General features: G+C 50.9%; 5 protein-coding genes across 7 annotated transcripts; 4 read left to right on the top strand and 1 right to left on the bottom strand.

Moving 5' to 3' along the window:
• The first annotated feature begins 1,202 nt into the window (after positions 1 to 1,202).
• Positions 1,203 to 23,106, top strand: Scly (selenocysteine lyase). Its single transcript, XM_075951146.1, has 12 exons — positions 1,203 to 1,321; positions 3,481 to 3,593; positions 6,757 to 6,857; positions 9,394 to 9,574; positions 11,992 to 12,119; positions 12,323 to 12,487; positions 13,434 to 13,540; positions 17,672 to 17,708; positions 19,297 to 19,380; positions 19,802 to 19,901; positions 21,354 to 21,429; positions 22,165 to 23,106. Exons 1-12 carry the CDS (start codon positions 1,269 to 1,271, stop codon positions 22,310 to 22,312), a joined length of 1,293 nt encoding a protein of 430 aa, XP_075807261.1. The 5' UTR covers positions 1,203 to 1,268; the 3' UTR covers positions 22,313 to 23,106.
• Positions 23,107 to 25,204: 2,098 nt separating this feature from the next.
• On the top strand, positions 25,205 to 48,775 carry Espnl (espin like). 2 transcript variants are annotated; one of them, XM_075951887.1, is made up of 9 exons: positions 25,205 to 25,498; positions 26,639 to 26,829; positions 28,161 to 28,347; positions 30,493 to 30,675; positions 37,829 to 37,960; positions 43,911 to 44,028; positions 45,271 to 45,365; positions 45,956 to 46,150; positions 47,165 to 48,775. In XM_075951887.1, the coding sequence occupies exons 1-9, from the start codon at positions 25,205 to 25,207 to the stop codon at positions 48,773 to 48,775; spliced, it is 3,006 nt and encodes a 1,001-aa protein (XP_075808002.1). The 2 variants fall into 2 exon arrangements, with proteins under 2 accessions (XP_075808002.1, XP_075808001.1); XM_075951886.1 differs by having other exon boundaries at positions 45,271 to 45,374; positions 47,159 to 48,775.
• A 4,833-nt stretch (positions 48,776 to 53,608) lies between these two features.
• On the top strand, positions 53,609 to 64,278 carry Klhl30 (kelch like family member 30). 2 transcript variants are annotated; one of them, XM_075951791.1, is made up of 8 exons: positions 53,609 to 53,729; positions 55,626 to 56,471; positions 57,475 to 57,610; positions 59,673 to 59,759; positions 60,072 to 60,227; positions 61,153 to 61,341; positions 61,703 to 61,848; positions 62,891 to 64,278. In XM_075951791.1, exons 2-8 carry the CDS (start codon positions 55,698 to 55,700, stop codon positions 63,146 to 63,148), a joined length of 1,746 nt encoding a protein of 581 aa, XP_075807906.1. In that variant the 5' UTR covers positions 53,609 to 53,729; positions 55,626 to 55,697; the 3' UTR covers positions 63,149 to 64,278. The 2 variants fall into 2 exon arrangements, with proteins under 2 accessions (XP_075807906.1, XP_075807907.1); XM_075951792.1 differs by lacking the exon at positions 53,609 to 53,729 and adding an exon at positions 55,210 to 55,290 and having other exon boundaries at positions 62,891 to 63,288.
• Positions 64,279 to 68,116: 3,838 nt separating this feature from the next.
• On the top strand, positions 68,117 to 76,521 carry Erfe (erythroferrone). Its single transcript, XM_075951507.1, has 8 exons — positions 68,117 to 68,311; positions 70,214 to 70,336; positions 71,201 to 71,303; positions 71,932 to 72,194; positions 72,265 to 72,373; positions 72,459 to 72,549; positions 73,276 to 73,354; positions 74,679 to 76,521. The coding sequence occupies exons 1-8, from the start codon at positions 68,150 to 68,152 to the stop codon at positions 74,775 to 74,777; spliced, it is 1,029 nt and encodes a 342-aa protein (XP_075807622.1). The 5' UTR covers positions 68,117 to 68,149; the 3' UTR covers positions 74,778 to 76,521.
• An 854-nt stretch (positions 76,522 to 77,375) lies between these two features.
• On the bottom strand, positions 77,376 to 102,446 carry Ilkap (ILK associated serine/threonine phosphatase). The gene is made up of 12 exons (XM_075951196.1): positions 102,273 to 102,446; positions 95,449 to 95,514; positions 94,930 to 94,986; positions 92,588 to 92,707; positions 91,285 to 91,411; positions 88,508 to 88,614; positions 87,842 to 87,935; positions 86,440 to 86,527; positions 85,411 to 85,532; positions 79,752 to 79,871; positions 77,813 to 77,894; positions 77,376 to 77,622 (listed from the first exon to the last, which is right to left on the bottom strand). The coding sequence occupies exons 1-12, from the start codon at positions 102,325 to 102,327 to the stop codon at positions 77,482 to 77,484; spliced, it is 1,179 nt and encodes a 392-aa protein (XP_075807311.1). The 5' UTR covers positions 102,328 to 102,446; the 3' UTR covers positions 77,376 to 77,481.
• Positions 102,447 to 117,545: the final 15,099 nt, after the last annotated feature.

Below are 117,545 nucleotides of genomic sequence, written 5' to 3'. Positions count from 1 at the left end.
ACATGTGCTCAACCATGTTCATAGGAGCTTTGTTTGTCATAGCCAGAACCCGTAAACAACCTAAATGCCCCTCGACCGAAGAGAGGATACGAAAAGTGTGGTACATTTACACAATGGAGTACTACGACATCTTGAATTTTGCAGGAAAATGGATGGAGCTAGAAAATATCATTTTGAGTGAGGTAACCCAGACACAGACACAGAAAGACAATTATCACATGTACTCACTCATAGGTGGGTTTTAAACATAAAGCTAAGAAAGCCAGCCTACAAACCACAATCCCAGAGAATTTAGACAACAATGCAGACACTAAGAGAGACTTACATAGATCTAATCTACATGGGAAGTAGAAAGTAGAAAAAGACAAGATCTGAGTAAATTGGGAGCATGGGAACCTTGAGGGAGGATTGAAGGAGGAGGGGAGAGGCAGGGAGAGGAGCAGAGAAAAATCTAGAGCTCAATAAATATCAATAAAAAATGTATAAAAAATTGTGTTTGTCTGCATGTATGCAAGTTCACCATGTGCGTACCCAGTGGCTGTAAGGGTCAAAAGAGGATCAGATCCTCTGGAATTGGAATTACATAGATTGTTGTGAACTGTCCTGTGGGTTTGGGAACTGAACCTGCTTCCTCTGCCTTAATCTTCTTCCAGAATTTTAATACCTCCCACTCCTCCCTCCCCCCCCCCCCCCGTTAGCTAATGGCTTTCTAATTTCACTCAATCAAATCATCAAATCATCCGGGCAGGCGCACCTGGGGGGACCTGGGGAATCCATGTCTAGCGGGCATTTAGGTCCACATGCACGGGCCGCCAACCCTTCTAGGCGCACAGTTTCGGCTCCTGCGGCGCCCCTCTTTGCTCCGCGCATCCTTGTGCTTTTTGTTCCACCAATTTTGCGGCGACAGGTGAAGCTACAGGTTCTCCTAGCATTGGCTGACAGCTCAGGAAAGGTGGGCTCTCGAGACGCGGTACGAGGCCAGTAGCAGCCTATCCGAACCCCCACATCCGAGTGTCGCGCGCTTTGTGGAGGCCGGTTAGTCGTACTGGCTGCGGGGCGGCCACACAACTGTCCCCAGCTCCGCCTCACGGCCACCTGGCCCAACACAGCCAATCAGCCACTCAGGGGCGGAGGCCCCTTGCGACTCGCGGATTGGCCGGAGCGAGGCGCGCAGCCAATGCTGATACCATGGGCCTTGAGGCTCCGCCCCCTGCGGAGACTTGGGGCCGCTCTTGCTTGGGGTGACTGGACAGGCTGGCGATCAAGGGATGGACTCGGTGAGGAAAAGCGCGCGGGGCCGCGCGGAGAGCCCACCCGACAGGTGCGTTCTTCCCTCCAGGATCCAGGAGCTTGGAAACACCTGGGGGACCACAGTGAGGGACTGGTGAGGCCGATGGGTATGAATCCGAGGGATAAGCAGACGAGTCGGGCCACAGGACCCACAGGAGCCACCGCCGAAGCCGAGAGAAGGGCGCCTGCGGGTGACAGTTGTGCCAGAGTTTCCGCTCTGCCCTCCCGGGTTCCGGCATCCTTCCCACAGGATGGGGTCTTGGAGGCTGGAGCGGGCAGTCGAATCATATTAATCTGCATTTTAAAGGAATCGATGCTGCTTAGAGAGTAGGGTAGCATGGGTGTGGGGCAGAGGAGGACTTTGGGGACAATCTATTAAGGCCCAGATAACCGCCCCGAGGGGAAAAGTGAATCTTGGGGTGTGAGCCCAGGAGGCAGCTGGCCAGTGCTGGACACTGCAGGCTCTTGCTGTCCACGGTGCTGCGGAGACCTCCTCCCCTGGGGCACAAAGGAGCAGGGTGCTGTTAGGCTCTGGTTCAGTCTTCTCCCACCCAGGAACGGGTCATACTCCACCCCCTCTTTTACTCTCACCCCCAATCTCTTTTTCTTTTCTTTTTAAGATTATTTGTTTATTATGTATACAGTGTTCTATCTTCATGTATGCCTGCAGGCCAGAAGAAGGCATCAGATCTCATTATAGATGGTTTGTAAGCCACCATGTGGGGGCTGGGAATTGAACTCTGGACCTCTGGTAGTAACAGGCAGTGCTCTTATCCCCTGAGCCATCTCTCCAGCTCCTTTTCCTCTTTTTCTTTATTTTTTCCCCCTACCCCTGACAAAGGCCTTGTGCCATAGCCCCGACTCTTCTGCCTCCTCCCGCTGGGATTACAGGCTTGCCCTCTCTATTTTTATTCTCATCTTCTGTGCAGTGCCGAGGATGTAAAATATCTGTCTCTCTTCCGAAACCTGAGCCTCCCTGGATGTGTTGGAACATGCCTATAATCCCAGCACTGGGGACTGAGACAGGAGGATTGTGATTTGGAGGCCAGCCTGGATTGCTCAGTGAGAACCTGGCTCATAAAGGCCTACGCGTGGCTTCAGCCTTCACTAGACATTCATTAAGTAGTTTCACTTTCTCCAGGAAGCAGCCTCACTGATGAAATGCCAGCTATAAAAATAGTTCAGCCAAGCTACAGATGGGAGAGCCACAGTCACTCGGCAGATCAGTGAGTGTGCAGCGCTTTGGGGTCTTTACTTACAGGAAGGAACAGGCTTGGGGCACAGGCAAAGCCCTTGCAGCAATGGAAAGTTCACTGATCCCAGGCCCAGGGAGGTCAGCCTCACTTTCCAAAGCCCCAAGGCCTGCAGGGTTGGGTTTAAAGCAAAGACCGAGGATCAAAAGAACCCGTTCTGTTGTCTTCTTCTTTGGCTTAGGGGCGCAGTTGGTTATTGTGTTTGGGATCACAATTGAGTGCATTGGCCTGAGCACTGTTTAGATTTTTAAATCTTGTGAAATAATTACCGTTTTCAGGCCTGCAAGCTCACCATAGAGCTCTCTGAACATCTGTGATCCTGGTAAGAACACAAGCAGATAACCCTTCTTAGGGTCTCTGGGGCTCAGCACTCAGGTGTCGTCCTAGGAATGAAGCCCCTGTTGTGCGGCAGCCTTGTTAGGGTTCCGAGGACAAAGCCTGCCCGTTCCTGGAGCTACTCTTCTCTCAGTCCCTGGAGGACACTAAGCACACGTGACTCTTGAGTCAGATGATGAATGGGGCTGCACGGGAAGTGGGGAGCACAGAGAGAGAGCCAAGCTGGGGCATGTGGTGGCTTCAAACAAAACAGTGGAGCCTCACGCAAGCAGATACGTTGAAGCAAAGACTTGAGAAAGTTTAGGTAGCGTGGGGAGCACGGCAAAGAAAGTGCAAGCCTGTCCTGGGGAGAGGTTGCCTGGTGAATGCCAAGAAGGAGCGGGAAAGCCAGAGGGCGTGGCTCTTAGAGGCCATTCCAGAAGCTCAAGGCTAGGAGTCATCAGGAAACCCCCCAGGGGAATGTGCTAGGGTGAGATCTCTCATTAGTGTGGGCTAGGCACTAAGTGCTCCACCTGGGCCTTCACTCTGGATGCAGAGGACCCCGGCTGTGAGCCCCCAGAGGGCTGCTGCCCACACCCTGCCTCTCTTCCCTTTCTTCCAGGAAGGTTTATATGGACTACAACGCCACCACACCTCTGGAGCCCACAGTCATCCAGGCTGTGACAGAGGCCATGAGAGAAGCCTGGGGCAACCCCAGCAGCTCCTACATAGCAGGTAATTCTAGAGGGATCCGAGGCAACAAAGGGAGCCAGAGCGTGCTTAGACTTTCTTTTTTTTTTTTCCTTTGACGTTATAGACCATATTTTCTGATGTGTAGAGGGACATTATAGGAAATGCAGGGACTACGCTGCCTGCATTGCTTGACAGAATTCCCAGAAGTTTTGTTAAAGCACACTTTTAAAACACAAGCAAAAGCCGGGTGTGGTGGCGCACACCTTTAATCCCAGCACTCAGGAGGTGGTGGCAGGCAGATCTCTGTGAGTTCAAGGCCAAGCTGGTCCCTAGAGTGAGTTCTAGGACAGCCTCCAAAGCAACAGAGAAACCCTGTCTGGAAAAACCAAACAAACAAACAAAAACTGAAGCAAAATAATTACATTATAATCTTTAAATATACAAATGTCACTAAAGTCTGCATAATGTGTTCTGTGTAAATCAGCACCATGTTACAATAATATACCTAATCTGGTTCTCATTCGCTTAATTTGGTTTTATTTATTTGGTTATTTATTTATTTTTCTTTTTTCTTTTCTTTTTTTTCTGAGACAAGGTTTCTCTGGAGATCAGACTGGCCTCAAACTCACCAAGATCCACCTGTCTCTGCCTCCCGAGTGCTGGGATTAAAGGCGCGCGCTGCCACCACCACCTGGCCCCTATCTGATTCTTAAGCCTTCTGTCCCTGTATGATACTCAGGCTGCGAACCACATAGCTGATCGTTTTTTACCCTCGTTCATTCATGTGTGCATTCCACACTGCACATTCTGATGGCACAGGACAAGTTGCTTGAGTCGGCTCGTTCTTCCCAAGATGAGACATACCTTGAGCAGCCATTTCTGAGTGTATCTTGAGCTTGCTGTCACCACGACGACTATAACCTTTCAGGCTTTAACCCCTGAAACACTCCCCTCATGAATATCTCACTGAGGTCTGTTTATAAGCCTGTGCCTCTCAAGCCCCTTCCACATGGCTAGCGGTCTATCCTATCCCCGTGCATTTTGCTAACGTGCTTTTAGCCGTCAAGGCCGCATGTGTGTCTTGACCTTTTCCACGAAGGAAAGTTGCAGGGCTTAGGAGCACTCAGTGGATGAAGCGCCTGCTGCACAAGTCTGAAGATCTGAGTTTGGATCCACAGAACCTGGGTGAAAACCAGGCTGCTGTGGCAGGCTGCCCATAATCCCAGCACTCAGGAGGCACGGACAGGACACGGCCACTAGCTAGATTAGCTGAGTCTGCAGGCTCCAGACCCTGCCCCGGGTTCAGCAGGAGACCCTAAGTCAAACAGACAGCCCCAAGGAAGACACTTAACCTCTGGCTCCCACACATGTGCACCCGCACACGTGACAGCATGCATGCACAGCACACACGCAAACGCGTGCAGTCACGCAAACATGTGCACAGTCACGCAAACACGTGCACAGTCACGCAAAATAAAGTAAAATGAATGTGAAAAGAGTAAAGGCAGAAAAGGAAAGTTTGAATTTGCTAAGGTTGTATAAACTCCGTTCTTTCTAGTTTGAATTTGCTAGGGTTGTATAAACTCCGTTCTTTCTAGTTCGAATTTGCTAAGGTTGTATAAACTCCGTTCTTTCTAGTTTGAATTTGCTAGGGTTGTATAAACTCCATTCTTTCTAGTTTGCTTTTGTAATATAGAGTTTTAGATTCGAAGTTTTGGATGATAATTTGCTTCAGGCCAGTAGAGAGAGGACAGCATTCCACAAGATTTTACAGACTTAGAGGCCGATGCCTTGCCTTCCTGGTTAATGTTTATCAGTGGCGATGGCAAGGGCCCTGCCCCCAGCCCTGCCTGTGCTGTGGATTAGGGGGACTAAGAGGAGCCACATTAATGGTGCTTGATTAGGATCTGATTGCCATCTAGGGGACTTCAGATGACCCACGCCAGCTGACTCTGTCGCACAGTTGATCCGGCTCCGGGTCGTACTAACGCTGTGTTCCTTCTCTGGGCTTTTAGTGGGTTTTGTATCAATGCTTATTAAAAAAGCTCAGCAGCAACTCGGTGACACAGACTCCCAAGTCAGACGCTGGCCACTCATTAACTTATCTGTTGACTCATTTCAGGACCTGCGACACCGGTGCTTCTGATAGGATAACTGATCTGATTCAAGAAGATGGGGGTCGGGGGAGCAGGGGAGCTGGGCGAACAGTTGGGAAACTCTTCCTGGCCCGAGTGACGTCCCCGCTGCTTTCTGTTGACATTTGAGTAGAAATGCCCAAAAGGGAAAGAAAAGAAAACTGAAGATCATTCACGACAGGTTTTTGTCTGTTAGTTTCCGAGACAGGGCTTCTCTGTGTAGACCTAGCTGTCCTGGAACTCACTCTGTAGACCAGGCTGGCCTCGAACTCACAGAGATCTGCCTGCCCTCACCACCACACCCACACCCCATCTGGGATTAAAGGCGTGCACCACTACCAAGTTGTTTCACAGTACTAGGTTTTAAAACCTAGAAGAGCATGTACTGAGGCTCTGTGGGCAGAGCGTGAGCGCTCCAGATGTATCCTGGCCTGACTGGTAACAGCCAACAGCAGCCGGAAGTGAACTGGGGAAGTGGGGAGGAGTTTGGGCCAAAATGGCTGTACAGCATGGGGAAGCTGCCATGGACCCAGCATCAAATTTGGGAACCACTGGTGTGGAACTGGGCAGCAGCTAGGACACCTTATTGAAGGCAAATGCCCTCAGTCTCTCCCTTGTGTCTCCCACGGCTGGCCTGCAGTGTGAGAGAAGGCCCTGACTGACTGGCTTGGTGTGTGAAGTCTCGAGTTGGTTTTGCTTACCTCCATTGTCCTGCACCTCCTCTCCTGGTCCCGTCTTGAATAGGAAGGTGGGCAGCCAGCCAGAGTCACCGCTTCTAGCATCCAGTGCGAGCGAAAGCACAGCTGTGCCGGAGGAGCTCACAGCTCCGTCACTCCCAACCGGGCTGTCCTTGGCTCTCACTGAGCTCCTGAAGTCTCAGTGGCGGCCACTGACTTGCTAAGTCTCAGTGTGGCCCCTCTGCTGAGGCCCTGCCAGGGGGTAGGATAGTACTCACCCGGGTGGATGTGTTTCCCTCTAGAATGGCCCCAGTTCTCAGCTCCCCTGTGTGTGGTCGCCCTGCTATACAGGGAATTGATAGTAATGAACTTGTTCTTTTGTCTCTCCTCAAGGTAGGAAGGCCAAGGACATTATAAACACAGCTCGGGCGAGCCTGGCCAAGATGATAGGGGGGAAGCCTCAGGACATTGTCTTCACTTCCGGGGGCACCGAGGTAAAGTTGCTATCCCTGCTCGCTGAGCTTTAAGGCGCAGTGGAGTATGGGAGGGGTTTGCTCTTGTCATTTTAGAATCAGCAATGCCCGACTTTCTCTCTCATATTGCTCCAGGACTCTCCTGCCATTTCCTAGGTTGTTTGTACGACAGAGTTTGAGGTTTCAGCTGTCCCAAAGGAACTCATTCTTAAGCTTATAGAATGTACTGGAAAGAATCCTGGAAAGAAGCCACTGCAAGGGGCAGGGACAGTGGCTGGCTGTGGATCACAGTTTGCGTCAGCCATAGCAGGTTTTAGATTAAAAATGAATTGGGTTTTTTGATGCCAGCGATGAGCTTTTGCCTGGCCATAAAACAAAACAAAACAAAAATGTCCACTACTAAGGAAACAGATGGAGGAGAAAAGAAAGGGTGACGCCTCCCAGGGAGGTTAGAGATGTTACCTGCTACCTTTAAGACCTTCTGAGTAAGAGGCAGTACACACACTTGCAGACTGGGGGACGTGGGCTCTTCTCAAAGCGATCTGTAGACTCCGCGCAGCCTCCGTCAAAATCCTGACACCCATCAGTGGACTGTCCCAAACTAGCTTCTATGGAAACCGAGAGCCAAGACTGCTGGAAGACTGGATAGTCTCCAGACTGAGTCTATGAGAGCTCTGGAAACTAGGCAGACGCATTTGGCGAGGACAGACAGCTGGGCAGAAACAGTGTACCAATGCAGACTGGCACTTGCCCCATGACTAGGGCCACACACCCTGCCTGCTCAGCACAGGCTTGGACAGTGGTCGTTGGCACAATAGTAGGGTGTAAGATTGTCATGTGACTGGGGGGGGCAGTGCGTGGAACTAAAGAACATGTGACTGTAGAGAACTCTTCCGGACTGCTCAGTCGCAGGGACCAGGCGATGACTTCCGCTTTCAGCGTACAGAGACAGGCTTGAGAAGTGACATTGGAGAGCTTCCAGCTGCTGCCTCAGCCCCCTGCCGTATCCGGCAGTGCAGGGTTTCTCAGTGCAGATGCTTGGGGAGCCGAGGCAGGAGGATCACGAACCTGAGCCCAAACTAAACAGAAAGACAGTGAATTCTGTCACAACAAAAGTCACAAATGAACTTTGAATCATCCAAGAACACCCTGAGCAAAGAGAAAGGGGCAGAAGGGAAAGGTGTTTATCACACAGCTGATGAGTGACAGGCGCCTGGGACAGTTGGGGACTCGCACAACTTACTCACAGGCAGATAGTACAGTCAGCAAATGAGTCAGAGATTTGAACACACACAGCACAAGAGAAGCCTACGGCTTTGTCTTGACAGCCATTCGGGGACTCAAGTGACCAGTGCAGAAGTGTGAACAGCAGAACGCTCCTGCAACTAGCAGCCAGTTCACACCAAGGGCCACTGTGCCCAGGCTTCAGCCACCGGCAGCCAGCTCACACCAGGGAGGGACCACTGTGCCCAGGCTTCAGCCACCGGCAGCCAGCTCACACCAGGGAGGGACCACTGTGCCCAGGCTTCAGCCACCGGCAACCAGCTCACACCGGGGCCACTGTGCCAAATGTTCCCAGAGCATGCTGCCCTCTCCAGTGGAAGTTGAAAGTTACTGTGAGGCATTCACCCACTGAGATCAAACTGCACTCCTTGTTAGACTGCCATTCCACACAAAGGTTAACAGCCCGGGAAACTGAGGCAGTGTACAAGGATTCAGAAAGCATTCTTGGTAGTTTAGCCCAAATCTGGGGAGCCTAGCCTCTTCCAGAGCTACATCCCCTAAACGCTGATCACTGGCCTAATGTACCCCAGAACTGGACAGGTGGTGGTTGAGAAAAGAAAGTCACAGGGGCGCTGAGTGTGTCGTTAGGCCCCTGGATTCCCTGCAGGTCACTGCCACCCCACCCCGCCCTGCTGCCCAGTGGGATCTCCTGGCCTTGATCTGGGGCCAGGTACTGTGCAATGACATGAGCTCGGAAGGCAGGGGTAAATTTTAATTTTAATTTGACTTTTGATTTTTACTTTTCTTCTTTCATCTTGTTTCTGTTTGTGCAAGTGTGTCCTCCAGTTTGTCTTTCTCCCACCAGGCGGGGAATTCCCTTTCCTGACAGGTTTGTCTAAGATGAAGGTTTGTGCTTACTAAGAAAACAGGCAAGCCGGGCGGTGGTGGCGCACGCCTTTAATCCCAGCACTTGGGAGGCAGAGGCAGGCGGATCTCTGTGAGTTCGAGACCAGCCTGGTCTACAAGAGCTAGTTCCAGGACAGGCTCCAAAACCACAGAGAAACCCTGTCTCGAAAAACCAAAAAAAAAAAAAAAAAAAAAAAAAAGAAAACAGGCACACTTGAAGTAAGTTCTAGCATATTTGGAGTTTGGAAACTCTCCAAAGGTACAGGCCTGTCAGGAGGTTGGTGCTCTGGCCTTTTCCTTTTGAGTCAGGCACAAAAGACGGAGAGGCTCACTGTTTCCACTGGGAGCTTTGGTGAAGGCTCTCTCTGCTCTCGCCTCCACTGGGGCTCTGGTGAAGGCTCTCTCTCTCTCTGTTGTGTCTCCACAGTCGAATAATTTAGTAATCCAATCTATGGTGAGATACTTTCATGACCAGCAGACCCTGAAGAGGCACGAGATTGACCACCACAGCCCTGAGGAGGGGGCCAAGCCCCATTTTATTACTTGCACGGTGGAACACGACTCTATCCGACTGCCCCTGGAGCACCTCATGGAAGAGCAGATGGCGGGTGAGTGGCCATGGGGACTGGCCTAGTCCTCAGTGAGGAGGACAGAGAGGCCGCACAGAGCCCGGCTCACTCCTCCTATGGATAAGAAGTACTCTGATCTGGTGTGCTCTGAATGGTTTGATGGGCCCATTCAGAAGCTGACGGCCGTTTGCTCGCAGCTAACGTGAAGAACGCTGCCACAAGCTACTCTGTGGGAGTGGGTGTGTGGGTGGTTCCTGTTCAGGGGCTTACGCCTAGGGGCAGAATTCCTGGGCCACACAGAAACGGAATTTGACTGATTCTCGGGTAGACGCGATCAGCCTTAACCTTTGCTTTCCAGCATCGCCAGCGTCGCCATCTGACACCACCACAGGCGATCTCCCGTCCCTGTCAGAGCTTCTGTCTCTTCTGTCATCGTTGTCACGGACTCTGCCTCTGTGGGGTTCTGGTGCCTAGCATCTTCTCATGTTGTCTGGCTCTTGGTGTAGATCTCTTCTGTAGGAATGTCTGTTTGTGTTCTTGTTTTTGGGTTTTCCTTTTGGTGTTTAGTGTTTACCAGAGATTGATAGCACGCCAGTGCTCTGCCCTAATGGGTGCCTCTGTCCCCTTGCCCTGATTTTTATTGGAGTACCTATCATTTTATTGACTTACAGGAATTATGCATACGTTTGACACAAATCAACAGTTTTGATGAAGTCAAATTGTTTACTTTTATTTCTGTTTTGTCTCTGTGTCATATCTAAGAAGACTTCACCCTGCCCCAGAGCATGAAGATTAGTCCTGTTAGGAGGTTTTCAGCTTCGGTTCTTACAATTAATTAAGTCCGTGGTTCACAGTGAGCCAGGAGGACTTTGTTTCTTTGTATGAGATTGACATTTTGTTTTCTATTTTGAAAATTTTATTTTATGTGCGGCAGTACAGTCTACATACTAATAAACCTGTAATAGAATGATTTGAGATAGCTTTAGTTAACTCCTTGCTTCCAATCTTTGTGTCCTTGGATCCGATAAATTGCTCAGAGATGGGTGGTGACCGTGATTAGTGACAGTCATAAGGCCCAGCCAGACATCTTACAGGACGCATCTGTGTGTCTCTCTAGTGTAATGGAAATTGGCTTGGGTACTCCCACAGCATGATAGGGTGATTCTCTCCAAACCCTCAAGCCGGGAATGACCTTTGGGAGTACCCATCAGCTGTCCCCAGGTGGGAACAGAACGGGGAGGCAGCTCCAGCCTCTGGGGGTCGCCTTCAGATGGATTCCTTTGCTGGCTTTCGTCTGCTGTCTGACTGTATCTGGCCTGTGAGCACTGGCCTGCTGTCTGCTGTCTGTCCACCTTTTTGCCACACTTGCTGTCTGCTGTCTGTCCATCTTTTTGCCACACTAGTTTATAGGAATTAGTTTTTCTGGTGTTAGTGTTCTTTTAAGTAATTTTCCAAAACATGAGTGAATTTTCCTACAAATTTCTGCTGAAGAAAATTTAATGAATGTGTCTCATGGAAGAACAGGACATATTGAAGAGGGCTTGCCTTTTCTTTCTTTTTTTTTCTTTTTGTTTTTTGAGATATGGTTTCTCTGCATAGCCTTACCTGTCCTGGAATGAGCTCTGTAGACCAGGCTGGCTTTGAACTCACAGAGCCCTCCTGCCTCTGTCTCTCAAGTGCTGAGAATAAAGGCATACCTTTTTGAGGGGGATATGGTTGGTGTCATATCTTGCACATAGTCATGGCAATGCAGAAATCTGTCCCAAGAACCAGGGGTTATAAAGGGCTTGCTCAGGCTGACATCCTTGTCCAGGTTCCTCTAAAGAATGTCTGTCTGGCCAGGCGGTGGTAGGGTATGACTTCCCAGCACTCGGGAGGCAGAGGCAGGCGGATCTCTGTGAGTTCGAGGCCAGCCTGGTCTACAAGAGGTTGTTCCAGGACAGGCTTCAAAGCTATAAAGAAACCCTGTATCGAAAAACCAAGAAAGAGAAAGAAAGAAAGAAAGAAAGAAAGAAAGAAAGAAAGAAAGAAAGAAAGAAAGAAAAGAAAAGAAAAGAAAAGAAAAAAAAGAGTGTCTGTCTGTCTGCCCATGGGACAGCCAGCTATTAGACTCCACTGACTATGGGCAGTGTTTGGCTGGAGTCTATTCCAATTCTCTGTGGAACTTTTGTCATTTGTCCCTGGAAAGTCCACTCTTTGCTATCTCTGCCTGGGTGTGTCTGCTAACATGCCTCTAAAATTTTGCCTGTTGCCATGGCGCTGCCAGCCTCCTGCAGCTACTCACCACCCGAGCCCCGCAGTTGTAAGGATAGCCTGAGACCTGAGTTTCTCATTGGCAGCGCCTGAAATTCCTCTTCTAATATTTTCTGAACTTGGATAGCACATTCCTTTTTTAAGAAATGTAATTATGGAGTTATTTGCCTGGCTAACCTTAGGGTATGTGTTTTGTATCTCAGAGGTCACTTTTGTCCCTGTGTCGAAGGTGAGCGGGCGGGCAGAGGTTGAGGATGTCCTGGCGGCTGTCCGCCCCACCACGTGCCTCGTGACCATCATGCTGGCTAACAACGAGACTGGCGTCATCATGGTGAGTCAGCCCTTTCCTTTGCAAGGAGGCCTCGGGGAGAAGGTGCTTGACGTGGGATTTCCCCGTGCCTCCACTCGGCCTGTTCTTTTCGTGTCCTTGAGTTCTGTGGCTTCACTCTGTCTCCTGCTGCTCCTGTAATTCATTCCGCCCCCGTCAAATCAGAACCACACGCTCATTCAGCGGCTTGCCTCTTCCCGCTCCAGCCTGTCCCTGAGATCAGCCGACGTATTAAGGCCCTGAACCAGAGCCGGGCTGCTTCGGGGCTGCCCCGAGTCCTCGTGCACACAGATGCTGCCCAGGCACTGGGGAAGAGGCGAGTGGATGTGGAGGACCTAGGTGTGGACTTCCTGACCATCGTGGGGCACAAGGTATGTGTGCAGGGGCCCCTGCCCTCCTCCTCGACACAGCGGAGTGGAGCCCTCAGCTGCGCTGTCCCTTCCTGCTTAAGTCACTGTGGTCATCTAGTGAGCTCCAGGTGCCTGTCAAGGACCGGGTGCTGAGATGCCATGACAACCGCTCAGGAAGGGCTTTGTCCTCAGAACTTTCAATGCATGTGTGGGACAGGACCAGTAACAGCTAGGATGACGCCTGGCCAGCCAGGACACGGGTGGCAGGACACCCCAACCACAGGGAGCCGAGGGAGGACATAGCGGGCTCTGTGGAGGACTGGAAGGCAGTGGGTTTGGTACACAGAGAGTGCTGGTTGCAGGGGGCTCATCTGCCCATGTGGAGGTCCCCACCAGCATGGAAGAGGTGGGGCCAGGAAACTGTGCCTTCCTTGGTTAAACTGTGACTTGCTTAAACTATGGCTTCTCAGCAGGAAGGTTTGGTCTTAGTGGCTCTTGAAGGCACAGTACAGGGACAAGGTCACAGCAAAGACCTTGGCTTTCTGGCAGCTGTGAGAACCAAGACATTGTGTGTTGTTTGGCAGCATAGTCCTTAGCTAGTCCCTAAAGGTGCACACAAGCTGGCCTGACACCGTGACCCTTAACCCTTTGCCTCATATCACTGGGGGGCGTAGAGACATGTATAGAAAAAGCCCTTGGCCGCCCTTTGTTCTAGCCCCTTCCCTTCATAATCCCGTTACACCAGAACGTGAGTCCAGCACCTGCCCCTTCCCCAGGCTGGGGCTCTGCCCTGCACCTGGGGGTTCCTGTGACTCTAATATACCACAGTGGTGGCAGATAGACAGCCAGGCCACAAGGAACCAGCAGGATGGTGCTCCTGAACCTTCTGAACCTCTGACACTCAGACACAAGCGGAACAGGTCACCAAGCAGTTCCCACTGAGTAAATGACTGGCTTTCCCTTCCAGTTCTACGGTCCCAGGATTGGTGCTCTGTATGTACGAGGGGTTGGTAAACTTACCCCCCTGTACCCCATGCTGTTTGGAGGTGGACAAGAGCGGAATTTCAGGCCAGGGTAAGGTTGAAAGCCTAACAAGCTGCTGCCCGGCTGGCCACACTACTGTCCCGTTTCTTCGCCGTTTCTGTCACCCCGAATCAGAATTGCTGCTGACTGATTTCTACAGCGGGTCTCAGTCCTGCAGTCCCTCGGGGTGACTCGGAGCATGTGATAGGAGTCGTCCTCTCTCATACCTACTTCAGGGTGTTGGATTCCCTGCATGCTGCGGCGCTCTGTTGTTCTCTAAAGTAGGGGCTCAGTAGGTACCCGGGTCTCCATTGCATAACCCCAAATCCGTGCTAATACCACCTTTGTTAGAACGTCTAAGAAGACGGGGAGACAGAAACAATGCCACGGCGGCTCCCTGGCAAGTGTTCCATACCCAGAACCAGCCTGGAAACAGTGGTAAGGGAAGGCAAGAACTGCCTTGCTCTAAAGCCTGCAGCCAGCCCGCCAATCAAGAAGAAACACTAGGCAATACCTGCTCTAGGCCATCCACATAGGACAGTGTGCTGTCTCACACCAGCCATCACCAAACGGACACTCGGGCTTCCGTCCACATGGGCTGTCTGGGGCATCCACAGTCCCACAGTGGTGTCAGTAGAGACTCTAAAGAGACCCTGGAGTCTCCACCCATCAGTAACAGAACACATCCTCTAGATATCAAGAGAACACAGCCCAAGGGAGAACTGTGGCTTCTCCATCCTACCGGCAGCATTTGGGATACACGCTCTTTCGCTGCAGAGCAGAGTCAGAGCGAGCCAGGAAGAGCAGAAAAGTTAACCAAGATGCAAAGTCTCATGACATGTGAAAATGGCCAGGTTTCATGCCAAGGACTAGAAAGAGCTGAAAGCAAAGGGAAGAAAACATCTGTGGGTGCCAACCCCAAGAGAAGGACGTGAGACAGCAAACACTGAGATCAGTGAAGCTTGGGCACACTTGGAATGCGCGAACCGGATGGAAGTCGCCATGTGAGGATCCATCCAGAAACTGCAGCAACCCGAGTGGATATGTGGACAGACTCGCCAACGGGAAAGTGAGAAAAAGAAAAGGAACCTGCACTGGAAGGGAGAATAATAGACAGGAGACATCAGGAAAAAGATACAGCGTCGAGGACCTCTGAAGCCATCAAAAACGGTGTGACATACGTGTCGGTCAACTCCCCACAGAGGAGAAGACAGAGGACAGGGCTTAAAGGGTCACCTGAGGAGATGGTCAGCCCTGCTGGCGCACGCCTTTAAGCCCAGCATTCAAGAAGCTGAGGCAGGTGGATCTTTGTGAGTCTGAGTCCAGCCTGTTTTACATAGTGAGTTCCAGGACACCTTCTATATTTCTATATAGAATATATATATATATTTCTATGTAGAAATATATATATATATTTCTATACAGAATGAGACCCTGTGTTGAAAAAAATGAACTCCAAAATAATAATAATAAACCAGTCTCTCAAATTTAGGAAGAGACATAAGCACAGATTCAGAAAAAGAGGGGCACAAAACAAACAAGCAAAAAGGCAAAAAAAAAAAAGTCAAATAAACCCAAAGAAATGTATGGCAAGGCATTTCAAAGTGGAATAATGGGAGTTGTGAAAGCAAACAGAAAGACAGCATCCGATGCACAAGAGGAAAACACTGATTGACATGGCTTTTACGTTTGAAGCGATGGAGACCAGAGGAGGGTTGTGCACACAGCTGAGAGAAATTAGAATCCCACACCTGGGCCGTGCAGTGGTGGCGCACGCCTTTAATCCTAGCACTCGGGAGGCAGAGGCAGGCGGATCTCTGTGAGTTCGAGACCAGCCTGGTCTACAGAGCTAGTTCCAGGACAGGCTCCAAAGCCACAGAGAAACCCTGTCTCGAAAAAAAAAAAATCCCACACCTGGGAAACAGGTCTTCAGGGCTAAAGAGGAGATCCAGGTGTTGCCAGATGAGGAGAAACAGAGAAGCTAAGGCGAAATACAGTAGGCAGCCCTTCCCTCTTGGGCTTTTCTGAAGCTTAAAAAGATCGTTGATAGTTTATGAAAGATTAGAACACTGTCTGATATGGTTACCAGTGTATATAAAGAGTACATTTAAAATGACTGCATAAAAGCAGAACTATAGAAAAAGGGACATCCCTATATTTGTTTGTCATTTTTTAGACAGGTCTAATGTGGCTCAAGCTAGCCTTGAACTTCTGACCCTCCTGCCCCAACCTCCCAGGCTCTACAGGGCATATTCACCATGCCTGATTCGATGTCTCGCTTAGCTGGTAAAAGGATGAAACTAATAGGCTGAAAAGTTTATTAACACATAGTCATATATGTATCTTAGTCAGGGTTACTACTGATGTGTCAAAATACCATGACCAAAAGCAAGTTGGGAGCAAAGGGTTCATTTGGCTAACACTTCCATATCATAGTCCATCACTGAAGGAAATCAGGACAGGAACTCAAGCAGGGCAGGAACCTGGAGGCAGAAGCTGATGCAGAGGCCATGGAGGGGTGCTGCTTACTGGTTTGCTCCCCGTGGTTTGCTCAGACTGCTTGTAGAACCCATGACCACCAGCCTGGTACCACCCACAATGGGCTGAGCCCTCCCCCATCAATCACAAATTAAGAAAATGCCTTACAGCTGGATCTTGTGGAGCATCTTCTCAATGGAGGCTCCCTCCTCTCAGATAACTCTAGTGTGTGTGTATGTCGAGTTAACATAGGACTAGCCAGCACAATATAATATAGTAATATAATACGTAGAGTTAATAGCCACAGCCTCTGGGAAAAAACTTTACAAAGAGATGAATAGGTATATCCCCAAATTAAAATTTAAAAAGTGTGCAGTACCTCACAAAAGCAGAGTTTATAAAAACAGGAGAGTCTGGAAGTTATAGCTCAATGGTAGAGCACTTACCTAGAATAGAGCTCATCACAACATACAGTTGGGAACAGAAATGCATGCATACACAGTGCTCAGAGAGCTTTCTCCACTCTCTCTCTCTCTCTGTCTGTCTCTCTGTCTGTCTCTCTGTCTCTCTCTCTCTCTCTCTCTCTCTCTCTCTCTCTCTCTCTCTCTCTCTCTCTCTCTCTGAGACAGGGTTTCTCTGTGTAACAGTTCTGCCTGTCCTGGAACTTGCTCTGTAGACCAGGCTGGCCTCGAACTCACAGAGATCCACCTGCCTCTGCCTCCTGAGTGCTGGGATTACAGGCATGCACCACCACCTCCACACTCAGACAATCCAGGACCCAAATACAGGGAATGGTGCCGCCCACAGTGGACTGAGTTTTCCCACATCAATTACATAATGAAGACAATACCTCCCACAGACCAGGCTGTGCTGCTCAATTCCTCAGTAAGATCGTCTGCCCAGATAATTCTAGATCGTGGTTAAGTTGACAATTTAAACAACACAAGAATAAAGAACTCCCCAAACTCAAAAGACAATCAGAAAATGGGCCAAAGACATAATGGGTAACCTCCCCAAGAAGTTAGTCAGCTTCTAGGTGTGCAACAAAGTATTCAGATTGGAGGTTTAGGAAAATACAAATTAGAACTCTCCTGTGCCCCTTGCCTGCCAGAGTGGCTAGGATAAAAAGTGACAGGGAATACTGATCAGGATGCAACAGTGTCCTCTGCTGATAAACAACCAGCAGATGGCAGCTTTAAAACACGCTTAGAAAAGTTTAAGAAAATTTTATTCAACCAAAACTTTAAAAAAATTATTAATAGCCAGGCAGTGGTGGCACACACCTTTAATCCCAGCACTCGAGAGGTAGAGGCAGGCAGATCTCTATGATTTTGAGGCCAGCCTGGCTTATAAGAACTAGTTCCGGGACAGGCTCCAAAGCTACAGAGAAACCATGTCTCAAAAAAAAAAAAAAAAGGTAAAATGTTAACATTGTTTTTTCCTTACTCTCTGGGCATATACTCTCTGGGTTGGAAAGGGTCCAGGTGGAATTGTCACTGTGGAGAGCCAGCATGTGGTTCTTGCAAAGGACCATGGCTGTCCAGGCTGTGTGTGCGTGCACACGCACGCTGTGGTCCAAGGCTGCTCCTGAGCACCTACCTGAAGGCCCTCTTTCAGGAAGGACAATGTAAGGCACTTTAGAACAATGGCATGTAGCCCTCTGAGGACATTCACTGACATCACACCATGCATTGTCTTCTGCAGGACCGAGAATACGCCTATGATTGCTGGCCTCGGGAAGGTAAGGCTGGCGGCCTTGGCCAGGTGTCGTGACCCCAGGACTGCACTGATTAATGAAATCCCAGAGTTTCCTGCGTGAAGCTGGAGAACTAGAGCCAGACGTCTGAGCCCTTGGGAGGTGGGGGCAGAAGGATTGGGAGTTCCGGGGAACTTTGTTCTTGGTGGACCTTTGAGCAGGAAAAAACTAGGCCAGTGAGCCAGCTCAGAGGTAAAGGCCTGATGACCTAAGTTTGTTTCCTGAAGCCCCTTTGTCCTCTGACCTCCACGTGCGCTGTGTCATATGCAGATGCGCGCACACACACACACACACACTAAAAGAATACCTTTTAAAGGAAAAAGTCTGAGTCTCTTCTAGAAGAGAAATAGCACCCTGGCCTCCCTGCAGGCAGTTGGGCTGGTCCCCTGTTGAACTGCGGGGTGTGAGGCGCCCGGGTCAGGTATGGGACTGTTGGCTTGTCTCCTCTGGAGCCTGAGCTCCGCTCACTCTTCAGAAACTGGGCTGTGCAAGGGTGGTCACATTACACCCACAGGAGGGAGAGACAGAGACACTGGTGATCCGCTCACTTTCTTTTGATGTAGTCCAGGACCCATGGGGTGGTACTGCCCACATTCTGGGTTGGTCTTCCCTCCAAAGTTAAACCTCTCTGGAAAAACCCTCACTGGCATTCCCGCAGTCTGTTGCCATAGCAATTCTAATGCCAGTCTAGTTGATAATGAAAAATAACCACCGTTCTTAGCATCCCAAACTGTCCAGGTCCCTCTGTTTTCTCTGTCATGCCTCCCACTTTCCAGGTCCTTGCTCTCAAGGCTGGGAGACCTCCTGGGGCACCTGGTCCTCACCCATGCACCTGAGACAGCAGCTGTGACCGTCTCCTCCTCTAGTGCCAAGGTGTCTCTTGTCTATTTTCAAGGCCCACAGCACTAGACGAGGTAGTTCTTGTCCTTTGTTGGGCATCTGCCATGATTTCTGTGGGCCTCTCGTGTAGCAGTTAGCATGATCCTAACACGGTACAGCATGTCACCTCAGTCCTTACCAGGCACTTACTTTTTTTTTTTTTTTTTTCCCCGAGACAGGGTTTCTCTGTAGCTTTGGAGCCTGTCCTGGAACTAGCTCTTGTAGACCAGCCTAGTCTACAATCTGATCCACCCGCCTCTGCCTCCCGAGTGCTGGGATTAAAGGCGCGCGCGCCACCCCTCATCCCCAAACCCCAACCCTGGGGCTCAGGCATTTCCATTCTCCTGCCTGGAGAAAGGCCTGAGGGCATCACCTTCACCAAGGCAGGTGGCTAGCCAAGAGACACACTGTCTTCCCTGCAGGTAGAAACACCCTACCTATTCTTTGGTGACTGCCTCCTTCAGGGGCCTGTGTGGTGTCCTAGTTTTGTCCCTCTGTGGAATGACAGTCCTTAGGGCCTGAGATTCTCTCGGGGATTATTTGCTGTGTTGCCTGTGACACCTGGAGCCGGTAGGGAGCACCTGGTGATCCTGCTGCTCGAGCACCTGGGGCAGCTGCAGAGGCACAGGAGCGGTCATGAAAGTTCTCTGCAGCTGTCTGGTGTCTTGATTCTCACACATCTGTGTGTCCCCAGGCTGCTGAGCTCGTGAGTGAAAACTGCGAGGCTTATGAGGCCCACATGAGAGACATCCGGGATTACCTGGAGGAGAGACTGGAGGTGAGCGGGACCTGCCCGCGAGGGAGAGTGCCGGCGGCATAGCCGGGATCAGCCACTGTCTCCCTCTGAAGGAAAGTCTGGGGGAACCCGGAGAAACAGTAGGTCCTGGAGAAAGAAGGAGCAGAACTGGGTGCTGGAAGTTAGCTGGCATCAGACACCCCAAAGAGAGACCTGGACCAACCCAGGAGTGTATCTTTCTTGTAGACACACGGTTGTGTGTGAAGGGTGGATATGTTTAGTGTGTTTACTTGTTCTAGCTTTGGGGTCCATAGCCTATCTGTCCCCATAGCTATTACAACAAAATAAACACAGGCTGAGGTTCTGTTTCCAAAGAAGTCTAGATAGCAAACAGTTGTTGGGAAAGGGTGACTTCGAAGGAATCACTGACCATTTCATGGTGTGTGTGTGGTTTGGTTTTTAGGCTGAATTTGGTAAGAGAATCCACCTGAACAGCCGATTTCCTGGGGTGGAGAGGCTTCCCAACACCTGCAACTTCTCCATCCAAGGGTCCAAGCTTCAAGGTGACTACCAATCTAATCCTGGTCCCTGTGTGTGTTGGGGTCTGAACCTGGACCTGCCCCTGCCCCCAAGTGTTCCCAGAACAGTGCAGTTGATGTCATTAGCAGGCATTTTCCCGGGCGACTGGTGAGCTTGGCTAGGATTGACAGCGGATTACGCAGGCCAACCTGTCTTAGAAAAGAAGGAAAGTCAGCCCAGGTTAGACAAGCTGCTCTGCTCAGGATTACAAGAGAAGAATGCAGGGGCCGCCATGACAGCTGACTGAGGACAAAGTGCAGGCCTGTTCAGGAGATGTCTTCTCCAGAGCAGTCAGGTGCCCCCCCCCCCGCAGGGGGTAACACTCCAGTTCCCTGAGAGCCTCAGGCCAGGGCCCCAAACCTGTGGTTCATTCAGGGGCTTCTGCAGGAAGCTTTTGACTTTTCCCTTTCTTTCTTTCTTTCTTTCTTTCTTTCTTTCTTTCTTTCTTTCTTTCTTTCTTTTTTTCTTCCTTTCTTTCTTTCCTTCTTTCTTTTTCTTTTTTTCCTTCTCTCTCTCTCTCTCTCTCTCTCTCTCTCTCTCTCTCTCTCTCTCTATTTTCTTTTCCTTTTCCTTTTTATGTTTGTTTGTTTGTCTTTTGTTTTTGGAGACAGGGTTTCTCTATGGCACTGGCTCCTGGAACTCACTCTGTATAGACCAGGCTGGCCTTTGCCTCTCGAGTGCTGGGTTAAAGGCATGGGTCACCACCAATGCCCAGCAAAGATTTATTTGTTTGTTTAAATGTATTTAAGTGCTGTTACATGCTGACTGCCAGCCAGAAGAGGGCATTAGATCCCATTATACATGGTTGTGAGACACCATGTGGGAGCTGGGAATTGAACCTGGCGTCCTCTAGAAGAGCAGTCGCTGTTCTTAATCACTGAGCTGTCCCGGCTTTTGATTTCTTGGAAGAGGGTGTCATACCTTATCTCCCGGGGGTCACAGAGGAGCCTGCTGTCCTGATGGAACATGATGGCAGCTGAAGCAAATTTGCTTGCCCTCCTCACAGACCCCTAATGGAGGAAGCCATCTCTGCCTTTGCCAGGGGGCAGCTGTGCCCAGTGATGACCTGTGTTGATTTAAGTGTGGCCGTCCTGGAGTTTTAGGGTTAATCCCGGGCTTGTGAGAAGGAGGCAGTGTGTCCTGGGTGGACACAGCAGTAGGGGGTTGACCTCAGTGCTACCTGGCACTCCCCATGAGTAAGACAGTCTGTCAGAGTGCCCGTGAGGTGGGTGGTTAGAATACCGTTTTCTAGTCAGTCTTAGGAGGCAGAAGAGGGTTGGCGTTTCTGTAGCTGGAGGAAAAAGGAAGTCATTTTCCTGGAATTCTGCTTGCACTGAGATTCAGTGGGTGGTGGCAGGGAACTAGACACAGAAGGCTGGGTGGGTGGGTGGGAGATGACCTAAGTCCTGATCTAAGAACATATGCTGTCTTCATAGGATACAAGGTGCTTGCACAGTGCCAGACACTGCTGGCCAGTGTGGGAGCTTCATGCCACTCAGATCATGAAGACCGGTGAGTATTCTCAGCTACACCCAACTCTCAGGGCCTAGTCCCTGAGCTGCAGACTGTGGCAGGGGAGATGGGTTCTGCTCCTGGCTGGGAGACGATACGGGTGCCTGTGGATGGGAGTGGAACTGGGTGAATGGGTTTGGCAGCCAGCAATCAATACTGGATCCAGAACTGGTGGGATGGTACGTGGGCATGTGAAGGGAATACAGAGGGTACCTGTGCCAGCCAGCAGAGGAGGACAAGGGTCAGGCTTCACAGAAGAGAGAAAGGATCAATGGAGGGCAGACAGTGCCTGGAGTCCAGCACCTGGTGGCCCAGGCTCCAGCAAGAGCAGAGAGACTGAGGCCAGCTGGAGACTGGCAAGTGGGAGGGACAGATGGGAAGGGCACAGGGACTGCCCCAGTGAAGCCCTAGATGGCATTGTTCGGGGAACATCACCATGATCTCAATACAGGAAAGTCCAGGAGCCAGGGCTCGGTGCAGAGCTGAACACAGCTGGTGGGAGGAGGCAGTGTGGTTCCCCATCTGGGTACCAGAGAGAATGGGAGAATTAGTTTCCCACCTTAGCTTAGAATGTCTTGGAAGAATGTCTGGGGACAGGAGGTGAGTGTCAGCAGGCCATGTAGCTGGGCACGGGGTGGACACAGCACACCCTAAGCTTGAAGATCTGGCTGAGAGGTCAGAACACAAAGGAGGGCAAGCCCTCAGCAGCAGCCGATAACTGTCCCTCTCCTGCAGGCCATCCCCAGTGCTGCTGAGCTGCGGGATCCCCGTGGATGTGGCCCGCAATGCACTCCGCCTCAGTGTGGGCCGCGGTACCACCAGGGCCGAAGTGGACCTCATTGTGGAGGACCTGAAGCAGGCTGTGGCCCAGCTGGAGAGCTAGCGCTAGGGCTCGCAGCTGCTCTGTCCCTCAGGGGCCAGCTGAACTCTGGCCACTCGATCCATAGGAAACACCCCTAAGCTGTCCCCTCTCAAGAGCTGCAGTCAGACGAGTGTCCTGCTCGGGTACAGAGGAATGAGGGCTGCCTGTCACACAGAACCCCACTCCAGCCCCATCCTTACAGGCTCAGGACCCCAGCTCCACATAGGACTTCCCCGTCACCTCCTGCCAAGGGCTATGTGGGAACAGAAAGTGTGGGGCAGCCTGTCAGGGACGCCTGGCCCCAGAAATCGCTTTGGCCTGAAGATAAAATCCAGTCTCCACTATCATTTAGCTGCTGCCGGGAAAATAGGAAACCTGGTTTTGTCTTCACCCATGGCCTCCCATGTGCTCCCACAGAGCCTCCCACTGCCGCCCTCCTCTGGCCTCCGGTGTCTCCCGGGCTGAATGGTCCTCCAGATGAGGCCTCACACCTGGCAGGCCCTTCCTTTTCCCTGGAGGTCACAGTTCACCTGGCCATGTGTTTTCTCCCTTCCTTCTGCTCAGGGATTTAACCAATGTGGCTGACGGGGGGCTGGTGTCTGATCTTAGTCTTGGCCAAAGTGGGAGATGTGATCATTTCTCACTCAACTTTAATTTAATTTTCCTTACAAAGGTTTCTGCCATCTTGAGGATGTGACGCACATTGTACCAATATTTACATAGGCATATCTTCTTGAATGTTCTTAGCATGTGGGTCTATGGTCCAAAGGATGACACACATGTGGAAATTAAATGAACTAATAAAATATGTCTGAGATGTCTTGTTTTTTTTTCTGGTAGTGGTGGGAGATTCTGTTTTGCTGTTCACAAGGCCAATGTATGCTTGTCTGTCTGTCTGAGCAGAAGGGAAGGAGGTTCCTGGTATATGATTATAAAATGACACCAAGTGCTTGGAAGGGACTTCTGGTAGACTGAGAGAGGTCCCCCGTCAGCATCCACCTGTGACACCAGGGAGAGGCCATGCTAGTCCTCACTTCCCCAACAAGACCATGGGTGGTCCAGATCCCAAGAATGCTGTGACCCAAGAGGGCAGTGTGGAGTGGGGCTGTGAGGTCATCATCACCTTCAGTGTGGGGCTGTGAGATCATCATTGTCACCTTCAGTGTGGGGCTGTGAGGTCATCACCTCCTTCAGTGTGGGGCTGTGAGGTCATCATCACCTTCAGTGTGGGGCTGTGAGATCATCATTGTCACCTTCAGTGTGGGGCTGTGAAGTCATCACCTCCTTCAGTGTGGGGCTATGAGGTCATCACCTCCTTCAGTGTGGGGCTGTGAGGTCATCACCTCCTTCAGTGTGGGGCTGTGAGGTCATCATCACCTTCAGTGTGGGGCTGTGAGATCATCATTGTCACCTTCAGTGTGGGGCTGTGAAGTCATCACCTCCTTCAGTGTGGGGCTGTGAGGTCATCACCTCCTTCAGTGTGGGGCTGTGAGGTCATCACCTCCTTCAGTGTGGGGCTGTGAAGTCATCACCCTCAGTGTGGGGCTGTGAGGTCATCACCTCCTTCAGTGTGGGGCTGTGAGGTCATCACCTCCTTCAGTGTGAGGCTGTGAGGTCATCATTGTCACCTTCAGTGTGGGGCTGTGAGGTCATCACCTCCTTCAGTGTGGGGCTGTGAGGTCATCATTGTCACCTTCAGTGTGGGGCTGTGAGGTCATCACCCTCAGTGTGGGGCTGTGAGGTCATCACCTCCTTCAGTGTTGGGCTGTGAGGTCATCATTGTCTCCTTCAGTGTGGGGCTGTGAGGTCATCATCACTTCAGTGTGGGGCTGTGAGGTCATCATTGTCACCTTCAGTGTGGGGTTGTGAGGTCATCACCCTCAGTGTGGGGCTGTGAGGTCATCATTGTCACCTTCAGTGTGGGGCTGAGGTCATCATTGTCTCCTTCAGTGTGGGGCTATGAGGTCATCACCTCCTTCAGTGTGGGGCTGTGAGGTCATCACCTTCAGTGTGGGGCTGTGAGGTCATCACCTTCAGTGTGGGGCTGTGAGGTCATCACCTTCAGTGTGGTGCTGTGAGGTCATCATTGTCACCTTCAGTGTGGGGCTGTGAGGTCATCACCTCACCTTAGAGGTTTTACCATCCAGCAGCCACTGCAAGCTCACCCAGTGTCGATGCTGAGAACAGCCAAGGACCAGGGTTCAGATACGGAGTCCAGCCAGGCAAAGTGGGGCATATCTTTAATCCCTACTCATGAGGTAGAGAAGGGTCGAACTCTGTTCTCTGCAAGTTCCAGACCCTTAGTGAGACCCTGTCTCAGGTAAACACACACACACATACAGAGAGAGAGAGAGAGAGAGAGAGAGAGAGAGAGAGAGAGAGAGAGAGAGAGACCTGGGGTTTCCAGTGATGGTATTTAGACCCTAAGTGGATCTACCACAGTGGATCTACTCTTAAAGGAAAATTGAGACCCCTTCTGGGTGGCCTGCTAGTCTCTCACTGAAATATTTGCTGGCGCAGGTTCTGAGCCTAGGCTGACTGTAGCTGCGAACACCTTCTGGCTGCTGGAGACCCACCCCAGGCCCAGAGCCCTGCTGAGGCATCCTCTTGCTTTGCTCTGCTCTGCAGGTGAAAGGGCTCCAGCTGCTGATGGACACCCACTGCCCTGACTCCATATCCCTTCCTCCAGGGCCGCACTCTCTCTCCATGCTCAGAAGCTCCAGGCACTGAGCCAGGCTTTGAGGGCCAGCCCCCAGAGCCTGCCCCCACCACCCGCGACGCTGCTGCCTCCCATCTGCCTAGCGAGCCGCTTATCAGGTAACCAGAGCCCTCAGCAGCGTCCACGCCTGAAACAGGAAGCCCTGCTGGGCCTGCACACAAGCTCACAAGCCGCCACTGAGAATCCGACTTAGGATGGAAGAGCAGCAGGCACTGGCGGCCTCCAAGGATGGGGATGTAGCCGCCTTGGAGCGGCTGCTTGAGGCGGGTGCCCTGAGCCCAGGCATCACTGATGAGTTGGGGGCTGGCCTGGTGCATCATGCCACCCGGGCTGGCCACCTGGACTGTGTCAAGTTCCTGGTGCAGAGGGCCAAGCTGCCCGGCAACCAGCAGGCACACAACGGGGCCACGCCAGTTCATGATGCGGCCGCCACTGGCAACCTGGCCGAGCTGTGCTGGTTGGTCCGCGACGGGGGCTGCGGGCTGCAGGTAAGCTAGACTAGGGTGGCTCTATGCCTGCTGTCCAAAAGGTCTGGTCCCTGGAAGGTCCTAAGCTCTGTCGCAGTCAGAGATGTGTGCCTCCGCCTCTCGTTGCCCTCCACCACCCCAAAAATACCCAGAACAAACCCTTGAACACCAAGGCCACATCAGTCACTCTCCTATGTATACAGAAAAGTCACCTGGGCTTTTCCACCCCTCCCCTAGCAAGGAGCACCTAGGGCCACCAACGATGGCCTTGCCTATGTTCAGGATCCCATCTCTGATCAGACCTGATCAATAGGACCTATTCCCCAAAGAGTCAAGAAGTGGAGTTGTAAAGAGGCACCTTGGGCTCTCAGGATCTTGGAGCCCTGGGGACACAGGCTGACAACTATTCTAGTGAGAAGGTTCTCAAGTCGCGTGATCATCCTGCTAGAACATGTCTATTAGAGCTACCAGCCTTGTCGCTGCTTGCATGCCTCTACCTGCTTGGTGCAGGTAAGGGACAAAGGCTGTCAGCCATGCTACAGCTTGGGAGCACAAAGAAGCCGTCGAGTTGGACGGAGACAGAGACACCAGTGGCACAGGGCTTAGAACTGCTCCAGTCTCCATGCCCTTTTTTCAAGGGTTCTTCCAAATGACCCCTGAGGGCAGAGGGCAGGCACTGGCCCATTTCCAGATTCCCTTTGGATTATGGTACCCTCAGGGAATGCCCAGGTCTGCCAGATGCCTAACACCTTCAGGAGAAATGCCTTGGGGACCATCCTGGGGTGGGATGAGGGGCAGAGGTTTAGAGGTCTCTGTCCCGGAACACCTGCAGCGAGAATCCCTGTGTTAGCTGAAGCTTTTCCAAGCACTTACAGAACGTGCAGGGACTGAACTGATCAGAAAGGCTGGGATCTGGAGTGGATGGGGAGGGATCCCAGTGGTCCAGCCCAGCTTCTTCCTTGATCAAGGTGGGGATGGAGGAAGTAAGAAGGGAACCAGCAGCAGGCGTTATAGGGTTCTCCAGGAGACCAGCCTCAGTCAGCAGCAGGTGTTATAGGGTTCTCCAGGAGACCAGCCTCAATCAGCTGGCCATACTGGTGGTGCCCAGCCAGGCTGCCCTGGGGCCTGCCTAGGCTCAGCATCCTGCTTGTGTCCTGGTAGGACCAAGACGCCTCAGGTGTCTCCCCGTTGCACCTGGCTGCCCGGTTTGGCCATCCAGCACTAGTGGAGTGGTTGCTACGTGAGGGCCATACCGCCACGCTGGAGACACTGGAGGGGGCCTTACCGCTGCACCACGCTGCTGTTAGTGGCGATCTGACCTGTGTGAAGCTCCTGACAGCGGCCCACAGCAGGTGAGAGCCCAGAACCCTGCGCATGGAGACTGACCACCGAGGGAGCCCTCACAGAGGAGAGGGACATGCTGGTGACCTTTGAGGCAGGCCCTGTGATTCCAGACCCAGAGGATAAGCAGGGGTAGAAGGCATGGATGCAGGCTCTGCATGGGGAAGGGAGAGCCTTTAAACATAGGTGCAGCAATGCACCGGTCTGGGGGCTGCAAGAATTGCACCCAAATGGTGCTTGGGAAAAACAAATGCCTTCAGTCATGCTGACCTGGGCTCATCCTCCACATTGGAAACAACTTGACTGGACCAGCCTCATCAAATCCAAGGCCTTGTGCCCGACCCTTTAAGATTTGGTGATAGAGGGAAGACAGGACCAGACCCACCGAGGCGAGTCGCCTCCAAATTTCTCTTCCCTCCTTTATTGTGTTCTGGTCTGAGCCCTTGTACGAAGCTCACCTTGTTAGAGCAAAGCAGGACAGAGGGGCTTTGAAAGCAAAGAGACCCAAACCCTTACCCCTTGAACAACTCATTCAGCTCTGAGCCTCAGTTTACCCTTTTGCCAGTTGAAACTTGTAAGGGCCCCTCTATGATGGAGTAGAGGTGCCCCTCTGGGGTGGATCAAAAGTCACTCAGGGAGCTGCAGGGCGTCCGTGGAAGCAGGTCATTGCTCCCCTGCCTCCCGTGCCTAAGTGGCATGCTGGCTTATGGGCCCCAGAGGTGAGGATGTGGGACGAGGTCAAGGCATAGTCAGAGCCTTAGAAGACAAATATGCTTCAGCCAGGAGTAGTCAAGAGCCAAGCCTTACTGCTAAAGAAGGCCACCTTACCCAGTCCCAGTGAGCACGGCACTGTGGCCAAGCGAAGACCCTGCTCAGCGGATACAGAGGTTATGCCCATCAGGGTTGCTCGGTGGCAGCAGCAAACACTACCAGCCACAGTGCCAGAGAGGCAGAGGGGATCCCTGGAAGTTAGGGGTCCATTCTGTGTCTCTACAGGGATGTCTGAGAAGGCAGTCAGGACTGTGACCTTCCTCCGTCCAAAATGATTGACAGGAGTAAACTTGACCCAGGCAAGGAAAGAGAGAAAGGAAGGACTCTGGCTGCAGGGGGTGGGACACAGAGTATGTGGTCAGGGATCAGGGATCAAGGACAAGGACATGAAGGTCACCGGAGAATGATGTCAGCTTGGGGAAGGTCACTGACTCCCTGCAGCTGGTCACCAGGAACCAAGGGTTCACACAGGCCCAAAAGTGACCTGCGGAAAATCCCCTCAGTGCGGGCCCCGCTCAGCCTCCCCGGGGCAGTTCTGGGTGCAGGCCTCACGAGTCTCCCTCCATCACAGTGGTGTGAACCAGCAGACCCGCAATGGTGCCTCTCCGCTCTACCTTGCCTGCCAAGAGGGCCACCTGCATCTGGCGCAGTTTCTGGTGAAAGACTGCGGGGCCGACGTGCGCCTGCGCGCCTTGGACGGCATGAGCTCACTGCACGCTGCGGCCGCCCGTGGCCACTACTCTCTGGTTGTCTGGCTGGTAAGAGGGCACTGTGCGGGACAGGACACCAGGAAGTCCAGGTCCTGAGCCAGCTGGAAGGGGGGCTGTCTAAGACACTGGGGTAACACAGGTCACAGGTCACCCAGAGTATGGGGTGGAACTCCGAGGTGCCTGTGGAACCACAGGAGACATAGCAGCCCTCAGGGCTCTAGGGACCCCTTCCCAGGAGTTGGGTGCTTCCCTGGAGTCCACTCGGTGTTGCTGATTGTCCAGGTGCTCTGTCACAGATGCCAGCACCTGGCCTGAACCACTCAACCACACTCAAGCCCTAGTGCCCCAGAGCTCTGGGCCAGACCCTCACCTTTCCCAGAAGAGAAATCCCAAACTCCAGAGTGACTGGAGTTGGACCAGGGTGGGTCAGGGTCTTCTCACCTTCCCAACAAAAACCAGCCATCCCTGGAGGAGGTAGGCACTTCAAGAGTCCACTAGCGATTCCATAGTACCCATGAGTTGGGAGGTCCCCTCGGAGGAGGAGGCAGAAGATGGACAGGACGTAGCTTGAAGTATACAGTAGTGGGGAGCAGGGCTCAAGGCCTTTTCTCGGAAGAGGATGCATCACACCCTGGGCTGGATGGAGTGGCAAAGACAGAGGGGGCCCTAGGTGGTGGATAAGGGCTCTATGCCAAAATTTGCCTACGTGATAGAAAGTCATTCTGGCTGCCCATGAAGGAGGCAGGGGTGGGGCTCTCCCCTCCTCTAGTGCTCCCTTCAGTCTCCCCTCAGGGCCTTCGTTCCTGCTGTGCCTTGTGCCTTTCTGAGATCCCTGGGTGTCCCCTGTACTGGCACCTGGCCAATAACACATCTGGCTGGCACTGTGGCCGTCATTCCCACCCGCCACCTGGAGGTTGGGTCCTGTCCGTCACCTGGATTCCCTGGGCCTGGCAGTTAGGGTGAGGAGACACAGAAAGAGCAACGTTCCCTCCACCTTTGGTTTGACCCCCACCCTCCTAGGGGTCCTGGAGGTTGTGTCATTTGCCTTCATTTTTCCTTGTGGCACCTGCCTGACCACTAGTGTGTCTGTCACCCGGCCACTAGTGTGTCACCTGTGTGTGCTGCTCCACCACCCCAGCTTCCCCAGGAGAAAAATCTCATTTCCAGGCTGCCCAGTTCCCCAACACCTTTTTGACCTCGAGGCCCTGGCCCTGGCCTTGCTTGCAGATCTAACTCAGTCACTGAGACGATGACCCTCACCTGTGGCCCCAGGTCTGAGCCTTGAGTCAGCTAGCCTGCCACCTGGAAATGAGCCAGCGGAATGTGTTGGAGAAGCAGCCACGGTGGTGACTTGTGGCAGGGCACGGGTAGTTAATCCCCTGAGACCTTTGGATTGTGCTGAGGTGGGCACTTGTTAGCCTGACAAGCACCGTGGGCTATAGGTCTTGGGACAGCTCAGTGGTAAGACTCTTTACCACAGAGGGGAACCTTGCCTTCGTGGAGAATACTGGCCCCATTGCCAGCAGCGGAAAGGGCAGAAACATCAGCCCTTAGCCCCTCCTCTGAGGAGCTTCCTGCTGACCCCACAGAACACAAAGGCAATCCTAGATGTCCACACTTCAGTAGGCAAGCCCGTGGAAGAGGGGACACCGCTTTTGATGGGAAAGCCTGAGAGGACACCAGCTGGCCCCGAGGTGCCCTCACAGGGCTGATGAGGCCAGAGACAAAGGCAGGCCACAAGGCCCCAAACAACAGGACAGGCCCCAGGCCATGTGACCAACTCTGGGCCAGAGCTATGGGGAAGGTGCCATAGCACCCAGGCCTCTAGTAGCACCCTCCCAGAGGAGCTGAGACACCAGGGGATGCCTCTACCAGCGGCCTCTCTGCCTCTCCTACTGCTGAGTGCCCATGTGGTGTTCCTCTCTTGCTGTGGCATTTAACTTGTGGGCTTCCAGAGTTAAAGTCCTGTGCTCATATAACCTGCCCCGGCCTGGGATGCCGTATGGGTCACAGGGCACATGGGGCGAGCCAGCTCTGCCCTAAGACTCCCTAGGGATATCTCCACTGCCCACTGAGGATCACAGGCGGGGAGTCCCGTTTCTGCTCTGAATGCCGCTGTCCCTCCTCCCCGAGGACCTGGCTACCCCGGGTCCATCTTCAGCTGATGGCTCTCTTCCTGGTTTCTCTTGCCAGGTCACGTTCACAGACATCGGCCTGACAGCACGGGATAACGAAGGAGCCACTGTCCTACACTTCGCAGCTCGGGGCGGCCACACGCCTATTCTTGACCGGCTTCTGCTCATGGGTGCCCCCATCACGAGAGACTCCTGGGGAGGGACTCCCCTGCATGACGCAGCTGAGAATGGACACATGGAGGTATATCGCAATGGCGAGGGGGTGGCTAGGACTCTGAGCTGGCATTTCGTCAATGTGCCCTCGAGTCCTCCCAGGAGTCCTCTGAAACAGATGCCAGCACTACCCTTCTATAAGGGTAGAAGGGGTACGGCAGGCAGAGCACATGCCCTAGGTGCCCAGAGAGACCCAGTTCCCTGCTCTAGGGTGTGTGTGTGTGTGTGGTTAAAGGCTGATGTCGCATAACTTAGACCTGCTGGCCCACGTGGCCCAGTTTCCAGTAAGGAACCCCCAGAACCCACTCCACGCAAGGGCGAAAGTGTCACACAGGTCAGGAGGTGCCCAGGTCTGAGGGCTGAGGCAGCTGGTGGCCTGTCTGGGTCTGGTCTCATGCAGGTTCCTTCTCCCGCACCCTTCCTGCCCTGAGAAACCTCAGCTCCACAGCTTCCTGGATGCCTTTTATGTTTCTGAGTTTTGCCATGGTTGCCTTGCAATTCTCCAGGCATACTGGGCTCCTCTACGGGGGTTGTCCCTGGAGACAACGTGTGTCCAGTGGCCCCAGTGGCCCAGCCTGGGTCAGAGTTTGGGTAGCTGTTCCCAAACAGGAACCCAGGCAAGAGAACCCCACAGAGTCATTGAAGGTAACCCTGGCCCAGCCCATGGCAGCTACCCAAGGACCTTTCTCTACCTCCCTCACCTTCCAGGCAGAGACCCCTCTCACTTGCTGGACTCTCCCGCAATCCCTGCTCAGCTCACTCCAGCTCCGTCCCCTACCTGGGCCAGGAGAGCCTGCCAGAGTCCTCGGGGACCCTCTCTGTCCTGTCTGGATGGAATGTCAGGTGGCAGTGTGCTAAAGAAGGGAGTCCCTCCCGCCCCACCCTGAGGGAATCTGCTGGGCCTACCGCTGGCAACAGACACTCTGAGCTCTGTCCGCTGGTCATCAAGCCCCAAGCACACCCCAGCTCCTTTTTAGGAGAAGGTGATGCAGGGCAGTGGAGTCCAGATATTATTGATATTATTTTCCCATGCAAGACTGTGTGGAAGCCCATGGACCCAGCGAGAGTAGCTATAACTCCACGGGCTCCCTGGGAGGGGGCCCACAGAAGAGCGTGTCCTCCCTTTAAGTCTTACAGAATCCAGGACTTCCAAATGTGAATGTGCCCAGCAGCTCACAGCTGGGCTCCTGCCTTCCTGCCCCCTGGCATATGAAAGCAAACCAAGGGCCGGGGTGGCACCAGACACCCTTGTGGTACACAAACATGCATGCCGGCAAGACACCCATACACATATACTTAGATGTGATGCGCCTGCTCTAGGCTCTGGCCTTCCCTGTAATGACGGCTCAGCTGCAGCCCTGCTTCACAGCTGTGCCCATGAGTACTTCCTGTTTCTGTTTTCAACCACCACTGTCCCATGACAGGTGCCACAGATCAGGCTTCCTAAGACGGGATACCTGGGTGACCTGCGGCCCTTGGCCTGAATAGCGCTTCCTCAGCTTAGCTTAACCCTCAGAGAACTTCAAAAGGTGCCAGCAGCTCACTCCACCCTCCAACTCTGGTTTTAACTGGTCCTGGGTGGGCTGGAGGAGGACTATGGCAGAAACCCCAGGGGGTGCTCACCTGTGCCCGGTGGGAGGACCATGGATGAACAGTATCAGTAAACTCATCTGCAAAGAGTTGCATGACATGGGCACTCATGGGAAGGAGTGAGAGGGCTGGGTGAGGTCAGTGTGGCGGGGGAGGCAAGGCTGGTGGAGGAGAGAACTCATGGGCAGAAGGGCCATAGAGCAGTGTCGGGAGGCCACCGCAGGCTGCTGTAGGATGTGAGGGCAGGCATGTTTCACGCTGTCTGAAGAAGGGCACTGTGGTAGGAGGGCAGGACAAGCGTGCATGAGACCGCCTCAGGCCAGATGTGTGGCTAAGACATCTCTCTACCCAACGAAATCCAGAAAGAACATTTAGAAAATTTCGGGGTACCAACTGATGCCCTATCCTGTGGAGGATCCGCCATCCACTGTGTCTTGTTCCCTGCAGGGCGTGCCCACACCCTCCCTTGTCCACAGTCATTCTCTCAACAGACACAGAACCAGAAGTGTTTGTCAGTCAGTTGGTTCTGTGGAGGTCATCCCTCTGTGGGTCCTGGAAACTCAGGGCTGGCTTAGGTGGTTACAGTGATTGGGGTTCTCTTAGGTTCATGATAGGGACAGGAATGTTGGCTCAGCCGGAATGGTCCCACTCAGTGAAGAATTCACTTGCATCCAGTGGACCTCCTCAGGGCTCGGGGCTCGATCTGCAACCATGAAAACCGTCTGTGACCCTCTGAGCGGGTGCCCTCCTCAGTGTGTCTCACTACCTCGGTTAGAACTGAGTGTGTGTGCACACACCTGGCTCGCTTGTGACCAGATTGTGTTTCAGATTCCTCTCTAGGAATGGCTCCACAGTGTACAGGAGGGGACAGGTATTTCGTTTCATCCGCCTTTAAAAATGCTACCACTGACAGCAATGGCTGGGCCTGGTGCTGGAGCTTTACTGGCCTGGCCCTCTTTTTTTATTATTATTATTATTATTATTATTATTATTATTATTATTATTATTATTATTTTGCCTTTTTGTTTTGGCACTACCCTTGTTCTCAGTTAAAATGCTGAGGAAAGATGCTGGCTTTGTTTTTTAAAACAGTCTTGTATAGCCTAAAACTCACTATGTAGCCAAGGGTGGCCTTGGGCTTCTCATCTTCCTGCTTCTGTCTCCTGAGTGCTGGGATCTTGGGCATGCACCACCAAACCTGGTTTGTGTGATACTAGTTACTGGTCCTGGTGATTGAACCCAGGGCTTCGGGCATGCTAGACAAGGACTCTATCAACTGAACCGCATCCCCGGCCGCAACAGCCTGATCTTCTGGTTGTTAAATTCGTTATGGTTCTGCATATAGGTAAATCAAATCATCACCTATAACCCAGGTGTGGTGGTGCATGCCTATAATCCCAGCACCTGGGGGACACGAACAAGAGTACCACAAGTTTGAGGCCATCCTCGTAGGGAGACCCTGTCTCAAAAAGGAAAAACTAAACAAAAACCAGCAACAAAACCCAAACAAGGACAACAAAAAACCTTTCATGTGATTTTTTTTTTTTTTTTTTTTTGGTTTTTCGAGACAGGGTTTCTCTGTGGCTTTGGAGCCTGTTCTGGAACTAGCTCTGTAGACCAGACTGGTCTCGAACTCACAGAGATCCGCCTGCCTCTGCCTCCCGAGTGCTGGGATTAAAGGCGTGTGCCACCATGGCCCGGCTCTTTCATGTGATCTTGACACAACCATGAAGTGAACCTGTGGCCAAGACTACTATTCAGCTTGTTAGTTAAAGAGGAAGCCATAATTCCCGGTGAGCCTGTGTGCACAGATAAGCAATGTTGAGCCGTCACAGCTGGGTAGAGTTGGCCACAGGTCATCTCCACTTACTCTCTCACCTTCCTGTGAGCAGGAGTCCTGTTCAGGACATCTGAGCTGGAGGTCAGAGTCGCAGACAGAGCAGGGAACCCCCAGGCAAAGTCCAACGGGACCCCTGGGGCCTTCCTCCCTTTCGCTACCTTTCTCAGCTGCGCCGGATTCAGCCGTCTGGCCCTCCGGTTTCCAGTGCAGGGTTTTAATTATTTAGAAACGGCGTGTACGGGTCGATGCTATCGCACGTAGTGTTTGTGTTAGGATAGCGAGTGAGGTATTAAGACGCGCTGGGAACAGAAGGTGCAGGGTGTGCTGGGGCCGAGGCTTCAGGATGGTTGTCCTCAGCGACCCGGAGCTCCTGCTTGTCCACAGGGCAGTCGTGGAGCCATCCAGGTGGATGGGTAGCTCATCATTATGAAGAGAAAGGTCTCTTCACGGCCTTGAAAGAATTCCTAACTTCTTCATTCCCCTCTGTAAACCTGAAGAAGCCGAGGCTCCCACAGTGGCTGGGAGATAGAGCTGGAGCCCGGTGCACAGAGGCCCCAGCTTTTCAGACAGAGGGCTGAGACGAGTGTGGAAAGCTGAAGGGGTGAGAGAAAGCAGTCACGGGGGATTTGGGGAGGGCCATCTTCAACAGTTCTGTTTCTTCAGTTCTTAAAATCCTACAGGCTTTCTCTTTTTAAATAAAACAAACCCGCAAATCTATGCGTTCTTCCCACCCCGTGCAGATCGAGCTCCCACGTGGAATCGTGGGATGACTGTCCTACAGTCTGGTGTGTCTGTTGGGGGCTCCCTCAGGGCGGCTCTGTGGCTGGCAACCATCCCTTCTTTTTGTATGTTTGCCTCCAAATGTCATTATGTCCTCGTCAGGAGTGAGAGATGTCGTCGTCAGAAATAACCTGGCCCTGGGAGCCAGCTGTGGTGTGCTGTGGTGTGGTGTGATGCAGACCTGCAATCCCAGGACTTGGGGGGATAGAGACAGGAAGATCAAGAGTTCAAAGCCAGACTCAGCTACATAACAAAGTCAGTCAGGAGACCCCGCCTAGGGGAAGAAAAAAACCAAAATCTTTGTGATTCCCAGCCTTTCTCTTTCATGTGTGCTTTAAAAGGTGCATCCCACCCAGCCCTTGTCCATGGGAAGGCCAGTGGCCTGTGTTCTGAAGTTGTCCTTCTGTCTACCATGAGGGGACAGTAGGCAGGTGGGCCTTATTTCCGCTGCCTGGATTGGCCAAACTCCTAGATTTGTGCTCTGGAATTTGCCGTCGGTCATAAGAGTCTCAACCCTGGCCTCTCAGACAGCACCTCTGCCCTATTCTGTCTCTCCTCTCCATCTGGGGTTCATCTTACATGTATGCTAGACATTATTGTCCTGTGTTAGTCAGCTCTCAGTCATGGAGACTGTTTGGCTCACAAGGAGGAAAGGTTTGTTTGGCTCACAGGTTCGGAGTTTTCAGTCCACGGTCATTCTGCCTTGTTGCTGTGGGCCCAGGGTCACACCGAACGTTATTTACAGGAACTCGTGGGTTGGGGCTCAGCTCTGTGTACCTCACCTCTGTGAGAGGGAGTGAAGGAGTGAACAGGGATTAGAGTCCCAGTATTCCCACTGGCCTAAAATCCTTCTGCTAAGCCCAACCTCCTCCAGGTCCTACTGTATCTCAGTAGGGCCACAGACTGGAGACGAAGACAGGCCCCTAAAGGATGCTGTCCTGACGATGGCACATGTCTGCTAGGTTTCCTGTTTCCTTTTTGGGTCTGCAGTATCTCGGTTACATTTTTTAAAGTTAGATTTTGAAATTAGCTCACTAACCAGCGGGTTTCCCTGAGACATCTTCGTGCGTCTTAGCTTTGGTTGGCTCCACCTCTCCTCAGCCCTCCACCCTCACTTTCTGCTTCAACTCCCAGAATCCCCCTCTTCTGGCATGCCACAGGCATTCTGCTATCCCTGCAACTACATTTTCAACTGGCTTGTGAGGTGTCTTCCACATGGTTTCCACATGCCATCCCTCGGGGTTAGCCTTCCCCTGTTTCCCCGCTTACCCCAACACGCCTCCCTGCTTGTCTTTCAGTTCCCAGTGTTTCAATACTTTGCTTTGATTTTGTCTAGCCTGTCCTCTCCCCTGAATGTGGGTCCTCCTGGCCTCTTCTGTTTGGCTCCTACCTGTGCTTCAAGTTAGATACAAGATTTGAAGCTGGGTCCATGTGGCCTTTGTTATTCTGGGCCTTGGTGACCTCATTCAGTATATTTTTTCCCCCATGGGTTCCTGCTGACCCGTGTTCTCTGTCTAGTTCTTCTGTCTCCATTCCTAGTTGCATCTGGCTTTTGATGCCCTGCCTGTTGTTTTCAGTCTGCTGTATCAGGTATTTGTTTGTTTGTTTGTTTTTTTTTAATTTTGAGACAAGGTCTCATGCATCCTAGGCTGGCCCTGTGTTCACCACATAGTTGAGGATGACCTCGAACCTCTGATCTTCCTGCTTCCACTTCCGTGTGCTGGTATTGCAGGTATGCACAGCATACCTGTTTATGAAGGGCTAAGGGGTGAAACCTAGGGTTTGGCGCATGCTCGGTCAGTGCTCTGCCGCCTGAACCACATCATGTCTATTGCCTGTAATACCATGTCTAAATTTTCACACTCCGGCTTCATTTCTCTGAAAGTCATGATCATGGTAGTTTTTACGTACCACGGAGTCAATCATTTCTCATATTTCCCAGAATCCTTCACTGCTACGGACTGGGTGCTGGACATTCTAATTGGGGAATCTCTCTGGGTGTAATTGGAGTGACTTCTTATTGCCCTTATGATAAGAAATCATAAGGTAAGAGCAAGAACTACAAGCCCAGGTCCATTTTAATCTTTATTCCGTGCTCGAGGTTCCTGGGCCACCTTGAAGCGTGAGGCAGTCAGCCGGCTCATAGGCGCCCTTAGCCTACACAGGGGTTTGCTAACTAGTGCCCTTCAGGCAGCTCCTGGTCTCCTTGGTCCCTAGTTCTTTAGGCTACTAGGATGGTCGTGTTCATCAGCACCTTTGTAGGGCGGGGTGGATCTGGGTGTTAGGCTAGCCCCTCTCAGGCCTCCCTCCTTTCCTGGGCTTGACCTCATCAGCCCTCCCTTCTTTATCCTCTTTGGTATGTAGAAGGCATGTGCGTGCCATCCTTCAGTTGCCCCACTTCCTGCCCTGTAGGGGACCCATCTGCTCACCCTCCCCTTGCTCATCTGCTCCTGCTGTGGCCTCCTCAGAGGTCCAGACTTGCTCCTTGGCCATGTCTCACCAGCCACCCCAGGCTCGCTGGTGTCAGCACCCAGGGCATCTTTTACTCCAGCAAAATGCTTCCTGCACCGTTGCCGCCATCCCGTCCAGGCTGTCTCTCCAGCACCATCTGGGGCCAGGCTTGGCACGCTCTCCCCTTCCTCTACACTGTCTTTGCAGGTCCTATAACCTTCTCTCCAGGGCACCCCAGCCTTTCCTGCTACCCCAGAATCCCCCACGGTTTATCCAGCTTAGATGGCTCGTGCCTATGCCTCCGTTCGGTCTCGCTTCGGCCATGAGCTCTGGAGGGTCTGGTTTACCAACCTAAGAAAGATGCCTCATTCAGTTCTGGACGGAGTCTGAGAGAGAAAGACAGAGTCACTGGCAGGTTGCTGAGCGGCCAAGCCTGCAGCTGGGGAGGTGGCCTGAATGTTCCTGTTGACGGGCATGCGGTGAGCTACGTGTGTCATCGGAATATTCCATTCTCCCACAGTGCTGCCAAACCCTGCTCTCCCACCGTGTAGACCCCTTCCTGCGGGACGAAGACGGCTATACAGCGATGGATCTGGCAGACTATCACGGACACCAGGATTGCGCCCAGTACCTGCGGGAAATGTCTCACCCGGTAAAACCTAGGGGCCCTGTCTGTCCTGGAGGACTGGGGAGGTGGGCTTGGCAGCTGACTACAGTGCTCCTTTAACATATCTCTCTGACCTCAAACACCAGGAACAAAGGCCTTGGAAGAACCCAGACAGTGAGGCAGGAAGCCAGAGGAAGCAGAGGCCAGGCTGCCACACTGGCCAGGGCAGGAGCTGTCATGGGAAGGTCCTATGACGGGGGCCAGGCTGCCACACTGGCCAGGGCAGGAGCTGTCATGGGAAGGTCCTATGACAGGGATTAGTCTGTGAAGGAGGCTGAGGCAGTACGGGACGAGCCATGCCTGTCACGTGGACCATAGAAACTGTGTTTATGTCTCGGAGATGTTACTTTAGGCTGAGCACACTCAGGGGTAGAAGAAAGACTCCACTGAGGCTGAAGTCTCTCTCACACAGCCCATCCTTCTCCAGAGGTAGCAGGCTCACCCTACTCTATGTGTGACTCTCCATCCCCCCACCTCTTGGAGCCGGGATCCTTGGCTGTCCCTACTGGTCCCTGCTCCCAGCAAGGACAAAGTCCAACAGTTTACTAATTGAACAAAGAAGGGAATTCACAGAGGAGTGGATTGGTGTGAGCAGAGGGCCAGGGGGAGGAGATAGATGAGTGGGGCAGGTAGGAGGGTGTCCCTTGTGGGCGTTTTTGGTGACTTGGATCCAACTCTTCCCGGTGCATCTCTTCCTACTCCACCCCCTCCCTCCGCATCCAGCCCAAGGCAGTGACCATGATGAGTCCCAGCAGTTCTCAATGGTGCCACCCCTTCAGGAAGGTGACCTGTCTCACCCCCGTCGAGGTGGGGGCACTGAGGTTTAGGGGGTGAAGTCCCCCTGGGGCTCACTTGAGGGGATTCCATGTTTCTTCTCCTATGAGGACGTTCAGGAACCAACTGAAGCAGAACTCTCCTTGGCTCTTCAGCCTGTGCTAGGTCCCTCACAGGGTCACACTCACATTTTACTGCAGCACACCCGATCCAGCGGGGTACAGTTCTAGGAGACCACAAGGACTTGGGTGGGGCTCTGCCTGGGGTAGAAATCTCAGAAGCTGGCATTTAACTGTTTTGGAAGTAGACCAGGGACTATACACTAGGCTGTGGCTGTCAATGCAAGGTCCCTTCTCTGGCTGGGACTGAGCAAGCTACAGGCTGGTTTCTGGAAATTAAGTGGGGCTGCACATTCTGAACCCAGGGATACCCCAACTGAACGTGCTAGGCTCCTGTCCTCACTGGGATCGGCCCTGTCCTGGGTAGCTGATGGGATCAGGGGGTGGGATGGGTAGCCGCTGAAATCATGAGGTAAGAAGGGAGGCTGATCCTGCCTCCCCATTGCAGGAGTACCTGCTTCCATGGACTTGGTCCCATCTAGCTTTCCAAAGTCCCTGACTAGCCTCACCCCAGGCATGATGTGAATTCCGAGGCCAGAATTCTCTGTCCATGCAAGTTCTTGGCTTTCCTTCTCTATAGCCTAGCAAGCCAGCTCCCCCCTCCCCGGACCTTACTCCACCCCAGAGAAAGGGTTTCTGCTTATTCCCTTGTCCCTCTGGGCTGAGAGTCACAAGCCCATTTTGTCTTCCTGGGATTGGTCTGGTTCTAGCTGTGTCTGCAAAGTTATATAGGACTCAAGGCATCAGGACACCTTCTTACCTGGGGACTATGGTACCTGGCACTCCCAAGTCCACATGGAATCCCCATGGGCCTAACATGGTTCATCCACTTCTGGTACCCCAGTACCTTCCTTCTTGCTCATATGTGGGCACCCACTTGGGCCCTGCATGCCCGACCCTTGACCTCGCGGGGGCTCAGTGGTGTATATCTCAGGAAACATTTAGAACCTCATAGTTAGGGTTAGAGTTTGGTCACCATGGTGTCTTCTTGATGGTGCCTGGTGACGGATAGGGGAGCCTGACTCCACCACTGCCAGAGTTGTCCCCTAGGCCTCCCACCTCATGTGGGAGGGACAGGCTGTCAGCTGCAGGCCGGCAGCAGGGAAAGCGCCTGATGCAATATTGATGGAAATGCAATATGCAGAGGTCTCCCGCCCTGGCTCTCTCCCGTGGGCCTGAGGAGACGGTGAAATCCATCATTCCCCGGACACCACTGGCCTGAGCTGCTCCTAGGGGGCCTGTGGGCCCAGGGGAGGCAACCTGAGTGCAAGGCTGTCATTATTCTCCAGAGCGGTCCTCTGAAGGGTGCACCTGACTGGTGAAGTGATGACCACTTCACATCAGGGCTCTGTGGGACCTTGGCACACCCTCTGCTGAGGGTGGAGCCTGTATGGAGTCCTGGGGAAATTCAGGCCTTGCTTCTGCCTGGATCTCAGTGTCCCTGTGCATAGCAAGAGATTGGGCCTCCTTTTCTAGGTGGGACAAAGGCCCTTTGGTTACTGAGGCAGTAGCCTGCTGCCCACCCCTCCCTCAGTTGGTTGGTAGCCTGACTCCCTGGTGCAGGAATCTGAAGGCTCTTCTGGAAGTGTCAGCTATCCACCACAGCCCTGGATGATGTGTGCAGACCTCCAAGCCCAAGGAATGCGGCCCTCACCCCTTATGGTCTAGGTTGCCCTGTTTGCCTACCTTATACTCACGCCCACCAGTGTAGTGCTGGATCCTCTTGGGCACACGGCACCAGCCTTGACTTCTTCATCCTCAAAGCAGGTCTGAAGACCTTGTCTGGGGGCAGAAGCAGTGTTCCTCTACTGCTCTGTCAGGATGGCCTCAGCTCGGTCGCCCTCTTCTCACTGCAGGGGGTTCCAGGGCTCCTTCACAGACCTGCGGGAAGACTGGGGCTAGAGAGGGCTGTGGACTTCCCCGGACAGAGTCTTGTCTGGGGTGGAGCGGAGGTGGCTGCCCACAGTAATGGAATCTCAGCTGCGGTGAATGGTGTCCAGCTCCGTCTGAGGTCATGATTTTCTCAGCCCGGGTGGCATTACAGGCCTGTAACCCAGCTCGCCACAGCTGCTCTCCATGATTAATGCATGGCAGGCTCAGTAATGCTCAAATCTCACCAAAAACAAGGAAAGAGGTGGTAGGCGATGGAGCCGGGGGGGGGGGACTGTTACCCTCAGAACAGCTGTCTGGGCCATGGTATGCCCAGCCGTTGGGACCAAAGGATGCATGGAGTCTGGCACCTCCCCCCTTTATATACCCAGGATTCCCTCAGGGTCCACAGCCAAGACTGAGAGGCAAGGATGCGGGGCTTCCCACTGCCTGGAGGGCACCCTCTTTAGGCTTCTTCCTGCCCAGCTTCAGAGGGATCAGCACTAGTAACTTCCTGTATAGATAGGTCCGATCAAATGTCCCCCATGATACCACACCTTCTCCAGCCAGCCTGTAGCCATAACTTCAGGCTCACACTGGCTTCCCTTTCTTGTGCAGTGGTGAGGAGGGCCCAGCGTCCAGCCAGCCCAGGGTCCTGGGGGCACTCAAGCTGTTGGTCTGTTCTAAAGTTGGGGTCAATTCTTCCAGACCAGGCCAACATCCCACCTGTTCTGTCCTAGGCTGAGAAGTCCGCCGACAGCCCCACCAAGCCCCCCCACCCCTAATTTTTTTCTGAGTGAGGTGGGCAAGGGTACCTCTTGCCCATCCTCTTGACAGTAGATTGAATGGCAGAGAGAGAAGCTGAGGCTCCCAAGTCCCACCCCAGTTGATATGTTAAAAGTCCAGATGGCTGCCATGTCCTCAGTGGGCTGGTGTTTCAGCCAAAGACCCCTGAGCCTGAGCACCCCATATCAGAGTGAACTGCATTCAGATTGTCCCTGTCCTGTGGGGTCACCCCTGCCACAGCCCTCCAGGGTCAAGCTCAGCATCCTTAGAGACATTGTCAGGTCCAGGAGCAGTCCCCAGAGCTTGTGCTGCCCCTCCCTCAACTGTGTGCTGTCTCCATGAGCCCCTGGGAAGTCTCTCTTTCCCCCACTGTGTGCAGGGAGAGGTACTGCAGGTCGGGCTCCTCTGGGTAATGTCAGGTCCTACACCTCCCAGAGGTCCACCCCAGACCTCTGCTGTGGAGTGCAAGGCTCCGTGGTAAGGGATCCCACGCCTGGCCCCAGCCTGCTGGCCACCTGACACCTTGGCCTTCAAATATTAATGTGATACCTCCTACATTGGGGGGTACAGCTGCGACAGCCCCTGACAACTGGTACTGGGACAGCCACGGCTCCCTGCGCTCGGCTGCCCCGCATTTGCCTCTGAGAGCCAACCAGGCTGGAGCAGATGTTCCAGCCCTGCAGTCCCACATGTGGGCTCCTGGGATTTGCAGACTCCCGGGATAAGTGAGGTGCACAGGAGGGCGTATGGGGCTTCATGCTGCTTTCGTTTCTCTATTGCCTGGTGAGCTGAGGGTCTTGGGTGGTTTGAGACTAAAAGACAGGATGGATTCACCTTGGCCATGAGTGAGGCGTAGCTCAAAGAGGCCAAGAGTTTGCAGGTTGCCACATCATGGGGTGTGGGCAAAGGCCACCTCTGCGGATGGGTAAAATTTGATGGCAGATACAGCAGATCGGTAATCCAAGCTACAGCAGGGGTCCCGGGTTCCCGACACAGACCCTGGCTCCGGGACATGTGTTCTGAATCAGGACTGGCTCAAACCAGAGATCCTGTTCTTCTTGGGGCGGGAGTGGGGTGGGGTGGGGGCCTTGCCAGCACCATCTTGGAGGCCTGACAGTTATGTTGGCTTCTATTGTTCCCTGGAAGGAAGTGCCAGGGCCTAGGTATGGTGAGGTGGATCTCAGAGGGAACGCTATGTGTGCCCTGTTAGCTGCAGGCAGAAGCTGGGTATCTGCATGCCAGGAGGGCATTGATGTAATGCCAGTCCATTGAGCTCGGGTGCCCACCATCCTAAAGACAAGGTCAAGAAGTCTTCCACATCAGCTCTTAGCCAAGAGGCACCAAGCCAAGCTTGGAGGGCTTGGAAGGACACGGGGAAGGTGGACCAGCACTCTGTGGGCCCCACATCTCTTCTCCCTAGCCAGAACCAGTAGGAAAAAGAACCCCCAGCTTCTCTGGGTCAGGAGCAGCGGCTGAGACTAAGCAGGGCTGAGCTGGGCTGCGCATTCAGGTCAATGGTTCATCCGGTGGTAGGGACCTGAGGACAGCAGAGTGGCCAAGGGCAGTTGGCTACCCAACCTAAATATGGAGGGGCTACCTCTCCAGTCTTTGATGGTCCTGTTTTGGTCTGGTTTGATCACTGGATGCAGGTCCTGGCTTACACCTCTGCCTGAGGTATACAGTCCTCCATCCCCTCTTAGGGGTTGAAAAGAATTTTAAATATCCCATCTTGCCTCTCTGCCCAACCAGCATGTCTGTCCTCTTAGGGGCTGGGCAAGCCAACCAATGGTGCAGTTGTTTGAAGAAGGGTGGGTAGCTCTGTGAGACAGCAGATCAGTCTGTACAAAATCTAAGGGTCTTGCTCAGACTCCCTGGATGCTATGTGGCCTGGGTTCATCGCTCGAAAAGGGACTGATGGGCTTGCAGGAACCTGCCACTGAGCTTCCCCTCCTTATCAGTTCTCACCGAACCCCTTGTCCCCATGTTGTCCTCATGCTCCTGTCAAGGAGGGAGCCAGGTGAGTCTCACGAGTCCATCTCAGCTGCAGGCAGGCATGTGCGCCTGCGTGCATACCTGCTCCTACCTGGGTGGGGCTGAGAGTGGAGAATATAGCTCACCCGGCCTTTATCCCTGGAGTAAGGCTGCTTGCTCTTGGGGACCCTGAGCTGGAAATGCTAGGGTACAGATTGTTGGGACACCCAGCCACCCAGCATGGGTGGGCAGGGAGATACTAGGGGGACAGGGGTCTCCCTCTTGCATACTTCTCTTCAGGCCCTTTCTGAGCTACGCATGCCCCAGGAGGTCCTCCATGCTTGCCCAGCAGTGCCGGGACAGACCCATGTCAAGACTCACCTGAGTCTCCACTGACCAGGCCTGTCCATCCCCAGGTGCCACCTGTCCTGATGACACCCCCACCCCCGCCATTTCCACCTCCTCCACTCTTGACTGAAAGGATCTCCATGGAAGATGGAAGAAGAGGGGACTCGGGACTCAGCAGCCCCCCGTGTGAGTGCTGGTCTCAGAAGAACTGGTCTGGGCAAGGTGTGGAGGGCACCAGGACCCAAGTGGGGGGACTTTCTCTGAGGAGCTAGCCTCGAGCGACTGAACACATAGGGTTGCCCTTTCCCACAACTCCTTCTCCCTGGCTTCCTTTGAAGTCTCTGAGGTTGACATTTTCTATCTTGGGTACATTATCATAGTAACCTGAACAGAAGTGAAAGCAGGTAGTCTCGGTGGGACCCAAGTCAGAGACCTCAGCAGGCCAGTGAGTATCCTTTGGAAGGATGGGAAGGGTAGGAAGCACCTGCCAACTGCAGGTCAGCACCTTTAGAGGACTGTGACCAACCCTTATCAAAATGACGGGATGGTATTAAACTATCAGCAGATGCCACGCGTGGTGAGCTTTCGTTTTGACCCATGGACAGGTTACAGCCACATGCTCACATGTAGGAGTCTATGTCTGCCTGTGGGGCAAATGTGTCTGTGGGATCTATGTATCTCTGTCTGAATGCATGTATCTTCATGAGTGTGCATGGAAGTCTCTATGTGTCTGTGTATGCACTTGTGTATCTGCACCTGAGTGTCTAAGCATGTCTGTGTTTGTGCCAGTCTGCATGTGCCAATCTGTGTTTGTGTGTGTATGTGTCTGTGTTTGTCTATCTGCGTGTGTGTTTCTGTGTGTGAGAGCATGCATGTGCCTCTTGTCTGTGTGTGTATACTGGTGGCTGTATGTCTCTCTGTGAGCATGCATGTATCTATAGGCCCCGTATGTATGCACCTGTATGTGTGAGAATGCATGTGTTTGTGTGTATCTGCCTATGCGTGTGTCTGTGTGTTGGTCTACCTGTGAGAGAATGGTTCTGTGTGCCTGCCTGGGGTGTGGCACGGTGTATGTTTATAGTACACAGGGGACAGGGGTAGTAAAAGGACAGGTTTGAGAATCTGACAGGGCTGGTCTAGGTCCCTGAACCTTCAGATTTTGTGGACTCCTAGCTCTCTCCAGGCTGCTGAGAAGTCAGGAGGGGCTATGGTAGACAGAATCAGGCAACATATAACCTTTCTAGGAGGCCAGGCTGGGGCAAGCTTTCTTAAGTCCTCTATGAGAATCCTAGTGGTAAGAATTTTGCTGCTGACCACAGGGGGACTTTGGGGCAGGGCTGTCCTGGGTCCAGGAGCTCCAGGCTTGGAATCTCCTCTCCCCTACTCTTGCCCATCCGAAGTCCCTCTGACTCCAGCTGTCTTCAGCAGCTGTAACTCTCAGTCCAGCCTGGCCTGGTCAGCCTGTCTCAAGGGAGCCAATGGGCTGTGCAGCCCCTCTGAGGGTCACCACCAGTCTCCCAGCTGTCCTTAAGGTGAGTGTCTGCCCTTCACTCCCCACCTCTCCACCTTGAGGCTAACACATCCCTATGTTAGCTCAGCCCAGACAGCTCTGAACACCCCAAGTTTTGGGGCGTTGAGAATCTTGGGGCAGCAGCAGCCCAGGCCCCATTCCAGGAAACACAGAGCCATTCTCTGTCATCCCAGAGTCCTGATCTCTGGATTTAGGGTTGGAAGCTACTGTCACAAGAGGCAACCAGACACATGCAGGAAGGTTCTGGAGCCTGTTCCTCTGCAGCTTCCAGCTAGTCCTCCCTGCCCACCCTCACTTTTCCAACCCCACCTTTCCCTGGGTCCCAGAGGACTCTGAAAAATGCCAAGAGGAGCTGGTCCTCTCTGAGCTCACAGTTTCACAAAGGCTCTGTAAGCATTGCACTATGGCATGCTGTAGGTAACCTCATCTAAGTCATGTAAGACCACACCTGCCCCCTTGCCCCGCCCCCCCCAGGAGGGAGGAGGGGGCTGCACATCCTCACCCCCAGGGCCTCACCTTTATTAGACTAGAGACTGGAGCGGTTGGGGAATCTCAGGACATGTAACCTGCTTGTTCCTATAGGGGCCTGAGATGGAAGCCAGGGACTCCCATGATGGCCTGGCCACTCTGCAGCTGGATGGGCTGCCTTCAGGAGACCTTGATGTGCTGGTACCCACACAGGATGAACAGGGCCGGCCCATCCCTGAGTGGAAGCGGCAGGTGATGGTTCGGAAGTTGCAGGCACGCCTGGGTGCTGACCATCTTCCAGAAGATCAGGTGCTGCAAGGAGGAAAAGGGGAGGAGCCAGAGGTGCTGCAAAGAGGGGGAAGGGGAGGAGCCAGAGGAGGAGAGCCAGGCTAGAGGGAGGGCAGAGCCTTAAGGAGAAGGAGGGCAAAGCTCCAGGAAGAGGGTGAAGACCATGGGTGGGGGAGGAGTGGATGGTGTGAGGGGAAAAGTGGGTGGTGTGGGGGAGGAGTGGGTGGTGTGGGGGAAGGAGGAGGCCTGAAGAGATTACAGTTGTCTAGAAAGCATCTGTGTCTAAGCAGAGAAGGGGTTGTGATTTGGCCTATGCTTTCACAGGCTTCTGGATACTGATTAGACAAGCAAAACTAAACTCTTGCCCTAAAGGCTTGGGAACTGCACTGTGTCCAGGTTTAGAGCTGAACTGCCCTACAGCACGGTCAACAGGGACAGCCAGCAATGGTTCTGAAGCCACTCAAAGTAGGAACACTGCTGCGCCGGTCACGTCTCTCCCAGGCGCAGGCTCTAAGGATTCCTGCCTGCTGCAGCCTGTCTCCAACAAATGTGTCTACTTCCTGCCCTGTCTTCAGAAACTGGAGGCACAGCGGCAGTAGGGGCGTGGCTGCAGCCGGGAAAACCCTTGGAGTCCAAGAGTGGCCTAAGGTTCTGCAGAGACAAGAGGCTCTGCGATATGGAGAAGAGTCACTAAGGGGTTTGGAGGGATACCTTGCACGAGGCAGAGGTCTCTCTGCTGCCCCCTTACAAAATCGACACTGCATATCACAATGCTGTCCATCCCGAGGTTCGTGAGGAGGCAGGCAGGGCTGCTCAGGGTTAAGTGGATGCCCTGGGCTTCTTGACAGCCAGCACCAAGAGGTGTGAGGAGGCCATGGGGAGCAGGCCGTTCTCCATGTGCTCTTGGGTAATCTTTCCCTAGGCTCCCATTCTGTAAAGCCAGGGGAGGGTCACCTGCTGTCCAAGGGCTAGGCTGTGGGGAACCAGTGTGAGCTGTGGGGGCTTCTAACCCTGCCTTCCTGTGCCCAGGATCAGAGTCAGAGCCGAAGCTCGGGCCCCACCCCCGCAGAACAGGCGACCTGGAGGTACTCGCAGACGCACCAGGCTATCCTGGGTCCCTTTGGAGAGCTGCTAACAGAGGATGACCTTGTCTACCTGGAGAAGCAGATCAACGACCTGCAGCTCCGGCGGCGCTGCCAGGAGTATGAGAGCGAGCTGGGCCGGCTGGCAGCCCAGCTACAGGCCCTCCTGCCCGAGCCCCTGGTCAGCATCACCGTCAACAGTCACTTTCTACCCCGGGCTTCAGGCCTGGAAGACGAGGAAGCCCAGGTCCTGGCACCTGAACTCGAAGCCTCAGCCGAGCTGAGGAAGGTCGAGCCCAGCGGGCAGCCTCTGCCCTTCTGGTGCAGCCATATAGGTCGCTTGGTGCGCAGCATGTCCCTGCTGCTGAAGGGCATGAACGGGCTGACACAGGGAGAGGAAAAGCCGCCCGTCCCCGTCCCGCAAGACCCGGGAAAGGATGCCATAACCGGCCCGCCTCGAAGCGAGGCCCAGCGCGAGATCCAGGAGTGCGGGGTGTCAGTGCGGACGCTGCGGGGGAACTTCGAGTCTGCACCGGATCTTCCCTACGCCTCGAACTCCGGTCCTTGTGAAATAGGGGGGCGGCCCGGCCAGTGTCTGCGAGGCTGCTGGTCGGCACCGCCACAGCCTCGAGGCGACCCGATGGGCGAGCCCCGGTCGGGCGACACGGAGGAGGCCAGCGATTCCGGCATCAGCTGCGAGGAGGCCCCGTCAGAAGCTGGCGCGGGGCCGGGGCTGGACCTGGCCAGCCTGCGCAAGGAGCGCATCGTCATGCTGTTCCTCGGCCACTGGAAGAAATCCGCCTACACACCCGCGCTTAGGACAGCCGCCTGCAGGACCTTGGAGGCCCAGCGTGCGCGATCCAGGGGCAACGAGGCCACCGGTAGCTCCCGGTCGCCCTCCCCGCCGCCCAGCGATGGTCCCCGGCTGGGCCACCTGTGGCACCAGCGCGGCATCATCACCCACCTGCTGGGCACCTGGAAGGCCATCATGGCGCACGTGCCGGCCCGGCAGCTGCAGAGGCTGAGTCGCAGGGCGCGCGGGCCCCTGTCCCCTGAGCAATTCTTGCCACACGTGGATGGGGCGCCGGTACCCTACAACAGCCTCTCGCTGGACCTCTTCATGCTCGGCTACTTCCAGCTTCTGGAATGCGACCTGCCGGCCGAGGAGCGCAAGATGCGCCACTTACTGTGCTTCGAGGTCTTCGAGAACCTGGGCGCGCATGGCTGGGAGGCAGTGCGCGCCTTCCACAAGGCGGTGACCGACGAGGTGGCAGCAGGCCGCCGTGCCTGGACTGACGGCTTCGAGGACATCAAAGCCCGCTTCTTTGGTTCCAGCCAGGTTCCAGCCTGGGACATGGAACCTGGCCGCAAACTGGGCCTGACGCCACTAGGATCCTTGCCCCACGCTGCCCTCCCTGGCAGCAGCCCCGAACCTGTGATCCCGAGGCTGAGGTCAGACTCTCAGCAGGGCAGCTTCAACAGCGGGGACATCTGTGGCTACATTGACCGCAGCTTCGCCTTCTGGAAGGAAAAAGAAGCTGAAATGTTTAACTTTGGAGAATGAGTTCACCCGGTGGAATGAATGGGACTCTGAGGGTTGGGTGGGGTGGGGGTTCCTCTTTTTCATTCTCTTCCTTCCCTGTGAGTCACGTGAAGTGGGCAGTGGGCATGATGTTGGCTGACTCCAGTCTGTCTTCACGGAGACCAGAGGTCTCTTAAGCCATGGGTGTCAATCTCTTCTGACTTGGGGTCAAAATCTTTGTCACTTGTGAGCATAGGCTTCAGACGCTCCAGTGGCCATGTGGGCGTGATGCTATGCAGTCAAGGAACTGGCATCCCAGCACCGACCAGCTTCCCCCCCCCATCAGACTTGTTTCTAGCAGTCACCTGGTTGTCCCACTCCTGTTTCCATGGTGCAGATGGCCTCAGCCTCAGCAACAGCCCCTCTACATCCCCTTCAGACCTCAGCCCTGCTTCTGCGTTTTCTCTTTCTTTCTTTCTTTCTTTCTTTCTTTCTTTCTTTCTTTCTTTCTTTCTGGCAACCTCCTATCTGTAACTGGAGTGGAGCCATGTCTAGTTTGAACAGTCTCCCTGGCACGAGAGAAGAGGAGGGCAGGAGGGCTTATGGAGGAGACTTCAAAGCCCCAAGGCAGGCAAGTGGCCTTGCCCTGATGACTGTCCTGCTGGTCAGTCATAGCCTTCGCTGTCATGCAAGCAACATCTCTCCTCTGATACTGCCTGATCCCTGAGGGAATGTTCCAGGCTAGGCCTTTGTCTTCCAGCTGATCGGCCCCTCCCAGACCCACAAGTGGAAGCAGTAGCAGGACACAGGAGGGTCCCATGAGCAGGGACACCAAGAGGTGAGGAGTCCTCTGAGCAGAGAGGTTGGCGCCCTCTGAAGGTAAACTGAGTTTCTGGGAATAGCATTCAGCGAGGGTAGGACATACCAGGGGTGTTCATACGGGCATCTGGGTGTCACCTCCATAATACCCCATTCCCGGTTAGGGACAGAGAAAGAAGCCAAACACCCTTGGGGATTCCAGGTACTATAGAGAGCTACAGCAGCCAGGGGCTAGAGAGGAAGCCTCCAGATGGCTGGCTGCAAGGCTGGCTTGTCTTCAGATTCTGGCAGCATGCAGAAGAATAAGCCACCACCCAGAAGAACTGGGCTGGAACCCGTGGGAACTTTGGGCTAGGGGGATTTGTGAGGAGACTGCACGGGAAGGGGATCTGCAGCCAACCTCCTTGAAGCAAAGGCATGCTCAATGAGGACAGGCCATCTCCACGAGTCTCCTGCAGTGTCCCCACATTACCACTAGGGGGAGTACGGAGCCCTAACCTTTGGGGCTGTTGACTGGAGCAGAGCCCACTTAGACCAAAGACTAGGCAGGGGTTCCACAGAAAGGGACCTTCAGGGAGATAAAACTGGCGTGGGTAAAGGGTGTTGTTGCGGAAAGAGCCACAAATTCCATTAGCATTGGTCCTGGCTACGAGTTGCCTACAGCCCTAGCCTACCCTGGGACCTGCTCCCCGGGTGACTGGTGAACCCCCCTATCCAACCGTTGGCTTCCTCTGCCTCTAGAGCCTCACTGGGAGCTAAAGCAGGATGTGTGTTTGCTAAATAAAATTCCTGTTCCTGGCTGGTGCTCACTTGCTTATCACCCCAGCCCTTGGGAAAGCTGCCCGGGTCTACAGAGCCTGGACACGGAGTGGACACTCAGACCCCAACTCCTTCAGAGCAGCCGCAGCATCAGGGCAAGATATTAACCCCAAGAGGATCCAGACTCCTCCCAGCATCATGGGATCAGGGATGCGGTGCTGATGCTGCTTTGTCTATCCCAGGTCCTGGTGGGATTGAAGGGTTGGTGGGTGGGTGAGGGGTTCTGCCCAGAGGCTCCCTGTAAGCTCAGATGCTCACTAGACAGACACAGTGGGAAGGACACCTGTAGGGTAGGTACTGCAACAAAGAAGGAGGCGGGGCTATGGGTGGGTGTGGGAGCAACAATCACAGAGCCCAGCCAAGAAGTGGGCACATCCAGTCCTCACGGCCTTTGGACATCAGTTTCTCAGCTAAAAGGCCAGACTCAGACTCTCAGGGACACCCAAGAAGATCTGAGGAACCTAGAGCTAGATGGGATGCCAGGCAGGGGAGGCAGTGAGGCCTCAAACCTAGGCTTGTGGCCCAAATGGAAGGCAACTTCCACAGACAAATCACTTCTACAGAAAGCCAGTAGCCATAGAGACTCTGTGGAGATCTGGGAGGTGTGTGGGGGATCCAGTCTTCCTCTACATAGCCCAGCAGGTCCCCCACCCCAAAGCGGCCGTTAGATGACCAAGGCTTGAAGGTTCTCTAGTAGAGCCTGATGGGACATTCTGAAAGGACCACCTCAAAATGGTACTTGTGTGGCATTGCTCTTTTGAGACACTAGATTTGGGGACAACTTGTTCCACAGCGATAGCTGATAGATACAGCAGGGGAGTATAGGAAAGGACATTGATTCTGACCTGAGGTGTCCTTAATATAGAGCAGTATCCATCCAGCAAGGTGGTTCTGACCAAAGAACAGAGAATCCTGTCTGTTCACACATGCAAAGCACGGCTTGAGAGAAAAGTACTGCAACCGCTCTACAGGGACTGAAGAAGGGCCAGTCACGGCCTGGAGAACAGCGGCTAACTGGTAAAAGAGAAGAGAATGCATTTACAGCAACCCCCTCCCCAAGTCAATCTCACATGCACCCAAAGACTGTGTACCAGACAGAACATAAACCCTGAAGTGTAGGAGGCAGTCTGACTTGTGGGACCCTATCCTGGGTTGGCCTCACAGCCATGGGAATATCCACACACCCCGCAAAAGCAAGCGTGCCTCTTCCAGGCCTGGTCCCTCTGGTGTGACTCGAAACTTTTGAAGATTTTAGTGGCGCATTTTAGTTTGGTGAACTGACACTCAGCATCTATTCTGGGGAAATATCTATACCTGCATAGCTCATACTCTTCATCACAGTGTCCAAAATGGAAGATGACCCAAAAGTCCAAGAATAGGAGCTGTGCCTGGGGTCACATCCAGCTTTGGGAAGAAGGCATCTCTCTGTCAAGATGAAATTTAAACCCGTGTTTTCAAACCAATCTCCACAAGTGATCAAGGCAGTGACATGCACATGTCCAGCCAGCCAGCAGGCCATGTGCGCACATCCAGATTCATGGCTGACTGTCCGTGAGGGGTGTTGTCATTTGCTATTAGAGAGTTCTGCTTTATATCTTTATACTTTTCAAAAACGTGTGTGATTTTTATCACCATGGGCCTACTTTAAAGTCCCAGTTCCTGGAAGCAGTCTGTCGTTTAGAGCCCCCAGTGTTGTGTCTTCTGCCAGGTCTGTCATCCAGTGATCTGTTGGACCTCTAAGGCCCGTGCAGTCTGCTGGGAAACCTGCTCACTTAGCACAGCCAGCTCCCTGTGACAGCGCCTGTGTTATAGTTCCTGCTCCTCATTCCCTCCAGACGGAGCAGGCAAGCGCTGACTGTGTACACGGGGCGGTGAGAAAGCCTTCACCTCGCTTCGGTGTCTTCTCCTTGGTGGCCTCAAATGCACAGCAGACAAGGACACCCATGAGGGTCCCCTATACCATGTGAAGTTAAATACCAGAGAGAGAGAGAGAGAGAGAGAGAGAGAGAGAGAGAGAGAGAGAGAGACTCTGTGCCACAGAAGCAGGGCGAAGGAGAAAGCCCTGGGGCCAAGCACCAGGGATCCTCTACACATGGAATCTGCCAAGGTGAGGAGTTGGTTAGGCCTTCTGCGGCTCCCCTAGTGGTGCTCTTGTTTCTCCTGGGCGCAAGGCTATAGGGTCTGTTCATGAACTTCTCCAGCTGTTGCTGGCCAAGTAGGTGCCACGCGTCCCCTGCAGTCTAATATCTAATTTGCCAGGAGGGCTGTCACGTCACTCAAAGCCATCTGGGACCCTGTCTATGAGAGCATCAGCTCCATCCCTAGGGACCTCCGGAAGCAGCACACCAATGACCATGTTACTAAATCCCACGTGTGAGAAGGAAGGAGGGACTGGGTGGTGAGGCCCTGGCTGGTCACCCACCCTGCACTGAAGCCCCTTACCTGGGAAACTTGACTCTCACCCTTCCTCAGGTCCCTGACCTAACATGACCTTGACTGATATAAGCATCCTAGACTCTTTCTGTGAAGTGTGTCCCCGTGAACCAAGCACTACATGGAAGGTTGCAAACCTTGGCTGTTTTGTTTTTAGATGACCCCCCCCCCATTTCTTAGCTGCCTGAAGCACTCAGGATAGAGGGAAACACCGGGGCAGCCCAAGACCAAGGCTTTGTTTATCATGTGGGGAGAATCCCGGTCTCTCTCACCCATGCACCCGGATGTCAGGGAGTCTCGTCACTACCCCGAGCACCAAGCCACCGAAGCCTTTGCCACCGAAGCCTCCCCAGCCACCACTGTGGACTTCAAACTTGGAGACAAGGCTGACCAACCTGTGCTTACTTGTGATATGACCATCCCACTCCATAGAGGGACTGTGGCTACCTGGGCCCCCATTGGTACAGTGATGAAGGTCCTTAGTGTCAGCCCTGAGCGGTTTTCTATGGGTCCCACAGGCCCCAGGTGCAGGCAGAATCCTGACGTCTCCACCCTGCCATGTCTCCATCTCATGTTCTCAGCCTCCTCAGCTCAACCTGATTGCCTGGGACATGAATCAAAGCACCTGCTTGCTCGAGAGGCTTCCTCCTGTCCATTCTAGCACTCGGGTACCCAGACGTCTCCTGTGTGATGCTGACAATGTGGGCTTTCAAAGGAGACAGTCTTCGAAGAGCTGTGACCTCACGCTCTCCTCCTCCAGTCTCCCCCTCCCTCCATACAGAGGCTAAAAATACCCCTAAGTTCCCACGTGGCCTGTCCAGCCCAGCCCAGCCCGGCAGGCCTCCTTTGTGGGCCACACTTCAGCCTAAGTCTTGCCCTTTGGTCTACGATCTCAGCAAGGGACCCCAAGGAAGTCTACTATCAGGTAAGATCACTGGATCTACAGGAGAAGCTTAGCAGAGTCCTCTACAGGCAAGGAATTCCTGGGGGTCCGATGGATTCCGAGAGGGAAGCTGAACCCTAGGAATGTATCCAGAGCCACATTAGCCAGGCTAGATTAAAGCCTTTGCCCTTCTGCCTTCTCACCCATGGGCAGTCTTCATAAGACTCTAAACTCCCCTCTACCCTCCAGCTTCTGTGGATTGCAGTCGGTGGCAACAGGTATCTCTGAGGCCCCTTGGAGAGGTGCTGAGCGCACAGGCCTGATTGCACCACTGTAGCCCTAGTCAGTAGCCAAAGAGCCCAGCAATGACCGGAATGCAAGAACTGTGGGCGTTAGCTTGGGCATAGCCCGCCCTACATAGGTCCCAGCTGATACATTGCAACCCCAGTCAGAGGCCTCCTCAAGAAGTTAAACAGGATAGATTCCTGGTGGGTATGGGGGCCTTAAAGTCACCAGTCCCTGAGCCTCCCTTTGCAGGCCTGGTCCTGAAGAAGTCCTCAGGCAGGTCCCTGTGCTGTAGGAAGGAGATTGCATCAGGGATTGGGACATAGGCCTCAAGTTCCAAGCCCACCCCAGTCACAGATTCTGTGGTTTGCCAGTTCCCTGGATAGGACTTGTCCCTTGATTTTCTCATTTTCCCGTCCCTTCTTTCTTTCTAAAAGAATATTTTTGGCAAGTTCTCACTATGTAATCCAAGCAGGCCTGGAGCTTGCTGGTAACCCCACGTGGCTCAGCTTTCTGAGGGTGGGGATTGCAGGCATGCCCTGCTATGACCAATGACTATTTATTTCTTTGGTGGTTTCCTTCGGGTGAAATACCAGACATGAAAATAGTTAAGTCTAGAAGTTGGTCCGCTGACAGGCCACGTACACAACGTGATGGGAAAGTTGTCAGAGTTAAAACTGAGTTCCCTGATCCTACTGCACGCACTGGCTTTGTGGGAGCCTGGGCAGTTTGGATGCTCAACTTACTAGACCTGGATGGAGGTGGGGGTTCCTTGGACTTCCCACAGGACAGGGAACCCTATTGCTTTTCGGGCTGGGGGGAGACTTAATTGGGGGAGGGGGAGGGAAATGGGAGGCGGTGGCGGGGAAGAGACAGAAATCTTTAATAAATAAATAAATTAAAAAATAAATAAAATAAAACTGAGTTCCCAGTGGCAAGCCTGGTTCTGAATTCCACTGCTGGCTGCCCCGCTTCCCAGCTCTGTGGTCTTGAGCAGATAACACAGTCAGTGTCTCTGTAAAATGATAGCACTTGCCTGACAGCATGACCGTGGGGCCAAATGTGAGCACAGGAAGTGGCTGTGTATAGGGACTGTCCCAGAGGGTGACCCAAAGCCTTTTCACCTTCAGTCTCTCCATCAGGACCAGAGAGGATGTGGCTCAACCAAGTCACCCAGCAAGGTCATGCAGACAGGCTGTGAAAACCTATGGTGCAGGGCAAAACCTGAAGACACCTCCAGTGGCTTACCCAGCAACATGGAGCCGGAGAGAGGAAGCCTTTTGGGTGCTTGGAGCAGAGAGGTTTCCTAGCCCAAGAGGTCTGTGATACGGAAGATAGGAGGCCTAGCACTTGTGTTCTCTACATGGTTCAGTATTACCCTAACTAGTTGGCTAACCCTAACTAGTAGATCTAACTAGTAGATCTAACCCTCCTTTCCCTCCCTATAAAGTGGAGGCAGCAGTCTGCTTGCCCATGGGGCTGAGGACCTAGGAGAGAGCAGGATGTGAGATGCCCAAAATGCCCCCACACTGGCAACATGCAGTAAGAGGGCACTTGCCAGGAGCAGGGATGACTGGTGCCCAGACAGTCATACAATGAATCACAGGTGAATGAGATGGTAGCTCTCATATCTGACCCTGTTTTCCTACTTAGGTGCTCAGGCGAGCCCCAGGTTCTACTTCCGGGGTAGAGGGTAGGCCACGAGAGTCTCTGTGGGCACTCATCATGGTGAGGAATCTCGACAACCTGGACTTCCATCTGCCTTCTCATGCCCAAGACATGCTGGACGGCCTTCAGCGTCTGCGTTCCCTGCCCAAGCTGGCCGATGTCACACTTCTGGTTGGTAACCAGGAGCTTCCCTGCCACCGCAGCCTTCTGGCTCTGAGCAGCCCCTACTTCCACGCCATGTTTGGCGGAGACTTCGCTGAGAGCTTTTCGGCCCGTGTGGAGCTGCGCGACGTAGAGCCGGTTGCGGTGGCACAGCTGGTGGACTTTGTGTACACAGGCCGGCTGACCATCACCCAGAATAACGTGGAGGTGCTGACTCGCACTGCCTCACGCCTTCACTTCCCCACTGTGCAGAAGGTCTGTGGCCGATACCTCCAGCAGCAGTTAGACGCCACCAACTGCCTGGGCATCTGCGAGTTTGGGGAGCAGCAGGGGCTGTTAGGAGTGGCGGCCAAAGCCTGGGCCTTCCTGCGGGAGAACTTCGAGGCGGTGGCCCAGGAGGATGAGTTTTTGCAGCTGCCTAGAGACCGGCTGGCCACCTGTCTGGCCAGTGACCTGCTGCAGGTACAACCAGAGCAGAGTCGGCTCGAGGCCCTGCTGCGCTGGGTGCGCCATGACCCCCAGGACCGGTCTGCCCATCTGCCCGAGCTCCTTAGCCTGGTGCATCTGGATGCTGTCCCGAGGCCCTGCGTACAGCAGTTGTTGGCCACAGAGCCGCTGATTCAGGAGTCAGAGGCATGCCAGGAGGCCCTGTCCCAGGGCCACAGTGGGGTGAGTGAGGGGCAGGGGACTTCCAGACAAGGTGTGGAGGAGGAGCCTAGAATTCCCACCCGCATGGGGAGAAAAGAGTGGGCACCCTCAAAGTGCCTGACTGAGTATGGCTCCCTGCTAAGACCGGTCTCCCGAGAGAGCATCACGGCTCATTTATCAGGTGTGCCTCGCTCTGAGTACTGGGGAAGAACCTAGACCTGTCTCTATCTTTAAGAAGCCTACCGCTGAGTCTAAACACAGATCTAATTGCACAGTGGAAAGGGCAGCACTGGGGAGATTCTAGGGGCATCTTGGTGAGGACAGACCATCAGGAAGAATTCCCTAGAGGACTCAGCATCAGAGCTGGGCACAAGGTGAACAGGAGGGAAACATAGGAGGTGGATGGGAGGATGACGAGGGAAAACTATCCAGGACATTGGCCAGCTGCACTGTGGGCCTGTATCTGGCACCAAGGGATCCTGAGGCTCCGGCTGGACCTGTATGGAGTCCCAGTCCTGTTCATTCTGGCAGTGAGTTGGCATCAGGCGGGACCTGACAGAGGGACGGGCCTAGCTGTGGTTGCCCCAAGGGTAATTGGGAGTACCTGGGAAAGCCCTTTGTGACTTCTGAGAGACAGGGCTCTTCACAGGGTGGGGGCGTAGATGGGGTGGGTGTATGCCCTGGCTAAGAGTGTGGATAGGGTGGGGGTGTCAGGGGGTGTACCCTGGGTAAGGGTATAGATGGGTTAGGGCGTGCAGGGGATAACAGTATGGACAGGTTGGGGGTGTGCCCTGGGTAAGGGTGTGTGGATGGAGTGGGGGTAGCCGTGGGGTAGGGGCATTCACAAGGCAGGGGTGTGCACCACCATGCCCAGTTCATGCAAACATGCAGGCACAGGGGCTCGCAGATGCATACACACACGCTAAGGCCCACCTTCAAGCACAGACACTGAGAGATCAACACCCATGGGCCCTGGTGCTGGACAGACAGTAGCTGGCCACTCTGACCTGGCTCCCACCCACAGGAACTTCCTGGCCACCCACAGAAGATGCAGGAGGTACTGGTGGTCGTAGGAGGGCGGGCACTGGAGGAGGACGAGGAGGGTGGTGAAGAACCTAGCCACCACACTGGGAACTTTGCCTTCTACAACACCAAGGCCAGTAAGTACCTGCCATGCTTGTCTTGGACATGATCCATGCACCACCTTGGGGTAGAGCCAGTGAGGTATCCAGAGAAGGGGGGACCTGACAAAGCCCTACCTGCAGAAGGTTGAGTGTCAGACCTTGCCAGGCTAGCAGGGGAGCCTGGAGGCTATGAGGAGCTGGGTAATACTTTTAGTTTGTTCTCCCTCTGGCAGAAGCCCCACCTCTGGTTTTTATTAGGCCCTGGGGGCTGAGTGGGTGTCTCAGCCCATTAGTTGCCTTAGGTTTCCCTGCCCTGTGCACCCAGTGTGGGAACCAATGCTCTAGTGGGGAAATGGGAGCTAAGAGGACGCAGACAGCCCAGGAGTTAAAGTTCAGCTTCTGCGTCAGCCCAAACTGGAATCCAATCTGACCCTGGGACAGGTCATTTAACCTCCCTGGGTGTGTCTTGATTTTTCTCATCTGTGAAATGGGTTCCCATGGTTGTAAAGAGGCCTGGGGAAGGGTAGTAGGGCACCCCACCGGCCATCTGCCCAGGAGGCTCTTGGGAAAGAGCTGATGTGGGCTAGTTGGCTTCAGGACTAAAGCAGGTCACCAGCACCCACTGCAGTAGCTCTGGCGGGCTGGAGGAAGCCCAAAGCCAGCAGACTAGGTCAGAGACTGACGAGTAGGGATTTGGGGTTGACGTCAGGAGAGAGCAGCTGGCTGGCAACAACGGTTTGCTGATTGTTGGGCCATCCTCACCCTGGGGTGACACAGACATGAATCAGGGGACACTCCGTTCCCATCCAGGGCGCCAGGCCTGGCTCACCATGAGTCCTAGAATTCTACATGTTCCCAAACTGTCATAAACAGTCAACAGTATTCCAGGGGACTTCCCCAAGGCCTGGTCTCCCACAAACACTTGCAACGAGTCCATTCATAGGATTTGACTTTCCCACGCCTATGATCTCATGATGGTTTCTTTCAAAGCTCTCCTCATCGCTCTGTCCCTCACAACAGCAACAGCAGCCTAACAGCCTCCACTGGTGGCACTTTCCAAGAGTCCCATATCTCATATCATATCTTTTAAAATCTATCTATCTATCTATCTATCTATCTATCTATCTATCTATCTATCTATCATCTATCTGTCTATCATCTATCAATCAATCAATCTACCATCTATCAGCTATCTATCATCTAACTATCTATCATCTATCTATCTTCTATCCATCCATCATCTATTCATCTTTCTATTTGTCTATCATCTATCTATCTATTATCTATCATCTATCTATCTATCATCTATCTATCTATCAATAAATCTACCATCTATCTATCATCTATCTTCTATCCATCCACCTATCTATCTATCTATCTATCTATCTATCTATCTATCTATCTATCTATCTATCTATCTATCTATCTATGGGGTGTGCACGCGCCATGGTGCACAGGTGGAAACAACTTGTGGGAATTGGTTATCTTCTTCTGTCATGTGACATCTAGGGATCAAACTTAGATCATCAGCCTTGATGGCAAGAGCCATCTTTACTGACTGGGCCATCTCTCAGATCCAGTTCACCCCCATTCTATAGACAGGGAAGCCGAGGCTGGGCCATGTCTAAGGTCACACAACGGGTGCATGCAAGCCAGGTCTTGGACTCTGCTCTGCCTGCTGCAAGGCTGGTGTCTCATTCTCTGGATATCTTGTCTGCCTTGTAACTGGAGAGAGGCTCGGGATGGATGGATAAATGGATGCGTAATGCCCACACACACGGTCGATACCTTCTGTGACAGAGGCAGACTAGGTCCATTTAGGGTCAGCAGGGTGGGCTTCAGGCCAGGGTGCCAGCAGCCTGAAGATCTTTTATACCCTTGTTCCACTCTCGTCCAGTCTGTGCCCAGGCTCTAAGGGGTGCCATGGGGAAAGCGATGAGCTGGGACACCCCAGGCTGTCTCTGACCCTGTTTTCTTCATCACTAGTGGCGGGGGGGCGTTCCTGCACTCAGTTTCTGAAAATGGAGCCAGGGCAGTCGGGGGAGCAGAGGACCTGCAGAAACACTGCCACTCTGACCTTCTGCCCCTCTCCCACCAGGGCAGTGGATGGCACTCCCGGACTTCCCCGATTACCACAAGTGGGGCTTCTCCCTGGCAGCACTCAACAGTGATGTCTATGTCACAGGTGGGTGGCCCAGAGCTCCTAAGGATCCCCTGAACAACTTGGTACTGCACTGGCCTCTCCAACCAACTCTCCTGCCCAATAGGAACCTGGAAAGTCTACTAAGACCTTCCAGACCTTTCTACACATCTGAAAGTGAGGGATTTCCAGAGGTAGAGATGGGGCAGAAACTCAAGGTCATCCTTGGCTATACAGCAAGCTTGAGGCTAGCCTGCCGCAAACACGCAAAACCTAAAACAAGTCTAAAGCAAACGAATAAAAATTCTGACAGGTGCTAAAAGCCACCACTGTGTGTACTGAACCTCTCTCTGGCAGGTGGCTCACGGGGCACCAAAACAGACACCTGGTCAACCACCCAAGCCTGGTGCTTCCCGCTGAAGGAAGCTGTCTGGAAACCTGTGGCACCCATGCTGAAGGCCCGCACGAACCATGCCAGTACAGCCCTGAACGGAGAGATCTATGCCATAGGTGGTGAGGTCTCTCTCCCTGTCACCATGCCCCTCATTCCTAGAGCCAATGGTCCCCACCCCATCTTTCACTGGGGATGTTGCTGGGGAGAGCTCTCTGCCTTCTGGGGTCAGTGAACCCCATGCGGGCTGTCCTCAGACTCCCTGTCTGGGCCATCTTGGACAGGCAGCTCCTGTTTTCCTGTCCTGGAGAACTCAGAGACCCAGAACCAGCAGGAATGATCAGACACACCCCAGAATCAGGGACTCAAACCTCAGCTCAGGGTCACTGGGAAGTCTTGAGGGTGAATGACCCACAGTGACCTCCATGCAGCTATCAGCCTGACACAGGGACCACCTCGTCACCCAGACGCCCCAGGGTTACAGCAAAGACTTTCTCTGGAGAGCATACTGGCTAGATGAATATTAAAATAAGACCCAGAGGTGGCCCTGAAGAGCCGCAGGCGACAGTGGATTGAAGCCATTTCTAATGCCTTAGGGGACTGCCTTTTTCTCTAATAATTGCTGTGTTCCTGGCCAGGAAACAAAGAGCACCCATAGACCTGAGACCCAGGCACCTTGGGGTGCCCAGAGACTCATGCCTTGGGGTCTCACAGGTGCACATACCTCACAATAAGTTATTACAATTGGCTCATCCACTCCACTGGGGGCTGTTGCCATAGTTTTATGCCTTACAACCTATTCTCCCAGGACTTGCCCTAGGGACCAGTGCCCACCATCCCACCCCCATACCACTTCTTGGTGTGGTCTTGGGAAGGCCCTGCCTATGCGGGGGCCCAGTTCACTCCCTCCCCAGGTTCTAATTCCATCGTTCACTTTCCCTTCCTGGAGCCCCGGAGCCATCTCTGCCACCCTACATTTCCAGGACCCTCTCCTATGTCTAGACCCCAGTGCCCAGCTCCTACCCAGCTAAGGACATCCTTCCGTAGGCACCGCCCTGGATGCGGTAGAGGTGGAGCGGTATGACCCCTACACGGACAGCTGGACTCCCGTCAGCCCGGCCCTCAAGTATGTCAGCAACTTCTCGGCTGCCAGCTGCCAGGGCCGCCTCTACCTAGTGGGCTCTAGCGCCTGCAAGTACAACAGGCTGGCTCTCCAGTGCTACACCCCTGTGACAGGTGGGCAGGCCTCCCTGATGCCCTGTACTCCCAAGGGAACAGGTCCGGGTGGGGCCTGTAGTTTCTGAACCTGGCAGAAGGACAGCCACGTGGGGAGGTGTGGGTTGGATAGATGCAGAGCCCCAGGGACTCCCCGAAGCCTGTGGGAATGAGGCGGGAGGGCGGCCAGGTCAACCCCCTCCTGCACCCCTCACGGCCCAGTGAGAGGCAGTCAAGGCCTCACAGCCCACTGGCCCAAGCTTGTTCCATAGGCATTGAGGGTGCTGGAGCTCTGGAACCCTCAGAGCGGAGCCCTCATGACCTTCCCCAGTGAGGAGCTGCCCCTCCTCCTGGTGAAGTTGCCCATCCATGTGCCCGGCAGATGCATGGAGTGTGATCGCCTCACCTTTCCTGCCCAAGTACCTGTCCTCTCCACGCTGCGCTGCCCTGAACGGAGCCCTCTATCTCATTGGTGACAATACCAAGAAAGTCTACGTGTATGACCCGGGGGCCAACCTGTGGCAGAAGGTGAGTCTCCCCATGCCTCCCTCTGTCCACCCCTCGTGGAGTCTTGAATTCCTGATACCCCAGAGATGCAACAGAATGGAGGTGTGGAGGAATGCCTCAGATGCCAACAGAGACGCAGGGCAGGCCTCCAGGCTCTCTCTAGAAAATAGGGTGGTCCCACAGTACTAGGGACGATGGAGACACAGACCATAGCTGCTGGTCACTGTCAAGTCCCTTTCCTCTGAATTCTTGTGTTCCCTTCTCAGGGATCAGATCCATGTTCAGGGTGAGTGCCTCTGGGGCAGCCAGAGATAGAAAGGAAGAATCATCTGTTAGCTGTGGGGCGGTGAGCATCTCACCCCATGGGAGATCAAAAGCAGGCAGATCCTGAGCTAAGAGGGTGGGGGTGCCATCTCAACTTGCCCGTCATTTTTAGCCAGTAGGCCCAGGAAGGGGTAGGAGGTGAGCATGTCCAGACTCCATCGCAAGGAATCAGAGCCTGGCCTTTCTCCTCAGTTTCAGGCTGATGTTCTGGACCAGTCCACCTACCTCTCAGTTCCCAGTCCCAGGATCCTGATGAGCCAGCCTGAGGACAGAGGGCCCACTGAGTCCCACTGCCCACAGTTGCCCTCTGGTTTCAATGTTCCCTGATGGGAGGCCCCATTATGGTAGTGGAAGAGGTAGAGAGCGAGCCCTGCCAGGGGGCTGCTTCCCCGAGCCTCTTCATGCGGAGGCAACGCAGGCTTTCTCTGGTCCATCTGTCCTCTCCATGAGAGCTGCAGTGCAGCCAAGGCTCAAACTGACCCCACTGGAGGCAGCTCTGGGCTCAGACCTCAGCACCCCATTTCGGTCCTTGACACCAGAGCCTGAAGGAGAGAGACAGCCTGTTAGACGTAGGTTGGTGAGAGACCATGGCCTCACTGGCAAAGCCTTTGGTATAAACACAGTGGGCAGTGGATGAGCTCAGGGATTCAGGGTCAGCTGGCTGTCCCCAGCCCCACCAAGAGCATCCTTATTTCCACCCTCCAGTTGCCCACTGGTCCCTGACAGCTGCCATCCACAGGTGCAGTCTCAGCACAGCCTACATGAGAACGGCGCCCTGGTCTCTCTGGGTGACGCGCTGTATGTGACAGGCGGCCGCTGGCAGGGCATGGACGGCGACTACCACGTGGAGATGGAGGCCTATGATACTGTGCGGGATTCCTGGGCCCGCCACGGCTCCCTACCCCGTCTCTGGCTCTACCACGGGGCCTCTACCATCTTTCTGGACATCTCGAAGTGGACGCAGCCCTTCAGCCCCAGTGCCGGTCAGGAGCACTAGGGAGGGAGGAGCTCCTGGGTCAGTTCTACATGGCTGTGCAGAATGGCTCCTTTTGTGCTTGTCTTCCCTTCCATTGTGAGCTGCTGCCCCCTCCAGGGCTTGGGCTTGGCTCAATATCAGATGTCACAGCTGAGGACACAGCTCTGGTCTCCGGTGCTACCAAACTTGGTGACCAGCGATGAGAGTGAGACCCTGACGCTAACGTTTGGTAGGGGAGAGAGCTCTGAAGACCTCCGAGAAGGAAGCTGAGGGGTCCTGGACTACACTCGCCAGGCAAACAGGCTCCAAAGTGTCAGCTCTTCTTGCTCTACCCATCCATGGTTTTGGGGGGAAAGCTGCACAAATTAGGGGTTCAGTGGGGTACCCAGAACTCTGAGCCAGGACCTCAAGCTTGGGTGCTCACCGCAGCTCTTTGACCATGTCCACAGCTTCCTCTCTTCCCTCTTTCCTCAGATTCCACATTCACCCCCCCATGGGGTGGCTAGATAAAGGCCAGGTTCTCCCCATCCCTGGCTTCTACATGTTGGTACCATGTTTACAGATCTGCTTCTGGGATGAAGGTGGCTCCTGCCCCACCAGGGGTACCTCTGACACCAAAAGGCAGCCACTGAGGAGACACCAGGATGTGATACGGGGCAGGAGAGTAAGACAGTGGAGGATCTCCTTAGAAAGTGGCTCTCAACCTTCCTAATGCGGAGACCTTTTAATACGTTCCTCATGTTGTGCTGACCCCTCTCCAACACACACACCATAAAACTGTTTTGTTGTTTCTTCATAACTGCAATTTTGCTACTGTTATAAATTATAATGTAAATAGCTGATATGCGACCCCTCACCCTAGTCTTCAGGGACTTCTGGAGATGGCCCCTGGCTGTGTCAGAAGTTTGCTCCCAGTGATCTGCTGGGATGGGTTGGGGCTAATATCTGATGGGCTCGTCTGTTGGTCGGGATGTGATTTGGACTGGCTGAGACTTCAGTCTTACTAAGGTTGTGTGTGACTCAGTCTCCACATATTCTCTGTGGTTTTTTTCCTCCCTCTCATCTTTACTTCCTTTGTTTCTTCTCCCTCTTCCTCTCCTCCAGAACGAGGCACTAGATTTGTAACCAAACAATAAAGGACTCTCACTGTTTGTGAGTGGCTTGGTCTGTCTGTTAGAGTCTAGTGAGGACCTAGACTGTAGGTTGGGAATTGATTGGGCCAACACCAGCTACTACCCACTGAGGCCTTGAGTGGCCCCAGCTCCCACTGCAGGTGGACTTCTCCAGGCCCAGCCCAGGGGACTAGAGTGGCCCCTGACACCCTGGGCTCTGAGGACAGAACTCAGTTCCATCCTGCTTTTGTAAGTCCAGATTCACTTTGCTCCTAGACTAACTCAGAGATCAAAAAGGGCATAATGGGTGTTGGCTTCTAACAGAAGGGAATCCCGACTTGGGTTGAGTGCTCCCAGGGTATGGAGGTTTGAATAAGAATGGCTCCCATAGGCCATTTCAATACTTTGTCATCAGGAGTGGAACTGTTTGAAAGGATTAGAAGGATTAGAAAGAATGGCTCCTAAGTGAGCCATCCCAGGGCTCTGCCCCCCCCCCCCCCGGGGAAATGTCCTACTGTGTTTTCCAAGCATTCCATCCCAGGACTCTGCCCACGGCAAATGGCCTACTGTGTTTTCTAAGCCTGCTGTCCCAGGGCTGTTCAAAGGTAAAGGCTGAAAGAGTGCAGCTGACTCTAATCAGAAATGGGGAGTTGGACCAGGCAGTGGTGGCACTCGCCTTTAACCTCAGCATGAGGGAGGCAGAGTCAGGCGGATCTCTGGGAGTTCAAGGCCAGCCTGGTTTACAGAGTGAGTTCCAGGACAGCCAGGGCTGTTACATAGAGAAACCCTGTCTCAAAAAAACCACAAAAAGAAAGAAAGAAAGAAAGAAAGAAAGAAAGAAAGGAAGGAAGGAAGGAAGGAAGGAAGGAAGAAAGAAAGAAAGAAAGAAAGAAAGAAAGAAAGAAAGAAAGAAAGGAAGAAAGAAGAAAGGGGAAGTTGGAAAGGCCATGCATCTCGGGACAAGTGTGAGCGGAGGAAGTCCTGGTGTGGGAACACATGCTGTCCAGGGCATGGTCCTCAGCTTTGCTGAATTGTGCCTCATCAGGCCTGTCTGGATCAGTGACATGCTCAGTGTTCCAAGAGGAAAGTTCCTCCAGCAAGGGAGCTGAGAGTCTAAAGGGCGTCTCCAGCTGGGGGCCAGCTTCAAGGGAGTCCAGGCAGGGCTGTGGAAATGCCAAGAGCTAGCAACACAGGGTACCCTGACCACCTGCTTCTGGGGACACAGGAAGACGGTGAATGGTGCTGAGAGGCTGCTGGGGAGCACAGCTACAGCCACAGTGCCTGCTGTGCACGAAAGATGTCCCTAACTCTCCTGTCCCCATCTCCTGCTAGTGCCGCCCCCTGGCCAAACCAACCAGAACCTAGGGAGGGGAAAGACGGTGCTGGCACAGTCCACTAAAGCCACCCTCAGGACACAGATGGGCAGGAAAGGAGATACTCACCAGCACACCACACAGAAACTCGGGCACCCTGGTCACTCATGAGATCCTTCTGTAGACAGACCTACATGTAATGCAGGGGAAGGCCACAGGCAGCCAGAGAATCATTTCTCAGGGCCCCAAGGGAAACAAGAACTAGATGTTTGAAGCTAATGAGGCTTCTAGTGAGGACATAGAGTCCTCAGGAGCTCATGAAGCCTACAGGAGCCCTCAGAGCCGTAGAGGCCTCAAGAACACTTGGAGACCCCGTGCCTTCATGACTGTTCTATTGCTGTGAAGAGACAGCATGACCAAGGCAACTCCTGCAAAGGAACAGCATTTAATGGGGGGCTGGCTTACAGTGTCAGAGGTTTAGTCCATTATCATCATGGAAGTGAACATGGTGGTATGCATGGTGCTGGAGAAATAGCTGAGTGCTACATTGTGATCTACAGGCTGAGAGAGTCGAGGCCGCGCATGGGCTTTGGGGACCTCCAAGCCTACCCTCAGTGACCCACTTTCTCCCATAAGGCCACACCTCCTAATCCTTCTAATCTTTTCCAACAGTTCCAATTCCTGGTGGCCAAACATTCAAATACATGAGCCTGTGGGGGCCATTCTTATTTCAACCACCACGTCCTGGGAGCACCCAGAGTCTTCAGGAGCACTTAGAGCAAGCAGAAGCACTCAAGAGCCCAAAGGAGCACTCGGAGCCCACAGAGCCGCTGATTGTAAGGCCTGGATGTGCTTTCGTTTGGTGACTCCCTGACACTCCCCAGCTCAGTGCTCCATTTTCTTCATTTATGTGACGGGAACAGTCATGTGATCTGAGCACAGATGGTCCATCCATGTGGTAGGCAGACCAGGTGACACCACAGCTATCTGCCTGTGCTCTAGAGGCCACACAGGTAGTCGGCCTCCGGCAGGCTCCCGGTGCCTTTGAGTTAACGGAGATTGCATCCCAATGACCTCAGCAGTCAACAGCTATCCTTTGGAGGAAGTGGGACCCTGGGAAAGCTTGGCTTGCTGAACTGCCAGGAAGCCTGGACAAGGCCATGACATGAGGGCACAAGAATGAGGATTAGATTTCTGCCAGGAGAGAAGGCACATGGGGAGGTCACTCCAAGCTCTGCCTGCCCTGTCCTATGGCCACTCCTTCAGCAGCTCTACCCAGATGCAGGCACCACCCTCAAGGGTTCCACTTCTGAATAATAGTTCCATCAGTACTGTGGGTTCTGGACCCCATTTCTAATGCCCCGTGAACTTCGTTGTGCACTGTCCTCCAGAGGGACTTGTGTTCAAATGGGACCCTGCAAACAATCAGGAGCCTTTCCTGAAAGCCCAGAGTCCCAGGGCCATGGGCCTGGCCTGGGCTGAGTCATTACCTTGAGCTAGGGTCCAGGAAGCCATGCCAGCACCAGAACCGATTGGATCTGGGCCCTCTGGAAGAACCCATGATGTCACTAGGACAGTCCACTGGAAAAATAATTATTTTCACATGGTAGCAGATCCTGATGTCAGCCCTTCAGCTGGGGCCCTCGCTGTGACGGAAGTAAGGCCGCTTGACATCTTAGGGTCATGTTCCCTAAATCAAGCCCCCTCATCAGATTCCTTCTTTTGGCCTTTAAGGGCACATGTGCTCATGTGTGCATGCGCGTGCGCGCGCGCACGCGCGCACACACACACACACACACACACAGAATTTAAGATTAAAACTAACTAAATAAACAAACCCAAATAAAGCCAGGTGTGCTGGCTTATCTCAAGCCAGTGCAATGATAGCTGCCCAAGGAAGAGTGGGCCTGCCTATTTGGAGGAGACCACCTGCTCTTCTCCCAGATCAGGCCTTCAGGGTTTACCATATCTGTCCTGGTTGGATGCCCCGTGGGCAGCCTGAGTTCCATCTGCCCCTACACCTGCCTTAGAGCATCAGAGGGGTCTGTCCTTCCTGCCAGGCTGGGTCAGTGCTCTGTAGCTGTTAGCATTGTCGATGGAGTCGGAGAGGCTCCGATATTGAAGATACATCTGGTGGCAGTGTGGGAAAGAGCAGGAGCACTTCACAAGAGTTCCGGGTTCCCAAGCTTGAAAGGGAGGAGCCATGAGGGGCTCCATACTCCAAGTCATCAAGGCCTAGGACTTGCAAGGCACCTGGAGAAATGGAAGGGAGCCTGGGGCGTTCAGAGGACACGCAGAATGGTGGAGTGGGGTTCTTGAGTGTCCTTGGAGAAAAGGGGGTCTTACAGAGCTGAAGGTGCAGGTTAAGAGACGACATGTTAGCCCTGGGCTGCAGAAGGACAGAGGCTAGCCGCAAGAGGAGGTGGACTTCCACCAGCGCCCGCCTTCTCTCGGGGTCCCCGGTGCCTGCTGAGCGCGCCCGAGCCGCAAGGGGGCGACGGCGGAGAGGGCGGCACGCGCGAGGCGGGGGATTCAAGCGCGTTATAAGGCGCGGACCTGACCCGCTGCGCTCGCTCGCCGCTGTCGCCTCCGCCGGCATGGCCTCCGCTCACAGCCCCGCCGGAGCTCTCCTGCTGCTCACCTGCGCCAGCCTGATCGCCGCCATGGGCCTCCCGGAGCCCGCCGCGCCCGGGGGGAACCAGGCACATCCGCGGCTGCCCGGGAACGAGCTGCCCACCTCGCCTGCCGACAGCCCACCGGTAAGATGCTCCCGCGCCCCAGACCTCCCTGTCCCAGGGGACCAGAGACTGCAGAAAGGTGTCCAGCACCCCAAATGCCCCGGGCAGGGGCTCAGTGAGACCAAGGGTTGTGTGGTTGCGCCGTCAGCATGGTGTGGTGGCTTTGGCGGCAGAATTCTACTAAGCCAGTAGGAGAAGCTGAGGAAGGTGTGAGAAGCAGATAACTTGCTCGTAGCAAAACTGGAAGAGCAGAAGAGAGGGGCTCTCAGACCCAGCTCCTTTTTGTTAGGCGACTTTCTAACTTAGGTGTTAGGTGACTGCTCGTGAGAAAGGACTGATATAACCAGGCTCTGCCCCTCCCTTCTCTCCAAGATCTCCACCTGAAATGCTGGGGTGGGGGGTTGTGTGTGTGTGATGGGGGGGGGGGGGGATGCAGGCTGGGGTGGGTGTGACCAAAGGGCTGCTGAGCGCAAATTGGCAGCCCTCACTGAAACCACTCAACCCTAGAAGCAAGGGCTCATGGAAGAGTCCCTGTGGGCCAGTCACAAAGAGACCCCAGGCCAGAGTTCTGTCCTCGGCACCCCAGAGGCCAACAAAACATTCACTAAGACAGCTGGAGATGGTTATAACCCTGGGCTCCTTCTGCAAGGTATCCCAAGGTCCCTTCCACCATCTCATCCCGCCTCACCCAGCCGCCTCTGGGTCGGTATTCCCCCCTCCCCCACAGACCTAACCAACGGGAAGCAGGAGTGGGCTGGAATTTACCAGTGGGGTTTTGGTCTTGAACCCTCTTTGGAGTGTCAGGCCGTCACCAGCTTCCTTATAGCTGGAACATGACTGGCCAGGGCAGCTGCCCAGCCCCAAGCCAACTCCTAGGACCCCAGACCAACATGGCTAACGGGTCTGAGCCCATACACAACTCACTGGTCCCCCTGGAAGGATCGTGACCTATGAAGCAGTGTGTCATACGTTTCCAATGAGGGTGCCAGTCCAGGAAGAAACACGGAAGCCTCCATCTTGCCAGCATAGCAGCCTGGCCTGTGACCCACAAGGCACAGGTTTGGGTCATTCTGAGTTCCTGAGTCTCTGTATCAGACACTGGAGTCTGTGCCTATGACTTCTTCTAAGGTCCTTTGAGTCATTGCCTCCCCAGCTGGCAGCCCTGTGTGGGACCCAGACTGCTTGAGGCTCACTGACTATCTGATTTGCCAAAGGCCTCTGCCAGGAAACGAGGCTCCTTTCAGATCTAGACTACTTGGGCCAGTGTTTTAGAAGTGTTAAGAACGCTGGGTGGTGGTGGTGCATGCCTTTAATCCCAGTACTCGGGAAGCAGAGGCAGGAGGATCTCTGTGAGTTCGAGAGTTAGTTCTAGGACAGGCTCCAAAGCTACAGAGAGACCCTGTCTTGAAAAACGAAAAAATAAGGGAGGGGGGGGGGGTTAAGAAAGATAAAGGTTCCTTGAGTCATGGCATCTCACCTGGCTCCTCTGCTCACCATGGCCTATGAGCACCCACAGTGACCCAAGGTTGGTTCTCTTTGCTGTTTCTGACTGTGGGGAGGGAAAAGAGAACCTGCTGTCAGCCATGATTCGCAGTCACCTCCCGAGCACCTGTGGGTGGCGGTGGCTCTCAAGGGTGGTGATGTTCTCCTAGTATATCTCGAGGAAGAGCAGGAAGATGTGTCTCAGAGCACCTGCTACAGAGTCCCACCTCCCACCTTCCTGCAGCCTGGGCTCTCCCAGGAGTGCAGTGAGGTTTCGTCCTCCATGGGCTGGGGACGGGCAGGGGGGTGGGAGGGAGATGACGATGACAATAACAATGACACCAACGATGCTACTTTTGAGAACACAAGTGATAAGGTTCAGGCTGCTGCCAAGCAACACCATAGAGCAAACCAACCAGCCCGTGGCCATCTGTGTTCTAGGAGCCAACCATGGCGCACGCACACAATGTGGATCCCCGGGATGCCTGGATGCTCTTCGTTAGGCAGAGTGACAAGGGCATCAACAGTAAGAGGAGGAGCAGGACCAAGGCCAGGAGGCTGAAGGTACCACCCTCACCAGCCCCTTTGTACCCTTGTCCCCAACAGCAAATGCCACGGAAAGAATCACATATGAAGCCGGGGTCCAGCAAGCCTGGAGTTAGAAGCCTGGTTCCAGTCATTCACCCTATACCCTTAGGATGCCAGGTCCTCCTTAGCTTTTCCCTCATGCCCAACATGTGTTTGGGAATCAGAGTACCTTCAGACTGATACAGGAGGCCCTCTCAGTATGGTACTGGCCTGGGCAGGAAGCTGGCACTTGGTGACTCATGCATTGAGCTCTTCAAAGTGACTCTGGATCAAGGCTGGGCCTTACTGTGAGTCGGTCCTCTCTATCGAGGTCAGCCTTGGCTGCCTGAGAGGTGCTGGGTTGGCCCTGCACCCTTAGCCACCTGACCTTGCCCAGGCTTCTCTATGCAGGAACGTGCCTCCCCTCTCTTAGGTTCTGACCCAAACCAGTACAAACTCCTTCAGGGGCCCCAGAACCAAGTGCAGTGGAGACTTGCTGGTGTTTCGCATGTCAGGATGAGATGCAAGTCCTCAGAAGCAGCCTGGAATGGTCCTTTCTCTGGGAATCACACCAGGAGAGGCAGATGCAATGTTCTTCCGCATACAGAGCCTGCCCTGCCTTGTGCCAGCCCTAGTGAGCTTCATACGGGCACAAACCCATCCGCACACTCCCTGGCCTGTGGCTTTCACTCCCTGCTTGATGACAAAGGGATATGAGAGCCCAAAGGACCTCCACCAAGAAGGGAAGAGGCCACAGCCACCGTGGGAGCTCTCCTGCCTGCCTCTCTCTAGCAGGACCTGGCAGTAGGGGTCACCCTTGTCCTCCCCTCAAATGTTCTCACCACCCATCTTTCCTTCCAGCTTGGCCTGCCAGGACCCCCAGGGCCACCAGGTCCTCAGGGTCCCCCAGGCCCCCTTATCCCATCTGAAGTTCTTCTGAAGGAGTTCCAGCTATTGCTGAAAGGTAAGGGTGCCACCCTGAGGGCACGTGCTCTGTGGTAAGCCAGAAGAGCATCTCTACTGGGCAGACTTTGGCACCCAGCAAGCACCTGCTAAATTGCTCTCCAGTTGACAGTCCTATCTGCCATGGGGCAGGTTGGGGGTGGGAGAAATGTGGCAGGCAGAGGGCTCATGGAGGAAAACAGACTGCTTTTCACTGTTCTTCACTGGGGACCAGCACCCCCATCTCCAAGATATGAGACCAGTCCAGGGTTGGGGAGGGGCTGTCCCTATCTTCTGAAGTTGGCTGTACCAGGGAGAACTGCTTCCATCCTGCAGCTTGTTTTAAATACATTTTCAGCAGGTGAAGAGCCTTTGTGTTATCTTCACTGTAGCCACAATAGTGGCTATACACAACTTTTCCAAAAATATGGGTGTGGCCGATTGAGGAGACTAAAGGACGAAGGTGGACGAGGGTGCTGGGTACTGGATATGCGCCTGCTGGAGCTTAAAGCAGACAGCATGGAGGGAAACTGGCAGCTGCAGGGTCAGGGAGGAGTGTCTCCAGGACTCACGGGGCGGCCAGCCTCAGTCCCCACATTCCAGGGTTATGGGCCGGCGGGCAGGGTGGTCCACTGACCGCTCTGTGTCAGGCGCAGTGCTGCAGCGGGAGAGCACGGAGCCCAAGCACTGCACCAGCGACTTCACCACACCAGCGTCGGGCAGCCCCTCCTTGGTCCCGCCCACCCAGGAGCATGACCACGACCAGGACCCAGGTGCCCTGTTGGCGGTGCTGGCTGCGGCCCTGACCCAGGGCCCACGGGCGCCACGCGTGGAGGCCGCGTTCCACTGTCGCCTGCGCCGGGATGCACAGGTGGAGCGGCGCGCGCTTCATGAGCTTGGAGTCTACTACCTGGTGAGTGGGGCGCAGCTGGCAGGGTGGAGCAGGGTCGGACCCCAGGTGACCTCGCCTGTGTGCTCCTTAGCCCAACATCGAGGGAGCCTTCAGCAGAGGCCCAGGCTTGAACCTGACCAGTGGCCAGTACACCGCACCAGTGTCTGGCTTCTATGCTCTCGCCGCCACTCTGCACGTGGGTGAGGCCCGGGGCATGGTGATGGGGTGCCTGCTGCCCTGGCCCTGACAGCACTCATGTGACCACCTCGGCTTGTGTTCCTGCAGCGCTCACAGAGCAGCCGCGAAGAGGACCGCTAAGACCTCGGGACCGTCTGCGGCTGCTGATCTGCATCCAGTCTCTTTGTCAGCACAATGCGTGAGTGGGAGTGGGCGCTGCAGCCTGGCCCTTGCCAGTGTAGAGGAGCCTCCTCTACTCCTACTACCACTGGGGCGTGGGGGACCCCGACCCCATCCTGCTTAACTCTTTCCCAGGACCTTCTCTGTTCTGCCTCCTCTCTGACTCTTCCTGACACCAGAACACTCACTCAGAGGACAAAGGGGGTGCCATATCTGAAAGGGCTTTGGGGGGAATTCCATGAGGTCCTTCACTGGTCACTTTTCCGCACCTCACCTGTGAAATTTCCCCCAATGATTTAAATTGCTCGTGGCTGGCGGTGTCCACCCTGTGGGCCTCATCTGATCCATGAGAACAGGGCCTGTGGCCCACTCTGCCTGGCACCTGGAATTGGGACCAGGCACAGGGCAGGTGCTCTGCACAGCTGGAGGGTGCGTGGATGAACAGGGAAAGTCTCAGATTTAATCTGGCTTAGGACTTTCTGTGTTGTCTGCTGCCTCCCATCTTGGCCTGTACTTGTTTCCCATCGGAGAGCCAGGACTTGGTGCCCTTTGCACGGTTCCAGTCTCTCCTGTCTTTCCTCCCTCTGATGACGCGATTCAAATAGCCCTCTTCTAGGGATGATGGCTCTGCACCCAGCACTTCACTGTACATGGCCTCGATTGCTGAATGCTGCTGCTGTGGGCACTGTGCGTGAAGCTGGTGAGGCCTGGGGACAGGCTGACCATCTTTCTGTCTTGGATGCAGCTCCCTGGAGACCGTTATGGGGATGGAGCACAGTAGCGAGCTCTTCACCATCTCAGTAAATGGTGTCCTGTATCTGCAGGTGTGTGGGGCTGTGCCGACCATGCAGGAGGTATTGGCAGGTGTTCAGGGTCACTGGGCATAGCACCCTCAGACATACTGAAGTGCCGGTGCTGGCTTAAGAGCCAGGCTTTCGGTCCCATTCTCCCTCCAGCTCTTGCCCCATGACCTGTGTTGGGGGACAACAGTCGCACTTTCAGACCGTCCAAGAATCTGATGATGTGCAGGGCGATGGTGGCGCACGCCTTTAATCCCAGCACTCGGGAGGCAGAGGCAGGAGGATCTCTGTGAGTTCGAGACCAGCCTGGTCTACAGAGCTAGTTCTAGGACAGGCTCCAAAGCCACAGAGAAACCCTGTCTCGAAAAAAACAAAACAACAACAACAAAAAAAAGAATCTGATGATGTGATAGGTGCTTCCAGCCACCCAGGCCCTCCCAGGAGGCCAGGAGGGTGGTCACAGAACTTGATGCCTGAGCCCTCTGGCATAACTACGGGAGGCCCAGGACAGTTATTTCCTACACGGAACCTCAGTGACAGTCTCTTGCAACTGTGATCTGCCTAGTGGTAGGGATGCAGATGTCAAAACAGATTTACTAGCCGGGCGGTGGTGGCGCACGCCTTTAATCCCAGCACTCGGGAGGCAGAGGCAGGCGGATCTCTGTGAGTTCGAGACCAGCCTGGTCTACAAGAGCTAGTTTCAGGACAGGCTCCAAAACCACAGAGAAACCCTGTCTTGAAAAAACCAAAAAAAAAAAAAAAAAACAAAAAAAAACAAAAAAAAAACAGATTTACTAAAAAGGAAAGTGCGTGAAATGACTGTTCACGTATGACGGAGCTCTGCTATGCTCCAGGATGGGGGTTTGGCTCAGGCCAGTTGTAGTGCTGGAAGCATGAATTCTGCTGAATTCTAAGGGTGCATGTGCCATGTGGGACCTCAGGCGCAACTACCCTGGGTGGATCTCAATCCTTACTATGGCAGGTAGTGTTAGGCTACTGATGCGTGGACCACACTGGGGCAGCAAGGTTGGAGCAGTGCTCACAATGACTGCAGTCATGGCAGGCCTGGGAGACAAGCTGTGCCGCAGAGAACCCTGCTAGCCTCTTTAACCCCAGTGGGGCCCTGGGTAGGAGCTTGCTTCCACAACCGAGATATGGAACACTAGAGAGTAAGAGTAAGAGCCAGATGTACTTACTAGTTTTGAGCACAGACTAGTTAACATGGGGTCTGGTCTTAGGTCTGTCCCTCCTCCCATGTGGGGCGGAGTAGGTCACAGTGTGGACAATGACCCGTGATGAGCATTGCAGGCTGCCCAGGGCCTCTGCTGACACGTGCCCTTCCCTGCAGACAGGACACTACACCTCCGTCTTCTTGGACAACGCCAGCGGCTCCTCCCTCACGGTACGCAGCGGCTCCCACTTCAGTGCCATCCTCCTGGGCCTGTGAGGGCTGCTGTGGGGGCTCTTACCTTCACCAAGCACAGTGGTCTGATGTCTACAGTGTCAAATGACAATGGCTCTGTGCAAGAGAAAGCCCACTGGACCTCTACACTGGGCACTGCATGACCTCTCAGCACAGCGACCCTGCACATTCCTGATGAGGTAATGGAAGGAAGCAGGCTCTCCCAGAACCAACAGCAATTTGTGGGTATCATAAGCCCCGCTTGGCTCTTCTGGGACCATTTTGCATATTTGGTAGCACTTGCTGTACCCCCAGCTGCAGAGCTGGCACCCTTGTGTCTCCATACAGCCTCAAATTCCTTCCTGTGGCCCAGCATCTTCAGTACTTTGTATGGAAATATAGCTAGGCCACTACCTGGAACAGGTACCTGTACAAGGCAGGCTATGGGGAAATGATTGTAGGTCCTTAGTGCTTAGTAGGGGAGCCCAGGCCTTCTTGGACTACACACCCTGTCTACAGATTCCTGGGTCCATATACAGCCACAGTTACATGCCTCTGCCTGCAGTGTAACCTCAAGGACCTAGGGACTCGGGCCAGTGAGCCTGGGCCTGGCAGCAGTTTCTACTTCTAGGGTAAGCAAGATGAATTACAGGCCCCTTAGTGGGCACCCTAAACATATGGGATCTGTACTTCTCTGCCATCCCTTTCATAGACAAGCCATCTTCACCCCTACAAAGGCTACCCTTTCCCAACCCTTCTGAAGCTCTGGCTCACAAGCATCCCTCCTGAGACCCACTCCTGCTGCAGAGCGTGGTCTGGCTGAGAGGGTGGCCTGGTGGTGAAGAAGCTGGTTGAGGACTCTTCCCATGAGAAGGCGCAGGGCTGCCTTCCAGCTTGTCTCAATGCAGTCTCATTTCTAACAAAATGTGGGACTGGATCCACACAGCCAGTGGAGAGGACTGGGACCTCCAAGGTCCCATACCTGCTGACGAAGAGTTGACACCAGCACATCCATCCCCACCAGATGCTTCGGGATCTCTTGGCCTAGCAGGAGTGTTCAAGCCTGGGATGAGGGGCAAGAGAGTAGTAATTGCCAGTTGTTTCGTTTTTTAGCTGACCTCAGGATGAGATTACTACAACAACCCTAATGCCCTTCTATAATCAGACTTCTCCCCTGAAGCAGGCTGCCAACACACAACAAGGGAATGGAGGGCTCTGTCCATGAGCAGGCCTGGCCCGATTCTCAGTAGGGCTGGTACCCACCCTACCAGGAAGCACTGTACTGGCCTGGGTCCTGACTCCCTGGCACTTTGATAAGGACATGGGGTAGGCACACCCTTCTCTGGACTTCACTTTGTATCCAGTGGGCACAGACATGTTAGAGAAGTTATCTTCTACCCTTGAGAAAGCCACATTAAGCACATATCTTAACAGTGTGTTACACAGCAACTTAGAAGTATTTATTGTGTCCTACTGCCTGGAAGAACGTATTTATGTACTGAATCACACAAAGCTGTGACAATGAAGGACAGACCTGAGGCTCATTACCTTCTTTTTCCAGCCTACCTCACCAAAGACTGTGAGGAGTGAGATCTGGAAAGAGAGGGATAGATGCCTCCAGTCTTGGGGCTCCCCTTGAAGGTGGCAGGGGAGGCTTTTACTAACGAGGAAGGCTACAGGTGTCTTTCAGCAGACAGTGGCACTTAGGGACAAGGGTCATAACCTCTGAGGCACTGAATGATTCCTGCATTACTACAGAATTTACTGAATTAAAGTGTTCTGCTTTATGATGAGGTGGCGTTCTGTTCCGTATGCCAGGCTGTCCTGGTCCTAGTCTCTGAGCAGGATTGCTGTCTCATTCCCTGGAGAAGGGGTAGCACTGATGCCCTTTAAGTTACATTTTTTTTTGAATTGCATTTATTTGGGAAGTTGAAATATGCATACCATGGTGTGGAAATGGAGGTCAGATGAGATAGCCTACGATAGTGGGTCTCTCCTTCCACTTTGTGGAGATTGAATTTAGGTCCCCAAGCTTGGCAGGAAGCATCTTTACCAGCTGAGCCAGTGCACTGGGCCCACATTCGGTTATTTTAAAAATAATTCCTTTTTGTATGTAGTATGTGCAGGCATACATTCATGTGTGAGCATGTGAATGCGGAGGCCAGAAGTCTTGTTCCTTGCACCTTGTTTTATGCAGCAGTACCTTACTAGGCCCCCAATATAAGTCCTGAGACTGACAGTGAGTCTAATGCTGTGGTGGGTGGTGACATCTGGGTGAAAGCCAGAACAGTCCTTTAAGGGAATGAGAGTGAGCTGAATGTAGCTGTTTAGGAGGCTGATGGGACTGGCACTCCATGAGGTACCTTTACCTATGGGCTCCTTTCCAGCCGCACCTGGGTTCCTGCTGGAACTGCTCAACATGTGTTCTGTACAGAAAACCAAACAAAGCCTGACTGCCACCCGTCATCCCACTGCAAGGTCCCACTCCCCAACGCAGTTCTAATGAGGGTGAGAGCATGTGACCTACATGACAGTCATCATGGGCCTGTCTGGTTCTGACAAGGACAGTCCCAGAGCACATTCTAAAGCCAACAGTTAACCCAGGATCAGTCACTCAAAGCAAACTAAAGGAACTCAAATGACTAGGAAAAAAAGAAACCTTTATTTACAACCATAGAAGTCCCACAGGAGTACACACACCGTGCACAAACAAAATGAACCTGCAAGTCAAGAGTGCATGTGCTGGCCCTCAGTGTCCTATCCTCACCACCATCACCGTCACGTTGTCTGCCGAGCCCCGCTGCACTGCCTTGTTGGCCAGCCTGTTGCATGCAGCTTCATAGCGGGCATCAACAGCAGGTTTCCCTTCTCGGGTCTGGATCTTTTCATCCTACCAAAGGGATGGAATCTGAGTGATCAGGACATCCCAAGACACTACAACCAGGGAAGGGCCTGCTCTGTCCCTAACAAAAGCCCCCAATAGGGTTTATGTTGAAAGGGTACAAGGATTACTCCTGACACAGGGGCTATGGAAGTAGCGAGCAGTGGAGACAAGTGGTACACCCTCTAAGATGTCTCACCTCAAGGCAGGACAAGATGAAGTTCACAGCTTCCTCTGGGGTAAAGACCTTGAAGAGCCCATCACAGGCCAGCAAAATGAACCTACAATATTAGGAAGAAACAAGGGGGTTTCAGCCACAAGCTCTTGAACAGGAGGTGGCTTAAGGGACAGTTCAGTGGAAGAGTGGCTGGCTGCCTAACGTAAGGAAGGCCCTGGTTCCGTACTCAGTACCCTAAAAACAAAAATAAAAGGATAGTGGCACACACATATGTGATCTTGGTTGTCTAGAGGTAGAGAAGGGGTCATTCTGGCTACAGAGCAGGTCTGACACCAGGTGGGCTACAAAAGACCTTGTCTCAAAAGACCAAAATCAACTGAGATTGGTAGTACACGCCTTTAATCCCAGCACTCAGAAGACAGAGGCAGGAGGATTTCAAGGCTAGCTTGGTCTACACAGTGCGATTCTGTCTCAAAAAAAACAAAACAAAAAAATACCAAACCAAACCAGTAACTTTGTATCTATCCAACAACACAGCAGCCAAAAAAATTTAAGGCAAAAGAAATAAGTCCTTTTTTGAGCTGTGGGTGGGATGCTGTCCACTACAAAGGGACTATATTTTCCCAACCCATAAACAGAATCAGAGACCTTAACATGAGATGCTGCATTCTGGCACTTCAGGGACAAATGCGACAGCAGCAGCTATGTAGTGAACATACCCTGTGATCAGCCACCACAGGCCCAAGGATGGAGAGCTAAGGGCAAGCTAAGAGAGGCATCCTTGGGTGGTGCTTCACTCCTGAGGGCCCAAGATTCAAAAGTGAATACCCCACTTTCTAGTCTGAACACAGCTCACGCTCCCCATGATGACCAGAGGAAGACTCTGAGCATCCATGTTTCACTGTGGCAGCCACTGTTGTCCTGGCCTGGCTTTAAGGTAGTTAGCTGCCTTTGCTTCCTATCCTGTACACAGTTTCCCTCTTCTGTCAGGGCATGTGCCCAGCCATGTTTTCTGAGCACACAGCCCGAGGATGGGACATAGTGGAAACAAGATAAGCAGGCTACTCTTCCCAGTATTTTCAGTCATATTCAGAGTAATCAATCATACAACATGTACTTATAACACAGTCAAGGAGTTATGAAAGCAAAGTAGAGCCCCAGGGCAGAGAAAGCTATCAAGAAAATACTATAAGCGGCCTCTAGAAACATACCCCCAAACCCAGGATGGCTAACAACATGGTACAGGCAGGCAGGTGTCAGAGCAGGGCACTTCCTGGCAGGCCTGGGAGCTGTGCCAGGAGGCTGCCATATGGCTACTATTCTCTGCCACCCACACTGCTTCAGCTCAGTCCTGTTTTCTGAGCTCCTTCCACTCCTTCCTGTTCAGTTTGGCTCAGCCTTCACCATCCTGCTAAGAGTCAGGAGAGCTTCCTGCTCTGTAGCCTGGTCCTCAGACATCCTTGCTAGGCTCCCTGAGCTGCCCTCACAAGCCTGTGCCTGATCTACCTGCAACAGGCAACACCTGAACAGGAAGTCTGTCTCAGCCTCTGCCCCTGTAACTCTACATTTATGAGCTAAAACCCAAGATCCTACTCAATCTGTCCCCAGAATGCTTTCCACTCCCATTCCCCCTCTTCCCCCCACAATCCATCAAGTCCGGAGCCACCATTACTAGCACAGACCTGGCTAGTCACTTGAGCGGGCTGATATGAGTCTGGATGCCCCTCCCCTACTGCTAAAGCCTCCTAGCACAACTTCCACACTCCTGCGATAAACCAAGCATTCATCTCATTTGTTCCCTGACCACCGTGGATCCTATGAAACCAGAGACCATGGTCTGGCTTTGCACCCCAGGGTCAGGTGCATTGCCTACCCATCCCAAACTCCTCCAGCAAAGACAGCAAGAGAAACAAGGCCCTGTGCATGTACACCAACGCTTTTGGTGATCATTTGCTTTTACCTGTCATTGGGGGTCAGCTGGCAGCGTCTGATATCAGGCACAGATGTGACCCCACAGCGCTTGTACTGCCCATCTCCAATGGAACGGGATACCTCCAGCACGCCCAAAACACGCCCATCTCTAAAATGAGGGGAACAATGTCAGACTTTCATTTGACAGGCCAACGGTCCCCCAAAGCAGAAACTCGGAGATCATGGTAACTGGACCTGATATTTCTTTTTGTTTTTCAAGACAAGGTCCTGTTCCCCCAGGGCTGGAAACTCACATAGCTGTACACTTGTGACAACTGGCACCATCCATCCTCATCGCTGGTGGGCTCAACAGTGAACCTCAGTACAATCTCAGTAGCACACCCCTTCCCCAATTTCCCAGGCTCAGTTATCTTGACAGGATGGGGTGGGTCCTAAGCCCCTCCTTAAATGGCTGAGCATGCAGCCTGTGTTAAGGTGGCCAGGAAAGAGCGTGGTTTGCACTCTAATGAACTAGGCTAGGCTCAAAGGACCACTGAGGCTATGGCCCTAGATGCCGAAGTGCTTTCTTCACATCAGCAGTGTTACAATCACACTCACATATTTTCACCCAGACTTTTTGGTGAGGGGCAGGGAAGAAACAGGAGATGACATGAAAACAGGAAAAGGCACCTGAGGCAGACACCATGAACCAAGAGAACCAGTGTGGAGTTCCACTGTCCCCAAGAATCAACCTAGCCCAGGCTCTCACTGTGACCACATAGGCCCTCAGGCCACCATTTGAAAGACTTAGTAAATGCCAAAGCAGTGTGGTAGCTCAGTATCACTGAGGTTCCTACGTCATAATTGAGACGCTGTACAGGCAGACAAGTGGGACAGGAGTCCTTACTGGGCTGGTACTATAGTCCTGGAGACTATAGCATTTAGTCCAGCCTGTCACCCACAGCAACTCACTTCCACCACCCTAAATGTTTTTAATCCCTAAAGACTTCTGCTGGTACCTGGGAAAAGCAGAGCATTCTAGAACATATATTATTAGACTGAATTGGAACAGAGTACCTGGGAGCAATGCTCAACAGGAAGAGTAGGGGTGCTCAGCTTAGGAAGCAGCTCCACACTTAAGAGCACCTCCTCTGCAGCCCTCAGACCACAGCCGTGTACAGAGCCTTCCTACTCTAGTCCTCCCAAGCTAAGACTGCTGCTCTTCATGGATTTGGGGCTCAGCTGGCTACTGAAAAGAGTAGGAGACTGCTGACTTCTCTAGCATGTGCAAAGCCTACCATACTGCTGTGTGCGGCTAGGCTGCAGGTAGGAGCTCCATCCTGGAAAGCAGGTGCCCAAAGCCAGTGGGAACATGAGCATGACTATATATACGCTCTGGTCTCTGAGGGCATGAGACTAGCACTCAGCCCAGGCCCAGAAGCACTGCACTGTTGGACTGCCATGTCAGTGTCTTGGAAAGCCTCTCTCCCTGTCTGGCTAGATCTTTCCCTGTAAAATAACTTCTCTTTGTGCTCTCAGAGGAACCCCTGCAGCACACTGCCTTCATTATAATGATCACGTACAAAGTTGTTTATTTTTTAAAGAAACGCCAGAAAAAAAATTAGTAAAGAGGGATGAAAACATGCCTCTCTAAATGTCCTTCATTCGATTTGTTTTGAACTATGTGGTAAGGGAGTAAGAGATACACAACCACATTAACTATTTTAAACTGTTTGGTGGCATTATAGACATTCCATCACCACTGTCCACCCCTAGACTGTTCTCTCTGCCCAAACTAAATAAATCTCTGTTCCCAGTTAAGAGAACCACTAACTCATCCCTTTCCTACCAAGAAGGCTCATTTTAATCCCAAGCTCTAGGACTCTGGGTCCTCAACAGGGAGAATCATAGTGTCTGTTCTTTGTGACTGGCTTAGTCACTCCATACACTGTCCTTAAGATTCATCCATGTGGCCTCTATGAGGCCTTCACGCCTCCTGAAGGCTAGTAATACTCAGTTCTTTATAAATACAGGTTCGTTCTCCAGTCTTGTCAATGGATACCATACTGCTGCCCTCTTGTGGCTGAGAACATGGAGTAACAGTGGTTCTCACTCTTCCTAAATTGTGGGGCAGTGACCCACAGATTGAGAACCCCTGGTGTACAGGATTTGCTGCTGAGTCCTGTGTGAGCCCATGTGACCTGGGGGAACTGCAGTCTCCACAGTGGCTGCATCATTCTCCATCCCCACCAACAATGCAGAAAGATCACAATCTTTGATGCAACTTATAGAGGAAAAAAGCCTTGAACTGAAAACTGAACGTAAGGTAAGGTAGTAACAAAATAAGCAAGGTAGTAACAAAAGCACACTCAACAGTCCCTTCACCTATGCACAGCACTGATAGGATCCCCGGAGCACAGTCGGACACTGCTGCACCCAGCACTGTGACAGCACATCTACAGTGAATTACCTTTCAAGTGCAACAAAACACCAAGGAACATGTAAATTCTTAAACAGCGCTAACTTTGTACTATGATCTTGAAGCTATTTAGACAAAAACATACACTTTTATTACAAACCAGGTTTTCAATAGGAAATAACTACAAATATTAAATCAAAGAAGAAAAAGTGCTGTAATGAGAAATTTGGGTTAATGAATAGCTATCTAGCATGTAATTTTACGTGTATAGTATATTTTAACTTTGCCCCTGAACCAACTCAGAACGAATTAATGCCCCAATGAGATGAGCACTCAGCACAGGATCTGGTTCTTAAAGCTGGTGGCAAGTATGGGCAGGATAGTGAAGACACCCAAAGGAGCTTCCAGCAGCTGTGCCTGCAACAGCCTAGCACACCCATAAAGCACAATTCACATAGCAACTCACAGACAAGACACACAGTGGGGAGCAGAAAAAAGACAGAACCCTTACCCCACCCCAGGCCAGGACCTCTTTTCAGACTCTGAACAAACACTTAAGACATTTCCCCTACTTTTCAGAAGAAATCCTGCCACTGTACTCATGAGAGCCTTTCCTCACAGAGCACCTGAAATACAGAGGGAGGACAGCTGCTGAAAGAGCACCTGCGGCTAGAGGGAGGACAGCTGCTGAAAGAGCACCTGCGGATAGAGGGAGGATGGGTGCTGAAAGAGCACCTGCGGATAGAGGGAGGACAGCTGCTGAAAGAGCACCTGCGGATAGAGGGAGGACAGCTGCTGAAAGAGCACCTGCGGATAGAGGGAGGATGGGTGCTGAAAGAGCACCTGCGGATAGAGGGAGGACAGCTGCTGAAAGAGCACCTGCGGATAGAGGGAGGATGGGTGCTGAAAGAGCACCTGCGGCTAGAGGGAGGGCAGCTGCTGAAAGAGCACCTGCGGCTAGAGGGAGGACAGCTGCTGAAAGAGCACCTGCGGATAGAGGGAGGATGGGTGCTGAAAGAGCACCTGCGGATAGAGGGAGGACAGCTGCTGAAAGAGCACCTGCGGATAGAGGGAGGATGGGTGCTGAAAGAGCACCTGCGGATAGAGGGAGGACAGCTGCTGAAAGAGCACCTGCGGATAGAGGGAGGATGGGTGCTGAAAGAGCACCTGCGGATACAGAGGGAGGACGGCTGCTGAAAGAGCACCTGCGGCTAGAGGGAGGACGGCTGCTGAAAGAGCACCTGCGGATAGAGGGAGGACAGCTGCTGAAAGAGCACCTGTGGATAGAGGGAGGATGGGTGCTGAAAGAGCACCTGCGGATAGAGGGAGGACGGCTGCTGAGAGGAACCACAATGGACACGCCTCCGCAGCCCCTCTGCTGATTACACAGGGGGTACAATGCAGTGCCATGAGCACAGAGCTGAGTACTGAGACTCAGGACAGCAGTCTCCTGCAGGACAGGGCAGCTCCATAGCTTTATTTTCAGCACTGTCAATCAAACCCTGGGCGTTCATGGTAACAGGGTGGCTATGAAGATACATGCCAGGCCAAAATAAACATCTTTGCCAAAAACAAAAAAAAAAAAAACTGAATCTAAACATGAATTTTTTTTTTTAAATTAAGGTGTATGTACTCGTGTGTGTTTGTGTGCATGTACATATCTATGGAGGCCAAAAGAGGGTGTTGTAACCCCTGGAACTGAAGTTATGGTGTTTTTGAGTGCATGAGAGCTACGAACTGAACCAAGTCCTCAGTAAGAGCAGAAAGCACTCTTAACTTTAAGCCACCTCTCCAGCTCCAACAACCTGAATCAAAAGAAGGCTTTAACTCTAACTTCGAGTTTGTGGGAAATAGCTGGAAAGATACAGTGAAGAAACTGTTAATTCAGAATGTGGGTGGCTTCAATACCTGTTAGACTAGATTAATATAGTTCAAAGCCTAATATGAAATTCAAGTTTGAAAATAAAAGGGTAGGAGAACATGCAATTTGGAAAGGACATATTAAAGAGGGTTCAAAAGGAGATGGAGGGTGCATAAAACAAAATACGTAGCACACAAGTATGAAATTCCCAGTATGGCATGCACAGATGTCAGGTGTCCACACATCAATTTGCTTTACTATTTTTAAGTAATTTTTCTGTATGTTTGAAAATTTTAATAAAACTCGGGAAGAAGAAGAGAACCAGTTCTAGCTTTGGGCAGGAGAGCAGACCACTGCTCAGGGACAAAGGCTCGGCCAGTCTCTGGCCTCTCATCCCAGTTTTCTCAAAGGAACAGCTTGTTCAAGCCCCATCCACTGAGGCCCCTCAACAAGGCTCTGAATGAAGTGGAGACTGTGAAGTTAACCCAACACAGACAGGCTCTCAGCCACAGGACTTTCAATTTCAAAACATCCCAGAAGTTTACCTAAAACCAGTCTTCTGAACATTTATCTCCAACAGAATAAGAAATAAATAAATAAAATACAAATTGTAGAAAGAACCAGAAAACATTTATGGTCATATTCAGAAGTTGTTGTCCTTGTGGTAGAATATCCCTGCAGACAAGACTGAAGTACTCATTTAGGCTCCAGGGACACAAGTGATCAACTAGAGCAGTTACATGGCCTTTGATGACAGTGGTGGATGAACTGAAGAGGACAGACCAGGCCAGACATAGTCCTCTGTGTCAGAGAATCCCAAGTCAGCAAGAGCACAGCCCAAAGACATCACTTTATTAACTAATTTTTGAAGCAACGCCCACCACGTTGCCTAGGTTGGTCTTGAACTTAGCTATTACTGTCCCAGCCTCCCTGAGACTACAGGTACTACCACACTTAGCTCTGAATCTGTTTTTCTAACTACTTGGGATTTTTATCCCTGGTGGAAATAATTTATTCAGTGCAACAAAGGGCAGTATTTAAGCTAGGCACAGTAAAGCAGGCCAGGAATTCCAGCAGTGAAGAATTGGAGATCAGGAAGATCAGGAGTTTAAAGTCAAGCTTTGGCTACAGACTGAGTTCAGCCTGGGCTACATGAGACCCTGTATCAAAAACCAAGAGCAATCAAACAAACAAGGACAGTATTTAAGCAGCTTCTCAGACACAATGAAAATAGTAAGTGGTCATTACTGACCTGAGACAGTTCTGATCAGTTAGGGAGACATTATTTCTTGCTCATTCTGTGCCTCTCCTAAGATACAAATGAACTCCTACAGGTCATCCATATACACTGCCTCAAAATGTTGACTTCTGTGTACGATGCATGTTCAGTCCTCAAGTTCCTAGGACTCCCATAATTCCCCTGGATACCTGACATTCCCTCCGGCCTTCTGTATCCTCATGCGTTCTTCATACTGAGTTGGGTTGTGCTCTTTGCTGAGGCTTAAGGCTGCATGTTTTTGACTTTCCTCATTATATCGACATAAGATTGCCTGGGAAGGTAGAGATCACAAGCCATAAAATCCAGTGAGCAGTTTTAGGAACTAGTCGAAGGGAGAGACTTAACAATGACTTCACACTCAATCAGAATCCAGCATCAGAGAGACACTAGATAGGGAAGTTGTTGAAACACATTGTGGGTGAGAAATCCCCAGTTCTGGTGTCAATTCTGGCATAAATCCCGGGAGAACCCGGGCTCAGACTGGGTCTGGGTTTGAGGGCACACTTTCCTGCCCGTTCTGGTGGAGTCATTGTTCTAAACACTGAGATACTAAAACTACTCTACTGAGACTCTCAAAACATAAGCTCCACGAGGACAGGCTGTCACCTGAAGTTCACAGCTGCACCCCAAGCATCAGAGGAGAGGGGGTGGTAGAGGCTGCTTACGTGTGAGCACGACAACTGAAGGGCCCCAGAGCTGGGAGGAAAAGCAGCATGCCATTGCACAAGGCCATTTCCTACACTACCCTGGGCTTTCTCCCTGGGCTCTGCAATGGGCTTGACTTTTTACTTCCCACTCACGTGTTCAAAGTTACTCTGTGGTCACAATGTTTTGAAAGACAGTGTTAAACCTTCATTTAATACCAACTAAGATCAGAAAAATGAGGATCTAAGCTACTCGTATACTGATTTTTCACTCTAAACCATAGCATCACTTAACAGTATGCATACACGGGATGGGGGTAGGGGGTGTGGAGAGGATCTGGCTGTTAAAACAGATAGCCCAGGGTCTTATGGGAGAACAGACTGGCCTTTGGCTCAGCTGTTGATTCCTTCCAGGTGCACACTGGATCATTCCTTACAGCAACCCCATTAGAAAGCCCAACCAGTCACAACGCTTGCTGAGGTTCTCTCCTTAAGACATGCTATCACCTAAGCAGGTGATACAGAGCCACATACCCGACTATCTCCAAGGTTGGCAATATATAGGATGTTGTCCACAGCCAAGACACATGTGGCAGTGGATCCGTCCTTCCAGGCAGGCTTCCTGAGGAAACATATCAGAAACATAGTCACTACTATTGGCAAATGTCCAGAAACTAACTTCCAGAGCCAAGCAGCAAGTCTGTCAGACTAAAACAGACTGTATCCTCTAAACTACTTCATGGTTTGTTTATGGGTAGAGTTCCCTGCCCCTCTGTGTCAAAGGTTGGGAATTCCATGGCAACACTATTAGGAAGTGATGTGGACCTCAAAGGGGATGTGGAATCTTGCTGCAGGTGTGCCCTTGAAGGAAACTGTGGGGGCTCTAGCTGTTTTTTTTTCCTTGACTCTTGAGTCAAAGGGCTGAACTAATCGGGTTGCCCTATGCTGTGTCTGAAGTCCAGAGTGGGCTTGGAGTGCACCTTCAGTTCCAGTACTCCGGAAGCAGGAGGCAGAGGCAGGCAGTGCTCTGAGATCCAGGCTGGTCAGGGACACACAGTAAAATCCTCTCTCAAGAATGAAAACAAATGCCAAATAATTCTTTCTAACATAGCCTGAGTCTAATCTTTCATTATTATTATGCAGAAACACATCTTTTTTTAAAAAAAAATGTTTTTACTTTCTATGTATGAGTGTCTTGCCTGCACGTGTACAAGTGCACACCTGGGGCTCCTAGAGACCAGAAGAGGCAGTGAATACCTTGGTACTGGAGTTACATAGTTTTGAGTCACCATATTTGTAGTAAGGAGGCCGCTTGTTTTGTTCCTGGCTGCTCAGGAACAAAACACACAGAAACTGTATTAATTAAATCACTGCTTGGCCCATTAGCTCTAGCTTTTTATTAACTAACTCTTACATATTAATTTAACCCATTTCTAGTAATCTGTGTATAGCCACATGGCTGTGACGTGTGGGTGCTGGAAACTGAACCTGAGCCCTCTGAAAGAACAGCCAGTGCTTCTAACCACTGAGCTATCTTTGCAACCCCAACATACATTGTTTAAAAAGCACTTTTTCTTTTCCTGGTTTTTTTTATTAGATTTAAAAAAAACTATTATTGTATGTATGTGAATGGTGTGCACACGCATGCATATGTGTGTGCGCATGTGTGTGAAGGGCAAGGCCAACTTTTGGGAGAGTATCTCCTTTTATCATGTGGGTTCCAGGGACTGAACTCAGGTCATGAAATTAATGGCAAGCATCTTGACTCACTGAGCCATCTCACTGACTCCACATTCTCTTAACTAACGGTTTTAAGAGCATACATGATAGTAGGTACTTTTGAGACAGGAAGCACTGTGCTAAATAGTATCACAAGCCCTGGACAGTGTTCAGGAAAATACCACACACTTAACATTCTGCATGGACTTATACTCACTGGCTTGAAGCCTGCTTCAGGAACTCTTCATCGGTGTGCTTAAACGTATCTAGTAGGCATCTCTTCACAGTTTTCTCCACACTGATCACATCTCCTGGTGGAGAAGGATCAAACAGAGTAACCTCTCAAGAGGGAAGACTGCTGCCCACTGTGATTCTGTTAGTCATTTACATAGAATCTTATTCCTAAGCATGTCCTTATCAACACTGTTTCCCCACCTGTAGGAGCGTCATGTGAATTTGGTTGTACTGGTTTTCCCAGTGTAGAAGCAGACAAGACACTAGCTGTATCCCAGATACTTGACAAGAAGCCAAGATACAATGCTCTATCCCCATAGCCCCTTACTTCTGACCCCTAAGTTCACTCCTTAAAAGCCAATGACTTTTTGTTATTGTTAAGACACATTTTCATGTAGCCCAGGCTGGTCTCACTGTGTAGCTGAGAATGACCTTTAATTTGAGATTTCCTGCCTCATGAACCATCACACCCAGTATATGTGGTCCTGAGGAGAGAGTCTAGGACGTTATGCATGATAAGCAAGTAAACAACCCACTGTGCTATACTCCAGGCCCATCAGTGCGTTGCCAAAGCACAACAAGCTACTTGACAGACTCTGCTATGCAACAGCAGAGAAAAGTCAAATGTTCACTCAGTTCTCAGTCTCACCTTTAGGAAATTTCCTGATTAAGTTCTGGTGCAAATTCTGTGCAGCAAATTTTGAGGCCCGAATTCCTCCATGTCCATCAAAAACAGCAAAGTATGAAACCCGAGTACTGGAAGAATGAATTAAAAATCAATTACATTCTTAAAGCAATGATCACACCTCTTCACTGAAGCTTGTTTTTTTTAATTCTGAGACAGGAGCTCCATATTTAGCCCATTCTACATCCAACTACAATTGCCTCAGAGTGTTGGAATTACACGTAGGCATCACCGCATCAAACAACGAACATCCAGACAGAGCAAGTCACACTGTTGAGATACCAGTGACAATGACATGCAATGGGAGAAAAGGTAGTAACATTTAAGAGAGAAATATTTAAGTAACTTTCATGCATTTTAATTGTTAGAAACTCAAATTTGAGTCTGGTATAGCAGTTCACACCTGTAATCCCAAAACACGAACGAAGGCTGGAGCAGAACTGCTAAGAGTTTGAAGCTGGCCTAGGCTACACTGTGAGTTCCAAGACCAGTCTGGCCTACAGAGTGAGACTCTGTCTCAAAACACAAAACAAAATGCCATTTGTTTCTAAAAGTAAGCTAAGCTAGAGAGATGGCTCAGCAGTTAAGGGCACTTATTGCTCTTGCACAAGGCCCAGGTTCAGTTCCCAGCACCAGATGGTAGTTTACAAACCACCCATAACTCTAATTACAGGGGACCCAAAGCCCTCTGTGGGCACTGGGCATGTACGGAGTGCATATATACATACATATTTTCATAAATAAAAGTTTAAAAACTAAACTATATGATTTTTCGGAGAGTGAAATTAGAATTCAGAACTTTTATCCCATTTAAATAAGACTTTGCTTAACAAGAAAACAAAATTACTCATCCAAAACTCTGGTCAAAAATGTCTGTAATAGCAAAGAGAGAAGTTCCAGGATTGTTACTTAAATGTTGAATAATATCTAACTTCAAAGCTTATGGTGATAGTCTTATTCCTATTTCCTATTCAATTTTTGTCAGAAAACCCATATATAGTAAAAGCCATTAAAAAAAAAAGCTACTTAGGAGTCAGGTGTGGTAGCACATGCCTTTAATCACAGCACTAGGAAGGCAGAGACAGGCAGATCTCTGTGAGTTCAAGTCCAGCCTGATCTACATATTGAGTTAGCCAAGGTTACATAGTATGACCATGTCTCCAAAATATAAAAACTTAGTTCAGGGGCCAACTAGTTGGCTTACTGGGTAAAGAGTTTACCTCAAAAGCCTGACAACCTGAGTTCAATTCCTGGAACCAATGGATAGAGAAAACCAACCCAACAAAATTGCCCACTGACCTCCACACAGGAACCATGTATAAAGGCTCTGTCCGTGTCATAAACATACACAATAATAAAAATTAATTTAAAAAAACAACAGAAAGAAAACTGCCTATGAGAAATGATTTTAGTGTTAAGATCACCTTTCTTACAAAGAGGACCCTAAGAGAGACATACATGAATCTAAATAGAAAGGAGAAAAACACAAGATCTGCTGAGTAAACTGGGAGCATGTGGTTCATGGGAGAGAGCAGAGAGAGGTGAGCAGAGGAAGGAAGGGGAGCAGAGAAAAATATATAGCGCAATAAAAAATTTAAAAAAAAGATCACCTTTTCTTTGAATTGTTTTGTAATGTAAGTCATGCTCCATGAGAAAACAAGCCTTATCTGCCTTACAAACTTGCAACCTGTCTTTGTACAGCTGGGTATTATCTGGGGAGACTTCCTCAAAGCCCTATCCCGGCTTTGAAATCACTATGTTCCTATCCGCCATCATCATTCCCCAAGGTGCTTTCCTGGTGCTGAAACTATGTTATCTCTGTCATGATCACCATAGTGATGAGCTGGACAACAGCTGTTAGCATACTGTATGTTAATGATCAACTAGAGTCAGGGAAATACACAGTATGTACACTATGTAATTCTCAATTATAGAAATTACAGATAAATTATCTAATTATTCAAGCCATGATACTATATATATATAACAGAAGTCATGCAATGTGCAACTGTCTGCTTGTTTTTTCCGGGTCTGAGAACTGATCAGAGGCTTCAGTTCCCTGTGTGCAGTTGCAAAACCACCGCTTTCTCTCTTCCAGGCCATTCTGGTCTTTTTGGTCTTTCCGGGCCCTTATTATCTATCTGTACAGCCTCTCCCAACACCATCAGACTCTGATGGGTTTGTTTTCTTGTTTTGAGGCAGACCCTCAGTTTGTAGTTCTAGGCTTGCTAGGAACTTGACATCCACTGAGTACTGGGATTTCAAGATAGGATGACAAGCATGTAGCAGCACACCCACATTTCCTGCAGACCTTACTCAGCAATTTCCAATCCATCTAGGACACAGAGTAAGAGCGTTCTGCCAGGGCTGACCAGTCACTGTGAGAGTACAATACCATGGAGTCCACAGCAGGGAGTAAACCCCACTTACCACTCAGGTACAGTTCTGCTGAAAGTTCAGGCTGCACAAAAATCTTTGTTGAGGGGCAGTCCCAAGCTTAGCAATGGTCTCTACCCACCAAATACCAATAGCAACTGCCTATTCCATTGTGACAACAAAAATATCCTAAGATGTTAACAAATACCTCAAAATAAGTTCTTCCATCTAAGATCCTCTAATGCAAAAAGCAAGCCATTCATTGCATCAGTCTTTCTTGGAGAACCACCTTTACCCAGTTCAAAGCTTAGTAGAACAGAGGAGAAACAAATGTCAACCAGGTTTGTGGGAATGCAAATACTCACATAAGGGATGATGGAGGCCTACACTCCTCAGTGATGTCATTCAGGATGACATGGGCATCCTGCATCTCCTCCCTCTCACCCTTCCGCTCTGCCACATAGCCTTTCAGACCAAAGATCACTGAAGAGGCTGAGGAAAGAAAAACAAAAAGCCAATACAAAACTGTGCCTTACCCTTTAGAAGCCCTAGTCCCAGAGCAAATAAGAGGTACTATGGTGGCCTTGCTCAGCAACATCATGGTGGTACAAATAAGCAATAGACCTCAGGGCATCTCGCTAGTTATAAGTCAGAAGCCACAACCAAAGTGCTGCCAGAAAGCAAGGAGCTGTGGCAGACATGTGAAGTCAGTAGCAAGCATAGAAGAGCTCCACCTAAGGCGGTGAGAGTCAAAGAAGTGCTGCCTCATGCAGAGGTGGGACTGAGGACCAGGGAAAGATCCCTAAGTGTAAATTTAATCTGGTGACAATTTAATGAGGACAGAAAACTCCCATTTCTAAGAAATTCAAATCAGTGGAGTTGCCAAATACTCTGCTGGAGACCCTGAAAAACGCACATCTGCATGCTCTAGGATGCCAACAGTGTAACAGTCACTTTATTCCACCTGAGGAAGTGAAGGGGCAGGGAGTCTGCTGTAGTATGGAAGGTGTCAAATGCAGACTCCGGCTAGTTTAAGTTCTCTGCTGATTCCTGCAGCACTTCTAGAAGAGATGCTCTTGGCCACTGCCACCACACTATTACACTCTCACTGGGGTGACTTGTGGCGAATGACAGAATGAAAGAAGAGAAAGTCCACAGCCATTTCTCAGTCAGCAGGAGAAGAGAAAGTCTACAGCCATTTCTCAATCAACACGAGAAGGGAAAGTCCACAGCCATTTCTCAGTCAGCAGGAGAAAAGAAAGTCTACAGCCATTTCTCAGTCAACACGAGAAGAGAAAGTCTACAGTCATTTCTCAGTCAGCACGAGAAGGGAAAGTCCACAGCCATTTCTCTCATACAAAGCTAATCAAGAGTTTTAAAACAAAGACTGGTAGTCAGAATGGATGGTCAAAAGTCAGTCATTTCTGAAGAAAAATAAGGGGAAAAAGCATAGGTCCTTCTCAATTCTGAGGAGCAATGTGGTTGGTTTCCTGTCAGGTCAGGCAAGTACATGAAAAGCAAAGGCAGTCTTAGAAATTATTTGCAAAAGGAGGTTGAGCCCACTTCTTAAACTCAGACAAGTACTACAGTTAGGAAGCCAGGACTGTTTTGCTCTGGGATGTTTAAGGTATGAAATCTAATACATTTGTTTTCAAACTGTCTGAAAACCTTTACAAACTTTCTTTTCCACAAGCTCTTCACCGCCATTCTTCTCTTCCTCGGGAGTTTTCCTCTTTGCTCCTTTCCCCTCATTCTTCACCACCTGGGAAAGCGATGTGCCAAGAGAACCTAGAAATGAAGTAAAAGCCAGACAGAGACAGCTATAGACTGCAGAAAGAGTCACCAGCAGACCAGGCTTCATCCAGTCAAGCCCTAGACACACCAAGGCATTTAGACAAGGACCAGCACATACAGTGCCTAGGCCTAGGGCTTCTGGTTGGGGAGGTAGAAGACAGGGCACATCCATGCAGAATGAAGAACCTGAGAATCTCTGTCCCAGAGACTTCTCTGCAGCAGAACTTTGTATATAAACTTAAACTTTTAGCCTGTAGCAGATTCATGATGTGTTACATCCACAGACCCTTAGAGACTGATAGGGAAATTTCCAAAAGCTGTATGCAAACTCATATGTTCTCAAACAAATAACAGGTTCCTAGGAGGCTCAAAATGAGATTAAAAGGCAGAGTGTTCCTAGAGCTGTCCCTACCTCTCTACTCAGGCCATACCTAACTGCCCCTGCAGTGCTCATGTGTTTGGAATACATAAGGTCTAGCTTCAGTTCCCAATCTTCTAGCCACAGTTTCTTCATCCACAACATGGTGAGAGTATACCATCTTCAGGAACTACGTGAATGTCAATAAGGACAAGAAACAAACCATCTATTGTGGTGTCTGTTATGTCAAACGTCTGTTAAGTGTTCTCTATGGCCATTCATTCAACCTACTTTTCACCAAAAATGAAAAAGCTCTGTGCTAAGATTCAACGACTTTCAAAAAGAGCGTATTTCCACAATGGTATTACAAAATACATGACACCCTGCATAAAAGAGCACCTTAATGAGAAAATGTCATGGCAATTTACAAGAGTTTCCCAATGTCTCCCCATCAGCATCATGCTGCTCCCTTTCTGAGCCCCAGTTTTCCTTTCTGCACCCTTTCTACCTTACGCTGCTGTTACTGACCTCCAGGTGAAGTCCACTGCACCACATGTCTGTACAGGAAAACTCTTCACTAGGACTTACCTTACAGTCTAGCACATGGTCAACTCCCACAAATGCTTTCTGCCCACTTGAGCAGTCTTCCAAGCAATCCAAAAATTGGGCACAGATTATATATGCAAAACAGTGCTGTGCAACTCTTCTAGTTGGTACTGTTTTCTGTCCCATGAATAACTAAGACATTAGTATTCTTAAATCATCTTTAAATTAAATCTCTAAAACACTTGTTTTGCATATTAACCCTTATATAATTAACAGCACTGAGTTTGTTAGGAAGTTTTCAAGGCTGACTAATACAAACATGCTGTAACTTTTTGGTATGAGTCTACAGCCCTGAGAACTTTGGCATTTTTATATAAGACAATTAAATGCTTTTTCTAAGTGAGCCTACTGATTTTACAGGGATAAACCTGTGAAACAAAAACTTATTTGAAAAAGTAACAAGTGTTCTTTCTATTCAGCAACAAATGGAACTTTTATCCACAAAACAGGATCACCCGCAGTCTCTCCCCAATCTATACCACAACAACTCCAAGCAAGAGGCTGTCAACTAGACGAATAACCAGTCTTTGTCTATAACCTAACAGTATACCCATCATTCTTCCTTCCTCCCTAACAGGACACAAAAAGAACAGAACACTGTCATCTATCTGTCTGTGGAGAACAAAAGATAGATTTAAAAAATTTTGGGGGGGGGGGGCGCTGGAGAGATGGCTCAGTGGTTAAGAGCATTGCCTGCTCTTCCAAAGGTCTTGAGTTCAATTCCTGGCAACCACATGGTGGCTCACAACCATCTGTAATGGGGTCTGGTGCCCTCTTCTGGCCTGAAGGCATACACACAAACAGAATATTGTATACATAATAAATAAATAAATATTTTTAAAAAATTTAAAGGTTAATATCAAAGTTCAGAGTGAATTTCTGACCTTTTTCATCACCACCATCATCATCTACAGGCTCACTATGCAGCCCAGGCTAGTCTGGAACTCAAGTTTCTTCTGCTTTAGCCTTCTGAATGCTGAGATTCCAGGCAGGTATCTCAATGCCTGGATCTCAATTTCTAAAAGTCAACCTAGCAGGTGAAGCCAAAGTTAAAAACAAGAAACAATATAGCAATGCAGTGCTGAGGTCTCTAATCTTTGTCTCTACCTGAGGGTGCCTGTTCACTTTTAAAAGACCTTACCTATTCTATATTTCAATGTCATTCAAATTCCTGCTGAAACCTGTGGATACAGTTTACACAGCCACAAAGGAAGGATTATCTCCATCCATACCTTGGAATCTGTTTGCCTACCTGGATCACCACTGCCAGCAGGTGGGAGGTCATCGAATAGTAAAGGTCCCCCAGATCCTGAAACAGAAGAACCCAGAGTGAGTCCAAAATGAACAACCAGGCTTCAGTTTCAGAATCCATCCCACCAGGACACCTATGCAACAGGTTATTGAGACAAACTCAATACTTGTGTCAATCCAGTGCAACTCATTCTGCAGGGAATAATATCAGGAACCTATTTTAAAGTCCTATAATTTCAAAGGAAATAGAAATTCTGTCTTAAAGAGCTGAATTTTACTCAACTAGTAAAATACTGAACTGAACAGAGAAAACTGCTCATCATGTCTGTGCAGCACTTCTCAGGGTTAGCTACTGCAGGTCTTTCTGCCTTACCTGAGGCCATGGGTTCAAAACTTAAAGACAGCCAACACCTAAAACATCTGTGTGTTAAAAATGGGGGAAAGGGAGAAAGATTGAAACAACTACAATCCCAGGATGAGTAGATGTTGACACACACCTGGGAAAGCCTGAAGACTGTACCTGAATCAGTACTGCCGGCTGGGGGCAGGTCCTCAGAGAGCATGGATCCTTCCTGTGCTTCTACCCCTAAAAGAGAAGACGTGTTAGAGAGCAGACGGTTATCCAGGACAGACTTCTACAGGAACACTGTGCCCTCCCTGCTTTGAGTTTGATTACTATGAGCCAGACTTTCTCCTTTCGGTTAAACAGACTTTTTTAAAAATCTCCTTTGGATAGCTATTTACTATGGAAGGGCCAGTTTCCAACAATCACAGTCAACATAAAAACAATGAAATGGCACCCTAGTAAGTGTCAAATTAATTTTTTTTCTTTTTGGGGGGGAGTAGGGGGGAGAGAAAGAGTCTTAACATATAGCCCTGACCTGAAACTCTCAATGTAGACCAAGCTAACCTTAAATTCACAGAGCTCCTGCCTCTGCATCCTGAGTACTGGGGTTAAAGGTGTGTGAGTGCCACCACTCCTAGCTCTTCTTCCCTTTTTCCTTCCACCCCAGCACTAAGGATGGAATGCATGCTAAGAGTGTGTTCTACCACTAAACTACACATAATGTACCCTTGTTCCTAAAATCTTCTCTTAAAAGAGAAGACAATTTTTGTACCTCAATGTGGAGCTGAGAAGCAGAGGGAGCCCCCAAGTACTGAATGCTATTTTGGTGACTTCTGCAATAGGAGAACCTACTATAACTTGGTGTCACCAGCAAAGTGAATCAGTGGAGAAAACAGAAGTTTCAGACAGCTGAAGATGGACAGGCCTCCAAAAAAGTCAAGAAATGTTTCTGGTTTGGGTTTTTTTGTTTGTTTGTTTGATCAATCTATGAATCTGAAGATTTAAATTCTAAATATCTATGTCCCATTACCATTTTCACATAAAATGTAACCACTATTCCTTACTCCCCAGCTTCTAAAAGTATTCCAAAATTCTTAAACTACTAAACATATGAACTAAGACAAAAATCTGGGGAGAACATGCTGATGGAGTGGGGTGAGCAGACCCTGACTACACTCTGTGGGAAACTCCCAAAACAGCTTGTTTTCAACTGCACATTACTCTAAGTTAGCATTATGAACCCTTGTGCTGCCCTCAGCCTCACCCACTGTGTATCCCTTCATCCAGGAATCCTTGCTCTCCATGCTGCCTGTCACTTAACCACTAAAAAGCCATTAGTGATTAGTGGCCATTTTAGTTATCAGATTGACAGCCATAGAATTACACCATTTATGTTCAAGCAACTTTTATTTTACTTAATAATGTCCCCAAAGCATAGAATTCTTTAAAAAGTTTTTTTACATCTATTTGATTTTATGTGTACAGATGTTTTGCCTGAATGTATATCTGTGTACCATGTGCATGCCTAGTACCCAAAAGTCAAAAGAGGGCATTGAGTCCTCTGGAACTAGAGTTGCAGATGGTTACATGCCATCATGTAGGTGCTGGGAATAGAAAACTGTATCCTCTGCAAGAGCCAGTTTCGCAAGCCCCCAAAGCACATACTTCTAATGATATATTATGAATATTTTATTATTAGTTACTGTCAATCTTTTCCTGTGTTTCATTTTAAAATTCAGCTTTATCACAAAACTATGCAAAGAGAAGAACGAGAACATAGAGTTTTACATTTTTAGTATCTACATGGGTTTTTAGAATGTATGGCTGGGTATAGATGACCACTATACAGCATGCTTACCTCCTACAGTGCCCTTCCAGAGGTTCAATTCCCATCATATACAGACCTAACACTCAAACCTTTGTTCTATTGCTTTTTTCTTAGACCATATGCAAAAATGTCCTCATGTAAGTCAGTTCACTTAAATAAATTTATATTCAAGAGGCTCATCAATATCATGATTTGGTCTCCATATAAAGATGAGATGGTATGGTAGTTTGAAAGCAAATGGTCCCCCACAGGGAGTGGCACTTTAGGAAGATGTGGCCTTGTTGAGTAGGAACAGTCTTATTGGAGGAAGTGTACCTTTGTGGAGGTGGGTTTTGAGTTTCATATATGCTCAAGCCATGCCCAGTGAGACAGACCACTTCCTGCTGCTTGCAAGTTAAGATATAGAACACTTGGCTACTTCTATAGCACCATTTTTGCCTGCAAGTCACCATGTTGGATCCCAATTTACCCTAACTGTGAAAATATAAGCCACCCCAATTAAATGGTTTTCTTTCTTTGTAAGAGTTGCCATTGCCATGGTCATGGCATCTCTTCACAGCAACAGAAACCCTAACTAAGACAGATGGGTATCAATTCTCCTTTTTACCCTATGACTACATGTGTTTAAGTGTGTGTGCTCAAGTGCCATATGTGTACATGGAGGCCAGAGGTAGATGCTAGCTGTCTTCTTTGATCTCTCTCTACGGGGTCTTTTGAACCTAGAGCTTGCTCATTTAGCTAATCTAGGTAGACACTTTGCTTCAGAAATCCATCTCTGCCTCCCCAATGTTGGGATTACAGTTGGACCATCACGCCCACCCTGCAATTACATAGGCAGTGGGGATCTGAACTCATCTTTATACTTGCATGGAAAACACTTCATCCACCAAGCCATCTCCCTAGCCCAATTCTCCTCTTTTAAAACAAAAATTAGAATTTATCAATTCCAAGGAAAGGAATGTCTTGGGGATATTTAGGTCAGAAGTACCTTAATATATACAACCCCTTAAAGCTAACAAAATCTCTTTTGCTTTATTCCCATATTACAAATGAGAAGATATGCTCTGTCAGGATTCCCCCAACAAACTGAGGAATCACAAATGATTTCATTTTTCTCAAGAGACACAAACTGTATGGAAGCAGAAAGCAGAAAGCAAAGCTGCCCCCTTGGTACTAGTGAAGGACTGCTTCATACATACATGTCACCTCACCCAAACACACCAACAATGCCCGGTATACTTCACAGTGTCTCTAGAATATCTGTACCCAAAACACAATAAATACTGCAAAAATGGCTCCTAGATTGTATCATTTAAGCAAGTATAACTAGAAACCAGCCTGCACATGTTCAGTACAGCTTTAAAAAAACCTGTTATAATTTGTGGTACATTGAATTGACAAGTATGGATTACAGACACAAAGAGCTACTCTATCCTAAGAAGCAGAGCATTAAAGAGTTCTTCTCTATGTAAGAATTCCTCTTCAAACCCCTAATATTCTATCAGCTCACTTCCAAAGGCCCAACAATCAAAATGCCCATTCCCCTGACACTCAAAACTGTATTGGGTTAGGGGGCTGGTGTGATGGTTTGGCAGTTAGAGCACTTGCTCTTGCAGAGGACCCGGGTTCAATTCCTAGCACCCACAAGGTGACTCACAACAATTCATAACTCTCCAGTCCCAGGGAATCCAACACTGTCCTCTGACATCTGGGGATACCAGATACATGTGGTGTACACACATACAGGCAAAACGCCCATACACACAAATCTTTTAAAAATGAGATAATCTAGAACAACCACACCCCGTTCAGCGGGCCAGGACACCAGCAGGCCAAGCCACCAGGCCAAGCTTGGCCGCCTCTTAAGAAGAGAGGTATGTATATTACAGCAAAGAGGCCAACCTGACAACCAGCCCTTCTCATCTAAACATGGTCTTTCCACTACCACTGTCCAATAGAGAAAGCTGTCTTTATACAGGTAACGTGTATTTTCAGTCCTTACAGACACTCCTCCCAGCAGATTTACTGCTTCATGCTAGCCTAGTCTTCCTCTTCAGCCATAACACTGAGAGTGTTCAAACAGCACTGTCAAAGAACAGTATGTTGTTCTTTCTCACTCTAGAATACCATCAGAAGTACTCCAATTAAACATGGTGAGATTACCTCACGTTTCATTGCCCACAAATAAGAATTAGATATAAAACAAAATACTTGGTGCTTATAAAGCACTATACTAAGGTTTCTAAATATTTTAAATCAATTGATTACTATAATAATTCTACTATAAGGTACTGATAAATAAGCAACATCTTTTAGGGAAAAATTTTTTTAATTGATATATTCAACTACCAAAATCTTTTTAAGTCCTGGGGCAAAATCTGTTAATTTAGTGCAACAACTGAAAACATATAACATACTTTTTCTACATGTTTTACAGGTCATAAAAATGTAAGTCTTGTGGGTGTGAATATAAGATGTGATACTAAAAAACAAACCAAAAATTCAACATAACATGCCCATGTGCTGAGTGGTGGCATCATCTTCCACCATACACTTGGCACTTTTTTTACAAAATCATTTCAACTGGTTTTAAATTGCTGTTACAGTGCACATCTCATGGATGTTACTAGCCAACTTCTACAACACCCTGACTATGTGCTCCAACCTGGGCCATGTACTGGTACTTTATCCATACAATAGCTATAGAAGGCTCACTCACCCACAAGCCAATAGTTCCTGAAGGCAAAAGGGTAGTACAAAGTCAGATTTGAAGACACAGTCATGCTCCACTTCCACACAATTCGTGAAAATGGGTGGATTTTTTTTTTTGATCCCAGTACTATTTTGGAAAACTATTACACTGACCCATTATGTATGGATGGATCATGTGTGGTCAGTCTCACTCTTCTGACCTTAGCAACTCACATGATTTACTGGAGCAAAGTATGATGTCGGAACATGGTCTCAGAATGGAGCCCTGTGAGAATTCTGAGTGCTGTGAGAAAGCACTCTAAGAAAACAAGTCGAGTCTTGTGACCTCAGTTTCTTTACGACACAGAATTGTTCTTGGAATGTGTTTCCATGCTCCTTCCAGGTGTAGTGGACAGGAGTGATTTTACTTCAGATTACTGCCTGCTGCTACTACTCAAATGTTTCTATGCCTCTATGGAAAACACATTTTTGCCATGTGCAGTTTGTCCTTGTGACTGTACACTTTACTCATGTGATTCTTCTTAACCCTCAGAGTATAAACTGACTGATGCGCTGAACAAAGTTGAGACTTTTGTCTGCCTCATTTATTGGCTCCATTTTCCCAGGTCCCACCACCACCAGCTAGACTGATAAAACAGCATGGTATGCAAATTAATTTTTAAACCATCTAAATCATATTAAAATTTAAATCATTTTGGAGCTAGACATGATGGCTCAGCAGTCATGAGCACTGGCTGCTCTTCCAGAGGACCTGGGTTCAATTCCCAGCATTTACACGGCAATTCACAACTGTCTGTTAACTATTCCAGGGGCTCCTACTCCCTTCTGGGCCTCTGCAAGTACTAGACACACAGGCAAAACACTTGTACACATTAAAACAAAACCTCCCCTTGTTAAAGTGTTTGGTAGCTATTTTGTGGGTACTGTTGCTGTTTTTTTCAAACAAAGTCTCACTATGAGGTCCAGACTGGCCTGAAACTCAAGATCCTCCTGTCTGGGCCTCTACAGAGTGCTGGGGTTACAGATGCTTTACCCAGGGCTAGGTTCATCTAGTCTGTTTTAGCAGCTTGCCACAGTAACTTTGAATCTCAATTCTGCCAATCTCTTTAGTATTTAGCCCCCAGCTTCCTGTGCGGCCACAAATTCTGAAAGCCTGTCTTGTTTTTAAAAGTTCAGAATACACGGTTACAGTGTGAGCATCCTCCTGGTAAACAAGAAGCACTTCCCAAAGGCACTCCTAGGGACAAAGGATCTTAAATACCCCACCACCTCTACACAAGTAGGTCAGCCCGGGCTGAAAGCTGAGCTTGGGAGGGCAAAGGGGCAGAGGGAGGCAGGAAGGACCCTCTGCACTCCATCTACTAAATCCCAAGCTTTAATAAGGAGTTGTAAGGTTTTATGTCAAGAGAGCCTTGACCTAGGAAAAGACCCAAATTAATTTCGTATAAAAAGCAACAGGAACTACCATGATGAGAGATGTCCAGGCACACCTAGTAATCTAAATTCTGCCCGAAGCGCATTCAGATACAGGTTATATCTACTCCAATGACAGATGTAAGACTACCCGTATAAAACCAGCTTTATTCACAACTCTCAGGGTGGTTAGCTTCAAAAAGTCACATTCAAATTCACTGACTCAAGACCTAGTTACTTAGAAGCGCCTGTTACCATCAGAATGGTTGGTGGGAGCAAGTAACGGTACCATTAGCCCGGAGCAACGGCAAAAACAGGACACTACAAAGCATCTCAATAAAGCTTGGGGGTGCGCAGGTGAGAAGCCAAAACACAGGCCCTGAAGAGGACAGAACAATGCCTTCTCGTGACCCCAAGCCCCAGCACTCCCCCACGCTAGCCGGCCACGCTCCGGCAAGCTGGCGATGTGAGCCCTCCCTCCCTTGTGAACACACTGTTTCCTTGTCTGGAGTCTCTGCAAACCATCAGGCTCTCCATCTCAGTCAGCCCTCCCTAAAAGCAGCCTCCTTCCCCAGTCTCTCTGATCAGACCTCAGGTACCGTTCCACTAGGCGCTCAGGGTTTCTGAACGCTCCGGAGGCAAAGGTTGGGTCCTCCCTACCTTCCTATTCCCTGTCAAAGGCGTTCCCAAAACGTGGGCTGCACACGCCTCCCGGGCTGGCCGACCACACCGCCCTGCACTGACCGTGCAAGTCCCGCACCGAGGGAACGGGAGTCGAAACTTGTTCTCTAAGTTCTCGGGGTTTACAGCACGCAGTTAGGCCCGGGACCAGAACACCCGGCTGGGTCTTGCTGTGGTCAAATTCCACTCAGGGTGCCCCGATCTTTCGGTGCGGGGCTTCGTGCGTGGGCCACGCGAGGCCGGGACCCGACAACCGCGCGGTCGCTGAGGCCCCGGGAGGCACAGGCCGAAGCTGAGGCGGCAGTGGCGCGAAGATGGCGGAGGCCGCGCACCCCGGCGCCGCCCTCTTCCACACGCCGCTTACCGGCAGGCGGGCGCGGCGCGCGCTCGGGCTCCGGCAGATCCCCGAACAGGTCCATGGCGGCGGGCGGCGGAGCGGTGGAGCGGAGGCTCCGCGCTACCCTGGGCGGCGGCGGCGGCGACGGCAGCGCCGTCAGTCACCGCGCTAGACCCTGCCAATCGCGCGCCGCGCAGCCGCCGCCCCAGAGTGCTACGCGCGGGGGGCGTGGTTGGGCTGCGCAAGCGCAAAAGCGCTTCTGGCCTGGGCGTCTGATCCTCTTGACAGTTGACATGGTGTTTCCCGGGAGGAGCTGCGGAGTGGAGCCCAGCCTGACGTTCAGACCCGCTTTTGGTCCCACATGACAATGGCAGTCATCCTTGCACTCGCGCCGTCTCGTGTGCTGCGGCCGGGGCGTCAGGAGTGAACCCTGGAAGATGCAGGACGAAGGGAGGCAGGTCCGCACCTGTCCGCTGTTCCCAGTGTGATTGAGCAGGCAAAGCAGCCTCTGACCGACCGGGAGCAGGATGAGTCTCCGCTATTCCACTGGGATAGAGACCAGAGAAGACACCAACACAGGCCAAGCCACAAAAATAGCAAGCATCCCTCATCTCAGCCATCGAACACTGCTGCTGCTTTACCAATTTTGTATGTCCTCTGTGTATTTTCTCTGGTCTCAGAAAAGATCCAGTCATAGAATTGCTGCCTCTTCCTGACATACAACCCACAAAAGACCTCACTTCCTTAAACGCACCTTCAAATCAATTGGCCACACACCCAGGTCCTACCAGTCCTTTCCAACAACCCCTTACCTGTGTTTCTCGTGTTGTGTGGACTCCCTTGGTGCAGCAGGCAACATAAATCATGGCTCCACTGCAAATCTGTTCCGGTGTTGTCTGTCATAGGTAGATCTGCCCAGCAAGCCTCTGGGCCACTGTTGAAGTCTTCACTGCTCTCAGAACCACCTCCTCCATGACAGCTGCAGGGTTTTGAAATAACAGCACTGTGTCTCCTGTCCTCACCTCTCACCCACTTCTCGGGCCACCCCAACTCGACATCACCCACTATGTCTCCAAAGCAGCTCTTGCTAAGCTTGCTGATAACTTGCCCTCTCCTGCAAACAGACGTCGTTCCACATGAATTCTGGCAGTGTTTGCCACTTGGCCTGTCTTTCCCTTTTATGTATGGACGTCTCTTCAGGTTTTCCTCCTATTCACTACTTCATCTCTTTACAGACTCATCTTCTGTTATTTGATGGAATTATCTCCTTCTGTATAGACAAGAACCTGCTAGGTAGACCAGACTGGTATTGAACTCACAATGCCTCTACTTCCCCGGTGGTAGGATTATAGGTCTGTGTCACTACTCCTGGTAACTGGAATTCTGACTTTTTTGTTTTTTGAGACTGGAACTAGCTCTTGTAGGCCAGACAGGTCTCAAACTCACAGCGATCCAGCTATCTCTGCCTCCCAAGTGCTGGGATTAAGGGCATGCACCACCACCGCCCAGCCCTGATTTGATCTTAAATTCTCTTCTATTCTCTTTCTCTTCATAATTTCACCCACATCCAATGGGCTTGGATTACTACCCCTTTGGACATGACGTGTTAATTTTCCTACCGTCTCTAGATCTCTGGGCTCCAGTAAGTCCCTAGAAATAGTTATAGGTGATCAGAGCACAGCAAGTCCCTGACAGATTCCATCTTCTCTACTACATAGTTTTCCTTTAGTCTGTTACTTGGACTAACATGTTTGGGCAGAAGAAAGTCATGGCAATGAGAGTATGCGGTAGAGGAGGTTCTTCACGGTGAACAAGCAGAGTAGAACAGAAACAGGAAAGAGCCATGGAAAGATATAATCCCAAAGGACAAGCCCCCAGTGGCCTACTTTCTCCACTTCCCACTTTCCACCAACCCACTCCCTGCCAACAATCAAAATGTTAAACCTGCCAATGAGTTAAATCATTCATTAGATCAGAGCCTCATGATCTGCTTCAGAACATGTGATTTATTAATTTTGTGGACATCTCTTAACCCAGTCAAGTTGACCCCCAATGTCAACCATCATAACGTCCATGTTCTTTCTCTTTGGTTCAGACAACAAGAGTGCATTTGTTGGGTTATACAGTGAAAAGTATTGGAAGTGTGTCCCAACATGGCTGTTGCCTTTTACATTCCCACCATCAGAGAATGGGAGTGCACGCTCTCCATATCCGTGTCAGCATTTGTTCTTGGTATTCTGGAGGTGTTATCAAAATATATTCCAAGGCTTGTGTTTAAAGTCCTCAGAATTCTCGCAGAACTCCATTCCACCGTGTTCCTCCTGTGATGTCTGAGACATGAGTGTGCTTAGCACCATGATCCACACTTGTAACCTTTTGGGGGTTTTCAGTCTTCAAGACAGGGTTTTTCTCTGTGGCTCTGACCATTCTAAAACTCGTTTTGTAACCAGGCTGACCTCAGAGATCTGCCTGTCTCCGCCAAGTGCTGGGACTAAAGTAATGTGCCACCGCCGCCAGCTGAATTTGTAACCTTTCTATGGTGTGTATTTGATCACTGTTCACCAGTTGAGATGGTGGCACATCTGTAATCCCAACACTTGAAAGACTGGGGCAGGAGGATCACTCCAGCTTTCAGGCCACGCTGGTCATCATGGTAAATTTTGACCTGGCTTACACAGCAGGACTCAATCTCAGCAAAATAGAGTATTGAGTTAAGATAGCTTGATATAAAGATAGCTTTTGACCCAATAATCCAATCTTTGGGCATTTCCCAGCAGAAAGAAAAATCTGTGTTCACCAGATGGCTAGAAATGTTCATAGCATTGTGGGCAACAGCTCCAGACAAGTCTGAACCTACATATTCACTAAAAGCAGTTAGACGAGAGGTATGCTCTCCTAATGGGCTCTGCTGTGATTCACGCCTCCTTATCTGTGTGGCCCCTGTGGATACAGGTGAGGGCACCAAGGCAGACTTCTCCCCGTGCGTATTCATCATTTCCCCTAGTCTACTCCTAAGGGACCTCTGAAGCATCAACTGAGGGCCTAAGCTTACTCTTTGAGGAGGCAGCCTAGCAACCCAGCTTTAGATGCTCTATGTCATAAGGAAATTCAAGAAAAGTAGCTGACTTGGAAAGGGGTCAATGAGACCAGAGACAGCTCTAACAAGCATGTGCCTATGACTCTCTGGGCATTTCTCAGGGTGTGTGTAAAAGGACTCCAGTATTTGAAAAGTCAGACACTAGGGTAACAAGATACTGAACACAGTATTGTGTCTACAAGACAGCCGAGGACACCAAAAGAGTTTGATATCATGGCAAGTTGTAGAGATGAACCATGAGGTGACCCTCAATGCCTCCCCCTTCCTGGTATACACATCTCAGTATGGACCTGCTCCCTTTTAAGTATGGGCTTGAACTCTCACAAAGAGCAAAACATCCCAGAATTTCCCAAATCAGATGACAAAGAGGTCATTTCCTCATTTGCTCTCCCTTGCTTTGATCAGGTGAGAAGCACCTGGCACACTGGGCAATGCACTGGAGATATATACTGTCGATAAGCCCATGCTAGCGACTAAGTGAGACCTCCAGCCAAAAAGCAGAAAATGAGACCCTTTGTCGGTTTATCAGAGATGAGCTGAATCTTGTCAACTGCACTTGTAAGTGACAGCATCTCCTCTTGGCTGGGCCTTCACCTGAGCTTAAGCACACACAGGCAGAGATACAATGAACTTCTTGGACTCCTAAACCACCGAACCTGTAATATGTTTAAGCTGCTAAATTGTGGGGTAGTTTGTTACACAGCAACAGACATTGTTGGCTGATTTCCTTACACAGGGTGAACCCTGGAGGGTGTGCAAGCACCACTTTCCACCTTTGCTCTGGTGCTGTCCCCTGGTACCCTCACCAAGGGACAGTAGGGAGCGTGACTGGATGGGATGCCTAACCCTCCAGTTCTGAGGAAGCTGCTGCCAGGAAGCCTTAGAGGGTCGAGATGCAGGACGCACAGGCTCGGCACCCAGGAGGAAGGGAGGAGAGCCAGTGGAACCACAGAAGGAAGACAGCATTTGCGGAGCCCTACTGGCACAACCCCCTTCCAGGAGGAGCTTTGTGCTACCCTTCCCACATCTCATCCTGTCCATGTTTGGAGGACAGGAGCTTTATCTCAGGGATCAAATTACTATAGCAATATTCTGTGAAAATCAGACCATTGGGTTCTGAAAGGCAAATCCAGTCCTGCACCACCCTTGAGTCCTCCACCACCCTTGAGACTTCCCTGTCCTGTGGGGCTCATGGCTACCTCCTTCAGGCAGCCTCCTCAGGGCATCTCAGCTTTTCCTCAAATCAGGCTCATACCTTTGTCCTTGCCTTGTGTCTGACACCCTGACACTTGAGTGAGACATTCTTAAGTCAGAGGCTGTGGGCCCCAGGACAAGGCTGAATTCCCTGCTGAAACTCCTCCTGGTCACAAAGGGACACAGGCTGTTCCCCAGTGATTTTTCACGGCACCCTTAAAGTTGGATGTCCAGACTCCACAGTCTTCTCCTCCCAGTTCAGGACTGACTGGGACCCAGCAAGACTCACATCTTGTCTGCTCTTGCAGAGCACAGGGACAGCCAGGCCTCCAAAAGAGCTCCCAGGGACCAGAGCACTGGTGCAGATGGGTCTCAGGCCAAGGCCTAGCTACAGGACAAAAAACAAGGTCGGGTGCTGGCAAGACCTGGGGGGTTTATGGGTGAGGCATCAGCTGGTAGCCAGGATCTTCTGGAAGTCTCAGATTTCACATTCCCACTGCATCCTTAGCTAGAAAACAAATAAGAGTTTGGGCTCAACGCCAGCCCTGAAGCTTTTACATTCCATCCCAAAGGCAATGGTATTTCTCTCCCCCTACTTTGTCCAGCATCCCCATATCCCCCCCGTAAGAGCAGTGCCCCGGGGCTGGCTCTCAGTTCTGCAAACTGGGTGGCTTCTCTTCAACTACCAGTTAAGACCAGCAGACGCTGTCTGGGAGCACTAGGGAAAGAGACGGAAGGAAGGGCATTTGGCCTCCCATTCCCAGGTTTTTCAGCCTGGCCCCCCTCCCACAGAGCACTCACCATGGTGAAGGTGGCATGCTCCTGTGGGTATCCTGCTTCTCCGGGCAGGATGTCCCCAGCCTCCCTCAGCATGGTGAATACAGCAACTAAGGTGTTGTCCAGTAAGTGGCAAGCTCAGATCCTGCAACGGAAGGACAAGGGGAAGTTACCTGCACTAGGCTCCCACTGCGGGGGGGTGGGGGTGGGGAATAGTGTGCTGGAGGGCGAGCAGGGTTGAGGAGGTTTGGGAATAAGCTTTCTAGGTGGGGGCATAGGAGAGAAAGCTGGGGCTTCTGGTGTAGCATGGGGAAGGTGCACCGTGTGGCTACAAACCTAGGCAGCTACAGGCACAGCTAAGATGGTTGGAGGTCAAGGAGGTTGGGGCTGGAGACGAGAGGGGCACTCACCAACGGTAAACCACTGCCATGGTGGCCAGGGGCTCTGGAAACACAGGCCCCGCCTCAGGCTAGCCTGATGATCCCTCAGCAGCTCAGCAGGATGCGGCCGCTCCTCTTTCGGTTGCCAACCCCTCGGGCGTCGTCGTTGGCACTGTTGGTGTCGTTGGCACTGTTGGCGTCGTTGGCACCGTTGGCACCTGCTCGCGCACAGGCCTCTGGGAGCACACGGGAACTGCATCTCCCAGGAGGCCCCGCGCGCGGCTGCCCCTCCCGCCAAGATTTAGGCTCTGGCACAGTGATTATGAAGTTCCTCCGGGTTCCCAAAGGCAGGCTCCCCCAGTGGCAAGGAACACCACAATGGGATGTGAATTTACTAATGGTGGACTAATGGGAAGTGGGATGACAGGAAAAGAAGGAAATCAGGGGTGACAGCTGTAAGATATGGCTCGAGAGTGACCTTCGCGGAGTCCCATAGCCGGTAGGGCCTCGAACTCACAGAGATCCGCCTACCTGTGCCTCCCAAGTGCTGGGATTAAAGGTGTAAGCCACCACTGCCTGACTAATTTTTACTTTAGCTTAAAAGTATTATTTATTTTATTATACATATTGAATGTGTTTGCCTGCATGTTTGCACACCATTTGCATGCCTGGTGCATGCTTGGTGCTGTCAAGAGTCCAGAAGAAGGTATCCGATTCCCTGTAACTGGAGTTAGAGATATTTGTGGGCAGCCTTGTGGGTGCTGGGAACCGAATTGGGGGTCTTCTGCAAGAGCAACCAATATTCTTTTTTTTTTTAATTTTTATTTATTTTTTTATTGAGAAAAGGAATTAAAAAAAACAAGTTTCCACCTCCTCCCAGCCTCCCATTTCCCTCCCCCTCCTCCCACCCTTCTCCCCCTCCTCCCACCCTTCTTCCCCTCCTTCCCCCTTTCTCCCCCTCCTCCCACTCCTCTCCCCCTCCCTCTCCAGTCCAAAGAGCAGTCAGGGTTCCCTGCCCTGTGGTAAGTCCTAGGTCCTCCCCCCTCTGTCCATATCTAGGAAGGTGAACATCCAAACTGGCTAGGCTCCCACAAAGCCAGCACATTGCGTAGGATCAAAACCCCGTGCCATTGTCCTTGGCTTCTCATCAGCCCTCATTGTTTGCTATGTTCAGAGAGTCCAGTTTTATCCCATGCTTTTTCAGTCACAGTCCAGCTGGCCTTGGTGAGCTCCCAGTAGATCAGCTCCACTGTCTCAGTGGGTGGGTGCACCCCTCGTGGTCCCGACTTCTTTGCTCATGTTCTCCCTCCTTCTGCTCCTCATTGGGACCTTGGGAGCTCAGTCCAGTGCTCCAGTGTGGGTCTCTGTCTCTATCTCCATCCATCACCAGATGAAGGTTCTATGATGATATGCAAGATATTCGTCAGTATTGCTATAGGCTAGGGTCATTTCAGGTTCCCTATCCTCAGCTGCCCAAGGAACTAACTGGGGACCTCGGCTTGGGCTCCTGGGAGCCACTCTAGGTTCAAGTCTCTTGCCAACCCTAAGGTGGCTCCCTTAACTAAGAACTGTGCTTCCGTGCTCCCCTATCCAACCTTCCTTTATCCCAATCCTCCTTTTTCCCCTAGTTCCCCCCATCCTCCCCTTCTCCCTTTTCTCTCCCTGTCTCCCCTTACCCCCATCCCACCCCACCCCCAAGATCCCAATTTTCTCCCCGGCAATTTTGCCTACTTCCCATAGCCAAGAGGATAACTATATGTTTTTCCTTTGGTTCACCTTCTTACTTAGCTTCTTTAGGATCACCAATTGTAGACTCCGTGACCCTTATTTATGGCTAGAAAGCAATTATGAGTGAGTACATTCCATATTCATCTTTTTGGGTCTGGGTTGTCTCACTCAGAATAGTGTTTTCTATTTCCATCCATTTGTATGCAAAATTCGAGAAGTCATTGTTTTTTACTGCAGCGTAGTACTCTAATGTGTAGATATTCCACACTTTCTTCATCCATTCTTCCATTGAGGGGCATCTAGGTTGTTTCCAGGTTCTGGCTATTACAAATAATACTGCTATGAACATGGTTGAACAAATGCTCTTGTCATATGATAGGGCATCTCTTGGGTATATTCCCAGGAGTGGTATTGCTGGGTCAAGGGGTAGGTTGATCCCGAATTTCCTGAGAAACCGAAACACTGATTTCCAAAGTGGTTGCACAAGATTGCATTCCCACCAGCAATGGATGAGGGTACCCCTTCCTCCACAGCCTCTCCAGCAAAGGCTATCATTGGAGTTTTTTATTTTAGCCATTCTGACAGGTGTAAGATGATATCTCAAAGTTGTTTTGATTTGCATTTCCCTGATCGCTAAGGAGGTTGAGCATGACCTTAAGTGTCTTTTGGCCATTTGAACTTCCTCTGCTGAGAATTCTCTGTTCAGTTCAGTGCCCCATTTTTTAATTGGGTTAATTAGCATTTTAAAGTCTAGTTTCCTGAGTTCTCTATATATTTTGTAGATCAGACCTTTGTCTGTTGCGGGGTTGGTGAAGATCTTCTCCCAGTCAGTAGGTTGCCTTTTTGTCTTGGTGACAGTGTCCTTTGCTTTACAGAAGCTTCTCAGTTTTAGTAGGTCCCATTTATTCAATGTTGCCCTTAATGTCTGTGCTGTTGGGGTTACACATAGGAAGCGATCTCCTGTCCCCATCTGTTGTAGGGTACTTCCCACTTTCTCTTCTATTAGGTTCAATGTGTTCTGACTGATAGTGAGGTTTAATCCATTTGGACTTGAGTTTTGTGCATGGTGATAGATATGGGTCTATTTTCATTCTTCTACAGGTTGACATCAAGTTATGCCAGCACCATTTGTTGAAGATGCTTTCTTTCTTCCATTGTATACTTTTGGCTCCTTTATCAAAAAATGAGGTGTTCCTAGGTTTGTGGGTTAAAATTCGGGTCTTCTATACGATTCCATTGGTCGACTTCTCTGTTTTTATGCCAGTACCACACTGTTTTCATCACTGTAGCTCTGTAATAGAGTTTGAAGTCAGGGATGGTAATGCCTCCAGACAATCCTTTATTGTATAGGATTGTTTTGGCTATCCTGGGTTTTCCTATATGCCACAAAACTGGAAAATGTAAAGGAAATGGACACTTTTTTTTAAGATAAATACCATATACCAAAGTTAAACCAGGACCAGGTGAACAATCTAAATAGAACTGTTAGTCGCGAAGAATTAGAAGAGGTTATCAAAACCCTCCCTACCAAAAAAAGCCCAGGACCAGATGGTTTCAATACGGAATTCTACCAGAACTTCCAAGAAGACCTAATACCTATACTCCTTAATGTATTTCACAATATAGAAACAGAAGAGGCATTGCCAAATTCCTTTTATGAAGCTACAGTTACTCTGATACCAAAACCGCACAAAGACTCAACCAAGAAAGAGAACTATAGACCAATCTCACTCATGAACATCGATGCAAAAATCCACAACAAAGCCGGGCGGTGGTGGCGCACGCCTGTAATCCCAGCACTCGGGAGGCAGAGGCAGGTGGATCTCTGGGAGTTTGAGGCCAGCCTGGTCTACAAGAGCTAGTTCCAGGACAAGCACCAAAGCTACAGAGAAACCCTGTCTTGAAAAACCAAAAAAAAAAAAAATATCCTCAACAAAATACTGGCAAACCGAATCCAAGAACACATCAGAAAAATTATCCATTATGATCAAGTAGGCTTCATCCCAGGGATGCAAGGCTGGTTCAACATACGAAAATCTATCAATGTAATCCATCATATAAATAAACTGAAAGAAAAAAACCATATGATCATTTCATTAGATGCTGAAAAAGCATTTGACAAAATTCAACATCCCTTTATGATAAAAGTATTGGAGAGATTAGGGGTACAAGGGTCATACCTAAATATAATAAAAGCTATATACAGCAAGCCGACAGCTAACATCAAATTAAATGGAGAGAAACTCAAAGCCATCCCACTAAACTCAGGAACACGACAAGGATGTCCACTCTCGCCATACCTCTTCAATATAGTGCTTGAAGTTCTAGCAATAGCAATAAGGCAACATAAGGGGATCAAGGGGATTTGAATTGGAAAGGAAGAAGTGAAACTTTCGTTATTTGCAGATGATATGATAGTGTACATAAGCGACCCCCAAAACTCCACCAAAGAACTTTTACAGCTGATAAACACCTTTAGTAATGTGGCAGGATACAAGATCAACTCCAAAAAATCAGTCGCCCTCTTATACACAAAGGATATGGAAGCAGAGAGGGAAATCAGAGAAGCTTCACCTTTCACGATAGCCACAAACAGCATAAAATATCTTGGGGTAACTCTAACCAAGGAAGTGAAAGATCTATTTGACAAGAACTTTAAGGCATTGAAGAAAGAAATTGAGGAGTATACCAGAAAATGGAAGGACCTCCCTTGCTCTTGGATTGGGAGGATCAACATAGTAAAAATGGCAATTCTACCAAAGGCAATTTATAGATTCAATGCAATCCCCATCAAGGTCCCATCAAAATTCTTCACAGATCTTGAGAGGACAATAATCAACTTTATATGGAAGAGCAAACAATATTCTTAACCATTGAGCTATCTCTCCAGCCTCTTAAGATTATTTTGTTTTTATTTGTTTGTTTGTTTGTTTTTGAAACAGGCTGCTCTCTATTTAGCCCTAGATGTCCTGGAACTCTGTGTAGAACAAGCTGGCCTTTAACTCACACAACTTGAGTTTCTCCCTTTTCCCTCTCCAGTGCTGGGATTAAAAGCATGTGTTACTACCCCTGGCTTATATATTGGACGAGGAGGGGGGCGCTTGTTAGTTCCTGGCTGCTTAGCCCCAAAATAATCACACAGAAACTGTATTATTTAAATCACTGCTTGACCCATTAGCTCTAGCTTCCTATTGGCTAACTCTTACATGTTAATTTTTTTTAAAGATTTATTTATTTTGTATGCGGTGTTCTATCTGCATGTATGCTTGAAGGCCAGAAGAGGGCGCCAGATCTCATTACAAATGGATGTGCGTCACCATATGGTTGCTGGAAATTAAACTCAGGACTCTTAACTGCTGAGCCATCTCTCCAGCCCCTCTTACATCTTAATTTAACCCATCTCCATTAATCTGTGCATCACCACGAACTTGTGGCCTACCAGCAAAGTTTCAGCATGTCTGTCTCTGGTGGCTCCATGGCTTCTCTCTAACTCCTCCTTCTTTCTCCCAGCATTCAGTTTAGTTTTCCCCGCCTACCTCTATTCCCTGCGCAGGCCCAAGACAAGTTTTCTTTATTCAGTAATGGTAATTAAAGCATACAGAGGGGAATCCTACATCATATATATATATATGATTGACAAGTTGTGGGTGGTACATATGCCATGGCGCACTTGTAGAAGTCAAAGAACAACTTTGTGGAGTCAATTCTCTCCTCCCTGGAGGCAGGATTCGCTCACAGTGAGTAGAGCAGAGGCTGCACAAATAAGATTGCAATTCTGCGTGTCCAGTGCCCAGCAAATCCCAGGAAGGGCAGTGAGTCGGTGCTGACTCTGCAGTGCATGTTCCTTGAGAGGAATGGTGGCGAGCTAGTCACTGGCTCAGTTCTGCTTAGCCAGCTCAACCAGGGTGCCAGATACTCAATGGTCACCAAGGTCAGAGCCAAGCCAGAGGCAGAAGATCCTGGTGGGAGGCATGGTCACTGGAAGAGTCCCTTGATGCTTGCATATGTGGCTTGTGTGTGGTGAGGTATGTTGGAGACCATCCTCTGCTGAGAAGCCTAGAGCCTGGCCATAATGACCCTTCTGAGGCTTGTTTTGTCCCTGCAAACATTTTTGGCTCTGGCTCCTCCTGGTTGATGGAAGCTGCCAGGGTGTTGCTGGTCACAACCAGGTGCTGATTCTGCTTTCAGCACATCCCGATATCAGGAGTTTGAGCAGAAGTGCCTCCATCTTGTGAAACATTCCATTTTGTTTTCTTAAATTAAATGAGAGAAACAGTTTTCTCTGGAGATCATTTCTATTTTAATTTTTAAAAATATTTATTTTCTTATTATGTATACAGTGTTCTTCCTGCATGCATGCCTGCAGGCCAGAAGAGGGCACCAGATCTCATTATAGATGGTTGTGAGCCACCATGTGGTTGTAGGAATTGAACTCAGGAGAGTCTGAAAGAGCAGCCGGTGCTCTTAACCTCTGAGCCACGTCACCATCCTCTGGGGATCATGACAGTGCTGTCAGTGAAGGAGTGGAGAAGTCTTGGCTTCAGAAATGCCAGTGGCAGATGCAAAGGAGCCTCTTTCAGGGAAGTTTGCTTCTCCTATGCCAGAAAAGTCAAGACCAGCAAGGGATAGTGTGTCCAGGAATTTTTATTTACTCTTCTTCCAGATGTCAGTAAGAGGAACAATCCAGAAAGGGGAAATTATGCCATGTAAAATGCATGAATAAGGGGACAAGACCCAGTGTCCCTGTGAGAAGTTGGTGCCACAGTACTTTAGCATGGAAGGAAGAGTACCTGAACCAAGACATAGTTGGATGTGGCAGGCAGAGTGTGCCCCCATCCTCATCCCCAGAACTCATGAATCTGTTACTTCACATGGCAAAAGAAGACTGTGCAAAGGCTGGGGCTGGAGCCTGATCATAGATCACTCACCCGGCATCACCAAAGCCCAGGGTTCCGTCTCTATCATTGGAAAAAAGAAAAGAAAGCGCAGGTGTGCAGATGTGACTATTGAAGGGACACTGGCCAGCCTGAGCAAAGCAAACACAGGATGGAGCACAGCAAGCATGGCTTTGCAGGCCTTGCCCTTCTCTCCCATTCCCTCTGCCTTGCTCCATTCCTGAAGCTAGCCACCAAGGTCTGTTCCCTCATTTGGCCACTGCCTCCTCCTGAGGCTAACTACCAAGGTCCAACTATCAAAGCATTGAAGTCCAGCAATCAAAACCCCCCTTTAAGCCACCTTAATTAACATGGCCAAGTAAAATTAACAAACTCATCCTAACACGGGTTTCCCCTTTTACCTTTACAAACTGTCATTTGCCTATGGCCCACATCTGTCTCCTCTCTATCCAGAGGCAGTCCTTTGTCTCCCTTCCCCCTCTCCCTTGTTCCCTCGCCCCTTCTCTTGTCCTCTATCTCCTGTCTTGGTCTCTTATTCCCTGCCCTTTATACCTCTGGGGCAAATAAATCTCCTTTGTGTTGAGAACTTGGTCTTGGGGGTTCTGAGCTGATACTGGTTACTACATTTATAGATTAAGTCAAATATTAAGAATTAGGGAGATTATCCAGATGGTCCCAAGGCATTTACAAGAGTTCTGAAAAGTAGAAAGTAGTGGAGAGTTGGAAGAGTCAATGATGAAGGCCAGAGATGTAGGGTAAGAGGACCAACTGGAACAAGAAACCAACTAATCACTAAGCACCCTGACTCTGAACCCAGAGTCAGTAAAAGAAACACACCCTGGATCTGAGACCTGAGCCAGGAAAAGAAACATCTCCCCCCCTTAATTGATTTTTATTGAGCTCTACATTTTTCTCTGCTCTCCTCCCTGCCCTTCCCCTTCAACCCTCTCCCAAGATCCCCATGCTTCCAATTTACTCAGGAGATCTGAAAAGAAACATTTTTATCCCTGAATCCAAGACCAAAGAAATATGCCCTGACTCTGAAACCAGTGCCAAAGAAATACACTTTTGTAGAACTTGAAGTTGAGGCCTCTCAGTAGTAATGCTCCCCCCTCCCCTGGGAACCAAGGACTTAGCAACTATACATGCACATACTGAACTGTTGGGAACTCCTTGAGTCCTTGTGAGTGTTACCCAAATAGAGCTCTGTTCTTGAAATTAAGACAAAATAACTCACAGATGTCCACAGATGTTTTGACTCAGTCCCTGGGAAAGGAGCAAAGTAACCCTCAAATGTTTCCTCTTACCTCACCTGATCTGGCAACCTCTCTCCAGCCAATTATTGGTAATAACCCTTTAAATAAGCCAATCATAATAGTTAAAGAACAACCCCCAGACTCCCCCCTTGTTTCTGTGGCATTTTGCTTTAAAAGTAGCCTGTACCAGCTATTCACAGTCTTTCTGGCTTCCCAAATGCTGAAAGACCCTGTCATGACAGAGTTAATAAAAATCCTCATGCTTTTACATCAACTGTGGTGTGAGAATGGTCTCTTGGGGCGACTCCTCCTCCATGATTGGAATCCAGGGTCCAACACTTTGACCCTAGAAACAGAGCCAGTAAAAGAAATATCCCCTGGTCCTAAGATTAGAGTCAAAAGGCTAAAAAAAAGAACCAGTGAAAGAAACACAGATTGAGCCTGAAATCAGAGCCATCTCTGCCCCACCAACTAAATTAACCAATCCCTGAGCAGGGAAAACTAATCAATCCCTCTTCTCCCTGGGAAAGCTCCGCCTCTAAGAAGCCCTATATAAGCCTCTCTGCCTGTTCCGTTGGAGGGAGGGTATCCTTTACTCCCCTGGCAGAGGCAGCCACTCTCCTGGACTCCTCCTTCCCAAATAAATCCCTTTCTCAAAAGAGTCTTGGGTGACAATCTTTATTTGCTGGTGCAGAATAGAAGAACCTAAGGGACGTCCCTTAGGGGATTGAGCTGAAAAACCTCGCTGAGATGCTCCCTTAGGGGGGCTGAGCAAGGCTGAGCAGAACAGAAGAACCTTGCTGGGATACTCCCTAAGGGGGTGCTTAGCAAAGCTGAGCAGAAAAAGTAACAACTTTTCGTGGAGCCGGAGGAGATTGCTATATTTCTGCAGGGGCTTCCCGGTTTGCAGAGTGTTAGCAACAGATGTAGCATCTTGGGCAGTAGAAGAAACAGCAGATAACTCTGCTAGGGTGTTCCCTTAAATTAACAGAGCAGAGCTCAGCTGTAGTGGCTCTCCAGAAGAAGAGCAGGATTGCTATATCCTGTGGGGAGACCATCCCCCACCTGACCCCAGCTTCAGGTAGCCTGGCTTCCTGACAAGTCAGGACACCTTTTCCTCCAGGGCTGAGCCGTCCTATTGTGACTTCTGCCTCCAGGGTTGTCCTATTGCAGCTTCAAGTATAGCCTGGCTTCCCCATAAGTCAGGATATCTTTGCAACGCCAGAACTGTAACACTCACATTCCCTACATGAGAGCATCATAAGGTATCCACCAAAGAAACCAGTCAGATGTGGGTGTAAGCCAGTAGAAAGTCTTTATTGGGCTGGGGAGATGGCTCAGTGTTTAACAGCACTGACTGCTGTTCCAGAGGACCAGGGTTCAAATCCCAGCACCCCCATGACAGTTCACAACTGTCTGTAACTCCAGTTCCAGGAGATCTGACACCCTCACACAGACAAATGTGCACATAAAAGATAGATAGATAGATAGATAGATAGATAGATAGATAGATAGATAGATAGATAGATAGATAGATAGATAGATAGATAGAAGAAAGTCTTTATTAGCTCCTGGTGACTACACTGGTATCCCCAACACCCAGTGTAGTCTTTCCCAGAAAAAGCTTTTAACTGCAAAAACTGTCTTACCTCCATTGTGGAGAAGCAGTCCAGTTTTCCCTGGTGATCTAGATCAGTCACTCCTAACACGGTTATTCTTTCTTAGTCTGTGAGCTTAAAGGCATCAGAAGCCCAAAGTGTTCAAGGGGAAGTCTGAGCTTCCAGTTCAATACAATGTCCATTGTGGCTCCTGGCAGTATGGCTCCTTCAACTGCAAGCAAAACTTCTAGGCCTGCAGAACCTAAGGTTGTGGGCACAAGGAGCAAACATTTTCTGAGTGGATTTTACTAGAGGTGATAGTGGGTGGACCCATGGATCCTGCTATGGGAGAAATTGTAGTATATATTGGACACT

The sequence above is a fragment of the Microtus pennsylvanicus genome, chromosome 17 (assembly GCF_037038515.1).
Source record: "Microtus pennsylvanicus isolate mMicPen1 chromosome 17, mMicPen1.hap1, whole genome shotgun sequence".
In the NCBI taxonomy this organism is placed as follows: domain Eukaryota; kingdom Metazoa; phylum Chordata; class Mammalia; order Rodentia; family Cricetidae; genus Microtus; species Microtus pennsylvanicus.
The sequence above is the reverse complement of the archived record's forward strand: the minus strand, read 5'-3'. Positions and strand labels throughout refer to the sequence as shown.

What these genes read in the sequence shown, in the direction of transcription:
- Ilkap (XM_075951196.1), bottom strand. Translation starts at nt 102,327, where the DNA reads ATGGACCTGTTCGGGGATCTGCCGGAGCCCGAGCGCGCGCCGCGCCCG. An exon ending in AGCCGGCAGTACTGATTCAG is followed by an intron (nt 94,987 to 95,448) that starts GTACAGTCTTCA and finishes CTTCTGTTTCAG; the next exon opens with GATCTGGGGGACCTTTACTA. An exon ending in CCAACCTTGGAGATAGTCGG is followed by an intron (nt 85,533 to 86,439) that starts GTATGTGGCTCT and finishes CTACCTTCCCAG; the next exon opens with GCAATCTTATGTCGATATAA.
- Klhl30 (XM_075951791.1), top strand. Translation starts at nt 55,698, where the DNA reads ATGGTGAGGAATCTCGACAACCTGGACTTCCATCTGCCTTCTCATGCC. An exon ending in CTTCTACAACACCAAGGCCA is followed by an intron (nt 57,611 to 59,672) that starts GTAAGTACCTGC and finishes CTCTCCCACCAG; the next exon opens with GGCAGTGGATGGCACTCCCG. An exon ending in CAGTGATGTCTATGTCACAG is followed by an intron (nt 59,760 to 60,071) that starts GTGGGTGGCCCA and finishes TCTCTCTGGCAG; the next exon opens with GTGGCTCACGGGGCACCAAA.
- Erfe (XM_075951507.1), top strand. Translation starts at nt 68,150, where the DNA reads ATGGCCTCCGCTCACAGCCCCGCCGGAGCTCTCCTGCTGCTCACCTGC. An exon ending in CGCCGCCACTCTGCACGTGG is followed by an intron (nt 72,374 to 72,458) that starts GTGAGGCCCGGG and finishes GTGTTCCTGCAG; the next exon opens with CGCTCACAGAGCAGCCGCGA. An exon ending in TCTCTTTGTCAGCACAATGC is followed by an intron (nt 72,550 to 73,275) that starts GTGAGTGGGAGT and finishes TCTTGGATGCAG; the next exon opens with CTCCCTGGAGACCGTTATGG.
- Espnl (XM_075951886.1), top strand. Translation starts at nt 25,205, where the DNA reads ATGGAAGAGCAGCAGGCACTGGCGGCCTCCAAGGATGGGGATGTAGCC. An exon ending in ACTCTCTGGTTGTCTGGCTG is followed by an intron (nt 28,348 to 30,492) that starts GTAAGAGGGCAC and finishes TTCTCTTGCCAG; the next exon opens with GTCACGTTCACAGACATCGG. An exon ending in GGGACTCAGCAGCCCCCCGT is followed by an intron (nt 44,029 to 45,270) that starts GTGAGTGCTGGT and finishes TGTCTTCAGCAG; the next exon opens with CTGTAACTCTCAGTCCAGCC.
- Scly (XM_075951146.1), top strand. Translation starts at nt 1,269, where the DNA reads ATGGACTCGGTGAGGAAAAGCGCGCGGGGCCGCGCGGAGAGCCCACCC. An exon ending in TCACTTCCGGGGGCACCGAG is followed by an intron (nt 6,858 to 9,393) that starts GTAAAGTTGCTA and finishes GTGTCTCCACAG; the next exon opens with TCGAATAATTTAGTAATCCA. An exon ending in CATGGAAGAGCAGATGGCGG is followed by an intron (nt 9,575 to 11,991) that starts GTGAGTGGCCAT and finishes TTTGTATCTCAG; the next exon opens with AGGTCACTTTTGTCCCTGTG.